The sequence below is a fragment of the Rhinolophus ferrumequinum genome, chromosome 3, assembly GCF_004115265.2.
Source record: "Rhinolophus ferrumequinum isolate MPI-CBG mRhiFer1 chromosome 3, mRhiFer1_v1.p, whole genome shotgun sequence".
In the NCBI taxonomy this organism is placed as follows: domain Eukaryota; kingdom Metazoa; phylum Chordata; class Mammalia; order Chiroptera; family Rhinolophidae; genus Rhinolophus; species Rhinolophus ferrumequinum.
Window position 1 is genome coordinate 101151161 of NC_046286.1, and position 141192 is coordinate 101292352.

The following is a 141192-nucleotide window of genomic DNA, read 5'->3' on the forward strand; positions in this document are numbered from 1 at the left end:
TAGAGAATATAGTCAATATGGTAATAACTATGTATAGTGCCAGGTGGGTATTAGACTAGTCAAGGGGATTACTTCTTAAATTATTATTATTTTTTATTGGGGAAGGGGAACAGGACTTTATTGGGGAACAGTGTGTACTTCCAGGATTTTTTTCCAAGTCAAATTGTTCTTTCAATCGTAGTTGTGGAGGGCACAGTTCAGCTCCAGGTCGTTGCCATTGTTAATTGCAGGGGGCACAGCCCACCATCCCTTGCAGGAGTCGAGGAGTTGAACTGCCAAACTTGTGGTTGTGAACCCACTGGCCTATGTGGGAATCGAACTGGCAGTCTTCAGCGTTATAGCCTTCAGTGTACAAAGCCTTCAGTGTAATCAAGTTTAATTATTACACAATGGTTTAAGCAAGAAATTTAGGAGCTCCAACCACCTGAGCCATCGGGCCGGCCCACTTCTTAAATTATAGAAATGTCTAACCACTATGCTGTATACCCGAAACTAATATAATATTAATGTCTAAATAAAGTGTAAAAAAATAATAAATAAAAAATAAAATATTATGCTATTACATTTTCAGGTGACTTACTACAGATATGACTGGAGATAGAGTTCCTATCTGGGATTTAAGACTAAAATTTCAACTACATATCATTTAGTATTCCCTTCCCACAGTAAAAATGATAAAGTATGTAGGATTAATGTTTTGACACACATGCGTAACACAGACATCTTTTGATAATTGAAACATTTTTATTAACAATCAAAAAATTTCACACTTACAATAGGAAAATAAATGTTTCTTTAATGAATAATCAAGTGAAAACTATCCAGGACCTTATTGGATTTTTATTATGTACTGTGCGTATCTTAGAAGACAGGACATTAGCTTGCTGGATCATTAGGGTATGAATAGATGAGTGACAATGATTTATGAAAGTTATGTAATATGTTTCCCAAACAATAGTACCCCTGAAATTTAGGAAATAAAATTTGTTTATACCTAGTTTTAGATATGACTAACAACACATATCAATCTTAATTTTATGATTTTGATGTTACTTTTTTAAAGGTACCCAACAGAAATTCAAATCTCATTTTAAGATCCTGAATTTGAGGTGTAATAAAGTTGTAATTTCTCAACATTAAAGTTTAATTATTACACAATGGTTCAAGCAACAGATACTATTTCACAGATCGTGTTTGTTTTGTGTCCTGTTCCCCTGCAGCGCAAATCGTGCTAAGGTTTGTGAAGCACATCTAGACTAGAGCAGGCACTGCTGATTCAGTCACAAATAGCCTTCCTGGATGAACAACACTTGTTCTTTTCAAAAGAAACGGCTATTCCACCTTTTCTGTTTCTTTTCTACTATGAAACACAGGGCTAAACAGAATCTTGGTCTCATTTTCCACTGGATGATTAAAATCTGTAAATTATCTTAGACTCTTAAAATTTATCCGATAGGGAGGAAAAAGCAAAACGTTAGTGAGGACAGTGTGCTTTCCCTCATTCCCTCGACATAAAGCCAAAGCAAAAATGGAGCCCCATAGAAATTTCAACATTGAATTTTTTTTTTTGCAGTCTTAATGCTTAATAACAGTCAAAAAGTTTTATATAAATCAGTGGTCTATGCACATCTCAGTTCCATACAAACCATGATCTAGCAGACTACTTGTATTTTAAAGCCCATCTTTCAAAAGGTCCTACTTTTCTAGAAGGTCAGTTTCAAGAGTTCAATGCCTTATGTATAAATATATAAGCATATATATCATATATGTAAGCAGTAATCAAATGACTCCCATTTGCCCTCCAGGAAAGTCATTTTACTATGGTATATAAAGATAATAAGTCTCTCAAGTGTTTTCAATCCATAAGCATAAACACACACACACACACACACACACACACACACACACACACACACTCACACACAGTTATCATCAGTCTCATCAATACTCCTGACAATTCAGAAGGCCTCAATGCTTTTCTAATTGAATTCTAAAAGAAAAGTGCTTTGAATTTAATTATTTTTTAAACTTCAGTCTTCAATATTGAAATTGCGAAGTTACTCCATTTTTCCATTTAAAGAAAAGGAAAATAAAGTAGGGAAAAGATAAAAAATAAACTTGGGAAAACATCCTGTTACTAAATAGGTTTAAGAATAAACCTATTTAGAAAAAACATTCCAGTCAAAAGTAAAACCTATGTGGGGTGCTCATTACAGCATTATTATAATAAACAATTAGAAACAAATGTAATATTCAGTAATAGAACTGTAAAATAAATTAGGAAATGTCCAATTGATAAAACATTATACAGCCATTAAAGGTGATGAGAAAGATGCTGAAACGGGATGAACAGTGAGCCAAGTGCACCAAGGCCCCCTGCTACATGGAAAGAGCTCCATTTACAACAGAACAGGAACATAATCTGACATGCTGTGTCGCTGTATTACGGCTATAGTTTTCCTTTATTGAAAAAACTCAGCAATATAAAGCTCCTATAAGTGATTGTACATTTTCTAAAAAAAAAAGCATCAAATGGATAGAGTAACTCTAAAACAAGTGTTTGACAATGAATGTTACTGGGGGAGGCGCAGCTGACCGCGTCTAGGAGCCACTTTGCCTCTCATCACTGGGAAGGCAGAGCCTGGCCAGGCCGGTGCACTTGAGAGGGCGGCTCAGAACAGGCGTGAAAGAAGGACGCCAGTACCTGGCCAGTGACCGGTGGCCTCATCCCTGTCACTGATTTCATCAACTAGGCCCAAACTGACCCATTTTCAGTACTTATGCAATACACATTTCTATGTTTGAGGACAAAATGCCATGTAATGGTCTTTGTATTTCTTCCTACAAAAAAATTCAGATGCACAACTATTTCCTTCTCATAATAAAGCAAGTCTCAACTAGCAATCAGGTTATGTTTTTTTAAATGACAAATGGTGTTAACTTTGTGCAACATGTGACCATAAATAATTAAAGACCACTGGGTGATATCCTAAACAGAAGATTACTTACAAAAAGATAAATTTTTAGTAGAAAACTGACTATCTCTTGGGGAATAAATTTAATATTTTATTGTTACACAACTGGGGCAAAAGACCAGATTTTCAATAAATGCAATAAAACAGGATTAGAAAGCCTTTGCTAGAGGCCCCAACAGAATAGGGATACAATATTTTTGATGGCTTTATGATGACATTCATAACCTCCTAGGTATTTTAGCTCTCTGAAGAAAATGTTCAATCAAAAGACTAAATCATACAAAGCATTTAACACTTTCAAACAGTTGCTCAACAACACAGAAATGATTCGCGGCTCTACATTATGTGCATCAAATATTGAATACGCTACACTCAGAACTACAACAGAGCAGCTTTCGGGTATGTGGCGGTACTCTGCACTACTACAAAGGTAGTCACAAAGAGCTTTATGTGCTCCGTGCAAAGCTCACGTGTTACTTTTTGCAAGCCATGTATCTTTCAGCTACATTCTCCCAGTTGACTACATTCCAAATAGCTTTTAGATAATCAGGTCTGACATTTTTATACTGCAGGTAATAAGCGTGCTCCCACACATCGATTCCCAGCAGTGGAATAAGACCTATCGGAAAGAAGAGAGAAAAGCAAAAACTATAGATTTCAATCTGAAACACTGCATCTTCTCAATTTAATCTTTATCCTATGCATATTAAATTATCTTTACAGCATTCTCATCCATTTTTCAGTTTCTCATATAAATAGGAAATGAGCATAAGAATAAATATTCCTATAAAAAGATTTCAAACTTCACTCTTTGGAAGAAAAGGTGATAAACAGTAAAAATAATTAAAATAGACTTGGGAAAATCAATTAACTACAATATTTTAATAGCTGTTCTTAAAATACTAACAGATTTATCCAAGAGCCCATTATCAGCCGTCCTCATTGGGGGTCTCAGGAAGGGTGTGTTGTTTGTGGGGGTGACTGAGGACCTTCCACAGGGGGTTATGAGAAACCTGCCCTGCTGCTCTGCAAGGCTAATGTTTGTCTTGGAGAATACAAAGCATTTATGAGACACTAATAGAAAGACCAGGTTAATCAGGAAAACTGAATAGGACTAAAGAAAAAGATATACTGGTTTCAGAAGCTAAATAGTGTAAATGAAGAATTAGTTATATCTAAAAAACATCTAAAAAAGAACTCTCAAACTAAATAAATGAGAGTTCTCCTCTAGAAAATAATTCTCAACCAGTATGTCGATCAGTTGTGAGATATGTCACCAATAATTTATTATAAATTATTAAGGTAGTGAAATTTGCAAATGATTTTTCCCATAAATAAATTGCTGTGACTCTCACTTATTTTCATTCCAATGGGCTTTCTTCAAGTGGGAGAGAAGGAGCTGTTGCAGGATTCACCTGGAAATCAGAGCCTTTCCAGTTAGGTACCTTCACAGGTATACCTGACTCTCTACAGCAGTCAGTGCTCACAAATCTTTTGTTGCTTTTACAAATTCTGTGGTATCTCACTTTCCTAAAAGAGCCATTTAGATTCTGGCAAAGTCTGAGTATATCGGTGAGTCACAGAACCAAGTCTTCTGATTTGTGTAGCGGTAGAAAAAGTGGCTGAGAACCACTTTTGTTCGATTTTAAGGTGTCACTTTGGCTTCTTCACGTTGAAGACCACAGTTCCAGCTAACTGCTGGATGACTTATGACTCTTTTTCCTAATCAGCTTCTAATTCAATCTGGCTCAACATAAAAAGGGATTGGGTGAGCCCAGCCTAATGCTGCTAAGCCAAATATTTTTATAGACTAAAAACCCCCAGAAAGGCAGATTTCTGGAAACCCGAGCTCTCTCGTCCAGTTAGGCTACAAGTGCTCAACAGAGGGAGTGAGAGTCCAAGGTCTGGTCAGACTCAGCTCATACATCTTTTCCTCGCTCTTGTTTATCTAATTTTAGGGAGTTTTTTTAGTTGCATATAATTATTAGGTTGGTGCAAAAGTAACTGCGGTTTAAAAGGTTAAAAATAACTGCAAAAACTGCAATTACCTTTGCATCCACCTATTATGCAAGCTGATACGAACTCTGACAAATGAAGCAGAGTTTAAGACATTTTTTTGTTAATGTATCTGTAAAATTACATGTGCTTATTTTTATAAGATTTAAGATTTCAAAATACCAAGGACTTTTAAAGTACTGTTGCTCAAATAAGACCCTGGGCGTATCTGTTAAGAATGAGTACATGCACATAATAGATTTAAACACTGCTGGTTTTGCTTATTTCCAGTTAAATGCTTTAGAGCAGGGGTGTCCAAACTTTTTTCAACGTTTTTCACCAAGGGCCGTATGCGGTAAAATACACAAACAGCCGGGCCACTCACTCGAGGTGAAGTACGTATTGCCTCACCTGGGTTATTTAAGTAAACTAAATATATTTTTGGAATTTGCTGTGGGCCGATTAAAACTGGATTGCGGGCTGCAGTTGGCCCGCGGGCCACAGTTTGGACACCCCTGCTTTAGAGTGAACCATCTCTCCCAAATGAATGTGTAACAGTTTTGCAGTCTCACCTGTTGTGCCCTGCAGGGGATCCTGGTTAGGACAAGCAGCAATCTGTAAGCGTCCCTGCTCCTTATTGAAACCAAGCCAGCCCCAACCTGAGCCTTGAACACCAGCAGATACAGTGGTCAGCTTCTCCTTCAATTTGGCAAAGGAGCCAAAGTCACGTTTGATGGCTTCCAGCAATTCCCCTATTAAAGAACAAAAAAATCCAAAGAACACCCATAAATGAAAAGATGGCAACAATTACAGTACAATACTGTAGTACATATATTAAAATATTCTTGTCATATGGCCCAAGATACAAGACAACATCATACAGAAGATATAACAAAACCCAGTGAGCCTACATAGACCTGTGTTACTCTGCCCTGACACCAGTGTCACAGGTCTCACAATTTGAATTCACATGTTTGTTACTGAAGCATGTTAGCGGGGGTTTCTTCACTCACTGTGCTATTGCCATCAGGAAAGAAAGAATATTTTCCATTAGCTTTCTTTTTGTCCCCTCAGTGAAAATTTTACATTGACTTCTACCTTTCCTGCTCTGTCTCAGTTGGGGAATAAAATGCTATAGCTGTTATCTGGTTCTTCTTCAAGGCAGCCTAGATCTTTCCCCTCTCAAGTATATCATTTTAAAAAGAGAGATTTTCTTCTCTGAACTAAGAGTACACTTTAAGAGCCATAACCCTTTTTTATTCTGTAGTAATACAGAATATAATTATAATTTTAGATTGAGCACATCAACTAAATCAACTGGACCAAAACTATCACTTCTCTCATTCTATTGGTTTAAAAGTAATCATATTATAAGCACAAACGATGGAATAAAGTGGTACAGATAGCACAAGATGGCAGAGAATACCAACACCTGTTGGTTGAATAGGGGCGTATCTGATACTCTGGTAACTCACAAAACCTCAAGTATTAGGTCGGGGCAGCCGGATGGCTCACTTGGTTAGAGCACAACTCTTGACAACAAGGTTGCCGGTTCAATTCCCACATGGGCTGGTGGGCTGCACCCCCTGCAACTAAGATTGAAAACGGCAACTGGACTTGGAGCTGAGCTGCGCCCTCCACAACTAGATTGAAGGACAATGACATGGAGCTGATGAGCCCTGGAGAAAAACACTGTTCTCCAATATTCCCCAATAAAATGAAAAAAAAAAAAAAAGTATAGGTCGTGGTCTGAAAATCTAACTCACAAATAATAAATTGCCCAACTTCCCATGTTACCCACCCCCATTCATCTTTACTTCTTAATGAAATTGCTTATTTTAAGTGCATAAGATGCCTTCTAGAACACAATTTAAAAAAACAAAAAGCCCATAAACTTAAGGTACACTCCAGAAGCCCAGAAATAAAGGAAGGGAGCTGTATCTGTGCCCCATACCTTCCCTGGGGTGAGGAGAATAATCAGTCGTCTGGGCCTCCACACTCTTCACAGGATATCAAGTACATGAGGAGAACAGGCCAGACCATCAGCTCCGTACCCCACTCATCACCTGCAGTTGTCCCGGAAAACCTGATTTTCTGGAACAACTGACTTCTTATCAGTTAGGAACAGTAGTAAAATAATAGCAAAAGATACTACTATATGCACTACATATAATTACTTATTTAATTCTCAAAAGAGCCTATTATTGGAAAGACATTCTGTGTTCATGGATTGGAAGAATCAACATAGTTAAAATGGCCGTATTTCCCAAAGCAGATTTAATGCAATCCCCATCAAAATCCCAATAGAATTTTTTAAAGAAATAAAACAAAAAAATCATCAGATTTGTTTGGAACCACAAAAGACCCCAAATAGCCAAAGCAATCCTGAGAAAAAAGAACAATGCTGGAGGTATCACACTCCCTAACTTTAGCTTGTACTACAGGGCAACAATAATCAAAACAGCATGGTATTGGCAGAGAAACAGACACACAGACCAACTGAATAGAATTGAGTACCCAGAAATAAAACCACATAAATATGGACAGATAATTTTTGACAAAGAAGCAAAAAACATACAATGGAGAAAAGACAGCCTCCTCAATAAATGGTGCTGGGAGAATTGGAAAGCCACGAACAAAAGAATGAACTGGATTGCTATCTGTCACCATGTACCAAAATTAATTCAAAATGGATCAAAGACCTAAGCATAAGACCTGAAACAATAAAATGCATAGAAGAAAACATAGATACTAAACTTATGGAACTTGGGTTCAAAGAGCAGTTTATGAATTTGACTCCAAAGGCAAGGGAAGTAAAAGCAAAAATAAATGAATGGCACTACATCAAACCTAAAATCTTCTGCACAGCAAAAGAAACCATTGACAAAATAAAGAGGCAACCAACCAAATGGGAGAAGATTTTTGCAAACAGTGCCTCCGATAAGGGGCTAATATCTAAAATATACAAGGAACTCATACAACTCAACAACAAAAAAACAAACAACCCAATTGAAAAATGGACAGACGACCTGAAGAGACATTTCTCCAAAGAGGACATACAAATGGCCAATAGACATGTGAAAAAATGTTCAACATCACTAATCATCAGAGAAATGCAAATAAAACCACAATGAGAAATCACCTCACCCCAGTCAGAATAGCTATCATCAACAAGACAAATAGTAGCAAGTGTTGGAGAGGCTGTGGAGAAAAAGGAACCCTCATACACTGTTGGTGGAAATGCAGACTGGTGCAGCCACTATGGAAGACAGTGTGGAGGTTCCTCAAAAAATTACAAATAGAATTACCATATGACCCAGCAATCCCTCTCCTGGGTATCTACCCAAAAAATTTGAAAACATCCATAAAGACAAGTGTACTCCAATGTTCATTGCAGCTTTGTTTACGGTGGCCAAGACATGGAAACAACCAAAATGTCCTTTGATAGAGGAATGGATAAAGAAGTTGTGGTATATATACACAATGGAATACTATTTGGCGGTAAGAAAAGATGAAATAGGACCATTTGTGACAACATGGATGGATCTTGAGATTATAACGCTAAGCGAAATAAGTCAGACAGAAAAAGTAGACAACCATATGATTTCACTGATATGTGGTATATAAACCAAAAACAAAAGAACAAGACAAGCAAATGAGAAACAAAAACTCATAGACACAGACAATAGTTTAGTGGTTACCAGAAAGTAAGGGGGGTGGGGGGTGGGAGATGAGGGTAAAGAGGATCAAATATATGGTGATGGAAGGAGAACTGACTCTGGGTGGTGAACACACAACGTGATTTATAGAGGATGTAATACAAAATTGTATAACTGAAATTTATATAACTTTACTAACAATTGTCACCCCAAAATCTTTAAAAAGAAAAAGAAAAAAAAAAAAAGCTTATTATTATCCCTGTATCTATCAGAGAGATGAAGAAATTAAACTTCAGAATGGTTAAGTATCTCACCACAAGTCCTACAGCTAGTAAGGGAAAGTTTATCTTTTCTAAAAAGTGTTTCTCAGTCTTTCCCTAATGTAGAAAAGTATGTGATATTGACACTGTATATGATATTATGTTTGTGTATAAAATCTGATGACACAACTCCGTGAATGCGTTCTCTATTCTTACATATGTCCCTCTGACAGTTACAACTTGGTTATACTGCTTGCTATGAAAAATAGGCCATTATGATACCTCAGAGAGAATTAAAGTAACACACGGAAATGAACAGTCCTTCTTAGCATGCACAAAATGCAGCTAAGCCTGCACCAATATATACCAACCTTTGGGTTCTCCACCGCCATTAGGGCTCAGGTTTGTCCAGAAAATGCTATGATTGAGATGGCCTCCACCATTGAACTTTAGTGCAGGCTGAAGTGCTATCTGAGTTGTAACATCACCTGAAATGTTAAAATGCAAATACATTTTTTAAAATTCTTACTTTCGTAACCATTCTATATACTATTTTATTCTTTGTAAAATGTCAGGTAATTGAATCAGCTTATCTATAATATCCCTATAGATCGTAACACTCCTCATTTTCAAGATTCTACAAAAAAAAAAAAATTATTTGCCCCAGTGATTTTTCAGATCAATTAATAACATGTTAAACAACTAGTGAGAGGCTCAGCAGGCGTGGCAAAGCTAGTAGAAAATTCACTGCAGAGCTTCCAAGAACTCAGTTTTCTCGAATAGAAAAAATTCCAGCAAATGAAAGAATGAAGAAAAAATATAGAAAATGGTAGAATGCTAAAATGTACGGTTCCATATACGGGCTATATGGAAATCTTTCAACTCTCATTTTCCAGATAGACAACTACTCACCAGGAAACATATCAATGCTACATTAACAAGAAATACAACATATTCGAAACTGAACTCCTGATTTTCAACCCCAAACTTACTCCTCCTGTGACCTTCTCTGTCTCGTAAGTGCCAGCTGTCTTCTCAGGACATTTTTGAGAATTTGGTCATTTTTGACTCCTTTCCTCTCACAGCCCCGTCTAACCCAGCAGCATATCCACCAGCAAAGCGCTCTTCCTTTAAAACACATCCAGAATCCAATGCCGCCTTCCTAGCTCCTGCACAGACCAGCAGCATCTCCCACCTGTACTCCTGCCACTGGTCTCCTGCTTCTATACCCCTCCCCTACAGTCTATTCTCAACACAGTGGCCAGAGGGCTCCTCTACACCCCAAACAGATCATGGCACTCCTTTAGCCAAACCCCTCCAATGGCTGCATTTCTCAGAGTGAACCCCAAGTCCTTACAATCGGCTATGGAGATGGATGTCGTGACCCTCTGCATCTCCCGGCTGGCCTCCTTGTACTTACATGAGAAGTACAGCAGGCTCCCAGCTTAGGGCTCCCACTGCTGCCTGTTTGGGAACTCTTCCCAGACACAGCCTCATGCTTCGTCCCGCCTCTCCTTCAAGTCTCTCCTGAAATGTCAACCTCATCAGCGAAGCCTTCTCTAACCACAGGGTAAAATGGGTAATTCCCCTACTCTGTCTTTCTCCATAGGACTTACAACTCCTGGCATACTACATATTTATGTGTTCATCCGTCTCCCCGCTAGAATGAAAGGTCCGGTGAGGAGAAGGACTTTTGTGCACTGCTATGTCCTGGGGCCCAATATACTGCCTTGTACGTAGCAGGTACTCAATGAATGTTTGTTGACTGAGTACATAATTGAATATATTCAATGTAGTTTCTAAGGTAAAGAATTCTGTGACATCTATAATACTTCAAAAGAAAGAATGCCATGTTTGAAGACACTTTTTTCAACCTTGCTAAAAAAAAATAGACAAAATAAAATATTTTTTCTATGCCTTCCAGAAGCTACAGATGAACTGAACTGTTAGGAAAAATGGGACTTCCCTTGTTCAATAAATATTGAGTGTTTATTATTCACAAGATACCAAACAGCAAAGTGAAGGACACAAAGAACCACCGAGTGCTTTGCTCAGAGCTTACATAATAAAAAAAGCTCTCTACTTCTGTTCTTAGGACACAAAGCAAGAACATACGTAAGAAATATTGCTTTCTGAAACAAAGCCAAACCTCCAGTCAGTTAGCAGTTCAGAAAGGAGGAGAGGACCACGTGATATCTGAATACATAATATTTGAGAGTTTTTTTAAGATGCCAACTTTTAGTTGTTGTTATGTTTACAAAATATCTGATTTTCTTACAGATCAGTATCTCCCTCATTAACTTTTCTTGGAGAGTAACCCTAAAAATAAATGTAGGTTTATTAAATCGTGTTTTAATAAATCAACAACAACTAAATTTTTCTAATTGAATAAACACATGCTTATTGAGAAATAGTTTACTTATCTTAATTTCTTAAAGTTTATTCATTTTTATATTTTAATAGAAACTTGGGGGATTTCATATCTGCTTTTAAGAACACTTTTCTGAAGTTCAACATTTCCTTTGGTTTCACTTCAGTGTTTTCTTCTGTTAAACGCAGTAAGTGTTAAATATTTTGTTTGAAAAGTATTTATGTTACTTAAATATGATGAAATTGATGATGTTATTTTACTTATACTCCTTTCTTGCCAAATTTTCAAGCATGAAAATGTAACTCTTTAATAATTCTTAAAATATAACTTTTTAAATAAAAGAAAGCTCCACAGGTACTTATTAATTTATGGGCAATGTAGTAGAATATAATGCAAAGCTTTTTTTTCTGGTGGCTTTTGTCAAACAAGTAAAGCTTCGATTGCACAAGAAAAGGACTGAAAGCTGTTTTGAAAATATTGAAGAGACAGGTTCATAGATTTTCAGATACTGTCATGCAGGAAACACTTTCACAACTGGGGATATTCCCCAACCTCACTATTACCACATCCTTCCAGAATTTGTTATTTCCTAAATCACCAAAACTTTTCCCGTATTCAGAATCTTTTGCCGTATTTGAGGTTTCTCACTGTCACAGTAAATTTTCCAGAATGTGGCAACTTTCTCCTCTTTTTCTTTAGCCATTGACCTCATACACAATCAGGCTGACATACTTACATTTTTCCACTAGATGTCCCCAGTCGACAACCTGTCACTGTCTAAAATTACTCAACAAATATCATAGTACTGAAATTCAATAAAAATGGGTATATATTTAAAAAAATACATTTTTAACTGTGTAGCCAATGAAGCCATACATCTAGTCTGGAAACACGACTGTCAATTATTTCCTCTGCAAACCACTGCTTAACTAGTAGATTGAAAAGTGTAAGTTTTTTGTACAGAAACATTAAAACATAGTATTCCCATACACACCCCCAGACACAAAACACAGAAAAGTCCACACACTTATTGGTTTTGTCAACTGAGCTCTGAAAAAAAAAATAGCAACTCCACATTATATTTTAATTGAATTCTAAATATTAGTAAATAAACACAAGCCTGTTTCAGTTTCCCACAAAATGGATCTTTTCCTTGTGAATTTCGACCTGGACCATGTGAAGTGGTTCTACTGAATAGAGGGGCATTTCTTTTTCTTTTTCTCTTTCCTTTTTTTTTTTTAAACCATAGAATAAGCATTTATTATCAGAACACCGGTGGCCTAAGAAGACAGCAGGTTAACACCTAAACACTGCCTTGAGGAGCATTTCTTTATGGAGACCCGCCTGCCTTCACGTTTCCCCTGAGCCAGTTTCTCAGTGTCGGGCAGCCTGGCACCTACCCTTCTCCAGCGCCTCCCCGTACTTCTCCTCGGTGGCATTCAGGTTGTTCACATAGGCCGCGTGGTGCTTGCTGTGGTGCAGCTGCATGATCTGGGCATTGATGTGAGGCTCCAGGGCGCCATAGTCGTACGGCAAGTCGGGGAGGCTGTGCTTCTGCCTGGAGCCCAGAGACCCCAAAGCTGGCACCAGCTTCCGGCTCGTACTGGAAAGAGAGCAAACACAGACCCACCCGCTCACGCCGAGTTCGCTTTAACGCGAGCGACCCTCGGCGCAGACGAAGCTGCAGGAGAAGGAGCGCATCTGGGCCTTTCTCCCGTTTGCTCGCTCGCCGGCCGCGTTTGAAGCATTAAACTAATGCCTCTATCCTGCCCCTGGGCAGCACCTGGACGCGCTCAACTGACACCTGTCCTCAGGCAGGGCCGCCCGCCACCCCCCCTCCCCCGCGACACCAAGGCCCCGAAAGTGCCCTCGACCTCGCCGGGTCCCAGCCCAGGAGCGGCTGAGCTGGGAGAGTCACAGGGAATCGTGGAGGACCTCGCCGCCCGACTGCTGCGTGCTCCCTTCTCCCGTGGGGCCGGGACCGCGTCGCCGCCGCGCTGCGCGGCCCGGGCGACTCACCTGCACGCCGCCCGGCACAACATGGTGACGCCACCCGCAGGCCTCTCAGAACTCCAGACGCCGCGCAGCGCTGACCGCCCGGAATAAAACCGCGACCCGAGCTGCAGTGCAAGGACACCGCCGCCCGCCGCAGGCTCCGCCCCCTGCTCGCCGCTCCCAACTAGGGGGGTGCGCGGCCCTGGGGTCTGTCCCACCCGCGCCCGACCCAATCCTTCGGTCCAGGGAACGCGAGAAACGAGATTGAAGAGACATTTTCCAGTGGGATGAGGGAACTGCGGTGCCCACCTGTCGTGCTTCCCGGTTTGACACCCGAGGGAAGGCTATCACCCTCCCCCCGGTGCGAGATGGTACGGTCCGCAGCTACGTTCGCGTCGGCACCGCCCAACCCGGCCAGGGAGAGGAGACGGGGAATCCGCGATAGGGTTCCTGCCCCTTCCTGGTGGCGGTGCTAGGGCTGCAGGTGGGTGGGGTAAACTCCCCAGGGAAAAGACTTCTGTTTTCCAGAACGGCCCTGGCGCGCGCCACCGCGTCCGTAAGGTGGGTCCTGGGCTCTGGGAAGCTGTAGGGCCAGTGCCCCTCAAATACTGCCCCGAGTGACCTTTCGTTCGGAGAGAAGTGGCCTTGGGACCTCCTCCAGGCCTGATAATAGTGTTACTGAACACTAAGGGTGGGCCACAGATTGCGTTGCAGGGTTTGCATACATTTATCTTTATTTCACCCGGAGGGTAGGTATGGTCGACTCCAGATGACAGTTGATGAGTTCACTGACATTAAGCAGGTTGCCTTGGTCACACAGTTAATAAATCAGGATTAGAACCCAAAGTTCATACTTTCTTGAACACTAAGACCTGTACCAGTCAAGCCTGGAGTATTTATTAAAGTAATTGCGGTTTAAAAGGTTAAAAATAGTTGCAAAAACCGCGATTACTTTTGCACCAACCTAATAGACGTGACTTCCATGAACCAACCAGTGGGAGAATATAAAAGTACAGCAGAGGGTTCTTTCCTACAGTGTCTTATGGTCCAATAAATTGTAAATATCCAATCCTTTCTCAACAATTTAAAAAAAAAAATCCTGAGTTGTGTGAATCCTCTCTATATATAGAAGTTAGGAAAGCGTTTGTTATTGGCCTGAGTTGGGCCCTTATTGAATACATTAAAAGGAAGCAGATAGTAGGTGCTTAATACTTTCAGTTACTTTCTTCCACCCCCTTCACAACTCCCATCCCCCACTGCTATCCTCCCCCCCCCCACCCCCCCACAAGGATGACTAGGCTTTGGATTAGGGGACTAGCTGGGGGAATCACCTAGCATGACTTCCCAGCAAGAGGGCTGGGGCTTGCTGACAGTCCGGAGAATGTAACCAAGGGCACGTTGGGGTGAAGGAGGAAATTCAAGTTGGGAACAAATTATGGATGTCCTTAAAACAAACATATGGTTGATAACAGGAAATTGAGAAGCCTTTTGGCTGAAGTGCACCACATCAAAAGTAGTTTTTCAGGCAAGGTAGTCTGGCATTGATACCATAAGGGCAGGCTAGTTAGGAAGCTGTTGCATGAATCCTAGCATGAGATACCAAGAGCCAGTTTTAGAGTGCGAGCTATGGGACTTGGAAGAAAAGAGAATTTTAAGGAATAAAACAACAGAATTCAGTGACAGATCCATCGCTAATAAAAGGGCTTGATCTAGTGAGAACAAAATATCACAGGAGACAAAATATAAGGAGACAGCCCAGTCAGGCTGCATTGATGTACTTCTTGTTTGTACAGAGGATGATACTTGAGACTTAAATGGACCCCCAGGACATGCCCTTTTGAACAAGCAATAAAGATTAGGGAATAGGGAATTGACGGTAACAGTCAAGTAGAATTGTCTCTAACATTATATCTGTTGTCAGCTACATCCTTCCAGGAAACAAGCCCGACTGTGAGAGTATCTGAGACCAAGAGTTTGGTGGGTACAGGAGGTAATGAGAAGAAAGTGTCCTATCTTCTTTGTCTACCACACCCAATAAACAGGCCTCTTTCTTTTTAAGTAGCCACTGTAAGCAGTATTCATTCAATTGGCCCAAGAAGTTAAATAGATTACAGTTAACTAGGGTCTGTCCCAAATTCCTCCAGCCAGCTCAGGATGTCATCTGCCATATCAGGACTCCATGACTGTGGATTTCCTTTGAATAAACTTCTGAAGTTTACGACACAGCCATTTTCAGACTCACCACAGTGTAGGCCAACATACTGCTTGGAGGAGGCAAAATGTGGGTTGAGGTGAAATCATTTTGAGCCAGTTATTAATTGTGTTTATTATATTCTAGTATCAGAGATCCAGCCCCAGTGTCTCAAACACCGAAGAGTGTATTCCCTCACGTAAAAGAGATCTGGAGTGGGCAGTCCAAGGCTGGGATGACAGTGCCATAAAGTCATCAAGGACCGAGGCTCCTCTGTCTTCAGAGTTGCCTCATGATCCATGATAGCTTCTATGAGTATAGTACCTGCCATCTCACTTCCTATCCATGATCAGGGAAGGACAGAAGGTTGGGCCCCAGCTGTCTCCCTTTTAAGGATCCTTTGGGGTAGAGTCGCCCAACAAATGCCATTCAGAATTTAGGTACAAGGCTATACCTGGCTGCAGAGGAGGTTGGGAAATGTACTCATTCAGCTGCGCACATTTCTAATCTAAAAAAAAAAGTGGAATTCTGTAACTAAAGGAAAAATGAGTAATGGGTTGGAAAATAGCAGTCTCAGCCATGCCTCCTTCTACAAGGTATCATTTCCACATACTTGGATATGAACTCTGACCATTACTGGAATGACCTTAGCTACATTGTCTCTTTTGTCCTCTCTCTTTTCATTTTCCACCTTTGCATCACAAATCTTAGCCAGGCAGGAATCTCAATGAGAAATGCTATACCAGCTTTCCCTTTGCATAACTTGGATTGTTAATAGGACCAAGAGTAGTACTTAAATTGCTAAAATAAAATCAGTGATTCAGGCTGAAAGAGAAAGTGATGATAAAGATACGTATCATTAACAAGGGTTTCAAAGTGAGCTTTTTTCCACACATCGTCAGGCTAATTTTAATTAGAACACATTAACTCCTGGAAAGGCAACGGGAGCTTGACTCAGAACCGAAGTGTTTTATTGAACAAGACGTGTGGTGTATCCATAAGTTTATGGATACAACTTTATTGATTAGACCCTCAACATGTGCTAGGTCCCAGGTCAAATACTCTACATTGTATCTTAATTCACACAACATCTCTGTGAAATGGCTTATTATTCCTCTTTTGCACAAAGAGAGTAAGTGACTTCACCAAGGTCACACACAGAACTAGTAGGTAGTAGAGGTGGGCTTTGAATGCATTGCTCTCTGTTACCCTGACATAACTCTGTGCCTTTAAACTGCTCTCCCACGTTCCTTGAACACAATAAAATTGAGCTCAACCCAATCTTTTTGTGTGTAGCCCAAATTTTGAAACTTTTTCCTCCTATACTGCTTCCCAACGCATCCTGTCTTCTCAACTCCTGACTGATCTCTGGCCTCATCTCTTGCATATGACCCAGGTCATAACTCTTGGACTGAAGCTTGATACTGCTCCTCAGTTCTCACCTTGGGTTGTTTGCCTCTTTAATCACATTTGCTTCTCAGCCTCAGTGAAGACCCAGCTTCCTGGAGCCGCCCTTGGCACTGGCCCACCTGACTGACTCTTCCCACCCTTGTCTATGGAGAGAATCAGACTGGCAGGCCATGAACCTGGGAAACCAGAACAGATAGAGGAAGGGTAAAGAGAAAGGTTGTCCCATAGTTAGAGTCCAGCAGATCCCGCCATAAAGACCGCAACGTCTGCCCGAAAAAACCCACCATCGTTACTACTCCAGGTATATTAGTCAGGGTTCTCCAGAGAAATGGAGCCAATCAGATGTGTATATAAAGAGAGAGAGATGGATTGTAAGGAATCAGCTAACATGATTATAGAGACTGGCAAGTCCAAAATCTGCACTGTGAACCCACAGACTGGAGATCTCAGAGAGCCAACGGTGCAGTTCCAATGCAAAGGCAATCTGATGAGGAATTTCCTGTTGCTCAGGGGAGGTTGGTTTTTGTCCTATGCAGGCCTTCAGCTGATTGGATGAGGGCCACCCACACTATGGAGGGCAATCTGCTTTACCAAGATTCATTGATTTAAACGTTAATCTCATCCAAAAACACCCTCCCAAGTTGACACATAAAATTGACCATCATACCAGGTAAAAAATAACATGGCTAATACATTCTCCATAAGGGTGGGGATATCTGTCAGTCATTATACCAAAAATTCCAATTCGTTTCTCAGGATTCATCGCAGTGAGATTGAATTCATGGGTACAGTTCTAAGAATAACTCTCAAGAGCTACCCAAGATGAATTTATCCAGGCCACTAAGAGCAGTGATCATGCATAAGGATCTCAGCCAGGCTACATCTCCTGGCCAGCCATGCCTGGGGCTTCACCCCACATCACGAGATCCACTCTGAGGAAACAGGTATGCAGGAGGCGTAGGCTCATATACCATGGAGCTTCATGCCAGAACTCGGTCCACTGGGAACAGTACGCACATTGGGTCCCATCTCAGGCATGTCCCAGAACACAGCCCATCCTGGCCCACGTTACCCTACTCTAGTGCTGGCTTATATCTGTACTGGCGCTGGGTGGGAAACTGGATAAAATCATCTAACACAAGCTTGTACGTGTTTTTACCCTAGAGCATCAGCTATATGTTGGCACAAGGTACGTTGATTAATTATGAAAGAAGACTGATGACTCTTGATTTGTGTTTGAAGAGTGTCCCATCGGTGATGTACAAACTAGAGGCTCTCCTAATCCCAACATTGAGCCTGAACACTCCAGTCCCCCTCGAGCAGACATCTTAGTTTTGTCCCAGACCAGTTTAGAACTAAATCTGGTGGTTATGGGATGAATTGTTTCCCCAAAAATTTATATATTGAAATCCTAACCCCCAATACTTCAGAAAGTGACTAAATTTGGGAGATAGCGCCTTGAAAATGTAATTAAAATAAGATCATTAGGGTAGGTCCCAAACCAGTGTGACTGGTGTCCTTAAAAGGAGATAAGAACGTAGACATACACACAGGTGAGAGGACACAGCCGGAAGATGCCACCTGCGAGCCAAGGAGACGGGCCTCAGGAGAAACCAACCCTGCCAACATCGTGAGCTCAGACTTCCAGCCTCCAGAATGGTGAGAAAATAAATTTGTTTTTTAAGCCACCCAGTCTACGGTATTTTGTCATGGCAATCCTAGCAAACTAATACAGTTCAGTGATTTCTATAATCCAATCCGCTTGTCAAAATGTCAGCCACTATTGAGTTTATAATCAGAATCACAGGGTCTGCTTCCCTCCTGGGACCTCCTCCATTGCACAGCCCCCCACAGCCAGCTCCTTCCAAGGGCTTGCTGGTACTCACCTGCAGGGAGGGGACGAGGGATCTGCATTCAGGAGAGATGGCCCTTCTCAGCTGGCTCCTGTTTTGGTGTCATCTGGCTCCAGGTACTAAGTGACACCAGCCCCAGCCACAGTCAGGGACAAAAGAAAAGAGCTGTGTTCTATCTTGATCTGTCTCAACTTCTTTTTAATGGCGCCCATGTGTGGGAGTTTTTGTACAGGTGACATGTCTGGTTCAGCTTCACCCCAACTGGTTCTCTGTCATGTAGACCCCCTGGACCTGTTCAGGTGTGTCCATGCCTCTGTTCGGCACGCCTGCCCCTTTGCCAGGTTCCTTTGGTCAGTTGTGCAACCACTGGGGCACCCTTGTTCATGCTTCCTCACCGTAACCCCTAAGACCAGCTGTGCCTCTGCCTTCAGAAATGTCCTGATGAAAAGGGGACACCAGTATCCAAGTTCACCCCTAATGTTCAGGGTGCAGAGGTCCTGTGACTCCCTTTCTCCAAGGGCATGAGAGGGGAGCAAAATGGGAAAGGATCGAGAGCTGAACATTCTGGTAAAGCCTCAGACAGCTCTTATTTCTCCCTCATCCCCCCCTTCCATATTTCCTGAAGGGAAAGCACAGCCTATCCAGAACATGAGCCTCTCCACCTTTGAGCCAGACTTTGGGGAATCCATAATCTTGCCTTTAGTAGCAGGGACTCCACTAGCTGAAGTGGGAGGGAGAATGAGAAAGGATTTCGGCCTTCAAGTTCTACTGCTATTCATCAAATAGTATAGTACTGACTGTCCTCCGGGTGCTAAGCCTGTTCTGAGTTGGGTGTAGAACCAGCCATCACCCCCATCCTCAGGAGCTCTGTCACAGTGCCGGGGAGCCTTCTGCCCTGGAAGGATAGTGGTGTCTGCGAGTGTTGACGGGAAGGCCTGAGGCCACCCAAAGACTGGAGTCTGGGCTCAAAGTCCGAAACCCAGAGAGCAGGGTTTTTCAACCTCAGCACTGTTGACATTTTGGACCCGTTAATTCTCTGTTGCAGGAGCTGTCCAGTGTGTTGTAGCATATCTACCCACCTCCCTGGCCACTACCCACTAGATGCCAGTAGCACTCACCCACTTCCAGTTTTGACAACCCAAACTGTCTCAAATATTACCAAATGTCCCCTGGGACCCAAATCACAACCCCTCCCCCCGGCCCTCGCATCTGAGAACCACTGTTCTAGAGGTAAAACTATTACAAAAATGAGGAGTAGGATCAGGGACCAAGAAGGGAACAGCAGAAGATGAGAAATGTCTGGCTCCATCCTAAGGTGCCAGATGGATGATGCATGGGGCACAGTTTGCTCACTGCAGGTGACAATACTCCAGCTCTCCATGTCCAAGTCTACTGAGCCTCAACACAGTCCTGGCCTGAAGTTTGCTCTGATGAGCTTACGATTCATAGGAAGACAAATAACCTCTAAGGAAAAATAAGAAGTTCTTAGAACCTGTTACGAAGAAAAAACAGTTGGTGAAAACCAATAAATTAGAACAAAGTTAGGCTGAATGATGACAACAATCTGGGAAAGGATTGTGTACCTGCAAAAAAAATGAAAAGATACGTACTCCATCGCCCACAACTTCCGGAATCGAAAGGGTAAGTGCAGTTGTGAACAATGACCGCTGTCATCCGTCAGGCATTGTTTGAACAGCTGTGTGCAAAATATTGGGGTACTGGGCACAGGGGGGACAGGATAGTGAACCAGATATTCAACTGGGGGAAGGAAGATTAACAACACACACACAAAGTAACAATAATAGCAGCTATTATTTATTGAACACCTATATGCCAGAATCTTTACTAATTGGTTTTGTTTAAGCCTCATGAATAGCTTGCCAAGTTTTACAAATAAATCAAGATTCAGAAAGATTAAGTAATTTCCCCCAAGTCACTGAGCTAGAAACAAACACCGGATTTAAACCTAAGTCAACTTGATCTCAAGGCCCATGCTTTTCCACCCTACCATGCTGTTCCAGGCGGAATAAATATATTGGGTTGGTGCAAGAGTAATTGTGGTTTAAAAAGTTACAAATAATTGCAAAAACCGCAATTACTTTTGCACCAACCTGTAGTAGAAGCTTTTTTTTTTTTTTTTTAATTTTTATGGGGAAATATTGAGGAACAGTGTGTTTTTCTAGGGTCCATCCTCTCCAAGTCGTTGTCCCTCAATCTAGTTGTGGAGGGCCCAGCCCACTGGCCCATGTGGGAATCGAACCGGCAACCCTGTTGTTCAGAGCTCATGTTCTAACCAACTGAGCCAGCCAGCCGCCCCTGAAGCTTTTTAATACATAGTCCACTTCAACAACTTTCCAGAGTAACAGACATCCTGTAGGTCCTCTGTGGGACGTACTGAGAGATGCCCATAGCCCTCCAATGATCAGGGCCTGGTCACTCACTACTGCCCCCAACAGTTGAGTTGAATGCTTACCAAGAGTCAGAGGTAGGTGTCTCCCAAACAGATTTATGCCTAGTTTTACTGGTTACTGAAACTGTGTAATCTAAGTAAGAAATGAGTTTGAAAAAAGTTATTTTAACAAATACTAAATGGAATGCTTTGTAAAGTCTCAATAAAGGTGAGCCACTAAAAATAATCATGTTCAGTTTGATGTGGGCAAAATAAATATATAAAATCAGGAAAATAATTAAACAATTAGAGGATCAGCTTGCTTTGCTGGTGTCTTTAAGATCCACTTCACTTCAGAGAATTGACAATGGAAATCACAGATAATGCATTATGAGTGTGGTGATGGTAGATCCAGTCATTTTCTGGCTCTTCATCCCAAAAGTATTGAATGAATATATATTTGCATGTTTTAAGTTAAAATGTATTGTTTCAGGTAAGTATGTGACATTTTATTCTGACTCCAACTTTTTTGATCACATGGAAAAAAAAGATGTTGTCTCTTAGTGCCAAATGAAGAACAAATACGTATCTCTGTGAGCACACCCTGGAAGCTTTAAATGTCTGGAAGTTTAAATGTCTGGTCTGTGCTGGCACACAAAACTCTTGGCTGTATAAATTCTGGGGTCTGTGGTGTCTCAGATCAGCCTGAGTTGTCTTTCCACTTGGGCCACGGCACTCATATGCAGACCGCTGCTACTCCAACTTTTTTTTTTTTTTTTTACCAGCTTTATTGCGGTATAGTTGACAAAACTGTGGGAAAGTGGAAAAAAAATAAATGTCTGGTCTTTGGATGTAACGTCTATTTTTGTTAAAATTTGACTTTCCATTGGCCTACTTTTCTTTTAATTTCAGCGTAACCTTTTCAAGTCCAAAGGGGAGATTTGGTTTTCTCTTCTTAAGTTTCCCTGGAGCACAATGTAGTCTCCCAGTTGTTAGACTGAACACTATGTGACAAACCCTCGGTGACAGAGTGGTCTCCAAAACCAGGAGACAAAGAGTCCACTTCAAATAACTCAGGCAAGACAACAGTAGTCAAAGTAAGATCCGCCCGCAAGCCACTACCCACAAGCCACTACCATGGACAGTGACCCCACACTTCCTCCCGCCTGCAGCTCAAGCCCTGGGAAAGTCAGAAACCAGAGGAGTGGAAGAACAAGGCAGGAAGGTAGGAGCTGCCAACCAACTCCCATCGCTTTCTCCCACCTCAGGCTGCACTGAAGCGGGAGACGTCTCAATTTTAAATCAGAGTCAGAGTTTTATTACTTAGGATTGGGCTTTTAAGACTGAGCCTGCCTTCTGACTTAAAAGAGATTATATGACCTTTTATTACTTAAAAATTAAAAAAAAAAAAGTCATGGGACCAGCATTTTGGGCCAGGGGCAAAGAAAAAACAAGCCCACCAGGCCAATGTAATGACAGTGGGTGACAAAAGGGAAGTCAAGTTGTGATCACATCCCATGATGGATGAATCACTGTTACTTAATGTACTATAACACATCAACACTATGTTTACCAGAAATTCTTCCTTATTTCTGGTATCTGAGTGGAATGCCACCAGGTTTCCAACACTAATTTGTTTGCTTTTTTCCCCTATGAGTCAGTTCAGTGGGGATTTTAGAGCTTATGCCATCATCTTGCGTAAGGGCACCCAACCCCAATCAGAACAAATGTGACTTTTAAAATTAGAAAGTAGTAAGCAAAGTTATAACGTTGGTTCTTGTAGACATTTTATGGCTTCCTGGGTTGTTTTCAAACGTTTCTTGAAATTCTTTTAGAAGAGTGGTAAGAGGAACACTAGCTGCTTTGACAGATCAATTCCCATTCTCCAGAGTTTCCATTCCCATCACAGTCCAGCGTGTTCCCTGCCTTTCCCTCCATCAGCTGGCAGGTAGGAAAAGAATGAGAAAGGTTGTTTTGGGCCCAGCCTGGAAAGCCATACACCCCATCTGCTCACATACTATTATCTGGAACTCAGCCATGTGGCCACATCTGACTGCAAGAGAAGTGGGACCATGTAGCTCACCTCTCTGACCAGGAAGAAGAGAAAATGGGCTTGGTGAGTATTTAACAAGTCCAGTCGCAAAAAAAAAAAAAAAAAAAAAAAACCCAACAACAAATGTGTATTTAAGGAATCTATATTCTATAACTGGTAATTGTAATAAATGTTAAGATGCAAATTAATATTCACAGGATACCAAGAAACGTTATGACATAAGTCTATTAGACATGTAGGGCAGGAAAATTTTTCTTCTGCTCTTCTAGGGTCTTTCGGCTGGTCTAATACAGAAATTGACCTAAGACAAATTAACCGGAGAAAAAAATATAATTTCATACACATGGGAGCCCAAAAGATATGCGAGTCAAGATCAAGGCAGGCCGTCGAGGCTCATACGCCAGCCTGAGCTAAGGAATGGGGCTTCCGTGGGAGGAGGGTAATTCACAGCATGATAAGAAGAGATGTTTGGTACTTAGATGTTTGCCCTGCCATACAGATAGGCTTTTCAGATAAAAAGTTGTCTCTGGTAATAGCTCTCTTTCTGGGCCAGGCCTCCTTTCTAAATTCTTTTAGGTAGTAGATAAGGGAGAGGTAAAGGTTTTTCTCGAGTCTGCTGCGCCTTGATTGACTTTAGCTCAGAATAATCTACATGCCAAAGTGGCACATTTTGGGGTGGCATAGTCTGTTCCCCTTCAGTCACTTTCTAAAGAATTTAGAAACGCAATAAATGCAAACTTTAGCTAAATGCCTAAATGGCCAATTGGTACGTATGATGAATATTTGGTCAAAGACAAATAGCATCATTACAGAATGAACTTTAGAAATTCAAGAATAAATCTGAAGCTTTAGTCAAAATAAATAAAGTTATTCTCTTATTACAACATTTAGTAGTAGTAGTTTGGATTTAAATTAATTTTAAACATGAGGTTATAATAATTTCTCAGCACGTCAGCTGCTAGGTTACTACTAAGGTCATTACTGTCCCTCATGATGTGACTCCAGCTTTTCCAAAGGCCAAGGCTGAAGCCACACACATAGTGAATTTTGGAAAATACTTAGGTCAAAGCCACACCGTGGTTTATCCTTTATAAAAGTATTAAATATTTATTATCTCTTTAGTGCCTTCTAGAAAGATTCCTACACAGAACAAGCATGTTTATCTGCTGGCAATTAACCTCTATCTTGCTCATTCCCTATTTTCAATGTCTGAGGCCCTGGAACACTTTCTGGCCCTCGCCAGAACCTTCTAGGGGCTGGATCCCCTTCTCTGTGGCTGGGCTTCCTCCTGGAGTCCTACTTGGATTTAACTAGCCAACGCCACCATAGGGCCCCACCTCTATCCTGTAGCACCTCCAGGGTTCCCTCGCTGCTGGGTCCCGCTCAGGGAAAGCGTCTCTGGAAACTTTTGTTTGCCTAAACACACCGGAGTTTTCCATGCCTGCTGGACGTAGCCTTGGACAGCCTAGTTTTCCTCATTAAGAAAGACTCGATGACCACCACAGCCCATTTTAGCTTGCCTCTTACCCAGACCCGCCCTCGTTACATTTGGTTATTGCTCCTTCCGGGCGGAAGTGCTATTCAAACTTCTTGGATCTTTTGGCTATATGGAGCATTTAGTTCCCAAGAACATGACAAAATCCCCTGCCCCTGGGCCTTAGCTTTCTCCCACCGAGAGGGCGACTTGTTATTCAGCTCAAGGGTCTATGGAGACAACATAAGGATATCACAAATAGGGACACCTATGTTTATCATAACATCAGTCTGATGAGATGAAACATCCTTTAAATCACATTCTCTGCAGCAGTTGTACCATTATTTTGCTAAAGGTTTCTAGTATTGCGTGTGTCCCTAAGGGAAGCCTGTCGTGTATGTTTGAGACTAGATTGTGAAGTAAGTTTAACTCATCCAAGTTGAGGCTTTACCCCATCTCATCTGCTGTCATTTAACTTCTCTGTGCCTCAGCTGTCCCACTTGTCAAATAGGACCAACCTTACAAGCCCTTACTTCCTTAGATGCGTGGTTGTGAGAACTAATGAAACAACACAGGTAAATTATCCAGCAAAGTGTTAGCCATCATTTCCCATCTCTCCTTCTGTCTACACCTTTCTCCATATTCTTTTCTGTCTCTAGAAACCCAGTGAGACCTCAGATTTCCCTGAGTCTCCACTAGGTGATATGTCTTTAGATTTTTCCCTTCTCAAGAGGGATGAGCCCAGCTTTGATCTGGAACATTCTAGCACATTCCATTTGGGCTTCATCAGTCCCTTCTGTTTACTGTACACCAGCCTCCTGGCCCCAGCTGGGGCTGGGTAGTAATCTTCGAAGAGTCCATTTTGTCTTAGATTTGACCCAGGGCTTGGAAGCACAGCATTTACATTTTTTGTTTTTGTTCCATCACTGGATGGTGCTCTTTCTCAGAGTCCTATAAAGTGCTTCCTGTTTTGCAATTTGCTGGAAAGGTGTACCAAATGACTGTGATTCAGGGTGCCCAGGTTGTGAGATAACCGCGTCCTAGTGTCACCCTGATTCAACACCTCCTGGGTCACCGGTGCTTTCACCAAAAGCCTGTGTTGGCTAAACAGAGTGGTTGCTGCCCAAAGTTTTCTCTCTTGCTGGGCTGCCTCTTCCTGGGTCCTTTGGTTACAGGAACTAGACTTTTGTTGGGGCGCATGTTTTGTCTACGCGTGTTTGTATTTCCAGATTGCCCACTTCTTGGGTTTATGAAGCAAAAAGAAAGCCCAAAAAACTCACCTCATGCCATCCTTGGGTCCTTAGCCAGTGTGCCTCCTTGTACTTGTTTCATAGGAAATGTCCAGGATTTCTAGATGTGCTATATGAGAGGAACTCCATTTCCCCAGAATTAGAAACCTCCTAGAATTGTAATAGGAGCAGGCTTGCTTGCCGTGTGGAAGGTGGTTTTGATGGGTGGCAGGGGACCAACTAGAAGACTGTTGCAGTGGCCCATGGGAAAAAATGAAGACCTGGATGTGGCTGGTAGCACTGGACACAGAAGAGTGGGACAAAGAAAATATTTAGGAGGTTAGTAAAGGCAAGAAAGAGCAATGAACATAAGTCTTATGTTGTTCCTCACAGATGTCTCTAGCAGGTGGTCAACATGTTCAATAGAAGAACTGCCTGAAGCCCAGTGCTCTTCTCTGGTGGAAGTACAGACCTGCAATTCGTCCAGGGTGAAACAGGCATATGGCTTTTGGATGGACTGTCTCCTGAGCTCGTGGGTCTTTAATATGGGGAATAAAGAGCTGTCCGTTTTAAAAATTAGAAGAGGTTTCACTGAGGATTCGACCCAGTAGAATTCACCTGTTGCACCCATAGGTTAAACACATTTAGCAAGCCTCAGAGGCAAACAGAATAGTATTTTGAAAAGTTCTAAAAAGAAGATCGTCCAAGCCCCTTACCTTTTTAATGTAGCTAGGTCTTTGGTTTTCTGGAAGTGAATAATGGTATTTAAATATTTGCTTTATCATATTGCTGAACAATGAGAGATGTGATCATAATATAATGCAAAAACAATAATAAAGCAAAATGCCACAAGGAGAACAATTATTTTTGATTCATGGGTTCAGTAAAGGAAACCAATTAATATACTGAGACTTCAAATATTCAACTATCTGCAGGTGAATGCTTTATTATATATTTTTTTTCCTGAGAAAAACATAGCTTTGCTGATACTTTTCCATTTTCTTTAACTTGTTTATCTTGTAAATACTCTTTTTTCTCTAACTGTGTAAGTCAGAATGTGTTTGGCCATGGGTAATAGGAATCCTGATAGGCAGTGGTTTAAAATATAAGGACATTTCTATTTTACCTCATAAAAAGCCCAATGACTGGCAGTCCCAGGGTTAGTTTGGAAGCTTAACAGTGTCACCCAGGATTAGGGATTTCCACTCTCTACTCTGCTTTCTCAGCAGGCTGGCTTCTCTTTTCCCACTTGGTGCCTCATGACCATAAGTTTCTATAGATGCAAACATCACCACCTCTCCTAGCCTGTTAAGAGACAAGAAGGAACAGAGGGGGAACAAAGCGCTTTCTCCTCACACACATCTCTCTTATCAGAGAAGAAAATCTTGCTCAGAAACCCCACAAGATTTCCTCTGGTCCTAGCCAGAACTGGTCAACTGGCCAATTCTATCTGGAATAAGAATGAACATCAGTATTTGGTAAAGAAGATCCCAGCACCCAGAATTGACCAGGGGTTCTCATCAGAGGCATCCTGACAATCCAGGGGTTTTGGAAATATAGAGAGGGTACTTTCAGTTGTCATACAAATAGAGAGGTGTAATTGGCATTTCGTGGGTCAGTCTAGCGATGCTAAATGTCCTAAAATGCACAGAACACTGCTAAACACAAAAAAAATTCATCCTACACAAATACTAATACCACTCCTGTTAAGAAACACTGGTTTAGGCAGCCATAATTTATCCCCTGGGCTTGTTACCAAATTCAGGTTCGGCTGCTTGCCACTCATAAGCCAATGATCAAGAGACATTGGTGGAGAGAGGGTTGGTGGAGAGAAAAGTAGGTTTATTCAAAATGTCAGCATTCTCAGAAGATGGCGAACTATTGTCTCCAAGACCAACTTCCCTATTCCTAGAACAGTCAGGGGGTTTTATAGGTACACAAGAAGAAGCAGAACAAAAGGGGAGTTAGTCATGCGACTCCTTGATTATGACATCCAGGAGAAGTCTTCTGGAGTCCAGTTTGTTCTGCAGTGGTTGTCTCAAACCTGGTCTTAGGCGTGATTCATATGTCATCTGACAGAAAATCGCAGTCCAGAATTGCAGCCGGGCTGCTGGTGTCCAGGATGGCTGAGGGCTAACTTAATTTCTTTCAAGTCAGTGTTTTGGCCGATTAACCAGATTAACAAGATATGCATGTAGCCTCGAGAAAACACAGTGATTGAATCAGGTAAGAGGGAAAGGAAAAAAAATAAATAAATAAACTAAATTGTTAAATCTTGAAAAGTACGCCATCAATCACCCTTACAGGCTAAAGATATTATGACTCAAATACAATCATGGGACCATCAGCAAGAAGAGAATCTTGGTTCCAACAATGTACCATGTTATCCTGGTGGAAGCTGGAAGGAACACAGCAACTCTTAGTCATGCTGGCATACCTAATCCTTTTCAGAAAGTGCTGAATGGATGACAAGGAAATAACTACAGAAATTAAGATAGAGAAAATGTCTCCAAGGACTGCCTCTAGTTTTCTAATGAAGGGATTTCCCAGTAACTGGACAAGCCTATTTCCAAGAAGTGATTCTGAGTTCCCCACACCTTGGTGGGGGCTCCCTGCCCCCACCAAGGATTGGGAATGATTAAACCCAACTGTATACTCACATTTGGGGGATAAAGTCTCCATTGTAGACCCTGTACTTAGTACAATGTGGCAGGTCTTTAGTAAATGTTTCTTGGGCATATGACAAAAACATTGATTCAAAACAATACAAGGAAACAAAGCCTAGAAAATTGTTCAGCATTATGTTCAAGGATATAGGTACAATGAAATAGCAATTTTACAATAGTATTAGTAAAAGTTATGATAGAAATCTAATTATATTATTTTAAAAATATTTTTTAGAATGCCAGTGGAGTTTTTTGTGGTCTGCAAAGAAAACGAAGACTAGACAGCTAGATGGAATGTCCAGGGAGCACTGAGCCAAGTTTGGGCCCAGCAAATGAAACTTGTTGTTATTCTTACTGCCTGGCAACTTAGGATGTTCTAGATCTAAGAATGCTTACAATTACAGCCCCCCAAATGCTTAAAGAATAATTTAGAAAGTGCTACCTTACAAATAGTACATTTGATGATTAAAATAATGTATCACCTTATTCATGGAGAAATTATTCAATTGAATAATTTAATGAAAAATAATTAAATAATCGAATAAAAAATAAAATGAAGACTAAACATCATTAGCTTTAATTATGGTTTAAAATGTTAAATGTTAATAATCTGAATGATTAGGTATCTTGAGTTGGCATATTGCATTGCTGCTCACAGAAAAATTCTGTAAGAAAGTCAGTGTAAAACACAGTGGCTGAGAAAGAGAAAACTAGTCTAGAAAGTTTGGTTCAGCTCCTATATCTGTAAAACCACAAAGCTCTATGTTTGACACATAATAAGCTAAATAAATAACCTCTCTAAAGCGAGTTGCTAATTAGGAGATAACCTGGTGAAGAAGAGTGGAAACAGCACTGCAGACAGAAAGAATGGACTGAGCAAAGGTACCAGCTCCTGGGAGAGCATGATATGCTCAAGGGGGCTGTCCATGAATCACCACCAACTTCTTTTTTTTTTTTCAGTTGTTTTTTTTTTTATTGGGGAAGGGGAACAGGACTTTAGTGGGGAACAGTGTGTACTTCCAGAACTTTCTTCCAAGTCAAGTTGTTGTCCTTTCAATCTTAGTTGTGGAGGGTGCCATTCAGCTTCAAGTTGTCCTTTCAGTCTTAGTTGTGGAGGGCGCAGCTCAGCTCCAGGTCCAGTTGCCGTTGCTAGTTGCAAGGAGCGCAGCCCACCATCCCTTGCGGGAGTCGAACCCGCAACCTTGTGGTTGAGAGGATGCGCTCCAACCAACTGAGCCATCCGGGAGCTCAGCGGCAGCTCAGCGGCAGCTCAGCTCAAGGTGCCATGTTCAATCTTAGTTGCAGGGGGCGCTGCCCACCATCCCTTGCGGGACTCGAGGAATTGAACTGGCAACCTTGTGGTTGAGAGCCCACTGGCTCATGTGGGAATCGAACCGGCAGCCTTCGGAGTTAGGAGCATGGAGCTCCAACCGCCTGAGTCACCAGGCCGGCCCAACCACCAACTTCTTTAACCGCCAATTCTACCCATGTCAAGGACCCCTGGACTTTTTGAGTGCCAGTGACAAAGGCCAGACTTACTGCAAATGACTTTTTCTTTCTTTCTCTCGTCTCCCTATTCATACTTTATCAAGTGGTTCCTATATCGAAGTATTAGGTTGGTGCAAAAGTAATCGTGGTTTAAAAGGTTAAAAACAATTGCAAAAACCACAATTGCTTCTGCACCAACCTAATAGTAGGAATATAGGTTTTAGACTAAGTAGTAGGCTGATGGGAAAGAAATGGCCAATTTACTTAACATCAATCTAACTTGATAGCATGTGCTATCTAAAACAGTAATGTGCGGGCCGGCCCAGTGGCTCAGGCGGTTAGAGCTCCATGCTCCTAACTCCGAAGGCTGCCAGTTCGATTCCCACATGGGCCAGTGGGCTCCCAACCACAAGGTTGCCGGTTTGACTCCCACAAGGGATGGTGGGCTGTGCCCCCTGCAACTAGCAACGGCAACTGGACCTGGAGCTGAGCTGTGCCCGACACAACTAAGACTGAAAGGACAACAACTTGAAGCTGAACGGCACCCTCCACAACTAAGATTGAAAGGACAACAACTTGACTTGGAAAAAAGGCCTGGAAGTACACACTGTTCCCCAATATAAAATCTTTAAAAAAAAAAATAAAACAGTAATGTGCAAGTAACTTTCATCATACTTTGATATCTTATTTGAAATTGTAGCTTGAGCTGGCATGGCTATTGGCACTGAGGGCTGTGCTAGGCCTAACTCAGGTGCTCGAGAAATATTTATTGTTGACAGTTTCATAAAGTTTGTTGTGGAGAATTATTAGTTTTGCTAGTATTGTTAGACACGCACTACTATGCTTTCTCCTGTATTTTCTGTAAATTGGAGGTTGTCCCACTATTTCAGATTCTAAATTTGATTGTTTGGTCAGGAGGTGACCACCAGATGGCTCCACTATACAAGTGTGTTCTTTTACAATTAGATAAATAACCTGCGGAGTGACATTTTGGTGCCACATGAATACTCACCTTTCTCAGCAATCTGACATCTAAAGGTTTTTAAGTCCATTCATAATCCTTGCCTGAATCAATTATGTCCTTGGAATTTGCATAACAGTCATTTTCTAATTAAATCATTTATTCTACATTTGCCAGCACCCTATTGTAAAGATTTTTTCCTCATCGAACCAGGTGTGAACAATTCTCCTTTTTTACAAAAGGCAGTGCAAGGAAAAGTGACGAGTTGCCCTTCGTAGTCAGCCAGGAATGAGTATGCAGCCACCTTCCTGCCTGACCGGCCACCGTCACTCGTCCTCAGGAAGGTCAGCTGCGGTGTCCGGGGCCTGAGGGCCAACCTACCACTAGGTCTTCAATAAAGTGGAGCTCATGCTGCCTGAGAAACTGAGGCCGTTATACTACCACCCGGCAGGTCCCAAAACAGTTTTTTTCTGGGCTCCAATTATGAAATGGGGGTTGGTGTGTGCTAGATTGGCTGACATGGCCAGACTTGCGGAAAAACTCAGCACAGCTCAATCTGCTGTTCTGATGGCTACAGGGCTTATTTGGTCAAGACACTTACTTGTCATTATTCCAAAACACTGGAGTCTGTTTGCTGTTAATTTCTTCGTTGGGGGCAGCAGGAGCCTCCCAGCTGTTTCGTATTTGGAGCTATAACCAGAACTACAAGCTAAACCAAACAAATAAGAGCTCTTGATTATTCGAACAACCTAGATGTAAATATAATGGCTGGGACTCGGTTTGATTAATTATTTGGTTATTGGTAAGGTGAGGCTAACTGTACTCTTGACTGGAAGGCATAAAAAAAAAAATCTAAGTTAACTGGGAGCTAGTACTTGATTCAGCAGAAAAATAAAGCAAATTTTTAATTACAGTGTCTCTTTACACCTGACTTAAGGAACGTATCTATGGATATTAGTAACATTTTTTCCTACTGTTCGCCCATAATAAATCATACTTGCTCATATAAACAAACAAAAAGGCAGGGCAAATACTATTTTTCCCTTTAACAATTAATTTTCAGAGTTAGAAGTTGGTGTAATAGTCATTTCCAGTGATGGAAAAATAGTCTGCTGCCCCGTTTCTCTCACATCAAGTGTAACTAGAGAGATACAGATTTTTATCTACTCAGTATTTACAATCAATTGTAGTCATTTTCTTTGTAATGCTAAAATTGCCCTAAACTTGGCCTGTGGTAGACCCTTTAGATTGGCTTGTCTTTTTAAAATTTACTTTTGCAGACTGAATATACAAATGACATGAGACAACCACCTATAAAGATAGAAGTCTGACCCACCACCTGCAGCAAAGTGCTCAGGAAACTGACCCTCCTGCTCTACAGTAACCAGCCCAGGAAGCCACCCTCCTATAAGTCAAACTTGGAGAAAGTCAGACTGCTATCTCTAGTAATCCAGGAAGTTAAAGGAATCTTCTATAAAAATCAGCTCAAAATGGCCAGGACTTGATTAATAACTGACAGCATCCCTAATTTTTGTCCCTGCTTCTGACTCAGGACCACTCAGAGAAAGTAATACGTGCATCCCTAACCTATCACATGACGCTCCACCTCCAGCTTCCCCAAGCCAACGACCTCCACCCATCAGGTCACACCTGGAGCCGCCCCTGTCTTCACTAAGGAGCTCTCCCCTCTGCCCGCCTTTGCAGCTCTGCCAAATGCAAACAATAAAGGCTGACTCCCTTGCTACAGCAAACTCTGAATACACAGCCTGTTTTTCTCATTTTATTGGTCTTGATTCATTTCCACAATTTATTGAGGGATAATTTACATACATATGAGGGTAGAATTTTTATGAGGTACAATTTACATTAAGTGCACCGATTTTTAGTGGTACCGTTTAATGAATTTTGACAAACATACATACCTGGCCAACCATCACCCTCATCATGATGTAGAGTATTTTCATCACCCCAAAGTTTCCCCATGTTCCTTTCCAGTCGATTCCTGCTCCTTTCTCCTCCTAGCCAAGCATGGATTTGACTTCTATCCCTATAGCTTAGTTTTGCCTGTTCTCCTAAGTCCTGTGGACATATCTCCATTAGCCTAAACACTTCCTTTACATTCAGGAACAACAAATTGTCTGATTTATCTTGTACTTCCCCTGCCCCATAACGAATCAGCCTTTTCCAAGGTGCTCTGGATCTATTTAGTGGGAAATGGAATTGGAATTAGTCGGAAGTGGAAATGGAATTTTGGAACACGATCTAATTGGCAAGTGTGCTCATTGCTACTGTAAGGTGACCAGCCATCCTGGTTGGTTCCAGTTTTAACACTGAAAGTCCAGCATCCCAGGAAATCCCTTCAGTCCCTGGCAAACTAGGACAATTGGTCAACCTAATGCTTCTAGGCCCTTTCAGTGCTTAGAAGTAGGAAATTTCTTTTAAAAATCATGTGCTCAAATTCATATTTCTGATTTAAACACAATACAGTTTTCTGAACTTCCTTGATCTTGTATTTGTATCTCATTTTCTCTTACACTGCAAGTTTTGTACATTATAACATTAAAATATTTGTTATCCCACAATATACATAGGTTCAAAACCACAGCAACAATATTACCAGTAATTATAAACCACTGAGTGAAGCTGAAGATTCCTCTACAGTTCTTTTTCATGAACTGGGGAATAATTCTTTTCTCTGTTTGACCACATAGTTATGTTACCAATTTGACCTAATTCAATTTGCCTTAAACTTTGTGTTTATACTTGTTTCCTTCTTTATTTACTTTTTTGGCTATGTCAAACTTTAAAAGTTCAAAGCCAGAGGTTTGCTTCTTCTATTTCTTTCCCCTCCACTCTTCCCCACCACCCTCTATAGATAATCATTTTTATTCCTACAACATCCTTCCAATTTTCCATATAACCTGGGACTTACTGCAAAGCAACACAAAAATATTATCCTCATTCTTTTTTTTTATGGCTGCATTGTATTCCTCTATATGGATGTATCATGTCCAACCAGTTTCCTATTAACGGAAATTGGGTTATTTCCAAACTTTTATGACAAATAACACTGCAATAAATACCTTGCCTGCATTTTGTTTCTATTTGTGAAGGTGAAGATTAGGGTTAGAAGTGGAATTTGGAGATACATGAATAAATGCATATAGAATTTTGGTACTCCATATAGAGCTCCAATCATTTTTCTATTCCCACCAGGAAATTTATGAGAACTGTTTATCCAGAGCCTTGTTTCAACGTGCACTCCATGAGCCTTGTTTCAACGTGCACTCCATTATAAATAAGGACAAATAGCCTTTTAAGGACCACTGCTATTCTTTTCTGTTAATTGTCTGTTCATGTTTTTGCCCCTTTCTCTCGTTGGATTTTGGTCATTTTCTTTTCCGTTTTGAAGAGTTCCTCTGATGTAAGTTGCAAATATTTTCTCCACACTGATCTAATTTACTGGGAATATACCACGATCCCTTTGACCACCTGTTGTATACTTTAATCTTATCCTTATAAATCACCTCATTCCAGGACACCTCCTTTGGGGATAAACAATTTTAGTAAAGCCGGATAACGGCAGACCGATCAAAATAATTACCTAACCCGTGTAGTTAAGTGTAAGACTGTTTCACGCTTACTGGTAACACCATCATTTTTATGCAATGGTCCGGATGAAAGTTCTGCGTTAACGAGTGTATTCGAATTACAAAACTTATTTTACCGGGGTCATTTAAATCATACAGGGTTCGCCTTCCCCTCCTTTCTGAGTTAGCAAGGTGCGCCTAGAGCTGCTGACATAGGCACAACCTCCATCTGCTAGACAATAGCTCCTCCGTTTCTCCTCGAGATGTCAAGGCAGGAACGAACCACGTGGCTGGGGGCTGCACATCAAGACGCAAGACGTAACAGCAGGACCAGCTCTCAAAACTTGTTAACCATGAGGCTGAGGGAAGCCTAAGCCCTGCGCACGGCCTCGCTTCCGAGCCTGCACCTGGCCCGCCGGCGTGCGGAAGCATCACAGAGCGGCGTTTTACGTAGACGACCAATCACGCGCCTTTGCTCAGATTCCTCCGCCAGAGGCTGCCCCGCAGCCGCAGGTGGCCGGCGAGCGCGTCCAGCCCTCGCCACCAATCGCGACCCCCGTCGCCCTTCCCGGGATGCCTCGCGGCTGACCTCCGACCTAGTGGCCCACCCCGCCCAGCGCTCAGTATTTCTCCCGCCCCCGGCGCTCCGGGGGCCGCGGGGCGTGCCCCCGAGGCGCAGCCCCTTCCTCAGCGTTTCGAGGCCCCTGATCGGACGCTGTCCTTTCTCCTTTTCTCTCCGCGGTGGGGTCCGGCTGCGGCCGGTGGTTGCATCCCCGTCGGGAGGCCACTGGTCGGTGAGTGGGCCGGACACGAACGGACGGGGCGGGAGTGGGCGGGCGGTGGCGCGTTCGGGCGGGGTGCAGGACGGCGGGCGCGAGGGGCGGGAGTAGCGGGAAGGGGGTGGGGCAGCGGAGCTTGTCTTCCTTCCTCAGCGCCATTTTGTGGCAGCGAGACCCGCAAATAAAGGGGTGCGTCGGGGCTGCGGCGGGAGGAGGAGCGCGGGGCCGGGCGGCAGCGCGGTCGGGCGGCCTGGGCGGCGAGCGGGCAGCGCGGCCTCGGCCTATGTGACTGTGCGGCGCCAGCGCGGCCTCTGTCTGGAGAGGTAGGTGCAGGCCGCCGGCGGAAGCGGCCGCGAGGACCTCTGGGTCCCGAGGGCTGAGGCGCGGTAGCCCTGACCTGGGAAGGGGTGGGCAGAGGCACGGAGAGGGGCTCATCGGGGTTCCCGGGCCCGCCGGCCTCCCGTTAGCCGTGCCACCTTCTAGTCTGCGGGGACACTTCCGCCACTCCGAGGCCATTTTATCTCCGTTCTCCGGGCCCGGGGTGTGGTGGGCGCTCCCACGGGTCGGCGAAACCGGGAGTCCGCCCCCTCGGTGCGCGCGCGTCCTGTCCCCGCCTTGATGTCGCCCCCTCCCACCCCCTTCGGCCAAATCCCGAGGACTAGCGGTGCTAACGAGTTAGCAAAGGAAGGAAAGCAGCGTTCGTTGACCAAATTTCACATCGCGCAGTAGGTTGTTACTGCAGCTGCGTTGTCCTGTAGACTTCTATTTTTAAATGATTGATGCATTCTGAGTAAAAAATAATTTTTTATTGAATTCCAGACTTTCGTGAAATTTTAAAGTCTCATCTTGGATCCTTGTAAGGCTGTTAGTTCAATTTTTTTTTAATTATGTCTCATTAGTCAGTAGAATAGGGAACACGACTCCAAGTTCTTGTTTTGATGAAATCAATTGGATGTTTGATCCCAAAGGGCTCTCTCTGTTAAAAATATTAAATAACCGTGTTCGTATAGTAAAAAACGATTCTTTTGCTCGAGGTAGAATAGTATTTCTATGAGCATGTTATAGCCGTGAATTGTCTATCTAGTTTTCCATCTCTTAGAATTTAGACAATTCCATTGCTGAGGAAGGTTAGTGGAAATCAGGTCTCTCCCCACACATTCACCCGTTTTTTGAATTTGAAGAATTTTGTGTTTTGACCATTAAGTTTTCTATAATAGGTAAACATTGTAGCTATTTCAAACCCCATTTAAAAACTACGAAAATTTTTTCAGGATAGCTGTAATTTACTCATGTCAGTTCGGTAGCATCTGATTAGACAAGTTGAGGAAAGAAAGGATGAGGTTAAATTTTAAGTGTTTGGGTGGATGTATTTCTAGAGTTCTTTTAGATTTTACATTATCCTAAGTAGATACCTATAGCTAAGTGATCAGTATTTTCATTTACTTCTCAGTGGTGGAACTTGGGCAAACTGCCTAAATTTCTAAGTCCCAAAGGATGAAAGTAACAATAAAAGTGTGTCCCAGGCATTACTGATATTTTACTTGGCTCATCTAATTTATAGATCTTTATAATATCTAGCTTTCCTGATTAAACTTTGAGTCATGTTTACTTAAAATGTTTTTGTGCATTTGTAAGAAATGAGTGGATACATAGTATGTCTGCAGCAGCCCCGTGATGTGAAGATGAGAGTTGTAATGATAACATTTGTACAATACAATACAGTTTTCAAAGTCCCTTACAGTCTTGCATGTATGTAGAATAGAATCCCCTGGAAAATATTCTTTACTTAGTAATCTTGGTCATTTTCATATAACTGTACGTTGTGTTACTCTTTAAAAAAATTTTGTTCTTAAAAATTTTATGTTGGTGGATCCTTTAGCAAAACAAGACCCAGATAGTATTTAGTGTCGTTATTATTTTTCAGTTATCTCCGACTTTTCTGCCTCTAGATAATTTTGTTACTAAACTTAACGAGAGAAAAACTTACAAATATTCCCATAACAATATATTAGATATTAAGGTAGTGCATGAAGCTAGAACTCAGTCTATAAATAAATGTTCTCCACTCTTGAAAGGGTAGTTGGTAGAATTTAATTTTTCCTAAAGGTACATTAAAGTTAACTTTTATGTTAATGTTAGTATTTTATTTAAAAAATCTTTTCTTTTTATAGCACTTGTATGGCACTTAAAGCATTGAGATTTGCAGCACTTTGTGAGTTAGCCAAAACTGGTACCGTTTTTGGTGGTTTGGAGACTGTAGCCCAGAAAGTTAAGTGACTTGCACAGGATCACATGACTAATAAAGGTGAGCAAAAGGTGGTCTTCCAATTCCTAACTAGTACCCTTTCTACAAGGCTAAGGCTAGTATAGTGTTAAATTATTAGTTTCTGGTGTTTATCTACGATGAGTTTCAACGAGGTACATGTTTTCTTACTGAAGTTGTGTTGGCTGGTGCTAACCTCTGTTTAGAGAGAACTGAGTTGCATAATTCAGGATCATAATGATAAGAGCCGGGGACTCCTGGGATCTGGGATGGTAGATACCCAGCCAACCAAATCTGAGCTCTCCATCATAGGCTGTTTCTCAGTGTTAAGGCATCAAGAGTAGATGGTGGTTCTGACATTCTAAACTTGAGAGAGCTTTTTGAATTATCTACATTAGTAACTGAAACTGTTATATAATTTTAAAATCATGTTAGGGCTGGCCCGGTGGCTCAGGTGATTGGAGCACCATGCTCCTAACGCTGAGGTCGCTGGTTCAATTCCCACGTGGGCCAGTGTGCTGCACCCTCTACAGCTAAGACAATGGCTTTCCCTGGAGCTGGGCTGCCTTGAGCAGCCAACCTTGACTGCGGGGGGGGGGGGGGGGGGGACGGTGGGCAGGGAGCTGTGTCCTACACAAGTACACTGAGAAACAAGGCTTGAAGCGGAGTGGGGGGGTGGAAGGGGGGTAGGGGAAACATGTTTAACCAATTTTCTTAAACCTGATAAAAGGTAACCAAATTTGCCAGGTTTGAATTTTATCTATTTTGCTTTTCTGCATTCTCTACTTTAGCTATCTTTAAGCTGCTCGATCATTATTGAGGATGGGAGTGTAGGAGAATTATTCGTCTTTATCAGTTACCAACTTCTGTCATTTCATCGTCTGAAAAATGATCAACTTTAACTTTGAAAAGTTGTCGTTATTAAATAACTGACTCAGCGCAGAACGTATCTTCACTTTTTTCCATCAAAGTTCAGGGTTCAACTCCAAATGATATTTCCATTTTTCTGGTATGAGAATAGATTGTTCTAAGAACTTGGAATATCCATGAACCTAGAATTGTCCTTATGAATCTAGAATGGACTTTAGATGGTTATTGTGCTGTCAGTTGTGCTAAAAAAAAAAAAAAATTGCCTTTGGAAATAATACATTTCTTAGCACATTTATGGCAATGTGAAAGTCAAAATCGAGAGCCAAAGTTCTATTTTGACTAAATAGTAGAATGTTGATGCTTTTGAAACTTTAAACCTGTTCAATTTGCTTTCTGCCAGACAGGCCGTTTTAAGTCTTGGACTCGAGGAAAGATTGACTTTTCATTAGCTAAAGATAAGGAATTTCTTTCTAAAAGCTTACGCTTTGATTCCCATGTTACATATCTCATAACATGTGGGATAACCAGTGACTGAGACTCGACACATGAAACAAACATTTATACAAAACCTGTATTATATTTTTATCCCTGACTTACATGACAAATTTAGAAATTTATTTTTATAAAGAAAATATAAATATTCTCTAAGCAGCGTGTTATTAAAATCTACCCAGCATCAAACGTTTTAAAAGGAAAGAAAACATAAGCCAACGTTAGAAATTTAAATAACTTGCTGTTTAGAATTCTAAAAATTGGAGATCACCAAGAATTTTTCAGTGGAGCTTAGAAACAAAGATCGTTATACTTAACCTGTCAATTCTCCCTTCAGATTTTTCAAGAAATAGTGATTGAAAGTCTTTGGATGTTTTTGTGGGGAGAAGGAAACTAATCATTGTTTATTTTGTGCTAGTCACCATGCTAAAGACTAATGTTTATCTTTAAAAATAGCACAATAATTTTGAGCCTTGATGATGTAATCCTTTTTGAGATGGGAAACTGAGGCTCAGAGGTTATGCAGCCTTTTTTATTTTCAGTTTGTCACCCTGTTCTAGAAAAGCCAGGGTTATTAGAACTTCTTCATTTGTTTCTCAGTCTTTTAAAAAGTTTGGTGTATGTCTTGCTAATTAAATTAAGGTTGCAATTAATTTTATCGTAATGGAATAAGAATAGGAATAGCTGTGTTAAAAAAAGAATGAACAAATAAATGGGAAAGTGTCAGGTTGTAGAAGCATATACTAGTTGATAAAACTGGAGTTTAATCTATATTAAATAGCATCCATGATATTTAAGTTTTATTACTAAAAGTTTGAGTAGCTGTGGTGGGGCCCAGTTACTAGATGACAGGTGACTACCTATCTGCAGTGGTAAATTTGGCTGTTTACAAACTGTCATTCATAGAACTGTTACCACAATACCTGTTACTGTTAAGTTCCACTTACAGTCTCAAAATTTTACAGTATGGTGATTGATCTTGGTCAGTTTTGGGGGAAAAACTAGATTGGCTTATTTAGCTCACTTTTATGATTTAATAACTGAAGCAAATTCATTTGTTCATACTGTTCATTTAGCATGTGTTTGAGTGCCTACTATGTACTGAGGCATCAGCAGTGAATGAAACAGTTTTCTCATGGAGCTCATTTCATAACTGGGAGAAACAGATAAGTATATAAAATGTCAGGTCGTGATAAGAGTTATGAAGAAAAATAAAGTCCCATGCAAGGGAATATAAGGAATTGGCATGTGCTATTTTGAGTGAGACAGGAAGCCTTTAGAAAGATTTAACCAGAATAGTGACATACATCGGTACACGTTTATATACTAGTTAAATATGGCTGAAACTTCAAATGGCTAAAATTGTCAGGTTTTATTAAATAGATTTTTCATGTTTACTATATTTAGTTCTTGAAAAATGAGAAATTCCAAGTGGATGCCAAACTTGTTTTCTGGGTTCCAAGAGGTTGCAGTCTATGCACATTAAAACCATGCTAAAATATGGGGCCTCTGGATGGCTCAGTTGGTGAAAGCAGAGCTCTCAAAAACAAGGTTGCTGGTTCAAAACCCACATGGGATGTTGGGCTGCGCCCCCTGCAACGAAAGATTGAAAAGGGCATCTGGGGGGCCGGCCCTGTGGCTCAGGCGGTTGGAGCTCCATGCTCCTAACTCCGAAGGCTGCCGGTTTGATTCCCACATGGGCCAGTGGGCTCCAACCACAAGGTTGCCAGTTGAACTCCTCGAGTCCCGCAAGGGATGGTGGGCAGCGCCCCCTGCAATTAAGATTGGACACGGCACCTTGAGCTGAGCTGCCACTGAGCTCCCGGATGGCTCAGTTGGTTGGAGCGCGTCCTCCCAACCACAAGGTTGCCGGTTCAACTCCCACAAGGGATGGTGGGCTGTGCCCCATACAACTAGAAAACAGCAACTGGACCTGGAGCTGAGCTGCGCCCTCCACAACTAAGACTGAAAGGACAACAACTTGAAGCTGAACGGCACCCTCCACAACTAAGATTGAAAGGACAACAACTTGACTTGGAAAACAGGCCTGGAAGTACACACTGTTCTCCAATAAAGTCCTGTTCCCTTTCCCCAATAAAAATCTTAAAGAAAAAAAAAAAAAGACAGAATGAGATTCCATATAAATAGAAAAAATTAAAAAAAAAAAGGCATCTGGACTTGGAGCTGAGCTGCGCCCTCTACAACTAGATTGAAGGACAAGGACCTGGAGCTGATGGGCCCTGGAAAAACACACTGTCCCTTAATATTCCCCGATAAAAACAAAAAGATTTATTTAAATTAAAAATCGTAGTGATTTGGTCATAACTGAGTTCATTAATAAATTGGTTTGAAAAAAGCTAGTATTTTTTTATTCCTACCTTAAATGGAAAAAAAAATCAATCGAACCTCTTCTCTCTATCCCTTTTTCTAGGATTCAAGATGACCAACGAGGAACCTCTTCCCAAAAAGGTGTGTTTTTTCCAGCGATTTTTAAGGTTTTTGTTTTTTGTATAATAGAGTTGAAGGAACTCTGAATTATTTGCTTATTGTTCACTCCCTTGCCTTATGACAAATGCATCATGCATTTCGTGTATATAATGTACTAGATATTGTATCTTCTATGCAATATATATTTCAAATATTTTCAGCTTTTGGAAAACTTTTGTTATATCCCCATGGTCTACTCTTAGCCTTTATTACAAATATTATACAAATAATGTCAAAAAAGAAGATTGTTTCATAGGTTCCTCCTATAAGTTACTTTTTTCCTAATTTAAATCCCTTTGATTATAATGTAAAACTGCTGTATTTTCCAAAAAAAAAGGTTACAGCTAGTTCTTAAATTCTACCTTTTTCTCTGAAGTTTTGTAGTCTCATTTTTCCTGTTCTGTATCCCTATTGTAGTTCAGTTTAGTCACTATTATATACACATGAAGTTACAAATGAAATAACAGTTTCTAAGAGGAATTTATAATTCAATTGGGATTGAAGAGTATGTGCTTACTAACTAGTGAATATTTAAGTGAACAATTGAGATAAGTGTTATGGAAATTTCTGTCTTAAGTTTTGAAGTCAGATTATTAATGAAATAAAGAATTGTACAGTGATTTAATAATCTGGTGATTACTATGTTTTCTGTTAAGACTTTTAATGTTTTCCTGTGTAATGATTTTCCCTCTTCCATTTTATATAATGGTACTATGTTGTTGGTTAATGTTACAATTTGAAACATTTTTATAAAGGAAAAATATTTTAAGTATCACATAAGGGAAACTATAACATAGCCATAATTTTATACTAAAATAGGAGAGGTGCTTCACCTTTTCATTTGGTATAGAGAAGACACTTGATAGTCCTCAGTGTACAAAGCAATTTCAGCGAGCTAGTCTATTATGCCCATTTTTAAAAACTTTATTTGGAAATAATTGATTCACAAATAGTTGCAAAGAAATGTACCGGGAGGTTCTGTGCACTCTTCAGCCTCCTTCAGTGTTAACATCTTGCATAACTATCAGACATCTTGCATAACATCAAAACCACAAATTTGACATTGGGACAATCTGCAGAGCTTATTCAGATTTCATCAATTATACGTGGACTGTGTGTAGCTCTGCAGTTTTATCGGGTAACTTAGTGTAACCACCACCACAAACAAACGAGTTCACTGCACCATCACCACAAGCCTCCCCTTGTGACACTCCTTTATAGTCATGCCCATCCCCTCCTCCACGCCTAACACCCTGCGACCATTAGGCAGTTTCCCATTTCTGTAATTATGCTGCTTTGCAAGTGTTATATAAGTGAAATCATGCAGTAGATGTATCCTTTTGGGATTTTTTTCACTCAGGATATTTTCCCTTGCTGTTTATCTAAGTTGTTGCATGTATCAGTAGTCTGTTTCTTTTTAGTATACCATGGTATGGATGTATCACAGTTTAACTGTTAACCTGTTGAGGGCATTTGGGTAGTTTCCAAGTTTGGGCTGTTAAATAAATTTGCTGTGAACACTTACGTACATACAAGTTTCTGTATGAAAATTTTCATTTCTTTAGGGTATCTGCATAAGAGTACAACTGCTGGGGTGTATGGCACATCTGTTTTTAGTTTTAAAAGGAACCACCAAACTATTTTCCAGAGCAGCTGTACCATTTTGCATTCTCACCTGCAATGTATGAAATGAAAGTTCAGTTTTTCTGCATCTTCACCCACCTTTTGGTGTTAACCACTATTTTTTTATTTGCCATTCTAATAGGTATGTAATGATAGCTCATTGGGGGATTCAATTTGCATTTCCCTAATGATGCCCTTGTTAAAGATAACAAGTAGTTCACCTTTTAAAACTAAGATTTTGGGGTTTTTTAAATTATATGTGCTGAGCCATTTAAGCCTCACACTCCGGAGATGTTTTGTATGTCTCAGTACAGAGCTCCTTTTGGAAGGGGCTTTGTATGTCTTGAGTAACAAGGCAGGCAGTTCCTAGTAACGGAAACCAGCAATTGAGGGATTAGAGTTATGGTCCTGTCTTCATAAAATATGAAGAGTATACATGCCAGTGGCATTTAATATTTAAAATTTTTAGGAAGAACATTCAGTTCGCATTTTAACTCTTTTTATAGGTTCGACTGAGTGAAACAGACTTCAAAGTTATGGCACGAGACGAATTAATTCTGAGGTAAAATGTTCTTTTATCAAAAGTAAATATCTTTCTATAGAACATTATATTGTGACTCTACTATGTTTATCTTTATGTCAGATAATCTTTTTAATGGGAATACCTTTTCAAATCATTTAGTGTACTTTTGGAATGTATTTTTATGTCTTGTTTTTTCGTTATATAAACATTGAGAAAAGCATAACCCTTTAAATATCTGAAGCACTAGCTTGGATAAATTCTAGACTAACAGGTAACCTGAATGTTTTTTCTTAACAAAAGGAAGATATTCAGAATTTTAACTTGAAAAGCATTTGTACTTCATGAGTATAACTTGCTGTGGGAAAAGACGTGGCTTTCAATTTAACAGATACATAGGCTTGGTTAGATACAGTTCTTCCTTTTTTTGTTGAACATGAAACAGTTGTAGTCCTGGGAGATAGATTTCTAGTTATGGAAAAAATACATTATTTGCTGATGAAGCAAAGTTACTCTTTCTCATGACTGACCTTGGTCAGCTCATTTAACTCTTTATGTCCTTCATTTTCTCATCTGCAAGTTAAAGGAATTGGATTAAATGTTACCTGCAGCTCTGAATTTCTGTGGTTATCTTATAAATGTCTTGTGAAAGCAAATTGTCAAGTACAGCATTATAGTATTCATTTCTTTTTAAATGTTAAGCAATCAGAAAAGGGAATTGCACGTTTCATGTTTTATAACTTAAATATATTCTTTTTATATTTTATTACCATGGTTGGTGAGTTTTTTACATAACTTTAGATAAAAATAAAATGAATATGTTTCAAGGCAACCTTTATAAGGTCATTGAACTTTCTTTAGAAATTTCAGAATTTTTACTAGAAGAACTAAGAAAATTTAACAGGCTGGAAGTGGGGAAGAGAAAGATGTTTTGTAAGATAGGAAGACACAAATGACGTTCTATTGTTTACTAGAGTCTGTTAATGTCCCAACCTCATTTTGCTTAGCTACTTTATTGTGGGCATGCTTTTTATCTTCCTTTGCCATAATCTCATCCATGGGACAGTTTTTCTATTGCATACCTTTATTTTCCCATATATAAAATTTAAATCCTTAGTATTCTTAGACACTCTCGTCCTCTCCTGCTGAGGCAGACAGTTGCTTATGATATACTACGACTCACCTGTTCTCTTTGTATCTCTGATATGGTACACTCCTTGCCTTTTACCCTTTCTTAGGTAATTTCTCTGGTTATTTTGTGCAGTCTTTTTCTTGATTAAACTATTGGGGGGAGAATCACTACTATAATCTTAATTTAAAATCATAGTAATTTTTAATGTTAAGTTACCTTTAAGGTTTTTAAATCATGTGCAGTGTATATTCTTGAGGTCAGTTTAACTTCTTTAGGGAATTCTCCTTTATGACTTTTAGTGATTTTTTTTTCCCCTCATTAAACACTCTTGGTGACCTTAAATCAACTGCTACTTATTTAACTAGTCTATGCTTTCTGTCTTTTTTTTAAATTATTTTATTAGTTTCAGGTGTGCAAAGCAATGTATAGTTAGACATTTATCATTTATATCCCTCACACAGTGACAACCCCTCTCCCCCTAGCTTTCTGTGTTCTTGATAAGGATGTTCTTAGTTGAGTATTTTTACATTTTTCTGTACCTCTAAAACAGGTCTTACATAGCCTCTGCAAAAACCTTTATTCATCCCCAAACAGTGAATGGACTCTGTGTCCTACGTTGTCAGGCCATAAAAATAAGCATGCTCTTGGCTAAACAGTAGTCTTTATATGGAAGGTGGATTAGCTTGGTATCATAAAGTATTTTTGTTCGTTATGTTGTAATATTAATAAATCTCATAGCAGACATGTCAGATTTTTTTTAAGATTATGAAAAGATTTTCTAAAATTAAATTTTGATTAGCTATAATTAAAGAGCAGTTTGAAAACATAGCTCTTCAGTGAGAAAGCGCCATTCAGGGCAGGTTACTTACCATTAGCAGTTGCTTAAAAGACTAGGAAAGCTTTGTTGTTTATCAGCAGTAATTGCCAAGAGCAGCTAATAAAACCTGTATTTTGAGAGTAGAGGAATATAATGAGGAAGAAAGGTCTTTGATAGTGTATGGCATTTATACAAGTTGTTTCTGCCACGTGGATACGGGCTTTAAAAATCGTCTTGAAAAATAGTATATTCTTTCCCCTTTTTTTAGAGGCAAAATGTTACTTTGAGGAAGCCACATGGTATTTTCACAACAGAGCCAAGATAAAGAACCCATAGTCCCTTATAATGATGCATATTTTTATATGCCTTTTGTTTGAAATGGACAGGGTATGTGAAAGTAGTAGTAAGTTTTTTACTCAGCTTTGATAATCCAGGCATTGAGCCAAGCATCAACGATACGAAGTCCTGTGTGGTGTGTGATCTGACCCAGAGAAGCACACTTGGTATATGCTCAGGAGAGAACACTTTTCTCTGTTTCCTTTTATATAACGCCTATAAGTTGAGAAGGAATAATGAAGTGACTGTTACTGATTAAACTAGACTTATAATTATCTCAAAATGGAAGAGACCTTAAGAATCATGTAGCGGTATTCTCAGTATTAAATGTATAAGTTTATGGATGTGATTTTAACATCTAATATATGAATTTTTTTTTTTTACTAGATGGAAACAGTATGAAGCATATGTGCAAGCTTTGGAGGGCAAGTACACAGATCTTAACTGTAAGTTTGAATTTTAGCTTCCTAAAGACCATTTGAATATCTCCTTTTAGATTGTTGTTATAGACATGCAGGATAATTGGCTTTATGAGGCAAATGTAATTTTTATTTAAACGTTTTATTAAAGAAGTATGTCCGGGTACTGTAATGGATGTTAGGAAATAGATGAATGAGACATGATCTCTCTTCTTGGGGAGTTCTCAGTCATTGGGAAAGACCAACATGCAGTAATCATATGACTCTTTTAGCAGAATTATGTACAAGATACTGAGAGGATACTCTACTGTCGATAGAGTAACGCGCAACTAATTAAATCCTTTCCTTGGTGTGTTCCTAATCCCTTCCACAGGGGAATATGAAATAAAGCATTAGGTATTAATCTATAGTAGAAGGGCGATACATAGAAGCAACCAGTAATGAATTTACTTAAATTGTAACTTGTTACTTAAATTGTAATAATAGGATATAGCTATAGTTTTACAGATTTTTCAAAATCTGCTAAAAATACCAACAAAGTTTATCATTTCAAATTGTTTTAGTCTGTCACTTTTCACTGAGAGTAACATTATTTGTGACTATAAAAACCAATACAATTTTCCAAGCCCAGAAAGCTTAATATCCTGAAATTTCAATTATTATAACTACATTATAATCCACAGAAGTTAAGAACTTTATGGAAACTTAAAGTTTAATAGTTGTCCTTGCAGTTATTGGCATGTTTGTATTGAATAGGTTCAAAACAATACTAGTCAGGATTTTGTCAATATTGTATAATGTAAACATGCAAATAATGAAGTTTCCTGTGTTCTGTTGGGAACAGATTAGACTATAACAACATAATTCCATCTGTCTTAGGTGTTTTTGGACTACTGTAAGATACCCCACTACCTCCTAAAGAGCATTCATGATTGGGAATAAATTTCCTTGTTCTAAAAGTAGTTAAGGTGGAAACTAACGACTTGATGAATTTTTTTTCCCTGGTTTTTATTACCCTTGACAAAGACAATCAGAACTTTCTTCTGGTTAGTTCAGTTGGATCTTGAAATTATATTTCATGATGTTTTGAATTTTTTTCTTTTAATCATTAGCTAATGATGTAACTGGCTTAAGGGAGTCAGAAGAAAAACTAAAGCAACAACAGCAAGAGTCTGCACGCAGAGAAAACATCCTTGTAATGCGACTAGCAACCAAGGAGCAAGAGATGCAAGAGTGTACTGTAAGTATTTCGAATGTTTTAAGTCTTTGTGAGGAATTGGTTTTCAGTTCACATTATTACATGTGCTAATTAGTATTAAGTTAATTCTGTATACTTAATACTAATTATAAATGCATGTTTTGTTAAGGTAGATAACGCTTTGAGCTGTAAATATGCTCAATGTAAAATGTTGGTAGATAGCCTCTTATCGTTGGATTTATAATACTTTTTTGTAGCAAGAAGTCAAAAGTTTTAAGTTATTTTACATTGATTCAGATATATTTTAATAGCTTGATATCTGAGGGTCTAAGTAACATTGCTTTAGTAAATAAGCCAATAGTCTGATTAGTTTTTCCTCTGCTTTCTTTACCTCTGCATAAAACTATATTTCTTAGTATCAGCAACTTCTGTATCTCCTTTTTAATTGTTGCAGCTTTCATTTGTGCTATTTGCCATATCTACTACATAGATCTGAAATGTGGTGACATATTTGATCGTTTAGCTCTGGTTGAATTTAGATTCAATTTTATGCTGTCTTCTACAGTATTAGCCATTTTTCTAAAAGGCAATATTCTGGTCACTGGAGACTAATGTATAGAGCACAGTCTTATTCCTATTCCGTCTCTCATCAATAAAATGTTCTTTAGGGCTCAATCACAATGCATCCTTCCCGCAGAGATTGTCCACGTTTCCACAAGTCACTAGTCACTCTTCTCTTTTTCAGAATGACTTCTTCACCTGTTAACTTTGCTGAAGAAAAGAGTATCCTCCATCATTTTCTCTACCTTCTCACCACATTTTATTCCTTCTTCTTCCTCTTCTTCCTCTTCTTTTTTTTGATGGTGCAGCTCACAGTGGCATGCGGGGATCGCACCAGCAACCTTGGTGCTACTCGCCGCACCATGCTCCAACCATCTGAGCTAACTGGCCACCCCCAATTTTTCTTCTTTTGTTTCTACCAGTTTAGTTTCCGTCTTCACTACCACTGATTTCTTTTCTCTCTAAGGTTAATAACAAATACATTAACAAATTTCTCTTTTTCTCAGTAGTCTTAGGACTTTATGTATTTGAAACTACTGACCATCCCCACCTTTGGCTATTTTTTTAGCTAGACGTTTCATTCCAAGCAGTTTCACCAATAGTTTGAATATTATTTTTCTCTTTCTATGTAACACCCATCCCACCCTTCCAAAAACATTGTTTTTCTTATGATTTTCATGGCTAATGGAGTGGGCAGTGCATTTCAGGTACTCAGTCTCAAAATCATTTCTTTCCTTCTCTTTCTGACATTTAGCATTCTAGATTCTACCATTTACTGATTTAATAGTTTTAGGTCTCCTTGTTTGGATGATATTTTGCTAGATACTTACATATGCAAAGGATGGATCTTACCTTCCAAGTGCTAACACCTGGTAGGTCGAGTGTGAATGGATGGTGCCGTGGTAATACCTCATAACACTAGTATGTTTTCCTCTTAGGTCCAACTCTTGATATCCTAGTTCAGGTACTTCCCACCACTCGCTTAGACAAGACATGCTATTGACTCACCTCTGATTCTTCAGCTGTTCTATATACATTGGCAGTTTTGATCATATCGTGCCTGATCAAAGTCTTTGGTGATACCCCATCACTCTTTTGTCTTCTCAACCTAGATTTTAAGGTTATTTCAACTGGAACCTAACCTTTTCCGGCCGCATTATTTTACAGCTCTGCCGTGCACAGGCCCACTGAACAGGGAGTTCGCTGTTCTTTCACTGTTCAGTTACAATACAGAGTGACGTTTTACAGAAAGGGCAGCAGGAACAAAAACACAAGGAAAGGCCAAGATTATATGGCAGATGAGGGCAGTTCACTTTGTAAATCTAAATAGTAACTATGTCAATGTTGGAAAACGATGTTTTCTTCAGTGACACTAGTACGTGGTATATACTATATGACATGCTTTATTCTTGTTAAAATGTCTTAGCAACTGTCCTTACATTGAATAAGCTATTGTACTTTTTTGTTTAAAATGAGTTACTTTTAAAAATCTTCCTAGGCTAAGTAAACAGTTCTGTTTGCTCAGTGAAATAGTAATTAAATGTATTCCCAATCCATTTAGTGTATTTGTAGCTTTTACTAAATTTATGACAGAAATTAGCTGCTTATGAAATGTTAACTTTAATCCTATTTAAGCCTTAGTGTGGAGCAGGATCTTGGACCATATCTCCTTTGGGTGTGAAGAAAGTGATGCATTTAATGCTAATAAACTATTTCATATTTTAGAAATGTATTTTTAGTGTGCTAGTAAATAGTACAACTGAAGTCGAAATTGAAGGTTTCATATGTAAGTAGAGGGGTTCTGGTATGGTGGAAGAAGCCCTACGCTGGGAGTCAGGAGGCTGGAGAGCTAGATTTCTAGGTCCAGTTCTGGCACTGAACTACCTGTGTCCTTATTTAATTTCTCAAAAATAAGCAGTTTGGACTAGGTCAGTCTCCTTCCAGCTTTACAATTCTATGATTCAGATCTACTCAGGGGAAAAGAAATAAACATAATGTTTTATTTTGGCATTAGATAATATTTATAAAGCTAATTTATAAGGTGCTACATATAAAGAATGCCAACTATGTAAATGAATATTAATACTATATACATTTTTAATTTAGAAATACAAATGTGTGTTTTAAATTATAATCTTGTACATTTTTAGGTAACTTGTACATAGAATAATTTCCATAGGCACAAATTTGAGCAAGTAGACCACTATAGTCTTATATAATTAATATTTTTAAACTTGGCTTTTTCCCAGTGGGTGTCAGGTCAGCATTTTTAGTAACTGTAATATTTAGTAAATATGTATACAGGGGTACCAAAAAAATGTATACATATGACTTGTATTCATCTTTTGTTATTGGTATATATTGAGTGTTACAATTTTAATACAGTTTTTTCTTTCTTAAAATGTGTATACATTTTTTTGGCATCCTCTGTATATATGATAGTAGTTTTGGTTGCACAGTAAGATATAACCTTATTTAAAGGTTTCAAATGTGGAAATGCAATCAAGTGGCCTTAATTCCTACATGGATGACCTTAAATAGTTGTTTTCAATTTGTACTTTTTGTAGAGGATTTTAAGATTGGGGGTGGGGGGGGGTTAATAAGTGATAAATCCAGTGAATAAAAGGGATTTTAGCCTACCTTCTTATGTATGTTTTCTTTGATTTGGTAGTAATTGTTTCTTTTGCTTTGTACAGACTCAAATCCAGTACCTGAAGCAAGTCCAGCAGCCTAGTGTGGCCCAACTGAGATCAACAATGGTGGACCCAGCCATCAACTTGTTTTTCCTAAAAATGAAAGGTGAACTGGAACAGACTAAAGACAAACTGGAACAAGCCCAAAATGAACTGAGTGCCTGGAAGTTTACGCCTGATAGGTAAACAAATCATACTCCCCAGTCAAGACTTCCCTGACAGTCCCACTACGAGAAAGCTGTGGTGGGACAGCCAAGTACTCGTTTCCACACCAAGACTCAGACTTTTTGAGCCAAAAAAAAAGCCACATTCTTATACTATCCAGCTTGTAATGGTTAATGTAAAACTTACCAGATGAACCTTGTGTTTCAGCTTTTTTCTCTTCCCCCTCCCTTTGCTTCAGAGGCCTGATGGCGTCGGACTATTCCGAAGAAGTGGCCACCTCCGAAAAATTCCCCTTCTAGAACATGTAGACACTTGAGAAATGTTTCTGTTTGAAGAAAATAGAGGGAGAAACAGAAGTCTTAAGTCTGTGGCACACTGTGTCTTCAGACAGTTTGGAGGAATGAAAACCTAGAGATTTAAAATCATGAATTGAACATGTAAAATTCCAGTAAAATGTAAAAATGGAATGCATCGCTCTTAACCTTGAGCACAGTGACTTAGAGACACTGTATACAGTTTTGCCAATAAGACTGTGGACTTGTGATTGTTGTTGAACTTCTGGGTCAAAACTCAAATGAGGTGAATTTTGCCTTTATAAAGGGTTTATTTCCTAAGAAACAACTTAATAGCCATGAGAGGAGAATCAACTAATAGATGTCAGTACAAGTAGTTCATATATTTAATCATTTAGTTTGGGGCTCTATATTACTTGATCGAGCCTTAAATCAATGTGGTTTTAATCAATGGTTTGTTCTTTGAATGGTTGCTAATAATACTGTAGATAATCTCATTGAGGACTGTACAAACATGAAGGTGTGGTATCAAACTTCAGGTTTAAACTGTTTGAAGCATTATAAACATTCATTTCACAACTAGATTGTATAAGGATATTGGCTGTGATGAGACTCACTGCGTTCTTTTTTTTTAGTAGTGAAATTTATTAAATCCCCATTCCATTCTACAGGCACATGTTGAAAGAGAATTGTCTTTGGTGTTAATGGGGGAGTGTGTTCCTTCATTGTATTTGGGGCTTTTGTATCACACTCTTGATATTAAATTAAATGTGCCTTGAAATAGTTGGGTTTTTTTTTTTTTTTTTTGTTTTTTTTTTTTTTTTTTTTTTTTGGTTTTTTAAGTTCAAGGAATACCATGATGATTTTGTTGTACTTTTTAACATGTTGATTGGGGGGTGCTGTGGAGAGCAGATTGATGTTGGAAAAATTGTTGCCGTGCTCTTCAAAGTGAAGGAAAAGGCTCTGTCTCCTTTTTGAAGGACCTACTGTTTTCCAGCTGGTATCATAAAAGACAAGGAGACTTGACACTTGGTACTTTTTGACACCTTGTCCCAGGATATTGCAGTAGAAATTAACATGGGACAGCTTCAGAGGGTGCCTGCCAGAAGATTGGGGAAATAATGTATTGGAACTGTGGGCTGGCCTAAGTGAGACATTTTGTGAATTGGAAAAAAAAAAGGTATAGTGATCATTTCTAGCAAATTCATTTGATCATTTAGATAAATGAGGCATTATTTTCTTCATGCTTCCATCCAGTCCTGGAGGTGAATTTTTTTCGTCAGATCATTCTATAAGTCACCAATTCGAATTTTTTCTTGGTGATAATGAAGTCTAAGATGAGTGGAAGATAAATGTTCCAGATTGTCCCAACGTTTAAGTGCAGTTTTGACAAGGGTGACATAAGTTCTCTCTTAATCATTCAAATCAATTGTAAGTATCATGTATGTTTATCCTCTAAGGAACTGATTGTGGGGCACATGGTGGGGTGAAGAAGTGGTTTGTGTGACTTTACAGCGAGAAACCCGTTTCTAAAATTCTCATTATTTGTGAGGGTTGGAGTGGTAAGTAACCAAATCTGTTTGAAATTAGCTTATTGTGCCCGCATTAAGGCTTTTGTATATATTTTATGCCATTTAAGATCACATTAGAAATGGCCTAAATATTTTTAGTTGGCCAAGAAATAATTTATAAAATGTATTAACATGTACTTAAAATACAGCCAGTATCTTTCTTTGCCACTTAGGTAACAGTCACTTTGGGATCTGGGTTTTTGCTTCTTCTTGCTGTTTAAAAACATTTTTTAATTAATAAGATAATACATGTTCATGTATAAAATTGAAACTGTGAAGAAAGGAGAAGACGAAAAGTGAGAGTCCTGGGATGTGTGTGGCCTTCCCCATTCTATTCTCTGGGAGCAGTAACCACTGTTAAGAATTTCTTGGGTATCATCAAGATAATTTCTATGCAAATACAGTCATTTTATATACTGATTTTAAACAAATGTGTACATACAGATGATTTACTGCTTTGGTGTTTTTTTCACCCCACTTTATCCCTTGGGCATTTTTTCCACTTTTGGTTCATTTAGTTTCATTTTTAATGGTTATGTAATATTGTCATTGTATTAATGAATCGTAATTTATTTTAATCACTTATAAATGAATTTTTGTTCTGTTAAAAAATAGGCCATAAGCCAGGGGTATTCCAGGTACTATAAATACACCATTAATTTGAAACAAATAGTGCTTACTTAATACTGTGTCTGGAATAAATCAAGTAGAATCACTTGTGGGTTTGGGGTGGTTTTTTTTTTCCTATTCTGTTTTAATTTTGAGAGAAAGATTCTCTGAATTGTCCAGTTTAGTTAAAATAGTTCATACATGTGACAGTGCATATATTTTAGAGTATTTAGAGGGATGTATTTCAGTATTTTGACAGTTTTCAGTTTGCTTTTAACTGTTTAGGTAATTGTGTGTACACTTCTCCAAGATAACCTTGGCTCCCTTAATAACAAAACAATGTACAGTATCCATTCTTTTTTATAAATTTTTCTTTCAAACTAATTCCTGTTATATTTTCTTTGTGGGTTATTTGATTTTAGAAATGGGTTGGATTTTTTTCTTTTTGAGATTAAAAATATTAGTCCAATGACAGATACTTAGAAATGGATTCTCGTCGTGTTTTTGTGATGTAATAAACACAACACAAATTGTATATGACATAATTAGTAAAGTGACATAAAATTACAGAATGTTTAAAGAATAGCAATTTTGTTAAGATTTGTTTTAGTAATCAATTTAGAAGTGACAAGATTACCTTAGAACAGGTATTTATTTATAAAAAGGTACAGCTTCATAAATGAAATGCGTTTTGCATTAGAATTTGTGATATATGAGGCAAAGTCAGGTGACAAATTTATTGATTTTAGTTCTGTTTTTCCTAGTCTTTATTAAATTCATATAAAGGAGATATTTCAGGTTAGCTGGAAAACATTGATGTTATATACTTTGCCAGGCAAAGTTGTGGGAGCATAGGCAGTAAAGTGTGAGGAACACCACTGTCTGACAGTGCTGCCTATTTCTTAATTCCTCACTTGATTTCGAAACTCTTGTTCACTGAGGGTGCTCATGGGAAACCGGGGATATGAGTAGCAACAGTGCAGTGAACAAGAACACTAGCTCAGAAAGTTGCCATGCGGAGAATTAAACCCTTACCACGTGCTGGCTCCAGGCTTTCACCTGAGGCTCCTTTGAGTAGTAGTAACCCAGATTGTACGCTACCACACATTTGTGTAAGGAAACTTAAATTACAAACTCGTGCTTCAGTTATATTAGGGTGTAGAGCACGTGTTCTCAGTTAAACTTGGAACACTGAGTCAAAGAACACGAATCATTTACAGAGTGCTCCCATTTTAGAAGTTATAAGACCTAATACAATTAGATGCATTCTGATATATCGGGCAAGTGCAAGTGTCACTAAAAGAAGGAAGGAATAGAAAGCGTGAGCAAAAAAGGTTTTTTTAACTTATTAAGGTCATTCTGAACTTAATGCCATCACAAGAACATGAAACTACTCAAGTCTCAAAGGTAACATCACAATTATATGATCCCTTTAAAAGTGATCATTTCTGGAGCATTTCAAATCTTTCTCCCAAGCATATGTCCTCAGTTTGGCTCAAATAAACTTACAAAATTTTTAAATAATTTTTAAATAAAAGGGATCATTTCTATTGTTATTGTTGAGGCTAAAGAAAAGCAGTAAAGGTTTATTGAGAGACGGCAATTAGGGCTTTTTGATTGCATTTTTGCAATTGCTGTATATGCATGTAGGTTCTATACAGTGTTGCCCCGAAGATAAGACCTAGCCGGACAATCAGCTCTAATGCATCTTTTGGAGCAAAAATTAATATAAGACCCGGTCTTTACTATAATGTAAGACCGGGTGTAATATAATATATAACAATACCAGCCTTACATTAATTTTTGCTCCAAAGGACGCCTTAGAGCTGATTGTCAAGCTAGGTCTTGTTTTCGGGGAAACACGGTAGTATATTGATTGCACTAGCACTTGGTAACTAATTTGTTGAAAGTATGGCACTCCTGATTTTGGCAAATATTTGTATTATTTGTGATAAGTAACCCAAATCTTATTTTTGTGTTCTAAGGATAATCATTTATAACATGAATAAAATCTTAATCACATATCAGTATTAAATTTTTAAAAACTTAATGTCACATTTTAAGACAGCTCAAAGTATGTATATCATATAAAGAAGTTAAATGAAGGATTGATGAATAGAAATAGTCTTAAGACTTTTAAAAGCCTCTTTAAAAACAATTACTGAACTTGCCTCACTTAATGCAATAACGTTCTTGTGAGAACTGCTTATTAAGAGGCATCCTTATTAAATGCTGTTCTGGCAAGAAAAAAATGCACTCATTTATTTAGATTTATAGGTTCTGATTTTCATATATTAGGTATTTTAAAGAATTGTACATTTACCTTTTCAAGAACTTTTTTGTTCCATAAAGCTAAGTACCTTGGTGTTGTGTTAATATTGGTATATATCAGGTATGTGTTAACTGGCCCATTTCTGTTTCAAATGATAATTTGAGATGAAAATAGATTTCAAAATTATTAATGTAATAGAAATAAAAAGCGGCCATTTGGGTACTTTTTGTTTAGGGTTTATTTTTGCTGCTGTATTGGCAAAATACTGAAATGCAGAAGATGGACGTGTTCCAGAAAAGAAGATGGTAATTATAGGGAGGCATCTGCTGTGACATAGTTATGTTCTGTACGTGATACCTCTCTCGTTGTAATAATTACAAGCAAAGAAGGTTGTAGAGAGTTTTGTCTTCATTTTGTGATGGATGGCTCTTTCCTTTGCAGCCAAACAGGCAAAAAGTTAATGGCGAAGTGTCGAATGCTTATCCAGGAGAACCAAGAGCTTGGAAGGCAGCTGTCCCAGGGTCGTATTGCACAGCTTGAAGCAGAGTTGGCTTTACAGAAGAAATATAGTGAGGAACTTAAAAGCAGTCAGGATGGTAAGGGTTTTTTTTGAAAAGTTTGGTTTCACTTTGCACTGGCTTTAAAAAACCTGCCAGGCATGAGTATTACAGATCAGGTCCTGTACATGTTCATCTGTGGCCAGTGGTTCTATAGAATTATGAATGAAACATTTCTAGTTGATCCAGTAAACAAAGCCATTTAATTTTACTGGTTCCCCCTACCCCCAGCCACTCTCCTGGTTGTTCACTGTGTAAATTTCTTAAGAAGTTTTTGATTTTCACGGGCTGGGCAATGCTGTTCTATAACAAAGGCATTAATAGATATGCAAATACGTATTCAGTGCTTAAAAGGGAATATTTTCATTGAACCAATTTCTCTAATTGTAAATCTTGGAAGTATTTGATTATTTCCCGTGGTCTGAAAGTATATAATTATTCTATTAAGGCCTTGTTTAATGAGTAAGATGTTATATTTAAAACTTGATTATCAGCTGCCACCCTTTTGGGCGACAAGTAAGTATGGCTGCATTCGTGCTGTTTCTCCTTTTTATGAGAAAGATTAATAGTAAGAAAAATAACCAAACTCTGAAAATTAAATTGTGAATTAGTGTAATTTAGTTAATTGCAAAGACTGATAGTCAAGCATATCTTTAAAACTATCTTTTCAAATGATAGTTGTTAGCTCTTACTATTTGTAAACATAGTAAATAGGTTTTATATAGTAGTGAGGAATATTTCCTCCAAAAGTCTTTTAGAACTTAATGGACATGTGTAGTCTATCAATTTTCTAGGGTTATTTTCTCTGATTTTTTTTTTTCTTGGCTGTGAAATAGTCCTTGGTTACAGCACAGCCTCTTTGGAGTGTTTGAGGACCGCATTGTTCCGTAGGGGCTAAACTGCTGGGAGGAGTAAGGGAACCAATCATGTGGGCCCACAGCTTAAACAACCGTGAAGCAGCTATTATCAGTGGTATGTGACTAGCTGATCTGAGTCAATTTAAACTTGATGCTTTCATATATTTGTTTTAAGCATCCATCTTCCCCAAAAAAACAGCTCCTCCTTGAATGGCTATTTTAAAATTCCAAGCAGAATTTAAAATCGATTTTAGAATTATGTTTGTTCACTTCAATATTTATTGACTGCCTGGCTTTGTGGCAGCGACTAAGAAACATTTTTAAATATAAGAGATACTAAAGTAGGTCTGACTCTCCTTTGCACAGAACTAAATGACTTCATCATTCAACTTGACGAAGAAGTAGAGGGTATGCAGAGTACCATTCTAGTTCTTCAGCAACAACTGAAGGAGACACGCCAACAGCTGGCTCAGTACCAACAACAGCAGTCTCAAGCCCCAGCCCCAAGTACCAGCAGGACTACAGCTTCTGAGCCTGTAGGACAGGCAGAGGCCACAGGTAAAGACTGCAGTCGGCTGGCCAACGGACCAAGTAATGGCAGTTCCTCCCGTCAGAGGACGTCTGGGTCTGGATTTCACAGGGAGGGGGACACAACTGAAGATGACTTGCCTTCTTCTCCAGGGAATGGTAATAAGGCCTCCAACAGCTCGGAGGAGAGAACTGGCAGAGGAGGTAGTAGTTACGTAAACCAACTCAGTGCGGGGTATGAAAGTGTAGACTCTCCCACGGGCAGTGAAAACTCTCTCACACACCACTCAAATGACACAGACTCCAATCATGACCCTCAAGAGGAGAAAACAGTGAGTGGGAAAGGTAACCGAACTGCGGGTTCCCGCCATGTTCAGAATGGCTTGGACTCAAGTGTCAATGTACAGGGTTCAGTTTTGTAATATTTTTTCCAGCAAATTTTTATACAGTGTCATTTAATTTGGGAGAGGATACTGTCCAGAAAATTAACGCATACTTTTGTCACAATTTGCCTTTTTTTTTTTTTTTGTGGGTGTGTTTTTCTGTTTTTCCCCCCCCTTTGCTTCAATACCTCTGCCACTTTGGAAATGGTAACAGTTAATTATTTTATTGCTAACAGGACATTTTGTGTACGGTCAGGTTATTTTTATATGAGTTAATGTGAAGTTGTAAATGGAAATCTTTCCTTAAAGTATAACATAATGATGTCTGTATAAATCTGTGGCTATCTAGAACCTGAGCTGTGTGAGGGCATTCTCACTCATGCTGTTCCTAGACCTCTGCACCATTCAGACCTGTTAGAGTAGATGTGGGTTTGTGACTGCCAAGTTTGCCCAGTAGAGTAGTTCATCACTAAAAGTTGGACTTGTTGATGGAGTCCTATAGTAGTTTCAGTGTTAGATGCAGTTTTTTCCACCATACATTTGTGCATTTTCTCTTTAGGTGACTGAATGTTTAAGAAATTTGTGTGCATAGTTACTCAGTTTTTATGAACTGTTGTACCCTGTTAATGCATATTGCTCTGTGACTCCAGTATATCTTAACCTGTACTGACCAAACCTAAATAAAGATTTTTATTGTAACACGTGCATTAGTTGTTTGTGTGTGTGTGTGTGTGTGTGTGTGTGTGTGTGTGTAGCACTTGTTATTTATTTTAATTGAATTGCTTAATTTCTACTCATCCTTCAGTATCATACCACAAAGTGAAATTTAAGTCCATGGCATCGGGGGTGTTTTTGTGGGGTTTTTTTTAAACTTTTATTTAAGTGTGTTTTTCCAGGACTCATAAGCTCCAAGTCAAGTAGTTATTTCAATGTAGTTGTGGAGGGCACAGCTCGTAGTGGCCCATGTGGGAATCGAACCACCAGCCTTGTTAAGAGCACCACGTTCTAACCAACTGAGCTAACCAGTCGCCCCCATGGCATCAGTTTTGATTGTGCACGTAATTTTTATAAATGTTATGCAATATTAGAAAATACAGAAAAGTATAAAGAAAATAGTCAACTTTTACTAGGTTTTAATTGAAAAGCAGAATTTATTTTTGTGAAATTTCAGGTAATTAGGATATCTGTGTAGTCACGTGTTTGTTTTAAAACATTGGCCAGTGCTACCGTGTTTCCCCGAAAATAAGACTAAGCAGAAAATAAGCACTAGCTTGATTTTTCAGGATGCTCGTAATATATAATAATCCCTAATGCGTCTTTTGAAGCAAAAATTAATATAAGATCCGGTCTTATTTTCGGGGAAACATGGTTATTTTATATTACGAGCATCCTGAAAAATCATGCTAGAGCTTGTTTGCGGTTAGGTCTTGTTTTGGGGGTAACATGTACTGATTTGTACTAATAATATGTCTGCTAATATACATAGGAAGGCTGTGGGGTGTTACAATGAAGGAGAAAATGTTTTTAAGATGTAAGGCTCAAAGTTTGTTTTCTGTCATTTTAAATAATAAGCATCAAGGTCTATAGTCTTGAAAGCTACAGATCTATAGCTTTTTATATATGTGATTGAGATGAAATGTGATTTTTGCTGAAAGCAAGATACCTTGTTTTACTTACAATTAAGGAATCTCAGAAGTGGAGTTATGACACTTGAAACTGAGGTACAACTTACTTGAAAATAACACCTGTGTTTTTGCTGGTTTAACTAACATGCAAGTATATCTGGTTTTACATGACATATTTAAAGACTGCTCTTCCTGTCTTTTGATTAATCTTTTGTTCAGTCTTCAGGTAAGAAAGCCTATACAATTTTAAATAAGTTTGGTAATGATAGACATTTTGGCTTGTACTAAAATACTAAATATTCTGTTGGAGATTTATCAAGTACTTGGTTTTGTTTTTTGTCGTGTCCTTTTACTTGCCCAATTTAAACAAAAAGTGAATTTCATTTTGGTATTAAGTAATGATGTGCAGTAGGAAATTAATTTTTAAAGTGATAATTTTATGACTATAAATTGAATATACACCTATCATGTATCATGACCAATTTTCACATTTCTGTTGAATCTGCATTAATGTATGATTAACTTGGGCAGTGAGAATTTAAGATTGTGCAGAGTCAATAGTCTTTGTTTCTGGAATTGAATACTTTATTTGCCGGTATGACTGTGATGAGACAGGTAGGTGGTAAATCATAATCCAGGCTGAGAGGGTGGCCTCGAGCTAATGGATTTGAATGCTTGCTTTCTCACTTGCCTGCCTCATGGCTTGGGTGAACTACTTAATCTCTCTGTGGTTAGTGTTTCCCTGTAAAGAGCATTCAGTAAATAAGTTAATACATGTATTGTGCTTACTTACCTACCACTGGGTGTGTAGTGACTGCTCAGTAAATGTTAAATGTTCCTTGAAGTGAAGTTCCAGCCCTGATGGCAAACCATCTCCCTCGGTCAAACTACTCCAGACACAAATTTTTATTGTTTGGATAGTTTCCCCGGAAAGGAAAGGTACCCTCTTTCCCTGAAAATAAGACCTAGCTGGACAATCAGCTCTCATGAATCTTTTGGAACAAAAACTAATACAAAACCTGGTATTACATGATACTATATTTATTATATATATGTTATGTTTATTATACCCGGTCTTAGAGTAAAATAAGACTGGGACTTGTATTAATTTTTGCTCCAAAAGACACATTACAGCTGATTGTCCAGATAGGTCTTATTTTCGGGGAAACACGGTAGTAGCTTTAAATGCGTTGTGATCTTTGATGTGAAAGTGGAGGGCTGCCTGTATTTACTTTCTTCCTCTGCTAAAGTGTGTTACTTCCTCAGCAGGACAAGTGGGAGTGCTAAGCCTTCTTTAGGTGACTCCTGGAAAGGAGATACCCAGAATTTGGCAAAAGTTTGATGAGTACTGCCAAAGAAGGTTAATTTTTAAGGGCAGTCAACTTGGATAAAGCCCAAGCTACAGTAAGAAAATTTCAGTGTTTCTACTTGAACATTATTCCAGAGAGAGTCAAGGTAGTAAAAAATGCCTTAACATTTTTTGACATCTGAGTACTTAAATGCCAGAATCTGACAGGTATTTTATGTGCATTAAGACTTTCATTATCACCCTATGAGATAGGCACGGGTGTTATCCCTATTTACAGAGTAGGAAATGGGCTTAAAAGGGTTAAGTAACTACCAAAGTGTTGGTAAGTGTTGGAGCTGCCCTCTAGGGTGCTGTCATAAAAGCTTCCTGGACAATACCTCAAAGCTGCCAGCTGCACCACATCTGATTCCAAGGGGCCAGGCTTGGTGCTGTGTCCTGCCCGCCTTCATCCTGTTGAGTGACAAGAAGAAATGTTACCTGAGCTGCTGAGGATCACCTAGCAGTCTGGTTGCTGTGCCACATACGTATGAGTTGGAAACAGTCACATGAAATGGTAATGCAATGATGGAAAAAATGTAAGTTATAAAGATTTTAAGTAGTTCAAGATGCTAGCTGGCTAAGGTAAGAGGGTTTAGAAATGGTTAATTTGGTCCTTGAAGGAAATGCTATCAGTTTGTGGACAAGCAGAATGAGAACATTTCTCAAAGGTCTGGCATTGGATGAGGTACCAGTTGCCATCGTTTCACAAGGTTTAGTGGATACTATTTACTGTTGGGAAGATTTTAATGAGAACAAAAATGTAAAAGTGCTTGTCAGGGCTCACTAGGTGTTCTTTTGGCCTCAGCTGTATTTGATCCAACTTACCGATTAGTTTCTGGGACACTTGCAAACAATTCAAAGCTATTCTTTCTGACAATTTTCTCTTAGATGTTCCTTATTTCTCAATAGCAGTTTGTCCCCTGTACTGCTCTTCTCTATGACATTTTCTTGGGAGTTCATTTATTCCTGTGGCTGTAATGAACACTTTTTGCAACCCTGAGTAATGTCATTTGATCTGGACCCATCATGGGAGAGTTGAGCGGTACCCCTATGTAAAGAGCTTGCTGTGAACTCCAGTTGTACAAGTCCACTTTGGTGGTCACTGCTTCCTTCAGACCAGCAAGAGAGTTTGCTGCTTGGGAGGCTGGTGAATTCTGCCTTCTGCTAAAATCTGGCCCGAACTCCTACAACCTGTTTGTGAAACTTAACCCACAAGGGTTGCAAGGCCCCCTTTAGGAGAAACTGGCTCAGCAGCACACTAACAGTGGTTCCTCATTGCACTTGGAGATTATGGATTATGGTGTGCTATTTCACCAGCCAAGGTAGCACATGAGCCTAAATCCAGGTGTAATTTTTTTAAATGATGTCCTCTTTCACCTATTATTCTTAGTTCCCATCTGGCCCATACGTACCTTTGAGTAGATAATTGAGCAACTGTATTGAGGACTTCCCCAGGTGACAGGTGTGGTTTGGCCACACAGCAAAAGCAAGCAATTATCTTCTCAGTTTTTGCTCTTGAATTGGGTCTGGGTAGAGCGTTCAAGTAGGAAACAAGTGAATACATTCCTTGCATCCAGAAGAATACATTCATGTTCAGATGTATTACCGTGTTTCCCCAAAAATAAGACCTAGCCGGACAATCAGCTCTAATGCGTCTTTTGGAGCAAAAAATATAAGACCCATTTTGATACTTATAGTTAAATAAGACTGGTCTTATATTAATTTTTGCTCCAAAAGACGCATGGGAGCTCATTGTCCGACTAGGTCTTATTTTCGGGGAAGCACGGTAGGCACTGGGCCAAAAGGATATTAGTATTCACATTTACTGCCTGAAATGTGCAGGGTGCTGTGCATAAAGCCATATAACAAGATTGTCTTGCAAACTTTATATGGTCTAGGAGAGGAGACAGAGGAAACTGGGGATTACAACACATGGTAAGGAGAAAGATAAAGATGCCAAGGAGCCCCAAATGCAGGAGGTAGATACTAGTTCCTCCAGGAAGCAGCCTTCCTAAGTGGAGTGCTGCATGATAGCTTGGTTAACAGAAGATAGTTACACTGCTCAGTGACATTTTGAATAGAGAAAAAACACTGAAAGAGGTGGAGGTAATGAGTTAGGTGTAGATGTGTTAAATTCGATGTGCTATCGGAAATTGTAATGGAGGACGCCTGTCTGCTCAGGAGACAACGAGGTTAGATTTCAGAGCTGTCAGCACATAGGTGGTAACTAAAGCCATGGGAGTGATTGGTATTACCCAGGGTGCCAGTGCAAAGTAAAAACCTTGGGGGAATATATTAAGGAACAAAGTAAGCCCACAAAGGAGACAGAAATGGCCAGAGATGTAAGTGGGCCATAGGATAGAATAGAGCACGAAGCCAAGGGGCAAGTTCCTTAAATTCCTTAGGTTCCCATGTTTCAGGACAGGAAACATATTCCAAACAGAAGGGTCTTAGAGTGTTGCTGAGCTTTGGGGGAGGATGGCTGATTCCATCACTATTCCAGACCCTCAGGATTTCTGCCAAAGGAAACACTTATCCAAGATTGCCCCTCTCCTTCACCCTGCTTGAGGCTTATACTCTAGTTATCTTCTCTGGTTTATTTGACCCATCCACACATCTCCTCAAAGTTGATGTAGGTTCCCAAGACATAATGAATTTTCAATCTACTTGAAAGTTTGTCAGGATTCCCTAGGTTTGTCAACAGTTTTTCCCCCCACAATCTTGTGACAAAGTTCTCTTGCTCCAGTGTTCTCAACAAGCTGCACTGCCAGCCTAGAAACCCTTTCCTTGCTAGCATATTAGGCTGTCTCTCTCCTTGACTTAACAAACATCTGAAAATCTTGACTTCCTATCAAGTCAGCCTGGGGAAATCGGGATGCTTTCAGCTGCATATAACAGAACAGCTTGCCTAACTCAAGCTGGATTAAACACTAAGGAAAATTTGTCTTGTAGTTGGGAAGATCAGAGGCTGAGGGGACTCTAGGATTGGCCTCAAAATACCCTCAAAAGCTGTGTTCTTTTCATCTCCGCTCTGCTGTCCTCAGTGTGTTGGCCTGGCAGTCACACTGGCTCTTTTCACGCAGTTCCATGCCTCACACCCAGACACCACAACGTCCAAAGGGAAAAGGATCTACTTTGTATCTCTTAGAAGTGAAAATACATGTCCCAGAGCCATCCTCCACAACCTTCACATTTTGGTGCCAGATATTGGGTCACATGTTCATTGGCGAAGCTAAGACTATTTGGAATAAAATGGATGTTGGGAATCAATCACTATAACTGGATTCATGGAAAGAGGTGAAATGTATCAAGTCTCTGTAATAGCCATGAAATTCCAGCTCTTTTAATTACCCCACCCAAATATTTACCCTGTACTCAAATACACCTTGCCAATATTGACAATTGATGGTTGTTCAATGTTAATTATTATTCAAATAGTTGTAAAGCTCTATATCTGTAGCTGATTTTAACCTCTCTATGGGAGACTTCATGCAGCCCTGGCGATTGTTAAAGCTTTTAGATGATAATCATGAAAATTCATAAACTATCTTTTTCCATCTCTTTACTTTCAGTCTGTGTGTGTCTTTCCATCTGAAGTGTGTCTCTAGTAGGTAGCATATGTAAGGGTCTTGTTTTCTTATCGATTTGGCTACCCTATCTTTCCATTTACATTGAAAGTAATTATTGATAGATATGTAGTTATTGCCATTTTATTATTCATATTTTTTATCTTTTTTTCTTTCTTCTTAAATAAGTCCTTCTAACATTTCCTGTAATATTGGTCTGATGTTGATGAACTCTTTTTCTTGTCTGGGAAGCTCTTTATGTCCTATTCTAAATGATAGCTTCGCTGGGTAGAGTAATCGTGGTTGTAGGTCCTTGCTTTTCATCAATTTGAATATTTCTTTCCAGTCCCTTCTGGCCTACAAAGTTTCTATTGAAAAATCAGCTGACAGTCTTATGGAAGCTCCCTTTTAGGTAACTAACTGCTTTTCTCTCACAGCTTTTAAGATTCTCTTTTTTGGGTGGCTGGTTAGCTCAGTTAGAGCGTGGGGCTAATAACACCAAGGTTGCTGGTTCAATCTCTACACAGGCCACCGTGAGTTGCACTCCTCAAAAAAAAAAAAAAAAAGATTCTCTTTTTGTCTTTTAACTTTTGGCATTTTCATTATGATATGTCTTGGTGTGGGCCTCTTTGGGTTCATCTTGTTTGAGAATCTCTGTGTTTCCTGGTCTTGTACAACTATTTCCTTCACCAGGTTAGGGAAGTTTCCCGTCATTATTTCTTCTAATGGGTTTTCAATTCCTTGCACTCTCTCTTCTCCTTTTGGTACCAAAATGGAAACAAACAAAAAGTGGGGGTAGCAATATTTATACCAGACAAAATAAACTTTAAACAAAGGCTATGACAAGAGACAAGGACCCAATAAATCCACTTCTGGGTATTTATCTGAAGAAACCCAAAACACTACTTTGAAGGAACATGTATGTACATCCATATGTTTATTGCACCATTGTTTACAATGGCCAAAATATGGAGGCAGCCTGGCTGTCCATCGATGGATGAATGGATAAAGAAGAGGAGATACATATATACAATAGAATATTACTCAGCTATAAAAAAGAATAAAATCTTGCAATGTGCAACTACATGGATGGTCCTAAAGGTTATTGTGCTGAGTGGAATAAGTCAGAGAAAGACAAACATCATATGATTTTACTTATATGTGGAATATAAAGAACAAAATAAACAGAAACAAATGCATAGATACAGAGAACATTTTGATGGCTGCCAAAATGACAGCTGGGATGGGTTTTGGGGGGTGGGTGAATAAAGGGAAGGAATTAAGAAGTAAAAATTGGTAGTTACAAAATAGTCATGGAGATGTAAAAAATATAGTGTAATATAGTCAATAATATTTCAATAACTGTATGGTGTCAGATGGGTACTAGATTTGCCAGGGTGATCACTTTATAAGTAGTATAAATATCTAATAACTATGTTATACACGTGAAACTAATATTGTATATCAACTGTAATTGAAAAATTATTTTAAAAAATTAAAAGAAAAAAATTTATTAACATTTAATAAGCATTAATTAAGTCCTACTGAGTGTCCAACACTGTTCTAGGTGCTACAGAGAAAAAGACAAAGCAAGACCTCTCTCTGGCAGACAAGACTAGACTGCAAGGTGTGTCCAGGGAAAACAGCCAGAGCTGAGGCGGGAAAAATGACTGGGGCCAGATGCTGAGGTTCCTACAGAGCTTTAAGATTTTGCACTTTGCCCAGTAGGAGATAGAAAGTTGTAAAGGGTTTTAAACAGAAGACTGACCCAACTTATTTATTACAGGCTTCTTTTGTACAGATTGTCCGAATTGTCAGCCAGAGGAACTCCTTTCCACTTGTGGGACATTAAGACACTCTGGCTTCACCTGAAACTGATTCCAGGATAAGAAAGCCAAGTGTTGCCAACTCCACAGAAGGGCACAGAGTCCTCCTGCAGGTAGGTCTATATACAGGAGAACCGAATTAACCCCTAACGAGAATGATTATGGGCGCCCACGTAAAACGTGAAGGAGCTTGTGAAGCCACGGAGAGCAAAATCACACATCTGAACCACCCGCAGGCCTGCAGTTGGTAGAATTCGCACATTCTTGCCACTGGGATCCCAGTCCTGGGCTGAACGCGGGACATTCTATCACTCCCACTTTTCATTGACTCGAAAAACACTAAGTTCAAAAAAACCAACACCCCCCAAAAAACCCAAAAACATCATGACAGAAAATACAGGGCCGGCCCGCATGGCTCAGGTGGTTGAGCGCCATACTCCCAATGCCGAGGTTTCCACTTGGATCCCACGTGGGCCAGTGAGCTGAGCCCTCTACAGCTAAGATTGTGAACAACAGCTCTCTGTGGGGCTGGCCTGCGGTGAGCAGCCGGAGCTTGGCCTGAGCTGCTGTGGGCTGTGGTGTGCTGCCATGGGTTGCCATGTGCTGCCGTGGGCTACCCTGTGCCGCCATGAGCGGCCAGCAGCCAGCATGAGTGGCCGGCGGCCAGCGTGAGCAGCCAGCAGCCAGCAAGAGCTGTGGTGTGAGTGTTGTCCCGACAACCAGTTGGATCCACAACCAGTGACCAACTGCCACAACCCAGGATAGCCCAAGGCTCATAATACCAGCATGGGCCAGGGAGCTGTGTACTACACAACTAGACTGAGAAACAACAGCTTGAACCGGAGTGGGGGGAGGGAGGTGGATGTCATGCGGGGTGTCCGGCGGGGTCTCTGCTCCCGCTCCCCACACAAGAACGCAGGACATGGTGAGGCCAAAAAGGAACACCCACGGAGCCATAGGTAGGGGAGTCACACCACTATACTCTCGCTGGCGGCTGGGTTGGAGACACAGGAACAAGGAGCAACACAATTCTCAACCCTCACTGTGCCGCTTGCAGGCTCAGCCACCATCTTCTTGCTCCCCCGTTTTTTGCTAGCCTAGCCCACGGCAGTTATATTAGTGCCCAATTGCTCACTGGTTACAGCTGACGGCCAACCAGCCACAGCTGCTGGCCATTTGATCACAGTCGATGGCCATTTACTACCTGAGCCAGCACCTTTCTATGTGAGGCCGAGAGCCTGGAAACTGCTTTTTGGGGCTCTGTCCCCACACTCCACCCCTACAGGCTCTCGCCTCACAATCTACGCGATAAGCGTCTTCCGCGAGGGGCCCTTGTGCGAGGAGCCTGGAGGTGAATGCTATTTTCTGGACACAGCCAAGCTCTCTGGTCACAGCCAGGGTTTCTCAGGGCACCACCAGTACTTCTGGGCACAGCCAGACTTCCTGGACTTCTTAGGGTACCACTAGTCTCCCCGAGCACAGCCAGGGTTTCTCAGGGCACCACCAGTACTTCTGGGCACAGCCAGACTTCCTGGACACAGCCAAGGCTCTCAGGGCACTGCCACTCTCTCTGGACACAGCCAGACTTCCTGGACTCAGCCAGGGCTCTCAGGGCACTGCCACTCTCTCTGGACACAGCCAGACTTCCTGGACACAGCCAGGGCTCTCAGGGCACTGCCACTCTCTCTGGGCCTCTCAGGGTACCGTGCTGGAACAACAGCGGCTCACAGACAAGGTGCTTACATATTCTCGATGGCGGCCGGTCAAGACACAAAAGCAAACATCCACCAGTTCCACTACATGGTGGTATGTTCCCAAACAAATAGTCAAGCTGTCCATTAAATTAAGGATGGAAGGCAATTCCCCAATAGTCCATAGTCATTCGCCAGGGCTGTCCTGAGGGTGAGGGATGACCTTGACCTCACCCTCAGCTCCCACGGATGACTCAGCAAGCCTTTCCTCCTGGGACTACAAGTCCTGCATCCGGGCTGCCTCAGCAAGCACTTCCCAGCCCACAGGGCCGCAAGGACCTTCGCTTTCTCTGGCCTCTGCTGGTTGGGGAACCGTCCATGTCTTCCCACCCCTCCACGGGGGTCCAGCTCTCAGGCAGCTGCTCCTCCTGGTCTTCCTGCAACTGAGTGTTCATAGGCACAAACTGCTCCACCGTCCTTTGGAGAGCTTTGGCCGGCACCGTACCCTGGTCGCTGCGCCATTTGTCGTGCCGGGGATCCTGCGGACTACGCCAAGTGTCATGTGGGGTGTCCGGCGGGGTCTCTGGTCCCACTCCCCACACAAGAACGCAGGACATGGTGAGGCCAAAAAGGAACACCCACGGAGCCATAGGTAGGGGAGTCACACCACTATACTCTCGCTGGCGGCTGGGTTGGAGACACAGGAACCAGGAGCCACACAATTCTCAACCCTCACTGTGCAGCTTGCAGGCTCAGCCACCATCTTCTTTCTAGCTTCCCCCTTTTTTCCTTTTTGCTACTAGCCTAGCCACGGCAGTTATATTCATGGCTAATGGCTCACTGGTTACAGCTGACGGCCAACTAGCCACAGCTGCTGGCCATTTGATCACAGTCGATGGCCATTTACTACCTGAGCCAGCACCTTTCTATGTGAGGCCGAGAGCCTGGAAACTGCTTTTTGGGGCTCTGTCCCCACAGTGGAAGAAGGGTGGGGAAGAAAATACAACACTGGGGTGTTCACAGAAGGGTCTGAGATGGTGGTGAGATGCGTGTGTCCCCTGGTCATGGGTACGGTGGTCCCGCCTTCTGCCTGGGTGGTTCCCCACTGCCCAGGCTCGGCCAACCTGGCCCTCGCGCCTGCGCTGAGGGGGCGGTGGGCGGGACGACCTGTAGTTCCGCCCCCGGGGTAGTCTATCAGCGGTGGGGAAAGCTTTGCCTCACTCGGCGGCAGCATCTGGGACCACAGCAACGCGTGAAGTGGTCCTGTGGCAGGATGAGTGCAGACTCGGTTGCCGTGGTCATTGTCTCCGCGGCGCGGACCGCCATAGGTGAGTGGCCGGTGGGCCCGGCGCGGCCGCGGGGACCCCTGGGACGCCTGGGACCCTCAGAAACGCCTCACGCTTCCCCCGCGGCCGGTCTGACAGCCCCGCCCCCCGTCCGGTGTGGGTCTTTCCTTTCCGCGTGCTGATTGGCTCCCCGGGTAGAGCCACCGAGCCGTCCGACTCTCCCATTGGCTGGCGGAAAGAGGCGCTCCCTCGCGAGCTCCCTGTTCGGCCTTGTCAGCCCTGTGGCCATCGGCGTTGTGGCTGTAGGGGCGGGGCTGCTAGGTGGTCTCAGCCGGAGCGAGGGTCAGGGGAATTGCGCGTCGAACGAGGATTACTGCAAATTGCCTCCGTCTCATTAGTGCTGCAGTTTTCAAAGCTCTTGGAGGCTCGGGAAGGTCGCCTCCTTTTGTTAGGGAATCATGGCCCATTCGCTGGAATTTGAGGAAAGGACGGGCAAGCTTTCCGCGGGTCCGCGACTCCCCGAGCTCTGGGACTCGCCTGCCCGGGTCTCGGTTGCTGCGAGTCACACGCGCTCCGCTTTCAACCCAGACAAGCTGCGGTGGGCGCCTGGGCTGGGGGAAACGCCGGGTCTGCCCGCGCGCGCCGCGCCGTGGGCGGCCCCTCCGTCGCCCTCGCGTTCCCTTCTGTTCTAGGCAGCTTCAATGGTGCCTTGTCCACCGTTCCTGTCCACGACCTGGGCTCAGCTGTCATCAAAGAAGTCCTGAAAAGGGCCGCTGTGTCTCCCGAAGAGGTGTCAGAGGTCATATTTGGGCATGTTTTGGCAGCAGGTAACTAACCTCAGTGACTCGGACGGAGGTCAGGTTTATTAGAAGCAGCCCACCAACGACCTGCTCCCTCCCGCCCCAACTTTCGTTCTTGCGTCCATACATTTGCTTAGGGAGTTTCTTCTGTTAGAATTCTTTCTGTCGCCTCTCTGCCGAGTCCCGAGAATAGCTTCTCTGTACTCAGTGTCATTAGTATGCTTTTCCTGAAGGAACCTAGACCACCATCCTCCACCGTCCGATTCATTCTTTACAAGCAGGGCCGGCCTGACCCTCGGGCGAGTATGCACGACCCTCCATATTTCCCGGAAGTGTCACACATTCAATAAAAAATGTATTGATTTCCTCTTTTGTGCCCTGCACTGGGCTAGGTGCTGGGAACAGGGCTCCAACGACACAGGTAACGTCCTCACCGCCATGGGTCTCCCTTCTGAGCAGGTTAGGTAGGTTCCGCTTCATTCTCCTGGCAGAGAGGTTAGACCGTTCCTGGGATGGGCACAGGTGAGTCACCCATGTGCTTCAGTCTCGGCTGCTTTAATAGACCAGCAACCCCTGACAGTTCCTAATTAGTTAGTTATAACTAGTTTTTTGTTCACTCGGTAGCATAACTTCTACTTATTTGTAGCGATATTAGGTATTAGGCAATGCTCAGTAACAACCCACCTTTGTCCTTACCCTGAGACCTGCCCATTTTTCTTTGTATTTACTTTGTAGTTTTGTGATTCTTCTTCCCAATTCTCCTTTCTCAACTTGTCCCTCTGGGCCTTAAGGTCACAGCTTACCACTTTCTCATTACTCTTCAAGGCTTTAAGTATGAGTGCCACCCTCAGGCTGGCTACCTTCAGTCACTCCCTCCTTTCTTCCTTCCCAAACCCCTGACTCAGACTTACTCAGTTGTCTAGGGTTCTTAACTACTAGTTTATCTTTTCCACCTCTCACCTCTATAATATTTCCACATAATTATAAAAAAATTAATAGCTATGTTTATCGAAGTCCTGCTAAGTGCTGGGCCTTTAAAGCACTGTACTTAGTGCTTTCCTTTCATTACCTCATTTAATCCTCTCAGTAAGTCTATTGGATTGGATTACCTCCATTTACAAATGAATAAATGAGATTTTGAGAGATAAGTAACTTTTCCAGGGTCACAGCTTGAAGTGGAGCTAGCCCTTGAACCCACATCTGTCCTCCTTAAGCCCAGGTACCCTCCACAATCACATAACATATTTACTGAGCACCTGCTATGTGCCAGGTACTGTTCTATCAGCAAGAGATAAGCAATGTTCATATCAGAAAGCCTCATTGTCATGGAGCTCATGAGAATGATGACTAAATGCTAGACTACTAATTATGTTCAATGCTCATTTGTTAACTCTAAGTACCTGAAGATGAGGATTATGAATAAATACGTAAAAGTTTTATAAGGAGTTATTTACTTAAATGCATGTATACGAAGTATGATTAAACAATACAGTAATAAAAAAACTATTACAGTAAAAGACACATTGCCGTTAATCCTCAAAGTGCTCCCACTTGCTTGGAGCACACTTATCCTATCATTCTTGCCACTTTCTGAAGCAGTTCTGGAAGTCCTCTTTCATGAGTGTCTTTAGTTGTGTTGTCATGGCTGCTTCGATGTGCTGAATCATTTTGATTTTGGGGGAAGAGCCAGAAGTCGCACGGTGCCAGATGCAGTGAATAAGGTGGGTAAGGACACACCGTGATGTTTTTATTTAACAGAAATTGCTGTATACCAGAAGCGATGTGTGACACGGAGCATTGCCATGATGGAGGATGATTTATGGCACTTTAAAATACACCTCAACTGTAGCTCATACCTGCCTGACTATACCGAACAAGTTGAAACTTGTCATACAATGTTACTAAGGTTTGATGTGCTGCTTCCTATATTGAAGATCCCTGCCTTTCTGTTGAATGGCACTCGGCAGCAGCATTCACCATATTTTGTATTCACGATGTAAAGTCTCCATGTCACACATTGCTTCTGATACGGCAATTTCTGTCAAATAAACATGCTGTGTCCTCATCCACCTTATTTACGGGATCTGGCACTGTGCGACTTCTGACTCTTCCACAAAGTCAAAATGACAATGAAAGGTAAACGTTTTGAATCGATTCACAGTATCGAGGCAGCCATGACAGCGCAACTAAAGACACTCATGAAAGAGGACTTCCAGAGCTGCTTTAGAAAATGGCAAGAATGATGGGATAAGTGTGTTCGAAGTGAGGGGGAGTATTTTTGAGGGGGATTAATGGCAATGTGTTTTTTACTGTAATACAATTTTTTAAATTTACATTCACTGTATTCTTTGATTACATCTCATAATTCATTGTAGCTTAAAAAGCAGGAACCTTAAATATTGTCTTTTCTTATTAACTAGGGTCCTATAAGTTTAATTCAGAGAATATTTTGATACTATTTTTTAAAATATTTTTCCTGCAGCTATTCTCAATGTCTAGTTTTCAGTTTCTAGCCTAATCCCAGATTAATAACAGTGAGTGATCTCTAAAAATCTCTAAATTTTTGTCAATGACACATTCGTTAGTTTTTTTTTTTCCCAACAAACTCACCAAGGAAAGGGGCTAAGTATGGATATATCTGGAATTTGCAATAGTGTATAAGTATAAATTGTATAAACATTGACCCTTTGATAACAGACAGTGGTGACTGAGGATGTTTGAAACTTTCAAGTCCATCCCTCTCTCTGCTTCTTTGATTAAATTAAGTGTGTGATATGTTTCTTCCCTGAAGGAATCCCCCACAGTTGACTTCTAGAAAGGTGTTTGTCAGTACTCATGTTGTACATAACTTGTTACATGACCAGTTAACCATGATGTGAATATTAAGCAAGAAAACAAGTGCTTCTTGTCAGAGGTTTACCTATTTAAGTAACCCTCTTATCTTCCCCTCTATCTTAAGCCATGATCACAGAAGCACACAGCCTAGTTAGAAACATGAACAATGCCCACATTCTGCCCTGTCTTTACAAGGGAGTGTGTGTATATTGAAGCCCTATCAAAATGTCAAGAAGACAGTTCCTTCTTAACGGATTAATAACTTTGTGGAGAAGAAAGCTTATATTCATAATGTGTAGAACAGCACAAGATAATATGTACTTAAGACTAGACTGACAGATGTCGAGTGTACATAGACCTTTTTGCCTCTGGTGGAACTGGGCTTGGCTTGGCAGCGGCAGGTGACCCAGCTGGCAGTCGCCTGATTTTGCATATACTTCTACCCAAACATTTTATTTTTCGCTGTGATTACTATGTGTTCCTTCTTCTAGGTTGTGGACAGAATCCTGTTCGACAAGCCAGTGTGGCTGCAGGGATCCCCTACTCTGTTCCAGCGTGGACCTGCCAAATGATTTGTGGGTCTGGCCTAAAAGCTGTGTGCCTTGGAGCACAGTCAATAGGGATAGGAGACTCCAGCATTGTGGTTGCAGGAGGCATGGAAAATATGAGCAAGGTAAGGCCTCTGAAGAGACGGTTTTCACTGACCTCTTGCAAATAAATTCATGTCCATGCCATAGCGGAGTAAATTGATGCATATCAGAGTTGGAATCAAACAGTAAACAAATGAACAAAAAAATGGATTCAGTTTTGAGCCCTACCTGAAAATTATTTTCAACTTGGATGGGAAATCAAGGTTGAAGAAAAAGCCTATTAACCAGTGTGATTAGAACAAAATAGTGTTTCTAAAATGTTACCAAAGTGTTGGATACTTTCTGAAGTATGCCTATAACATTAGTTGGTAGATATCCTTGGTCTTACATTTCTTACTCATTGAGAGGAAAGGTGAAAGACAGATGTTGCCACTTACCTTCCTGCATGTGACAAGGAGGACCCCAGGGACCACATTTTTTGTTGACCTTTCGGAGACATAGAATGTAGAAAAGAGGACCATGGAGTGGTGAGGTGCCCTTCTGAAATAGGTTTGCCAGGTGGCGTTTGTTTCACTAAGTTCCATCGCTCAAAGTGGCACGGCGGAAAAGGAGGTTTACCTCTTTACGTAATCCTCTTATCTTCCCCACTATCTTAAGCCAGGATCACAGAAACACACAGCCTAGTTAGAAACATGAACAATGCCCATTTTCTGCCCTGTCTTTACAAGGGAGTGTGTGTATATTCAAGCCCTGTTTCCTACATATAGTTCAGGGTCAGGCATTACTGAGGCCCAGGAGAGGGTAGGCTGAAGGTAACCAACACAATCAGTGATTCTGAGGGGACTCAACTAATATCTGTGTAGTACTTTAAGAGGTGCTTGCTTTTATACGTGCAGTCACAACAGCCATTACAGGTGGATGGTGTCATTCCCAGTGAAATACGCTGAGGCCCAGAGCCAGGATTCAAATACAGATCTCTGACTCCAAGTTTTCCCATGGTATTATAGCTGCTGTTACATTGGTAGGAGTTAACAGCACTCCCTGTCCAGAAAGCCCTCCCCCTCAGTTAATTAAACAACCTGATTATTCTCACTTTGGGCACACGTCTCCCATCAAAATAAGTATCACATCGTTAGTATCACTTAAGCCCTTAGATGAGCTCTTCAATTTAACAGATAACTAGTTCCCTCTTTGGAAAGAATAAAGGAAGGTCTTAAGGAAATAGGGCACAGAAGGGATAGGTTTGATGGGAAGTGTACAGGTAGGAGACTAACAGGTTCCCAAGAGTAGGCAGGGTGGAGAGGTCCGCTGCTTCCAGCGCTTTTTGGGCCCTGGACCCTAGGTGAGGAAGAGGATGGGCCAGACCTGGGGAGAAGGGTCACCAGGGGGACTAGATGAGGACTGAGGGACCACTGGGTAGTTTTGAGTGGAATCCTAAGGGAAGGACTAGTTACAATCAAGCCTCAATCCATATGTATTGTTTCCAGGCTCCTCACTTGGCTCACTTGAGGACAGGAATCAAGATGGGGGAAACACCTCTAATTGATAGTATCCTCCATGATGGACTTACGGATGCATTTCACAACTATCATATGGGCGTTACAGGTGAGGCAGACATAGTCGAAATCATACTTACTGTAAAAAGGTTAAAAATCATATAGTAATTGACTTCACAGGTGCTTTCCTCATTAAGGGTAGGGACAATGTCCTAATCAGTTTGCATCCCTGATGACAGGGACAGTTTCCCTTTGATGAACTGAAGTGAGGAAATAACCCTTTATGCTTTGTGAATCCTTGTTTATTAGGGAATTTTAAGAGGTGGGAAGAACCTCAGAATTCTTCTGGATCAATCCGTCATTTTATTAGATGAAGAAAACAAGGGCCCACAAATTGTGGTTTTGTGGTAGAGGCAGTATCAGAGATAAACGAGTATGTCTGGTACCTAACTGTATTCTTTGCATTACACAATCAGGTCTTCATTAGTCACCCATCTAGAAGGCTTCTGTGGTCTAGGTTTAAAGAAACAAACCCTGAGAGGTTGAGCACCTTGCTCAAAGGCATGTGGCCATGAGTCTGGGTCATTGAGCAATATAAATCATGGCTGAGATAATACAAAAGGGCAAGATTCCAAGCAGAGGGAACAGTGTGCAAATCCAAAGAGGGAGGGAAGGGTGTGGAGATGTGGGTAACTGAAAGGCTCAAGGCATCTCCACCACTGCGAGTGAGAGCCACAGCAGACAAGCCTGGAGGTCACGGGCAAACCATGGAAGGCGCTGTGTGCTGGACCAGCCTTACTTGTCCTAATGTCTGGGCCAGAGTTTCTCAAAGTGTGATACTCCAACTAACTGCCTCAACAACACCAGAGATAGTCATTAAAAATTCAGCTCTCAAGCCCTTTCCGAGGTGTCATGAGCTGTTTTGCATCCTTCCAAGTAACTGGCCCCTGCTCTCAAAAATATCAAGGGTAAGAAACACAGATAGTCTGAGGAACTGTTCCAAATAAGAAGGAACTAGAGATTGACAGTGAAATATGCAGTGCATGGTCCCGGACTGGATCCTGGACTGAACAAATACATTAGCTATAGAGGACATCATTGGGATGACAGGTGAAACTTGAACATGGATCAAAGATTAGGTACTAGTATTGTATCGATGTTGAATTTCCTGATTTTAATAGCTGTGGTTTATGTATGAAAATGGCTTTGTTTGGGGGAAATATTTGAAAATTTAGGGATAAAGCACTATGATATCTACAACTTTCTCTCAGATAGTTCAGAAAGAGAATGCTAAAGCAATAGGGGCAAAAATAAACAACCGGTGAACCTGCACAAAGGAAATTTCTGAGTTTAAAATTATACAGAAAGGAAAAGAGAGGAAGCAAAAAAAGAAAATGGCTTGAGTCACTGCAACATTTCCATTGCCAGTGGGAGGCAAGATTGCCAACACAGCATGTCTCTCAGCCCACCAGTGAGCCTGCTAGTGTTGGGGGGGGGAGGTCAGTGCTTGTTTAGATGTGACAAACTTGAGCTACCAAAAGCCAGTTCCTGAAAATGTGTATTGCTTTTATTTTTTCTTTCGCAGCTGAAAATGTAGCCAAAAAATGGCAAGTGAGTAGAGAAGAGCAGGACCAGGTTGCAGTTCTGTCCCAGAACAGGACAGAGAGGGCACAGAAAGCTGGCCATTTTGACAAAGAGATTGTACCAGTTTTTGTATCTTCTAGAAAAGGTGGGTAAATCATGATTTAAACATTAGCATTGTTATTTATAGGGAAGAGGAATATATCCAAAAGAATAATATATGGGACTTTATAAATTGTCTTAGTTATATCTTGCAGGTTGCAAAGAAAAGATATATCCTGCATACACCTGAATGTGGGTTGCAGGTGGGAGGTGTTTATGGGGTGAGGAAACATGGGAAGCTGTGCCAGCATAGAGCGGGTTTCATGAGAAAGAGGAGCATTGGCTCATGGGTGTCAGGAGGCATCAGCTGACCTTTTGCCCTTACAGGCTAAGTCTCCTCAGAAGTAAACATCCATTACCTCCTGTTGCTTCTGTGTGCCTTTCATATTTCTTGGGTAGACCTTCTCGGGCCACTCTGCTATCACCTAATAGGGAGTGCTCCAGTCAAGTTCTATTACTGATAACTGACATCTTTTATGAGATTGGCTTTGACACTCCCCCATCCAGTCCGTTGTAACCAGCCAAGTCCTATATCCCAAACCATAGCAACATTTTGTACAAAGAACTCCTGGTAACTGATTTCCTCAGAAAGAGCTATGGATATGGAAATAATTTTTATTAGTGTGTTGTTCCTATCGGAATGAAAGTATTTCTAAATAAATCTTTCTTCCAAATAAAAATCTTAAGGTATGATGTCTGAGGAATCTACCATTCCTAGCATGCTGACTACCATTGGCTCTAATTAGCCAATTGATTTTCCTTTTTCCAGGTCTTACTGAAGTTAAAACAGATGAGTTTCCTCGCCACGGAAGCAACATAGAAGCCATGTCTAAGCTAAAGCCTTACTTCCTTACAGATGGAACAGGAACAGTCACCCCAGCTAATGCTTCCGGTTAGATTTTTCTGTTGGGGGAATCCCTAATTCTACCAAGTTAATACCTTTTTAACAGTTTCATCTCATTAGCTATTTATATGCAAATTACTCTAAGACCTCGTTTTAGCTGCTTTATAGAGGAAAAGGTCATAGTTCGTATTTGATTAATTTCTCCGTATTTATTGACAACTATATATGCGAAAATAATGGATACGGTTTCTCAGTATCTTAACCAGATGTACATATGCAAAAGCAAATTAGGGGACCTCTGAGTTTACCTTTATACTTTCCAAAACCAGAAACTCCCAGTACCTCCTGTGAGGTCCAAGCTTTCATTTCGTTAGTCTCCTCTCCCCCACTGCTTTTATCTTTCAACTTTTTCTCCCATTGGAATGTTCTGTGGTCAGTTATGTCATATTGCCCAACTTACCTATTCAACTACACTGTCAAGTCCAAAATATGGCAAATGGCTTTGCCAAGATGTGTTAATAACTTAACTCGTGTCTTCAGGTGTTAGAGAAAGTAGACACAGGTACATAAGTACCATTATTTTAGAAATCAAGACATTCATATTTTACAGGAGTAAATGATGGTGCTGCAGCTGTGGTTCTTATGAAGAGGTCAGAAGCTGATAAACGAGGGCTTACACCTTTAGCACAGATAGTTTCCTGGTCACAAGCAGGTGTGGAGCCTTCTGTTATGGGAACAGGACCAATTCCAGCAATAAAGCAAGCTGTGAGTGTGTGTAATGTTGGTGTCTGTCCTTTAGTTTGTTGATACCTTTTGGAGACTACAAGACCAGTAATGTTATTCTGTATTAAGTTCTGCCCTCTTTATACTGGGGGTGCCAAAAAATATGTATACAAGTGGACACTTGGGTCAATGTTGCTCAAGCAGTAGTTCGCCATAATCAGAAGTGTCTGGATGCTGATGGTAACCACTGAGCACCTCTTGTAATTGCAGAAGTCATACGTGACTTGCATTTTTCTTTTTTGATACATATTATTACAATTTTTTTTTCCTTAAAATGTATATACATTTTTTTGGCCCCCTTTGTACTTTGTCAGATCCTTTCCGCTCCAAAATGACAGGATTGGGCTGGATTTTGTTTTCATATTTATTCCTACCAGGTTTCATTTGCTTTGTGTCCCTTTTGATAGTCTTCCAGCCTTAAATGAGCTCTTACCAGTCTCTCTACCTCCCACAAAAAGCAGCCAAGTACAGTCGGATCATGCGCTTTTTTGCTAGATCACCTTTCACACATAACAGATGTTACTGGTTCAAAATCGAAGATAGTTTAGAATTTCCAAGTTTTTTATCCTTAACCTATTAGAATTGGTGTCATCAAGGCAAAATGTGTTACTAGGCTGCTGTAGGAACAACCCAGTGGGTTTTTAGAGATCCTTCAATATCACACAGCATATTCTATAGCTACAATGAAGAATGGTTCCACCTGAGTTTTTAGACCTCTTCCATTAATCTTTCCTTTAGGTTGCAAAAGCTGGTTGGTCACTGGAAGATGTGGATGTATTTGAAATAAATGAAGCCTTTGCAGCCCTCTCTGTTGCAATAATTAAAGAACTCGGATTAAACCCGGAGAAGGTAAACGTGAGCAAGCACTCGAGAGAGCTTGCAAATGAACATTCACAGTATCAGTTTAAGATTGTAAACAACAAACCATGTGTAAGTAGTTAGGTAGTATGTCCCAAGTACTGGCTATACAGTGACGGGTGGCTACTAAGTTCCTGTTGGGAGTTCACTTATTTTGTTGCTTCCGAAGGCAAAACTCCTTGGTTCATTAATTTACTTCTATCACTAACAGGGCATTTTAAGCCTTTTAATCTAATAAGGGAAGGAGTCAGGATAGGTGTCACAGGTATAAATCAGTTCCAAAGCATTAAAATACTGAATTTGAAAGGGCAGCTGATATTACTGGTATAACATTAAGAGGAAAAAGTAGGATTTTAACCCCATATTCATAGAATGATAAATATCTTTTTTCCCCTTAGCTCAACGTTCAAGGAGGGGCTATAGCCTTGGGCCATCCTCTTGGAGCATCTGGCTGTCGGATTCTTGTTACCCTGTTACATACAATGGAGCGAAAGGATGCGCGACGTGGTGTTGCTGCCCTATGTGTTGGGGGTGGGATGGGAATAGCAATGTGTGTTCAGAGAGGATGAAACTGCTTAACAATTAATCATGCTTATTACTAAGCTTGAACCTCACTTCTTTCTAAACTAGTAAGGCACGAGGTTATATGAAATCAGAGGACCAATGTGAAGATGGAAGCCATCTCCCACTTCACAAGAACCCAAGGTTTGACAGCTCATTGTACTTTAATGTGTAATACGGAAGGTACAAGACAACTGCAGCTAACATTGTTATAAATAAAAGAAATCTGATCAGTCATCAAGGGCTCCTGAATGAACAGCATCTTCATAACCTCCATGTTTATCATCTTTGCTTTCTGGATGTAATTTAATAAGATCATCAATCCGAAGAATGGTAATTGCAGCTTCTGTTGCAAATTTCAAGCTCTTTACTTTAACTATGGTTGGTTCAAACACACCTGCTTGTTTGTTGTCTCGAGGTTTACCATTGACCAGATCAAGACCAATCCTACAATTCAGGAAAAAAAAAATACTAGTAAATAGCCTCTTATGTAACACATTCTCATTTCATCCCTTTAATTTTAATTGATTAGGTGGCTCATTAATTCCAGCTACTCCATATGTCAATCTTGGGACCTTATGGTAGATCCCTTTAAGACTAAAGTAGCCGATTATAAATAACAAAATTAGCACTGAATTGCAGAAAGGCCTAGATGATACTCTCAACATCATTTAGTATCTTAAATAGCCTCCCCTCTACCTCTGTGAGACTGTGCCGTAGGTGAAGTGACTCTCCCTAGAGCTCAGGATAACCTAAGACATCAATGCTAATAAAATCACTAGAAAACTGACACATGATACACAGGTGACAATGAAAAACACAGGGAAAGTTGTATACTTACCATTTTAGATTTTTGCGTTCTGGGTTGACTTGAGCCTCATTATGAAAAGCTCTTAACTTTGCAACCAGATCAGTGGAGTCTTGGGCAGCATTAACTGCCAGTGTATTAGGAATAACAAGGAGAGATCTTGCAAACTCTGCAATAGCAAGCTGTTCCCGAGAGCCCTAAGAAGAAAGACAATGTGTCTTCACAAAAAGAAGAAAATTAAAGCCCACAGCAACAGATAAGGTCTCAGATGAAGTATACTACCAAAACGCTAGAGATGTTCTTACCATGCTGGTTGCATAGTTTTCGAGGTATATGGAAAGGGCTGCTTCTACTGCGCCCCCACCTGGAACCACAGATTTTGACTCCAAAACTCTCTTCACCACACACAGAGCATCATGTAAGGAGCGCTCCATCTCATCACACATGAAATCGTTTGCCCCACGTAAGATAATTGACGCAGATGTACGAGCCTTAGTGCTATTAAAAAAAAACAGTGAAATTCTTCAAAGTACTTTTCTAGAATAAGTCTACAGAGGAATTCACAGTAAGCACCCTGATTAAATCCTGCTTCCGTGACATATGGACATGATAGCAATGTTTAGACCACACAGAAGAGATGAAACAGTTATTTCACCTCAATTTACTGTGGCCCAATGTTTTTTTATCCCATGCGTATAACTGCTCATATCACTGAAAGACTACAGCAGCAAATAAATGGGAAGGTGATCCATTTTGATTCATTAACAAAATATGTATAGCTTTATAATTTAGAAAGCTCTTACTTTTTGATCAAGATCAGTTCATCATCACAAATTCTCTCCTGGACCACCTCTTCTGCTTGTCCCAACATGGAGGCTTCAAAAGTTTCTTCGCCTTCCAAATTGGCCAGGGTTGACAGAATAGTTGCTGTTAAGGTAATTACCAAGATCTGTGAATATTGTTCTCCCATGAATATTTTCATATCCTTTCTTAGATTCAGAAACATTTATAATAGTGACATAATTATTAGGCTGGTGCAAAGTAATTGCGGTTTAAGAGGTTAAAAATTGCAAAAACCGTAGTTTTGCACCAACCTAATATTTAAGGTTTTTAGTTAGACATCAAGCTTTTTGTCCTAAGTTGGAACTGTCATTTTGAGGTGAAAAAAATTCCAGTCACATGAAAAATGACTCTAGAAATATATTTGTAACACAAATCATTAAAAGGAGTAAGAAGTAAAAATGGTTATGTTTTTGAAGCTGCTTAGTGCTGACATTCCATTATGAAGAGATGGTCATGAAGTATGCCTGAGATGGCAAAAGACATACCTCCAGAAGCTTTAGCAATGCGTTTAAGATCCTTTTTTAAAACTCTTCTAACTGCCATAGCGCCAGTCTCCACAAAATACTTGAGACACATGTCATCAATTCCCCCAGTGGTTAGAATAACGTTAGCACCAGTTGCCAGGATCTTCTGGATTCGCTCCTTGGTGATATCTGATTCTCTGCAGATAAAATATTTGAGTTGTAACCCAAACTTCCATTAAGTATATTTCACAAACAACTGCAGATTAAATTATATTAACCACCCATTCCTTTCTATGACCAGAATTTAAATCAGTCCAATTACAGAGAAGTTCAAGGAATTAAAAATTACCACTCAGTTCTCACTTTCTCTCTTTTGAGCTCCTAACCAAGAATTAGAAAGGAAACCGTGTCCCTGCCTTCAATGACCTAGCAGGGAGGCAGACTCAACCCAGTCCCAGGCAAGTGTTTCTACAGTGTAATGCAGAGATTATACACAAGAGGCAGAAATGCAGCCTGGCAGGAGGGACAAGGAAAGACTGAAGGCCTGGAGTCAAGAGGGGTCCAGAGTTAAAATTGCAGTTAGGACCAAAAAATGAAGAACCTTGTAGGCGTGTTGAAGAGTATGGACTAAGTTTAATATTTTAAACAACAGTATTATCAAATCTGTTTTCAAAAGGATCTCCTGATGTCACTGTAGAAACTGCAATGGAAAGGTGAAGGACAGGAAAGGAGGCAATAATTGGAGATACAGATGACCAGAACAGAGAAGTCTAAGTATGGCTTGGGTAGCTGGGAGGTTCAGCCACTGACTCCTGGAATAAAATAAATCCTAATAGGTTGGGGGCAGTATGAGAGTTCAGTTTTATTTGAAGCCCCTGTGTTATTCAGGTGAAGCTATCAGGAGGCAGGCAGACATACTGTGTGTTTCCCCGAAAATAAGACCTAGCCAGACGGACAATCAGCTCTCGTGCGTCTTTTGGAGCGAAAATTAATGTAAGACCCGGTCTTATTATAATATTAAGTCCAGGTCTTATATAAGACTGGGTCTTACATTAATTTTCACTCCAAAAGACGCACGAGAGCTGATTGTCCGTCCGGCTAGGTCTTATTTTCGGGGAAATACGATAGTAACTGCTTAACCATGTTAAGCACTGTTAACCATGAGATGCAGTACTCATTTCCGTTAGTTTGCCATCACCTGCTCTAACAAGCGTAATTTACAAACATCCCTTTTCAAAGTCAAAAACAATCTCTCAACATACCTCTGTCTAATCTGGTCCAGTTTTTCAGGGTCTGTAATAACTACCTGTACACCAAGCTTCATTTTTGTTTTTTGCAGGCTGAAGTCAAGGCAAGCAATTTTTGCATTAACTATTCTCTTGGGCATGCCTGTAATTGAATATAGTATTAAGTTACTTTATAGTAACTATTAACAATGCTACATTTTATAACGTCTATACTTAAAGTGTAATAAAAAGCAACAGAGATAGTAAACTATGTTGTATGTAAACACAAATTCAGATTTTGTTACATTAAGCCTTAGAAACAAATTTTTATGACATTAAACACATGTACTTCTAACTTGCATTTTCCCCAAGTTATACGTGCTTAAGTTACCAAAGAGAAACTGACAAAGTGATATAGTTTCCTGTTTCTCTGGGCTTCCTTAAAGAACAGGAAGTGCACAGCTTGGAGAGTTCACCTAAAGATGAACAGTATGCAGTCCTCAAAAAGCTAAATTTAATCTTTAGTCCTCTTGTTATATGACCAGATCCCGAGCCTTACCCTGGGATCCCACCACACAGTTGAGTGCATAGCCATTGATGAGCAGGCTCTCCATCTGACTTCTCCCGTGGGCTTTCAGAATATTAATGGAAGTGACTGGATAGCGAGGCTGGCCTCTTGCATCTGTGTATTTAGTAGCAAGTACAGCATCTACTACCATATTAGCAAAGAAATCACCATTCCTAAGGCAACAGTTAAGGAGAACAGACTTGCAATGGACAATGTGTGCACACGAAAATCAAGGGTAATTCAAAGGCACTTCCTTTTTGCAATCTCATCAAAGAAACAAGCATTATTCATGCCACCAAAATGCTAGAGTACTATCTGCAATTCATACAACTTTTACACACGCTTTACCTTTTCCCCTAGAAAAGCAGGGAAGGGAACAAGCAATTTCAATACAGCATCACCTGGCACAAAACCAACGCAAGTTCTTTATGGACCGACCATCACAAGGATACATTCCAAGGACTTTGGATGACATGGATGTCTTAGCAGCATTAATCAGGCAATCCCTTCCAAGATCATCTGTGTTAATAATTAGATTTTCACTGATATAACGCACTGCTTCCCTGTGAGGGAGAAAACACTTATAAATTCATTATTCAAACTTTTATCAGTGTCAAAACGTCATAGACACCAATTTTCTGTTCAGCCATTTCATATAGGAGGAGGACACAAATAAATCCTCCCTCTTCAGATCATGGCAGTCTTAATCTATCCCATAAGCATAGCCACTAAAATCTATCATTAGGAGAAAATGTGGTAGTCAAATGGGAAAAAAAGATTCTGGTACTGGCCCTACTTCAAATGTTACTACCTAAATGCTAAAATACAATTTTCCCCAAATAAAATTTAGTCATTAAACATTGAACAGTTTCCAATTATTACATCAAATAACATAAAATTATCTCCAAATGCAGACAATCTTACTTGCAAGCAAGTCGATAGCCACTAATAACTGATGTGGGATGAATTTTCTGTTTGACTAGTTCATCTGCATTTTTAAGAAGTTCTGCTGCAATAATTACCTGTTGAGAAAACATTCATTGCTCTAATATTAGTCTGTCACTCAACATGCACAATGCATATGTAAAAACATCAAAATGATCAGATATTATTCACCAGAATGGTGATGGCAGTGAAATGAATAACTATTAGAAACCTGAAAAAAGATAACTAGTGTTCAACACACAAATGGCCAAAGCCAGAAAATGTTCTGGCTAATAAACTAGCTCTGCAGTAAAACAGTAAAGGACTATACTATATATCCATTACCTTTAAAGATTAAGTACACAACAGATGCTAAATGAAGAGTCCAACTATTCAAATGACCTGTACTATGGTAGGTTATTTATTACTTGGTTTATTTTAAAAATCATACAAAGACATTAAATTTTTTTTTAATTAAAAAGACTTCATTAATTCTGGCTGATTCTTCTAGAGGGAGGTTATAATCATTTTATTAAAAAAAATCATAAGTTACTTGGTCAAAGACCATTTTTATTATTTCAGACGAGGTAGATTCCGTTCTCTCATGGCTTGCAGTTTAATTTAGAAATACCAACATTTCCTCCCACAAACTGTTTGTTTCTTTAGAACAAATTATTATTTGTTCTTCACCAAATAGTGCTTCCCCTACATCAATGTGCTGATGACCTTGAAGTTTATGTCATGCTATTGATCACATTTACTTTTTCATACTCCCATTTTGAACTCATGAGATTGCCTTGTCAGCATTTAAAATATAAAGACACCTTGTTTTTGTAAGCTGGTAACATTTTTTTTTTCTTTAGATAATTACAAAGGGAAGGCTTTAGAAATTTCCAAGTCTCAGGTCATGGGGCAGGGGGGACACAACTTTTTAAAAGAAACTACCATGTTTCCCCGAAAATAAGACCTAGCCGGACAATCAGCTCTAATGCGTCTTTTGGAGCAAAAATTAATGTAAGACCCAGACTTATAGTAAAATAAGACCGGGTCTTATATAAGACCCAGACTTATAGTAAAATAAGACCGGGTCTTATATTAATTTTTGCTCCAAAAGACGCATTAGAGCTGATTGTCCGGCTAAGACTTATTTTTGGGGAAACACGGCATTAATAAAATTGTTATGTATGAATACTGTTATAGTTGAGGGAAAAAAAACTCATAAAACTTGTGAAAACATTTAAAATGAGGGGACCACATTAAATCATCTCAAGTTTCTTTTCTATTTAAATTGTGCAAACTAGCTATAACCATTCAGCCTTCAAATTGTTTCTGAATCACTAACCAAAAAACACATTACATTTTCTCCCTCTTAAATATGTAACTTGTTTCTGACTCAGAAGCAAAATAACTCACTATGGCTTCACTTTCTGAAAGTTTGATTTTTAGGAAAACAGTTAGTATTTAGCCATCTACCGGGCAACTACCTACCACAGAGGTAGTTCCATCTCCCACTTCTTTGTCTTGCAGATCAGCTAGCTCACAAAGAACTTTAGCTGCAGGATGTTCTACCTCCAGTAACTTCAGGATGGTGGCACCATCATTAGTAATGGTTACATCCTAAGACATTTGCAGGGAAGAGAAAAACAATTATCTTACAGAAACAGGATATCCTAATTAACACAACCCCGTTATGATACACATTCACCTTTAGCACATCGTCCTCAAATACCAGCACTCTGATTAAATACAAAGAATTTACACAGCAAAATATTTAAGACCTATTCTTTCTATGTAAAGTAAAAACATATAACTGTACTTACACCAATATCATCCACCAACATTTTATCCAAGCCAACTGGACCAAGAGAACTTTTTACAATATTGGCAATAGAAGCTGCAGCCATAACTGTATAAATGAAAAAAATAATGAAATTAGAAAAATCCACCACTTCAAAGGACAATCATTTCAACCTAAAGAAAGTAAATGACATCCAACAGCTTCTGAATTTTCCAAACATACAAATCTGACCTAATTATTTAAAAAATTAGCTATTAAAAGTTTAATGTGTGGGGGAGGGAACTAGCAAAATTCAGTTTGAATTCATCTGCAAAGAGGATGCCAAGTATTTTGTTTTAAAGGGCTTCCACTTCATTGCCTCATAGAATAAAAAGATAATCTAATCATAATTTTGGGATCCACCACTTCATACATAAGATAAAAAGATATACTATGTCAGACTTTTCCTTCAGAAACTGCTAGTTTTTAAGTCTTCACCTGTGAATCAAAAAAGTGGGAACCCAAAGGTTCTGACTTGGAATTCATTCAAGACAAAAATTAGCAATCAGGTAACAGTAAGACAAAAATTGAGAATCTGTCAAATAACGGTAAGACTGACAGGCATCCATGACTTCAAAGTTAAACACTATCAAAAGAGGCTCAACAACAAATGCTCGTACTGTTTACTAGAATAAATTCATATTAAGTATCGCTTATGCTAACATCCAACTGAAATTTCGTCTGCTATTTTTATTTTATGCTGTCAGCGATAGGGGAGGTAAGAATTGGGTCTGGACATGGGGACACCCGGCATCTACTACAGATAATCGGTAGGGTACAATGGGCAAGTCACTGGCCGTCTGCTCATCAGTGAAAACGAGCAGTTGAAACTACTCTTTTCTGGTCAATGGTCCTAAACCGAGACCTAGAGATTGAGAGTGACGCTCCTCTGGTTAGAATCGCAACAAAAGGGGAGCAGAGCAATCGGACCAAAGAGGACTCCAGGCGTGGCCGTCACGTGTCAGTACCGGGGACTCGCTTCTCCAACATCAGGGCCTGAGCGTCCACTGCCAACCACTTCCCTCCCGCGCAGTTCTGAAAAACGTGCCGGTCCGCCTAGGAGTGGCCAAACCGCCGGGGGTCGGACACGCACCCCACCCCTCAGACCCTTTTTTGGGGAGAGAAAGAAACGCCAGGATTGTAGCCACGGCCCGAGCAGGATGGGCTGGGGTTGGGGGGGACCGCACCGCTGTGGGCCCGACACAGGCCTTGCCCGCACTTACCGTTCTGGGAGCGGATCGCCTCCCCAGTGCTGCGGTCGCCGAACACGGACAAAGGCCCCTCCATCTTCGTGGCAGGGAACACGTCGAGTTTCACTCACACCGTGGACAATTGGCGTCTCGGTCTCTGGGCCGGGAGGCGGCCACACCAGCGGCAGCGACAGCGTGGAACGGGCCTAAGCGCCGCCACAGGGGCTGCTGGGAACACCGCTCCTCGCGGGGCAGGGCGGGAAAGAATGGGAGGGAAGTGAGAAGCCGGAAGAGGGTTCAGCACTTTCGCCCAATTAGCGAATGAAAGGGACGCGAAGGTAAGAGAACGGAAGTCAGGATCTTAGACCTCTGGAGGGAGAAAGCGCTCGGGGTAAGCTTCCCGCAAGGTACGGGTTGCGCGTGCGCGTTTGCACATTCTAGCGCCTTCTAGAAAAGGTGGTGCCGTGGGGTGGAGCTTGGCATAGAGTGTGAGGGAGGTAGAGTTGCGGTTCTGAGTCAGTCTTGCGCAATTGCTTATACAGTAATTGTTTTCCTTAAACGTAGGAACTCGCTCGGAGAGTACCCAGTGCCTTCAGCGGACCCCAGCAAAATCTGCAAAAAAACATTGCACAGGCTAACGGTCACGCCCCACCCCAAGTGCGGTACTGCGAGGTGGTTGGTCGACTCCGGCGGCTGCGTGCATCCCAGCGTAAGCGATGATTGGAGGAGCGGAGATAACAGGTTGCCCTCTCAGCCACTCAGTGGCAGTGAACTTGTTAGTTCCGGGTCGAAGTGTCGATGACCTACGCGATCCTAAGACTTTTCCCTGAGTTGACATGGCTGCGGCCGGCGAGTCGCAGGGACGCCGGTGAGGAAAGGAGGCGAGGCTTTTCCGAGGCTTTGCGGGTGATCCTCTCAATGATGGCGCTTCGGTGGCGGTTTTGGGAGTTGTTGTCGGTTTGCAGGAACCCCGGTAATTAATCTCTCCACTTCTCTCAGATTACTCCCCGGGGCCTGCACAGTAAATGTGCATTTGCAATTCGTACATTATAGTCAACATACCCCACCTGAAGAGTAAACGAGCTAACAGCATTGCGATGACAATCGTAGAAAATTAAGGACTGGGGTCTTTGATGACTACACCCTGTGACTAAACATACCTTTTGTTCCCCTTCCAGGCGGAGAGATTGGGGGAGTGGATGGGAATATTCCTGTTTTGAACGTATTCGTCATTTTTAAAGATCCGTTTGCGATGGTTTTATTCTTAGGGTGTGGGGTCGCTGCGCTCTCAACCAGTTCGAAGCCAGAGGTGAAGCCTGAAGTGGACCCTCTGGAAAATGAAGCTGTTGCCCCAGAGTTCACCAACCGGAACCCCCGGAACCTGGAGCTCTTAGCTGTAGCAAGGAAAGAGCGAGGCTGGAGGACAGTGTGGCCCTCCCGTGAGTTTTGGCACAGGTAATTAAGTCTGCTAGTTATTGAAAGAGCAGTGCACAAATTGTTTTCATCAGTTCATTCAAGGAATGTGCCAGATACTGCTGGGGACTCAGGAAGCTGAGGTGCAGAGGGTAGAGGAGGGGTTAGCGGAAGGGAGGGGGTCTGAAACAAACAAACAGTATGTGTCGGGGAGAAAATTTAAAGAGGGTGGTGTTTGAATGGGGAACTGGGTGCCTATTAAGGCCCCGCTGAACGATAGGAAGAAGCCAAACTATCTGCCAAGGAAAGCATTGCCAGCAGAGGAAACAGGGTGAGGGTAAGAGCTTGGTGTCTTTGAGGAACTAAAAGGCCTGTCTACCTGGATCTCAGTGGGCAAAGGGGTGAATGTTGTAAGATGAAAATGGACAGGTAGGTAGGATACAGATCATTAACTTTGTAAGTCGAAGTAAGCACTTGAGACTTTATTTTCACTGCAGTGAGAAACTATCAGAGGATTTAAAGTTTGAGCTTGAATTAAAGATCATTCTGGTTGCTTTCGGGAGAGCACATTTTTAAGGGGCAAGGGTAGAAGTGAGAAGATCAGTTAGGAGTCTATTTGTTATAAAGATGGTTATTTATTGAGCACTTTCTATTTGCCAGGAACTATGCTAGTTGCTTTAATCCTTAAAACTACCTTACTAAGCATGTGCAGTAATTTCCCCCATTTTACAGAAGTAGGAGAATTGAGGCTTAGGGACATAGGGTTGGTAAGCACCAGAGCTAAGATTCAAACATATTTTGTCTGACCCAAGAGCCAGGACTCTTACCGTGTTTCCCCGAAAATAAGACCTAGCCGGACAATCAGCTGTCATGCGTCTTTTGGAGCAAAAATTAATGTAAGACCCAGTCTTACTTTACTATAATAAGACTGGGTCTTACATTAATTTTTGCTCGTCTTATAAGACTGGGTCTTACATTAATTTTTGCTCGTCTTATAAGACTGGGTCTTACATTAATTTTTGCTCCAAAAGACGCATGACAGCTGATTGTCCAGCTGATTGACAGCTAGGTCTTATTTTCGGGGAAACACGGTATCTACTTGGTAAGGGTTTGTTAAAAATAGAATGTTTCTTAAGGACTATACAAAGTTATAAGAGCAAGTCAGAAATCATAACTCTGTGATATATTCATTCAGCAAACATTAGTCCTGTATTATTACCTCATCGGCATTGTGCTAGATGCAGGAAATGCAAAGATAAGGTAGTTGTCATCCCTGTCAGCAAAAGTCTTAACAGTTTCATAGTGGAACATGGGATAGGAATAATAAAGTGTTACAGTTCTTATGATGCATTTTTATTTAGTGTATACAGGGAGGAGTCAAAGGGAGTAAGCAGTTCCATTTTGAAATAATCGGGATCTTAAATCTAAAATTCTTTGAAACAACCAATTACTGTCACTTAATATTTGGATCATTTAAGTAATTAAAGTCTATTTTCCCATATTTTTCTCTATCTGCTCTGTTCATGGTATTATCAGTATAGAATTTTGGCATAATGTAGTAGGAAGTGACTTTAGACATGAGCCCTACTCCTTTGTTGAACAGATGGGTTAAAACAAGGATCAGCAGACTATGGCTCATAGGCCAACATTGCTTGCAAGTTGAACATTTGTATTTTTTAAAAGATTAGAAAAAATCCAAAGAATGACATTTTGTGACGTGAAAATTACAAGGTGGGAACAAACAATGCAGTGAATGTTTAAATATAAAAAAATTTATAGTAAAAAATACATTGCCATGAATCCCCCTCAAAATACTCCCTCTCACTTCGAACACACTTATCCCATCATTCTTGCCACTTTCTGAAGCAGTTGTGAAAGTCCTCTTTCATGAGTGTCTTTAGTTGCGCTGTCGTGGCTGCCTCAATGCCCTGAATCATTTTGACTTTGGGGAAAAGCCAAAAGTTGCACGGTACCAGATCCCATGAATAAGGTGGATGAGGGCACACCATAATGTTTTTATTTGACAGAAATTGCCGTACCAGAAGTGATGTGTGACACAGAGCCTTTCCATTATGATAAAAAACTACGGTGAATGCTGCTGCCGAGTGCCATCCAATGGAAAGGCGGGGGTCTTCAATACGGGAAGTGGCGCGTCGAACATAAACTGTGTGTGACAACTTTCAACTTGTTTGGTGCAGTCAATTGGGTGTGAGCTACAGTTGAGAGAAGGTGTGTTTTAAAGTGCCGTAAATCATGGATCGGGAGCAACGCATTAACATGAAATGGGCAGGCGGTTTCATCCTCCATCATGACAATGCTCTGTGTCACGTCGATTCTCGTACAGTAATTTTTGGATCATTTAAGTAATTAAAGTCAAACAAAAACATTACGGTGCGTCCTCATCCACCTTATTCACCAGATCTGGCACCGTGCAGCTTGTGGCTCTTCCCCAAAGTCAAAATGACCATGAAAGATAAATGTTTTGAATTGATTCAAGACATCGAGGTAGTCACAAACAGTGCAACTAAAGACACTCATGAAAGGGGACATCCAGAACTGCTTCAAAAAGTGGTAAGAACGATGGGATAAGTGTTAAAAGTGAGGGAGTATTTTGAGGGAGGTTAATGGCAATGTGACTTTTATAGTAATAAATTTTTTTGATTTAAACATTCACTGTATTTTTTTGATCACACCTCGTATATAAAATTCAAATCTCATTATCCACAAAGAAAGTTTTAGTGGAACATAACCACCACTCGTTCTCAACTGGCTGTTCTAGTATTGCCAAATTAAATTAAGCAGTTGTGAGAGAGACTGTATGGCCTACAAAGCCTAAAACGTTTACCATCTGAGTATTTACAGAAAATGTCTGTTGACCCCTGGATTAAGAGATTGTAATTTTTACTGGGGCTCCCAGCAAAATCGGGAGTAGAACCCATGTCTCTTAAATCTAGTGCTTTTTCACACTAAGAATCTCAGTGTAATTTGTAATTTTGGTGTTTTCTTTAACATGAGCCTAATTTTTAAATGCATAATATATACTACATTTCCCCGAAAATAAGACCTAGCCAGACTATCAGCTCTAATGCGTCTTTTGGAGCGAAAATTAATATAAGACCCAGTCTTATTTTAATACAGTATAAAACCGGGTCTATAATATAATATATAATATTATATAATACAATGTAATATATAAATATGTTATAATTAATATAATATAATAATACTGAGTCTTATATTAAGTTTCTCTCCAAAAGATGCATTAGAGCTGATGGTCTGGCTAGGTCTTATTTTCGGGGAAACATGGTACATGTGTTATAAAATCCAAAAAGAAATACAGTTTCTTGTGTATCCTTCTAGAGAGTCTATGCACGTAAGTATAAATTGTAGTTTTTTAATTATAAATCTTAGCACACCATGCACACTTTTTTTTTTTTTTTTTTGAAGATTTTGTTGGGGGAAGGGGAACAGGACTTTATTGGGGAACAGTGTGTACTCCCAGGACTTTTTTTCCCAAGTCAAGTTGTTGTCCTTTCAGTCTTAGTTGTGGAGGGTGCAGCTCAGCTCCAGTTGCCATTGCTAGTTGCAGGGGGCACAGCCCACCATCCCTTGCGGGAGTCGAACCAGCAACCTTGTGGTTGAGAGCCCACTGGCCCATGTGGGAATCGAACCGGCAGCCTTTGAAGTTAGGAGCACGGAGCTCTAACCGCCTGAGCCACCAGGCCGGCCCCCATGCACACTGTTTTGCATCTCCCCACCAACACACAAACACACACACACACACACACACACACACACACACACATATGCACGCACACACGCACACGCACAATACATTTTGGAAATCCTTTGATTGGTTAAGGACATTGGCTCTGCAGCCAGACTTCTGGACTTAAATCCTAACTCCACTACTTACCATTAGTTGTAATCTTGCTAAAGTTACTTAAAATGTTTGTGCCTGTTTCTTCAGCCAAACAAACAAAAAAAGAAAGAAAAGAAATGGGATTATTTTGAGACATGAGTTATACTTGTAAACAGTTACCACAGTGCCTGGCACAGTAAGTGTTCAATAAATGTTAGCATCATCATAAAGTGCTAGTTCATTCTTTTTAGTAACTGTATAGAATACCATTGCATGGCTTTTTCAGGTAACTGGCTCCCTATTGATGGTTATCTTTTATGATTTCAAACAATGTTGCAATGAATTGTCTATGCATTTTATCAGTGAGATTGGGTATATTTTTATGGCCTTGAGTCAATACTTTTCTGTAAATAGTCTGTTCAAATCCTTTGCCTATTGAGTTAGTGGTTATTTTCTCTTTGATTATAGGAAGCTTTCTACATATGACAGTAATTAGCTCTTTGAATAGTATTTGAGTTTAAAATATTTTTTTTGTTTCATTTCTTGTGTTTTGACTTCCTTTTAGTTTAGTTTTTGTATTTTACCATGTGGAAAACTTTGTCAATCTTTTCTTCTACAAAAGCCATATGACATTGTTTCTTGTCATATTTAAACATGCTTACCCTTCTTTAGATTATAAAAAATTTCTCCCATGTCGTCTTCTAGTACTCCAGATTTCTGTTTTTACATTTAAGTCTTTGATCCATCTTACATTTATTTTGGTGTTAGCTGGACAATAAAAGCATAGAGTATTTACCTGTTATAGGGTCAGTAACTTAGCTCTGCTTCCTCAAATCCTTTTTGAAGCAGATGCTGTGTAAATAAGTCTCAGCTTTCAGAAATACCAAATTTCTCTTGGATATTTGAGGTTAAGTGGGAATGTTTGGTTTATTTATTGTTGAGAACACCCTTATAAAGGCAGAGGGAAAACACCTTTCCAGGTTAAGTACATTGAAGTAAATGAACGAAATATTTAAGCATTTATTCACCTGACGTCACTTACCATTACGATTCTTTTATGATTTTTTTCTCTTCTCATCTCATTTAGGTTGCGAGTTGTACGGACTCAGCATCACGTAGAAGCACTTGTTGAGCATCTCAGCGGCCGGGTTGTGGTTTCGGCATCCACTCGTGAATGGGCTATTAAAAAGCACCTTTACAGTACCAAAAACGTGGTGGCTTGTGAGAGTATAGGCCGAGTGCTGGCAGAACGATGCTTAGAGGCCGGAATCAACTTCATGGTCTATCAACCAACTCCTTGGGAGGCAGCCTCAGACTCGGTATTTTTGTTTTCATGTACTTGTTTGAAAGATACTGTGTTAATTCTTGACATTAGGTACCCACATAATAATAGTTCTTTTCATGTGTCAGCCTCTGAGGTGCATTACCTGATTTCATCCTCACAGCAGCCCAAGGGTCAGGACTAGTGTTCCCTGTTGTGTATATAAGTAACCTGCCCAGAGTCAGTGTGGGGCAGGTTTCAAACCCACGGCAAATGATCCATAGCAACGATGTCAACCACGCTACTTCATCTTCTCTGTGTGATACTTTAAAATGCTACTAATCCTTGGCAGCTCTTCATTCTCGTTTTTCTTATCTATGTCATTATTAAGATCACTTTCTGAAAAACCAGTGTAGGCTGGGAAGTTAGCAAAAAGCAAGTCAGTTGTTTATTTCTCTTTCTCGGTAAGTGAACTGTTTATTGTCAACTTACTTGTGGTCTTGACTTAATCTTTCCCTTTTTTTCTGATCGTTAAAACCAGATGAAACGACTACAGAATGCTATGACAGAAGGTGGCGTGACGCTACAGGAGCCCCGAAGGATCTATGAATGAAATAGCAGCATTGTTTGGAACAAATGTAAAGCTGCCAGCTGTTACATCCATCAGAAGAGAGCATCTGGAAGCACAACCAGCTTGGAAGTTTTATGCAATAATGTAACTGCGGAATGTTGTTAGTAGTTAAGGTCATCCCATCCTGCCATTTTTTTTTTGTTTTTTATTTAGTCAAGGGCTAAATTCTTTCCCTCTCATGGACATGAGAGAAGTATCTGAGAAAAACTGTCAAGAATTATAATTAACTTGAAGGATAAATTAAATGTTTGTAAGTAAAGAATAAAGGCATTTTACGAACTCTTTGATTTCTGGTTATATTAAATTTCTTTGCCTTTGAGCTCACTGTAGCAAAAGTACACATGAGGTTTATGTAAAGCACTTGTTACTGTGTCTAGCTTATAGTGGGTGAACTCAGTAAATGACAGCTGTTGCTGCTCAGGGAGAGGAGATTTTTTTAAAAATAGGAAAATCAATTTATTATAAGCAGTAATGTAAAGGTAAAAGGGACAAATTCTAACCTCATCTGGGCTCCTGGATCCTAACAGGAAGAACCAGATTTGAAAGGAGAAAGGAATGCAATGAGGAGCTGCAAATGGAAGTGGAAAGGGACAGTGTTAGTGTATGCTAAGTTTGCAGGAAGTGAAAATTTGTTAGATAGGAGATGAAACTTGAAGTGTATTCAAGTTAATCTAAAATTGAAGCTAGGGTAGGTGGAAATCATGGCAGTTCTCTTAAACGAGTTGATTAAATCAAAGTGAGGTATTAGCGGTTTCTGGCTGTTTATAGCGTGAAGAGGAAGAACCTGTAAGCAGTTAAAAGTGGCATCTAGAGCATTTTACCCCCGATTATTAAATGTGTACTCAATTATATATTTATATAGAAGTGAAATAATGTTACTGTCAATCTGAGTATTCAGTGTTATTTTTAAAGGTAACATGTATGCACCAACATTTTTAAAATGTATGAGTGATTCAGAATGCAATGGCTTAGTAGTTCCCTTTTGATTAATAAATACCTGTGGAGACATTTAAAAGTATATAGTATAGTTCTAATATTCCCTCATCTTGAAGATTGGTCGGAGCATCTCACTTTGAAAACCACAGTTCTAGAAGGCTGTTGAAACAAGTCTAGAATTCAAAGGAGGAAGAAGATGGACTGGACTAGTAGCTTTGGAAACTGACAAAAAGTTCACCTGGAAGTGATGCTGCAGGTCGGAGTTTTTCTGCAAGGAGTGTGATTGTCCTAGATCATGCACCAAGGAGTCCTTCCGTTTGATAGGCAATTCTTGAGGCTTTGTGTGGCATTTGATAGAAGGTATTAAAGACAGCTATGATGCAGACAAAGTAAAGTGAGGAAAAGACGAGGTGTTGGGCAGGGGATGGGGACAGACCAATATTGGCAAGAATGGTGAAGTTGGGAAGAAGTGATTTAGGAAGCGTGTTCCCTCTTCCCACGCTGCATTTGTGGTACCTGCTTACTGCAATCCTTCAGGTGCTGTTTATGGTCTGATTTTACCGTTTTCCAGGCTCTACTTTCTCCTTCCATGCCTCTTAATATCCTATGTCTACATATATGACATGCTCACCTTATAGGGACTGCAAAGAAATTGCCGCGGGGCAAGGTAAATGGGCTTTGATTGCAAAGGCGGAGTCTAAGAGGCCCTTCACCCCAGCCGGCGAGGTGTGAAACTAAACACCTGTGGGCGGGCAGGTGGTGCGCAGCCAGCAGCCCAGGCCCCACCTGGAGGCTCCCGCGACTGCTGGAGGCGCGGAGGCGGCCGGTTTTCTCCGCGCGAGCCCTTTAAGGTCAGCGGCGGAAGTGCGTGGCGGCACGTGGCCTCACTGGGCGCCCTCGGCGGAGCTCGGCGGAGCTGCGTGGCTATGGATGTGGGCGCCGACGAGTTCGAGCAGAGCCTGCCTCTGCTGCAGGAGCTAGTCCTGGGCGCGGACTTCGTGGGTAAGACGCCCGGATTCCGGGCCTTGTCGCCCGAGCCCCTGGCCGGCCGATCCTGCGGAGGGTGTGGCGCGGGTAGGACAGGGCGGAGAGGGGAGGCCCAGCCTGGAGGTCGCCTGTCTGCGGGAGGCTCAGAGCGGCCCTCCGAAGGACAGGGAGATTCCTTCTCTGCCTGGGCAGGGGGACGTAAGCAGCAGTTAGCCCCTAGGCTCTGCTGTGCTCCAGGAGAAGCCGAGCCCACTGAAGGGGGTGGCGGCGTTGTCCTTGCTTTGGTCCCTCCGTTTTCCCCTCTTGATCTCACCCGGACACTTGAGCACCAAGGAGGGGAGCCGTAGGTCTGCCACCTGCAGCATTTACAGCGTGAAGAGCCGTGGCAATGGTCTGCACTGGGCACTCTTGTCTTTTTTGCCTCCCCCGCAGGTCTGGACATAGAGTTCACCGGCCTTCGTTCTAACCTGTCCAGAACGCAGCAGATCAGGTAAAGCTAAAGCTGCCTTAGAACTGAGATAGAGAGGCTCACCTGTGCCCCTCTGGGTGGCATCCTGGCCACGCCAGCATTGTTTCTCAGAAGGCACCCTGTTGGCACTGGGCTGGCAGGTCAACGTTTTGGGTGGGGGGTCTAGGGACCTGGCCTTTGTCCATTAAACGCTGGTAGTGTTCCCCAGTTGTGATAAGGAATACTGGCTGAGAGGTGCCGATTCAGCACGGAGGCTGGGCGCCTTGACGCCATTTCATTGCCTATGGAGTGAGATGCCTGTTTTTTCAGTCTCTTTGACTTGCCATCAGAGTGGTATCTAAAGACCCGTCAGAGTGTTCAGCAATTCACAATCTGTCAGATCGGTGAGTCTGATCTTCAGCTGTTTGTCATGAGTTACTAAGAGATACTTGTATTGTTTTTGTGTTTCCTACTGGTCAGACAACTTTGACACCTCTCAAAGAACCTGACTGTCATTTTGCGTGCTTGTTTGGGTTTTAGCCATGCTATGCCTGTGGGACAAGCAGAAACAATTAGCAGCATTGTCTCCATGCCTGAATAAATCAACGTTAAGGAACCTGTACCATCTTTCAAGGAAAAATGTGTGTGTGTGTGATTTTCATTTAGAGAAAACTTAGACAAATAGGGTGATACCACACACGTTTTGTTTTACATCTTGTTTTTTTCACTCATGGGGTTTAGAGATCTTTTTGTTCATTTTGGGCAGTGGTATAGTATTTCAAATTGAATGAATCTATTGACTCAGTCTTGTAATGATGCATCCTTTGGTTACCATTTGTGTGCGATAAAACGAGGTTGCATTGACCATATTAGTATTTACACATCACTGTGCTTTTGTGAGTATGTGTTTGGTGTACTTCTAGCGGTAGAATTGCAGAGTGGAAGAGTATATGTGTTGAAGTATTGCTTTGTGTTGCCAAACTATCCCTCCTCCTAACACCCATCCACAAAGCTGGCAAGGAGGGACCCACACTAACAGCAGTGAACATGCCTTTCCTTCACCCACACTGGCTGTTATCAGTCTTAAATGTTTTGCCCACCCTAGTAGGGGAAAAATGATCTAATTGTTATTCTGATTTACATTTTTAATACAAGGTCAGCACATTTTTTCTGTAAAAGGCTAGACAGTAAATATTTTAGGTTTTGCAGGCCACATGGTCTCTGTCACAACTACTCAATTCTGCCATTGTTAACGGGAAATCAGCCATAGATAGTACATAATAAATGAGCAAGGCTGTATTCCAGTACAACTTTATTTATAAAAACAGGCCATGAGACGGATTTTACTGACCCTTGCTTTTCTTATAAATGGTAGTGCAGATCTGTGTGTGTGTGTGTGTGTGTTTTGCTGTCTATACTTGTCCTTTGCTATTTCTAGTGTGGTGGTTTTTCTTGATTGTAAGACCTCTTTCAAAACTACAGGAAACAGCACTTAGATATGTTTCTATTTTTTCCCCTTACTGAGAATTCTTTTTCACTTTATGTGTGGTATTTTTTACAATGCAGACATTTTAAAGCAATTAAATCTATTAATCTTCATGGGTTTTTTTTTTCTGGATACTTTGAAAACTATAAAAATGTCCATTTAATTTTACTTCTGTGTTTGAAGAGCCATCCACAATTATATTTTAGTAATTTCAGTTACAGTTTGACAGTTCTCCTGTTTCTAATCTGCCTGTTCCTCTTTCTTCCCCTCCTTCCCCTCCCCTCTTCTTTTTAAGAGTTCATCTTCTAAAGCCCACACCGTATCTTTGGATGCAAAATACCGTTCAAAATGTTTTGTTTTAGTAGTTAACTTCCGGCTGCTCTACTTCGGTACTCATTTCCCCTCCTGTCATTCTTCTAGGATTGTCCGTGTTTTCTAGTATTGAAGGAGAGTCAAACAAGTATGTATAAACACCTTTTGCATAACCCATGGCTCTTGCCCATTTATCTTCTCCACTTGCTCCCCCCAGATTCTGCATCAGGCTCTGAACCACTTTGGCGCTGGATGCTCCACACTCTCTCCTGCTTCTTTTCCTGCCCACTTGCTCTCTCCCCTGCAGACTCGGGCTTGTCCTTTAAGTCTCTGAAGCAACACCTTTTCGGGGGGGTGGGGGGTGGGTGGGGGGGGCCTTTCCTGACATCCTGCCCTGGCCCTTAAGCGTTCTTTCCCCATTTCCGGTGTCTTCTCTGTGCTTCTTTAGAATAGCGGGGAACACAGTGTTATGGCCAAGGCTGATGTAGCGCCCAGGCCCAGCAGACAGGATGTTGGATGGCAGGCCCACTGGGCTCACCACAGGGGGGCAGACTGTTCTTCGAGGATGGGACTTCTGCCTTTTTTCATTGCCCCCCAGGGCCAGTCACAGTACTGGAAACAGCTGACATTCAAATACTTCTCAAGTGAAAGGAAGAGCCCGCCCTCAAGCTTGCTCTCTGAGCCAGAGTTTTTAAAAGTGGTTTTGGCTTTTTCTCCTTATGTTTCTTGTTTTTTATAGGTACGTAGCCCATTCGTGTAACTTCTTTCTCTTCCCTACAACGTTTGGGATTTTGGATTCAGAATTCTCTTTCCAGGCTTCTAGTGTTCAGTTTTTGAATCAGTATGGCTTTGACTATAACAAGGTATGGCACTGGAAGAGGGACGTGGGACGGTTTTAAAGGTTGCCTTATTCAGCTGGAGTCCCGTTACCTTCCCCTTTCACGTCCACATGAAACCTGACAAGGAAGCTTTCTTTTTACTCTGCTCCCTGGCACAGACGACATTACGAGACTTCCTTGTTCTCTTCCTGTCTTTAGTTTCTCAAAAATGGAATCCCGTATATGAATGAAGAACAGGAGAAGAAAATTAAACACAACATCCTGACTGGGAACTGGAAAGTTCGCAGGTAAAGCCTGTTTCTCCCGGTGCTTGGTGGGTTTCTTTGTCGCTGGTGTTTTTCTGCATGTCCTGTACGTAGGTATGCTCCCTCCAGAGTGTGGTGACCTTGCACCATCACCTCTAACTGGGGTGGCTTCTGCGGCATGTACTCAGCCAAACAAGTGCTGGTGGTTCCATCCTGCACCTGAGTGGAGAAACCACTCACTGCATTGATGGTGATTTCAGTGTTGGAAAATGAAGGGAAAAAAGAAAAAGAACATGCTGTTAATTTGGTACTGAGAGAGGCAGGAACTCCACTCCAGTGCTAAGGTGGGAGATGGCTGTGAGATGTTATATTGGCCTTCAGTGTGATTTAGGGATTTCAGGGGTAAATCACGGGCAACCTTGACCATGCAAGTCACATGCCTCATCTTGGACATGTCACCTCCTGTGCTTGGTCCTGCTGTGTTCCCTGAGGGCAGGAGTTCTTCCTTTGTTTTCCTTTGACCCCTGGTGCCAGTTGTCGTACTTGAAACCCTGTCGTCCCCTAGAGCTGGGGCCAGGAGGGATGGAGTGAGTGGCAGCATTGTGTGCTAGAAGGCACAGGCCACTCTGTCCTGGCAGGCCCCGTGTGGTTCTGAACAAGTTGTTTAAGCAATTTGGGCTTTAGAGTCTTTGCCTTTATCAGGAAGGGGGTTAAATGAGACTGCTTTTAACTCTGGAATGTTATGATTAATTATCTGGTCCAGATCATTATCTTATGTCATGTTGGAGTTTTGGGGGGGTATTCTTTTTAATCCTCGTTTGTGGTTTTCACATAAAAGTGTAGCTTTTTGTAAGGGGAAAAAAACAATTTGAATTTTTAACCTTCTGTTATTTTTGGATGCTGGATAAAAGTCCTTCTGTATCTGAAAATAACATCATGTTCTTATATTTCTGACACAGGAGAAGATGTACTTACCAAAGTTCCTGTCTTTTCCTTATTTCACCAGATGGTGTTTTTGCACCTCTGAGAGCTCAGTTAGGAAGACAGGCCTGATAGTAATGGGTAGTGCTGGCTGGCTCCCAGTACCTTTCCCTCCAGACGTCCTTATGAAGCAGAAAGGGATGGTACGTTCTCCTGTGACATACGGGAGAGAATAGGCCAAGTGCTTGGCTTCTCACTGTTTAACAAAACTTGGAAAATAAACGGTCTTTTTGGGGTCCATTTTCTTGCCAACACCACAGTGTTAAAACTGGAGACAGTGCTAACCTTGTCACGGTTCTGCTGGTTTTCTCCAACATTTCCACTTTTGTGTGCCCATTTTCAGTTCTCTGGACAAAGACCAAATCAAGGTGGTGATTGATGAGGTAACGCGGTGGCTGGACCTGGCAGAGGAAGGCGACTGGATGACTCTCCCTGGTATCTCTGGTAGGCAGGAGGCTGCTTGCCTGACCAGGGAGTGTTGGAATCCGTCACTGTCACATACCAGGGGTTAGGGGCAATCCCTTCTCCTTCCTTGGATCTGGGCATTGGCTCAGCAGATGTGTGGTCCTTGGGGGGAGCTACAGCTCTGATCTCAATTCAGAAGTTGAAAGCTATTTGACCTATTCTGAATTTTAAGGTTGAGGAACTGAAGTTCCCTTCAGAACCATCCTTTTATCCCAGTCCTGAATGCCCTGTGTACTTTTATTTACTTTCGTTAATCCCTGAATTTTTCCCATGGTGCAATGTGGAATCACAGTGAACACACCCTAGATTAGTGGTTGTCAGGCCTGGTCTGTGGGCCCCAGGCGTCTCTGAGACCCTTTCCAATGGGTCCATGAAGTGAAAGCTGTTGTCAAAATATCACTCGACTTTCATTGCCATAGTCACTGTGCCATTTGCGCTGATGGTACTGAAACGCTGGTGGTAAGCCTGTCAGCACCTTGGCACAGATTAAGGCATAGCGTCAAACCACGCTGCTCGTCACTGGATTCTTGTCACTTCTCTCAGTTGAAAAAAGAAATCCAATTTAAGAACCTCGTTGGTGAGGAGTAATAATTCTTAATTTTATTAAATCTTTACCTTTGTTCATCTTTTAACGATCTTATGTATCAAAATGACTGTGTAAAAAAATAAGTATGCATAAAATGCTGCTGCTTACCAAAGTACAGGGCTTGTCTCGAGGAAAAGCACTCGTGCAAGGTTTTGAGTTGAGAGCTGAATTAACTGCTTGTTTTTCATGGAGTATTATTTTTACTTAAAGGAACGGACTGGTTATTTTGACTTGAGTATTTTCAGTCATTTTCTCAAAAGTAAGCCTTTTGAGAAAAGTAAGCCTGTCACTTCAAGGAGGATAACTCGCAGTATTTGCTAGTGATGAAATGGGAGCTTTCAATCAAAAACTGGCATTTTGGAAAACTTGCATCTGCCCCATGAGCTCGACGACGTCCCAGTACCGAGCCCTTTCCGATGAGATCAGTGGCCATGTTGACAAGTGTCTTTTGTCGGTATTGTACAAGGCAACGTGTGAACCCTGGACGCTCTGCGTAACTCGGCAAACCGCGGTTTTCCAGTTACCAGGGTATGATGTTACAAAATCCTGGGCAAAAGTAGAATGGGTTTATTATTTTGAAAGAAAACTTTCCAATTTTAAATTTAATGTATAGTTTTACTTGCTAATATGGTCGATATCAATCAGTCTAACCCCCACACAAGAAGACTCTTTGGAGTCCTCAATTTAAGAGTAGCCCTGAGGTAGACTTCAAGAATGCTGCCCTAGATCACGCCGTGACAGTCTGTGCCATTCCTGCCACATGGACTTAGGGACACCTGAATGCTGCTTTTCCACTTGATCCATCCGTCCCTCAGCTTCTGTTCCTGTCAGGCTTCTCTTGAGGGGAAGGCAGACTGCCGTTCCAGGGTCTGCGGTGGCTCTGTGCCAGCCGTGTGTTTCCTTGCTGTAGGCTTCCAGGCCTTCGAGGTCCAGCTACTGCTGAGGCAGGCCCTCCCCGACATCTGGACGGTGCTGCGAGACCAAGGAGTGAGTCGTCATCTAGACAGCATTTCTCTCTCATTCGGCCACCTCTCTGTCTCCACCTGCCCCCCTCCCCAACTCCCCTTTCTCTTTTGAGATGAAGAACCACCTGGGCTTCATTCCCAGGACTCAGGGAACTGGTCTTTACTTTTCATTTCAGGTGGTAGTGAAGAAAGTGAGTAAACAACATCGCTGGTATCTGGAGAACAACTCTTGTGATCGAGAGAGCTGTTGGAAGGAGAAGATTCTTCTCTCTGCGAGGGGTTTTTCTGTGTTTTTCCAGATGCTGGTGAAAGCCCAGAAGGTAGGAAAGATATCTCTTTTCTTGGTCTTTAGCAGTCTTTTGTAATTCTGGCTGTAATACTGATGGGACTGCCAACAAAAAAATTCCTTGAGATAAGCGATTCCTTCTTATTGGTAACTAGCCTTATGGATCTAACTTTGCTTTCACCAAATCGTAATAGATTAATTTGGGGAAAGACTGTCCATATGAAATATTACTATTTGTTCCTTTCAGGCACATAGGCATTCCAATACGAATTGACCTAAAACTACTTGGGGAACTGAGTGTGTCTGCTTCACAGTTCAGATTCCCAGTATGACCCTGGCCTTCAAGTCCCTCCTACTTACTGCTTTTCGTCTTTGCTGGAATTTAAGCAATTGGGCTACTTTTCATGGGGATGGAATGAGGGGATGGACTTACCATGTGGTCAGAATTGCAGTGGGTTCTAAAGCTACACACTTGGCAAGAGATTGTTAGTCTATGATGTCTATATTACTTTTAAAATTTCATTTCTCGCACCTGTCAATTTCTTCCAAGTAGCCCTTAGTGGGACATAATATGATGATGGATCTGCTGCATCTCCATGACAAGTTCTTCAGACCTCTCCCAGGTAGGGTCAGACCTGTTAGTCTCCTTCCTTTGATCTTAGTTTGCCATCTGGCAAGGGGACTGGCCCAGAGTCATGTACCTGAAGTAACCCTACGTACACACCCTTCCCCATGGTCTGTACATTTCTGGGGGGTCCGGCAAATCTGGGCCGTTTACCATTTTCCCCAAGTGGAAGACCAGGGGACTTTGTCGGGGAGACAACTTACCATTAAATTGCTACTCCTCCCCACATCACAGAAGTGTTTAGTCTCATTGTATAAAACTTGGCAAAATCGGAAATGTGTGAAGGAGACAAGCCACCTGTACTGTCAGCTATAATCCTGACACTGCGTTTCCTCTGTTGTGAGTTTTTACATATTTAATCACACTGTGTATTTGATTTTTTTGTTTGGCTTTTTTTCACTTACCAAAAGCGTTAACTTGTGTCATTAACCCGATACACGTGCTTTCAATGGCTGTGTGGCCCTGTGTTATGGCTGTAGCATAGCTTTCCGTTGCCATGGTTGGACGACTGATGCCGTTGTTGGACATACAGCAGTGTGGTGCAGCAGTTAGGAGCCATGCTTGAGGTCTCCTCCGTGTTACACGTGTGCTCTCCAGCAAGTTACGTTAACGTACCCGTCTCAGTTTCCTTGCCTCTAAAGTATGTGGAGGGAAGTAATGGCCACAATATCATAGAGTTGTTTGGGATTAAATGAGCTAATGTACAGAGAACACTGGTCTAGATTCAAAGGGACGAGAAGGTTCTAGGAGAGATTCCCCCAAGAAATGAATTGATAAAACACCTCAGTTTGAGCATCTTGAGAGAACTGGGGGAGAATTAGAGGGAAAATTAATAATTATCAGCACTTACTAAAACACTAAGCAAACAGCAAAACCAAACTGCAAAACAAAAAATTTGCTGGGAGAACAAACGCTGTGCAAGAAAGAAAAAGTTGCTGGAGAATCCTACACGGCTCCTATGAATAACATGCTGGTGGTGTAGGTGGTGCAGTGACGAAGTGCTGGCGGTGGAATGAAAGGTAGTTGTCATCTTACATGGTGGGAAGTCAGTAGTTAAATGCCCAAAACTGGGAAAATCACCTGTCCGCAAAAATGTGTTGTTTAGAGATGTGGGGATAAACACCCAAAGAAAACAAGTGAAAGCAGTTGCCTTTGGGGACTAGGAAAGGGAGGGTAGTGAGAGGAGGATAGCAGGGGTTTTCCAGTTTGTTTTTGCAATAAATCTTTTTCGACTACATACAGGTATAATTTTGATAAATATACCAATTAGTAGTTAAAGATATTTTTTGTTCATCTGGGCACTTGGCTTTCATTATAATGAGTTTTAGTTGATTTTTCTCTGAACAGTCAGTTACAAATGACGATTTCATATCTGCCTTTCCAATAACACCTCTTTCTCCTTCTTCCATTGGCTAGAACTTTGCAAACTACGTTAATATTGGCAGTAACAGTATCCTGAATTTAATGGAAAACCATTTGGCTTTTACTATTACAAATGATGGTGGAAGGTTGGATTTTAGAAATCCCTAATGATTAGGAGTAAGGATGTTTCAGTTCCTATTTTATTTGCTTCATTTATTAACCGGTTGTTGACAAGCTAGGTTGGAGAACTCACCTTCCCATTTTTATCCACAAACTCACTTCTGACTAACTGGGCCTTTCCCCTCAGAAAGCTACGATCAATTTAAGCTGAATATCCATAACCTGTTTCCTGTCCTCATCGATACCAAGAATGTGACAAAGGATATCTGGAAGGTAACGAATGAAATTGCTTTGGGTAAGGAATGCTTTGTTTGTCCCAGTAACACTTAGCTTTCTCTTTCTCTCTTAAAAAAATTATTCCTTGTACTCTTTTCTCATATTTTATAAGCAGTATCGGTTTTCTTTTCTGTCTCAGCACCGCTGGGTCTTATTAGCTTATATATGATTTTGTCCTTTCCCTCTTTCAAGTGCCCATGCTTTGACTTACTTGTGTATAGTTCATATGCTTATTTAGCTGGGACACCTGTTCTAGAGCTTGAAACATACCTAGTAAGTATTTGCAACATGCTTAAAGACTGTCGGGTTAGGGGGTCCTCTCTTGAGGAAATATCTGAGCCTTAGCTTAAGGTCCTGGGTTTTCAGCCTTGAGAGCCCATTAGAATCACCTGGGAAGCTAAGTACTGACACCTGGGCCCTTCTGTTGGCTTCTGTGGTTTAGAGGGCCAGCGGGTGGTACCTGAAGCTCACAGGTGACTTCTGTTGTGCACCACACATGGAAAAGGGAAGCACCCAACTGGTTTAAAGGCTGTTTAGAAGTTAAACTGAGGAACAGAGAAAGGGGAATTGGATCAACGTTTTAAAGCCTTACGCTGATCATTTAAAGTTAATTATTCAGTAAGGGAGCCACAAAAATGAGACGGGGCTGCCTGGTACATCTTGGCCCAGAAACGTACTCTTTGTACTTCACACATTTCCAGCTCTGGTGGTGTTCTGTGATGCTCCTCATCTCCATGTGACTGAGTCCTGGGGCGAAGGGGGGGTGTCGGGGCTGATGGGAGGAAATCAGTGGTGTTCCTTTCCACACAAGATGAGATGAAGTCGAGGATGTGGTGACCTGGCGTTTTCCAAGGCCCTCTGACCTTTAGAATGTCTGCTGTCCTACCCCTGTGTCCTTGGCCTGGGTCTGGCACCTTGGAGTCCTATGTTTCCAGAACTCCTTAAACGCTTGTCTTTGAAGGAAGATGGTATGAACCGCGTTTGCGGCAGCTGTTTCTAGCCTGGGTCATTGAGTCCCTTCTCGGGACCCAATCCAAGGACAGTAGGTGTCCTGGCATCATAAATAAGGAATGAGGATAGGTATGTTTGAAGAGAAAGGAGAGGTTGTGTGAGTTAGCATTTTCCAGGTCATTTTAATGGCCATTTGATAATTCCTAAAGCAGATAATAAATAAAAACATACAGCTTTTATTCTCCCCAATTTGTTTTCCATAATTATAGGAACTGAATTTCCCAAGGGTTTACAATCTTTCCGAAGTTTATGAAGTCCTAAACAGGTAAGGAAGTTATCGTTTGGAGCTGCTTGTAGAGCAGGGATTCCCTGTCTGGCGGCTTTGCTCCCAAGACACATTTGCAATGCCTTTTGGTCATTAGAACTGCGGGTGCTACTGGCATCTAGTGAGTAGAGGCCAGGATGCACAGGCAGCACCCAACACACAATTCTCGAGCCCAAATTGCCACTGGTGCTGAGGTTGAGAAACCCTGTTCAAAAGGGGAGGGTTTAATGATGTGGTATTTCTGTCAGCGGGGTTTTATTTTTCTTTTGATCTGTTTCCGATTATTGGAGTGATGAGCTCCATGGGAACAGGGTTGTCTTTTGTTTCTTTTTCCTTTTGATGCTTCTCTGGGGCCTCCAGCAGTGCAAGGCGTAGTAGGTACACATTAAACATTTGCATGAATGAATGATGCCATTACCTAGGTGAGTCCCTGATCTTTGGAACGCACCGTCACGCCTCAGTCACTGCGTTTCTAGGATGCAGGCGCTTTCATCTCTCTGTCCTTCAGACCCCTGAACAGCAGACCTGAGGGCACAGCTGGCATCATTCACCCTGGTGCCCGGGCTCGAGTCATGCATCCGATAGATGCTCAGAGCCACCCGGACAAGCCCCGTGCCTGCCGTTCTCTTTCTCCTGTCCTGTGGCCTGGTTACCAGACCTCATCTGCCCAGGCCTAGATCCCTGCTTCTTTTTTTTTTTTTAAAAGATGTCCCAGAACTGAGGATATTTTTGTTTATATGAACCTAAGAGTATGAGGGGGAAAACAAAGAAGATTGTTTTCAGTGATATGTCTCTATTTCATTTCTCTAATAGTGACTTGAATCCCACCAAGAATTCTGGGCCCGTGATTATTCACGCAAGCAAGTGTGAAAAATATGGTACGTGCCCACGAGTGCGTGCTCTTCCACAGTTGGCAAAGCACTGAGGGGCTGGAGCTAAGGCCCGTCCCCCCGGGCGGCAGGTGTGTGGGTTTCCCTCCACCGTTTTCCTGTGCCGAGGTCCCCAAAGCCCCCTCCCTTGGAAAGAGTGATCCCAGAGGCATTGGAGGTCCTGGGGAGAGAGGGCATCTGCTGTCTTGGCCGTGGTGGTTAGTGTGTCAGGAAACTCAGCTCTCTGAGTCCTCCTCCCATGGGTGCTCATGCCGCTGTGGGGAGGATCAAGGTGAAGATGGGGTGTGGGTGGGAGGGGCTTTCTGGAGGAACGAGGGTTGGTGGTTGTGTGTGCGTGGCTGTGTGGGTATGGAACCCAGGTGGGGTGGTGGTGTGTGCACAGCCTGTGCGTGTGGCACTAGCGTGGGGGCGAGGCTTCTTTCCCAGTTCGCGTTCTAATCACGGCTTGACTCTCTCTCCTGCTTCTGGTACAATTCTCAGTTGAGACCAAGTACCCTCATGAAGCAGCATACGATGCCTTCCTCTGCGGATCAGGTGAGAGGCTGTCCTTTTAAAAGGAGACTCATGTTTTATTTGTGATAATCCCCCACCATCCCTAGGCTGCCCGTTTATGTCCGGGTGGGTTGTACATAATGGAAATAAAGTGTGAGTTTGCGCGTTTTGATAGGCGATCAGGTTGAGCCTTGCTGTCTATTACTTCTCTAGCTTCTTTCTTCCAGTTCTTTTGAAAGTGGCACACTTGCTTCTATGGAGAGTACACGGGTGAGTGTTCCTTGTTTCATCCTGTGATCACTCAGTGGTCGGGATTTGTTCAGCCCTCGCTGCCAGCCCAGACCTCACGGCTTCCACGGCTCTGCCAGAGAAGGGAGAACGCAGAGTGTCATTGAGAAAATACAGTCCCTGACTGGGCAGCAGCTTCCTCCCTCGGATGGCCTGCCCTGCTCCCCTGTCCTGTGCTGGTCCTGGCCCATTGCTTCCTGTCTTGGTGGCATTGGTAAAATCCACGTGTCAGGAGACCAGCACAGTGGGGTCAGGCTTAGGTTCTCACGCCCGCTGCAGTGCTGCCCAACGAGGTACACGTGCTCTGCCTGTCACCACATTTCTCATAACCGTGTAAGTCCCATCGAGGTAGGAGGATAGAGTATACGGGTCAGTAAACGACACGTCCTTGGGGTCCACAGTCAGGTGGGGGCAAGGGTGGCGAGTTGGCACCAGGCACACGGGAGAGGCTCTCAAACGCCAGCTTGGAACCGTAAATGCATCTCCCCGTGGCAGCGTCGTCTCGGGTGCTTACCTCGGCTCACAGGCACCGACTGCACACCTGAAATGCGCCTTCTATAGCGCCGTCCTCGGGGACACAGTTGTTCAGTAGGACTCAGGCCAGGTGAAGGGGCTACTCAAAATTCTAATGTGTGTTCTTTGAGAAACACATTGCCTGACTGGGAAACAGGTGTGGACTAGAATATGTTAAATTGGGCACGGCCTGTATTTGTCTGTTTTAGTAATGGATGTTATGCACCAATAGTCGATGCCACACTGATGTGAGGCTTATAACTTAAATAAGAACTCTGCTGCCCCATCTCCCTTTTTCCTGTGCCTTGATGGCATCTGAGTGCCCACTGGGAGGGCCATGTGCCAGACTGTGAAGGCAGCTAACAGCAGTGGAGGCCCTCAGTGCTCTGGCGCCTGGGCCTTACACCCTTTATTCCTTTTAATCTTCATGACTTAAAAACCCTCCTAGGTTTAGCGAAGTTCCGCAGCGGCCCCGGCCTGCCTGGCTCCAAGCCTGTGCCTTTTCATGGCCTGCGCTGGGGTATGTGGCGGTGTCTGGATGGAGGCAGGGCTGGTGGTAGAACAAGGCTGTGGCTGAGGTACTGCCATTTGGAGTCAGGGGGGATGTCATGTCAAAGAGTGATAAAGTGGACCTCCCACTGAACCGTGGCCTCTCACTAATTCTCTGAGCCTGTTGCTAATGTTCGTCAGAGGGTGGGCTCTTCACCAAACTGTCACCAACAGATGGTGACCGCTTGGAAGCTCTGCTTTGGCTTGGGCCACTGGGGGAGCATTTTGCGATTGGTTGTTGGGGAAGCACACTGATGTGAGCCCCGGACTTGGGGCGGGAGGAAGGGAGAGTGGTCGGAGGCAGCAGCTCTCCTGTTCCGTGCCCAGAGCCTTGGCTTCGGCCGAGGACACGTGCAGAGCCTCATGCCTGGGTGCCTGAGTGCTTCGGGGTTCTCTCCATGTAGTGCTGGCTCCATACCTGAGCCCTCCTTCCCCCTGTACCTCGACGTGCTGGCTCCCTATGTGAACCAGGTGAATCTGATACGAGCTGGCGTCCCTAAGATCGTGAGTAGCCTTCATTTTGCTTCTTTTGCCTATTCAGTGGCTGCGCCAGGAAGCGGCCTGGTTCTCTGGGACATCATAGGGGTGTTCCGATAATAATGAAATGAAGGCTGAAGAGGGCACCCACGTCCTACAGAACTTGTTAGTTTTTCTTGTGTCTTCCCGCCAAAACCAATGTGGATCTTCTCCCTTCCTTTCTCCTCCCTCTCCCAACCCTAGATACAGCCTTTCCTAGTTTATCTCTCAGGGTTTGGAAAGCGGGTAGGTTGTCAGTAGGAATGGAGGAGAATCTCTTCTGTTCTTCTCCCTGTCCTCTAGAATTTTTCGGGTCCAGATTATCCCAGCATCCGACCTCCCATCCTCATCCTCAGTGTCAGGAGGTGGCCTGGGGTCAGTGAGCAGCAAGTATATCGTGAGTTCCAGAATCTCTGCAAATTCGATGTCCGGCGACTCACACGGAGCCAGTTCCTGCTCTTGACCAATAAGTTTAAGGAGTAGGTGTCCTGCTTCTAAGCCATCCTGTCGGCCCCCAGCCACTGGCGCCGACGTAGAGCAGTAGGTCTGAGGCTCGCGTGCCTGAGGCTGAGAACACTTCTTTCGGCAGTGCTCGGAGTATCCTGAAGGAATACAAGTGCCACCCTACCCTGCAGGTCGCCCTGTATCGGCACTGGAGACACTCGCCGAACGTCAACTGCTTGTTACAGTAAGTGACTGGGATTGAGCTCGTCCGACTGTCCTGGGCTCCCCGTTTGCTCGGAGTCACACACGGCTCAGTAACTGGTGTGTGTTGTAAAGGAGTCGTGCTGACAAGTGTGGTGACCTGAGCGTTATTCAGTGACATTTGACAAATGTTTATTGAGCATCTGCTGTACTGGGCACTGTCGTAGGTTCTAGGGCCTCGACAGTGAGTAAAACAAACATTCCTGTTCTTACAGAGCTCACACTGCAGTGGGAGGTAACAATAAATAAATGAGTGAACTGCATGACCTTTTAGGTGACAAGTGTTTATTAAAAATGAGAGCAGGTCGGGAAGTAGGAGTGGAGGAGTGCCTGGGGGGAGATTGCTGGTTAAAGGAGAAGGTGGGGGGCCCTGTGTCGAGGGGAGCTGCCTGGTGAGAAGGCCAGTATGACAGGAATGAACGAGCAAGGAGAGGAGGCTAAAGGAGTGAGTGGGTCCCGACCGCATGGAGGGCCGTGGGAAAGGACACAGGAGAAACCGCAGGTCATCAGAGGTTTTCAGCAGAGGAAAGACACCTGGCTCTGTGTTGCGACTATGGAGGACACAGGGTGGGGAAGGAAGTCGGGAAGCCGAGTCACTGGGTCACAGTTCGCTGTGGCTTGGATTGCTTGGTGGCAGAGTGGGGGTGGTGACAGTGGGGTCACTGGCAGAGTGGAGCACAGTCAAGTTTGAATGCAGTGTTTGGCCTGAGCAACTGGAAAGATGGAGTTGCTATTGATGTGCTTTATAAAGATTTTGGCTTCTGGTTTGAAGCCAGAGCTACAGAAAACAGTGTTGTTGAAGAAAAACATTTGGCTGCTATGCAGTCCTTTGTCAACCTCTACTGTAAATCAGAGGAAAAATGACTGATCTGTGTCCCAGAGCCATTCTGACCTCGGGAGGCAGAAGTTCGCTGTTGGTGCTGAGAGAACCATGGGAAGTAATTAACATTGGAGTGAATAAAGTCAGGAAGAAAGAGGGGTGAGGCTGTGTGTCAGATCTTTCAAACCGGCGTGGTATGCACACAGCCTGCCCGCACCCCCAGGCCACTGACATTGTCGTTGTCTTGCAGAGTCTGTGGCATAGTCACCACCTGGGCCCTTGTGGCGTTTCTTCTGGGAAGACCTCGCCCCTGATGCGGCGAGGCTGTCTACAGCTAGGTCCCATCTCCGCGCCTCTCTGGGACGGCCATCCTGGGTGGTTTGTGTGACTCCTACTGGCAGATGGAACTGTATGGTCCTTACAAGGAATTTTGTTGTTTTGAATGAGAAATTCTGTAAATATTATCAGTGATAAAGAAATCCTCGGATCTGATACCTTTGTGGCTGAAATGTTTTTTTTCTATCGCTGATTGGGGAGCAGTCCCCACATCTGGGAATTGAATGTTCCAGAGTGTCTTATAAACAGACAGTGTAGGAGCTGGACACCAAATGAACAAAAGGCTACGTTGTTTCTGGGAGAGAAATTAATGGCCAGCAGCTGGTAGAGGATTAGGCCCGAGAAGTGGCCCAAGTTTAGTAAAGAAAGAAGTGAAGCCAAGTGTCCATGTGCATTGGTGATGCTTTTGATAAATGTTCTAAACCATAAAATGTCAATATTCACTTTAGAAACAACAAAATTACCCATACCATAGAGTCGAGGTATAATCAAATATTGTTTTACTATATTATCAAATCTTACCTAATTTCACTTACATCATTTATTATAAGCATTCATTTAAGTCATCTCAAATGTTTTGTGTAATTAAGGGTAAAAACAAAGTAGTAAATAAATATGGATGGACATTTCTTGCAACTGCATCTCTAGGCTACCCCTTCCTTTCCTTGTAGCGATTTAACTGCTGTGGGAACAGGACTAATATTCCTACTGTGATAGGTGGGGAAGGGAAAGGACGGGGACCGTCAGGAACCCTCTGCTTATTTGGCCAGGTCGGGAGTCCTGTTTGCCTGAGGGCCTGAAGGCCCTACCTCCCACTCCTGGAAGAAATGGGTCATTTCACCTTCAGGATTGCCAGTCTCTAGTTTTGAACCAGATACTCTGCTTTTGTGTTTTCTGCCTGAGAAATGCATTGACAAAACGCAATATAGATAAATATGAGAGTTTACTTTGTGTGTGTGAAATTTTAAGCGATTTTGTCTAATATTTTGTTTAAGTCACATGGCATCCCCAGTGTCAGGACCTGTGGAAGTCTCGAGGGTCATTCTGCATTTTCCGTTACCACATGTTCCTGGTGGGAAGCAAGCTGGGGCTTCACGGGACACTTGACAGAACCTCCTCCTTTGTTCTCTGCTCCCTGGAGAGCTGGGCCCCGCAAGGCTTCGTTTGTGCTGTGCCTTGGAGATCTTCCTTGGGAACTCCAAAGACAAGATGAAACGGAACAAGAATATAAGGTGTGCTTTAGTTTTCAGAGCTCTCTTTACATCGTGATAACTTCAGCTTGCTTGCCCTTTTGTCAGGTCTCTGAAGTGATAGAGAACAAGGCCACGTCTCAGTGCCCCCAAAGGGAGAAAGGGACATTGTAATTGGATGTCATCATTGTCAGTCATCTTGGGGCTTAAAAGAGGGAGACAAGTCACCTCGTGGGAGAGGAGCAGTGGCTGGGCTCGGTCCACCTTTGTCCACCTTGGTAAGGTGGGTAGCACTCCGATATCTGCTTGGACCTTTGGACAACTCAAGTTTAAATATGGATGAGAGGGCGTAGGAAGCAGTGTGAGTGAGATCTGAACACTGTAATGTTACCCTGAGTAGAAAACAAAGGGACTTCATTAAAAATCCCGTGTGAGCATGGCCTCTAAGAAATTCAGAGTTTTTTAGTCACTGACTTTTTTTTTTAATTTTATTTTTTTGTGTTAGTTTCAGGTGTACAAAACAATGTAATAGTTAGACATTTATCATTTATATCCCTCACACAGTGATAGCCCTCCTCCCCCATCCACTAGCCCTCTGACATCACACACAGCCATTACATTTCCACTGTCTCTGTTCCTAATGCTGAACTCCACTTCTTGTAACTATATATGTATTTAAACTTGTATTTGACATTCATTATTGTTCAGCTTCAGCTTCAGGTGTACAGTGCAGTGATCAGGCATCTACATCATCCCTGAGGTGGTCTCCCTAATAAGACAAGTGTCCATCGGATACCCTACAAAATCTTTACAGTATTATTGATTACATTCCCCAGATTGACTTTCGTATCCCCATAGCAATCTTGTGGTTACCAATTGAGTCACTGACTTTTTAAAATAGCCTATTTAACTAATTTGGGGTCTGCCAAGGTAAAGGAATCTTCCCTGGTTTGGGGGAGCAAATTCCCCTAAAATAATAATTCAAGAGAGAACAAAAATCCAACTTCCTGTAGAAGCAGGGAGACAGTAGAATAAAAATAATCACTGGAAGAATTTCCATTTTTTGAAAACCTAAATCACCACTTGATGGCACCAAACAATAAGAAACCCAAAGGGCTTCTACTCGCCTCCTGGTGGCGTCATTTAAAACTCCATTCTCCCCAGATATGAGGGACGGATGCTATTTTGTGAACTGTGTTTGTTTTGTTCTTGGGAGAGCTTGTCCTTGACTCTTCCCCTGCCTGGGACAGACCTCTGCCCAGGCTGCAGTTTTAAACAGTTTAAACAATGATCGCTGCGACAATTAAGAGGTTTCCTGGGGCTTGAAGGCAGAGCTCTGAATGTCCGTGGTCTGACCTGGAGGGCTGAGACGTGGAGTATCTGTTTTCAGATAGACTGTGGACGTGGAGGGGCTGATGCCGGCCATGAAGTCTCTATGGGAGATGAGCTGGGCATACGGCCTGGGGAGGGAAGGGGGCTAGAATGTGGGAAACTTGACCCCATGTTTAAACCCCAGGGGGTGGATAGCCCAGGAGAGGTGGTCCTGCTTTGCTTCCTGCCTGGGACCCTGGGTGGAGGGGTCAGGGGGCGCCCTGTGCAGTACCAGGGGTGGCAGAGGTGGGCCAGGCAGTGCAGTCGTGTGTCCCTCAGCAGCCTGGGATGGCCTCCTGCCTTGTGCAGGGCTGAGAGAAGCACTTAGGTTACTGCTGGGGACGGAGGTGGGATGGAGCGAGATGTCCTCTAGCCTCGTTGGGAGGGTGCTGCAGAGGCCAGAGGCCAGCAGCTGGGTGCCAGCTTTGGGGAGGGCAGTGGCAGGTAATCCGCCTCCACAGGTGCCCTGAAGCCTTGCTTCCCAGGTGCTGTTCCCAGCCCAGGCTGAGCTGCGGGATGCTGGGCAAATGGGACTCTGCTGACAGCCCACTTGGGCTCAGGGGTGTCCCATCAGCCTTGCTGACCCTTCCTCGTGTGCAGGCGGCCAGGACCCGTCCACCAGCCATCCTTCCTGTCCCTTCGCGCAGTGTCAGATCTGCTCTCCCGGCCTGCTGCTCTCTTCCGTTCTCTCACAGGTGTTGCCCCCAGTCCTGTCTTGCACGTCACTCCTACCTTGTGTTGGACTCCTAGGGACTGGCTCGCACACCCCCTAAAGCCATGAGGTCCCATAAGCCAGACATAGGACAAATACTGCGTGAGTCCACTTCCATGCGGTGCATAGCGCAGTGAACTCGTAGGGACAGAAAGCAGATTTGAGGTTCCTGGGGGCTGGGGAGGGAGGAGTGGAGAGTCAGTGTTTGGTGGGGACAGAGTTTCGGGTTGGGAAGCTGCAAAAGGTCTGGAGATGGACGGTGGTGACATTTGCACAATAATGTGATTGTACTTAATACCGCTGAACTGTGCAGTTAAAGAATGGTTAAAATGGTCAATTTTATGGCGGTTTTTTGGTGGTAAAATATCTACAACAAGCTATCAAATTGTTATATAAAATACGTTCTAGCCTTCTGCCTTGATAAGTACACTTCTGTAATGACTGGAAGACCAGGTTCAAGTTTAGAATGCTTGGACCGCATGGAGTTCTGTGATGGAACACGGCCACCCTGGAGAGCTGGCCCTGGCCCTTGTCCAGCCCTCTTCTCTTCCTGCATTTGGCCCTGGCCGTCCCCATGCGGGGCCTCACCCACATGTGTGGGTGCCCCTGTGGCACATCTGAATGTTGTGCGCATCCTCTGCGAACAGCCGCCTCTCAGCCCAGGGGTACCTACGGGCAGTGTGATCACCACCGAGGGCAGCCCAGGGCCACGTCCTGTACAGGCCCTGGGAGCAGCAGCTCCATGTGTTTGGCCCAGAGAACCAGGGTCCGGGGCACCCAGAGCATGACATCCGGGGGAGGGCGACAGCGTGCAGGCAGGCCCGTGGCCTGCGTCCCACGGACCTGTGGGTGGGACGTGATGGAGGTGGGCCACTGCGGGCCTTTCAAGTATGGGGCACAGGGCAGGGGCCCCACTTAATCAGGCCTCGTGCAGTATTGAATAGCTAGGGGCACATGCTATCTGCGCTAAGGATTGCGGTGGGGCTGGAGAGGCCTTTAAAACCTGGCGTGGATCTTCGTCTCTCCTGTGGGTCACCCAGAAGCCAGACGTCTTCGCACACGGTTGGCGTAGGGTGTGGATTCCCCGCCACATGATAGGCTCACGTTCCTGACCTTGCTTCCTGTGGGCTGTGGGCGTTTGATGTTGGCATGGCCGGCCGTATTTGTCTGGGTCTGACCGCCTCAGCTGCTGGTGACCAGGGTGCAGGGACACAGAGTCCTCTCTGGCGGGGGTGGGATTCGGGAGACTGAGAGCCCAGGGCAGCAGGACGGGCGCTAACAGTGCATTGGGCTCTGGGTGCCGGTGGCCGTGGGGGAGCAACTGAGTCACCCGTGGCGGAGGCATCTGCAGCATCGACGGAACCCATTCTGCACGATTTTAGCATCATGCAGTTGTTTTTGGCATCCTGACTTAGCCTGGATTATTCTGTCCTGGAGATTCTGTCCTGGAGCTAGCTAATATTTTTTTAATAAATCCCCTTTCTACTCAAATTAGCTGGAGCCTATTTTTGTTGTTTGTAGTTAACCCTAAATGATACAGGTCCCTTGGCACAAGTAGCGTTTAGGGCCAGAAATATCTGCAGAGTACCTTCTCGGCAGTTTTAGGTGACGTATACCAAACTGTTGACTCCAAAAGCGTTCCGGAAAACTAGATGGGAAGAAGGGCGTTTGGGCATTGATTGATGAGCCTGTGCCCCTAGTGTAGCATTCGTAAAAGTGATGTCCTCCAACAACCCAGGTGTCCATCAGTGGATGAATGGATGAACAAATGTGCGACAGACCCTTTCCATTCCATACCATAGAATAATACGCAGCCTTTAAAAGGAGTAGAGTTCTGACAGATGCTGTGACATTGGTGAACCTTGGAGGCATCACGCTAAGTGAAATAAGCCAGACACAGAAGAACAAACCCTGTATGATTCCACTTACATGAGGGACCTGGAGTAGTCAACACTGTAGGGGCAGAGAGCAGATTCGAGGCTTTCAGGGGTTGGGGAGGGGGGTGGTGTTTAACGGGGACAGAGTTGCAGTTTGGGAAGGTGGAAAAGGTCTGGAGATGGACGGTGGCAATGGTTGCACAGCAATGTGATTGGACTTAGTGCTGCTAAACTGTACACTTAAAAATGGTTAAAATGGTAAATGTTGTGGTATATATATTTTAACATAAAAAATTACATGCACAAAAAAGTCCCCCAAAGGACAGTTTTGTGTATCAGAGTCTGTCTGAGAGCAAGACTGGAACCCTATATCAAATTAGACTTCCTAGTGCTCAAGGCAGCCCTTATATAAACGGGGTGCAGCATAGGAGAATGGGGTCATCTTTGTGGTGAGGACGATAGTGGGCCCTTTACATAGCTGCTCACTGGACCAGAACAGGTGCTCACGGTCCGAGGCGGTCGGCCACGTTACCTGCCTGAGCTCAGGATTCAGTGTGACGGAGCTGCCGCAGTGAACAGGTGCCGGTCCTGCAGGTCTCATGTATGGATCACTGACACTTCCCCGAGAAGGGCTCCAGCTTGGACACGGGCCCGCAGATATTCCTGCTGCAAGCCTGACTGAGGAGTCACGGCTGAGAGCTCCACGCACCAGGCAGGACAGGAGATGGCAGCCAGCGCCGGTGGGTGGTCCTGCGCGGAGGGAATCACCAAACAAAGAGCAAAGCTTTGTCTCCAAGGGCCTCCTACGTAGAATGCATTGTTGACATGGGCACTTCAGAGCCAGGTGCCAGGTGGGTGGCAAACAACTGGTTTTTCCTCTTGAGAAACATTCACGCATCTAGAGGCATCAAATGATGTCTGTAGACTTCTGGGAAAGCACAAGTTTGGTACAAGATGCTAGGATGTGGCCACTCTGAGCACATAGGGCCTGCTGTACGTAGACGAGTAGGATTGACCGCGGGGCCACTTGGCTGTAGGCTCTTCAGAGCAGGATGTGAGGGGCGTTGCTGTGCCCAGGCCATTGTCCCTGGGGCAGGCGTTGGTGTCCTCCCAGGTCGCCCGTCGTGCATTCTCCCTGGTCCAGAATTCCAACATTTCACAGTATGGAATCCTCTCATGTTCGGGTGATGCACAGGGCACGTACCTCAGCTGGGGAAGGGCAGAAATCTAGAACCGTCCACTCGGCACTCCCAAGGTGGCCTCAACTGGGGAGATTTAACTGAACTGCTAAAAATGTTGGGCACTAGCTTGTCCATATGTCTCTGGAGGCAGTGCCACAAGACTTCTCGTGTTGGGGAACTAGGCTGCCGACGTCTGTCTGGAAAGAGCCGAGACACAGGAAACGTGATCCAGTGGCTGCTGATTTCAGAAACACACGAACTGCCACAAATAGCCAGTGACACACCATGGAGCACCTCAGACTGGAAGAGGCACCGGCTGGATGACGGATGAAGGCTTTGGTGCTGACGAAGGGCAGCGAGCTGCTGGGAGCCCAGGGCTTGGTCAAAACGGCCATCTGCTGAGACCCCTTGGTCTTGTCTCAGAACAGTTTAGGTCCTTACCCTAACTGGCCATTGTTATGGACTGAATTGTGTCCCCCGCAGATTCATATGTTGAAGCCCTAAGCCCCAGCACCTCAGAATATGACTGTATTCGGAGACTGGGCCTTTAAAAAAGTGATTAAATTAAAATGAAGCCATCGGGGTGGCCTAATCCAGTATGATTGGTGTCCTTATAAGAAGAGGAGATCAGGACACAGACACACGCAGAAGGACACAGGGAGAAGACGGCCGTCTGCACGCCAAGGAGAGAGGCCTCAGAAGGAGCCAACCCTGCTGACACCTTGTGTCATACTTCCAGCCTCCAGGACTGTGAGAAAAAAAACTGCTGTTCTTTCAGCCACCCAGTCTGTGGCACTTTGTTATAGCTGCCCTACCAAACGAATATACCCATGGAAAGTAGGGGAGGAGAGGAAACTAGGGCAAAATTGCATAATCCACAGAGAAAACCCTGCCTATGAGGGGGCATCCTTGGAGCGTGCCAATCAGATAGGGTTGGCCATTCAGAGGTCCTGACAGCTTTCCCAGAAGGTCTAAGCTTCTGCTCCTCCTTGGGGAGTCCGGGGCTGGGCAGTTGTCTGCCACAGTGGGGAGGGAGGGACCTCTGACCTGTGCATCAGGAAGTGGAGCCAGAGTGCGTGTGGGCCAAGGGCAGGGCTAAGAGCCCCTGGGCACAGGGTGGGCACAGGGTGGGCACAAGCGGAAGGGGTCACACAGCCTCTTGCTGGTGTGTGTGCTGGGACATGGGAAAACAGCTCTGGAGAAAGAGTTTGGGGACGTGTCGCAGCTCCTCTCTTGTTGGGGAAACCTGGGATAGGACAAAAAGATTTTCTAATATTCCCCTGAAGGCTCCTCCTCAGCCCTCATTGCTCAACATAATTATCTACTGGTATTACAGCGGGAAAAAAAGGCTGCAATTTCCCAAGATGGAAAGATCAGGCGCATATTTGCAGAGCAATTTTTCCACTGACAGTGGCTGGAAAAACGGTAACAGGCTGGGAAGAAGCAGAAGTAGAACCACATGGACCAGGCAGGGAGTTGGGGGCATGTGCTGGGGGTCCTGGGAGTGCGGGGGCTGCCTGGGTAACACTTAGCTGCGAGACACCTTGATTTTGGACTTCTGGACTCCAGAACTGTGAGAGAATCCACCCCTGGTGTTTTAAGCTGCCCAGCCTGTGGACTTGGTTGCGGCAGTCCCGGGAAACTGATACAGTACACACACCATGCCACCCACAACGCATTCCCTTTCTGCTGTCTCTATCCCACCGGCCAAGAAGAATTTGTTGAGCCCTGTTTTTTCCTTTTTTTCCTTTTTTTTTTTTTTTTTTACTGCATGTATTATAAAAACAACTGAATGACTTATTGAAAATATAGATCGAATTTCAAGTGACACATTCTCTGGGCCACCCCGGCACACCCCACTATAGCAGCAGAAGCAGCAACAGCAAAACAAGAGCTAGGACTTCTGAGTACTTACTACGCGACCTTCCTACCTCTCCCCGGTTACTTCTCACACATCCTTATGTGTATGGCGTTGTCCCCATTTCACAGATGAAGAATCTGAGGTTTTGCGAACTTGAGTAACTGGCTCAAGGTCGACAGTGGTTATGTGGGATTGGGATTGAAACCCTGGGCAGTGTGAGCACAAAGCCTGTGGTGTTCTATGCGCCCCCTCGTCCCCCCTGTCTCCTCCTTCCTTCTGAGTCCCTACCTTGTCCACAGGACCTCACGGTGTTAAGGTCTGCTCGGGGATGAACATGGGGAACAGGCTTGCCCATATGTGTGACTGGATTGTCCCAGTGCAGTTTGAGGTATAAATGGCACAAGCAGCACTTAAAGACCCACCTTCTGGTAGCAGCAGGCAGTCAGATATCCTGTTCCAAGGCTCTCTGATGTACTGATGGGGAAAAAAATCTCTCAAATTTAGTCTTCCAGAAGGGCAGCTCCCAGGGTGGGGGCAGGCGCCTCCATCAGAGAAGCACTGAGTTGGATGGCATGGTCTCTCATTGAGACTATGCGCCCAGGTCAGGGAGAACACACGGCTGGAGGACCGTGCCTGAGGAGTCAGTCAGGAAAGGCTTCTGATCCTAGAACGCTGCTATTCTAGAACTTTCACTGCAGATTATTCCTTTACAGTTCCAGGGTATCAGAATACTGTAAGGGATGTGAGTGTAACTCTGATTAATGATGACGTCAGCTGAGGCTGGGCTTAGCTTGCCCTATATCACGAGGTCTCTGCCTACTACACATCACCTTTCCCCGTGGGTTCCAGGGATTCCCTGAGGGTTGGAAGTGCATGTCCCAGGGGTCACTCGTTTTACCTTGTTCATGGAGGCCTTCTTTCGTCATCATCCTCTCCTTCTCAGCACTTAGGACTCTACTTCTGTACCACAGTGCCCCTTCCCCCGCCCCCCACCTCAGGGTTTGGAAGACATAGTGGTCAGCATCTTCTGGCTCAGGATGGTGACGTGAGGTGACCTAACACATCCGTGTCAGCTTAGCACAAGGAGAAAATGTTCAATGGAAAATATTGAAAACCCCTTAATCTCATTTTGGCCAATAGTAAACCTCTCTCTCCAGCACATTCTCTAAGAAGAACACGAATATGGCGGGCTTACCCATCTTGTTTTTTTGGCTCACCTTTACATGGCGATGGGTCTGTGGAAATGAGGAATGAACAAACATTGAAAGACCAGGTCAATGACTGGGAGGGCCACACACCAAGTGGTCCATACTGACCCACTGGAAGTTGACTGGACTTTCCTCTTTATCCTGAGCAGTGATTCAAGTTGGGACAAAATTAAGGAGGTTGATTTTATTTATTTTGTCTAATTTACACTGTTGTAGACTGAATATTTTTATTTTTTCCTGATAGAATTTGTGTAACTAAGCAGAGGGTAACTGGGTAGCTCTAACATAGCTACAGTTGCCAGAAACCCAGCTATTATTTTGTTGGCTACAGACGCTGAGTGTTCCTCCTGAGGGCGCCGTATGGATATTGACTTACCAAGAATGAGCCCCGTTGATGGAATTCAGGTTGTACAGGTTGCTTTCAGACAACTAGTTGGATACATTTTCATCTTTGTAATCTGCCATCAAAATCATCTAGTAAGTGCATATTAGACCACGATAAGACACTCTGGTTTTACAAGAGTTAACAAGCCTTTACCCTCTAAAATACAACAGGCAGTAATGACAGAAGTTCCCCACACACCCGAAACAAATACAAGCCATCAGTGTGATAGCGTGTCATAGGCAGGCGAGGGTTTACTAGGGGCCACTTATGGTCAATCGGGACAGCTTGGTTCAGCGACACGCCAGCCTAGGGCGCTAGTAGGTCTGCTCTCCGTTACGTGGAGCCAGGCATTTATCAAACCATCTATCAGTGTTCAGCCCCTCGTCTTCTCAGCACTGTGCAAGGCCACACAAGGATGTGTAGATGCTGTTTTTGCCCCCAAATAACTTTCAGTTTAATTGGGGAAATCAGAGTAACACTGAAGAAACATGGGAAAACAAACCAATATTGAAAATTGTGGTGCCGATTCTAAACATAGTGGATTTATCCAACGTATCCTTTTGCTCGGCCAGTACTAAATGTGACGGGACAATGCCTCTGCCTCAAGGAGCTGTGTTTTGTGGGGAAAACAGACACAAACAAGTAACTAATAATATATTGAATACGTGCTGTCATAGAATTTAGAGGACTCTTTTCTGCGTGGACCGAGAGTCACTGCTATGTAAGTTAGGCAATTGTAGTAGTCCTACTGTGAACTTACTACCATTTGGAGGTGACTTATTGTTTTCAGTCTCCTTGAGGACATGGTAGGTGAAAAAACATTGTTTGCCAAAATTCAGAGTCATGGCAGAAAAAGAACAATGAATACAAGTTTAATGGTGCCCAGATTTGATCTTTGACTAAATTAGTAATTTCAAACATTTTTCTTTTAAGTAACCATGTGGTTTATTTCCAAAAGCAGGTTAAATATGTGTCTTCAGGCTTCCTAGCAGGAAAAAAAAAAAAGTTGACACGCTTTTTGGTGTTCAGTTGGCACAAACATTGGCTGCTTGTGGCTCAGGAGAAACTCAGCTACTCCTGGTGTAGAAATCTCCAAGAGTCTCGAGACTAGGTGGGGTGGGAAGTGTGCTAGCCAATTCCGACAGGAACGCAGTTTTGATCTTTTTATGACTCTTTTTTAAAGCCTCTAAATGCTAGCTGATGGATATCTCCAAAGGATAATTTAGAAATTACAGTCTTATGAAGAGCCAACACAGTGCTGGCCAAGTATGCAAGGCTGAACCCAGGGTAATATTTAGAACAGCTAGAGGAATGGATAGACTCCATGTCCCAAGGCAATGCTCCAAAAATATTCTTTCTCACAACTGCATGTTTTCATGGTGTTTGGACAAGGGAGAGCACACGATTACAATCTAGGTAAGGAATCCAGAGGGCACAGTGTCTGTATAGCTGATTAGGTGCTGATTCACAGGGCAAGGAGACATTTCATTTATTAAAGTGAGGGAACCTGCTCAGTACTTGTGTCTATAAGGATGACCGCCATGCGTGCTCTCGCTGCCCCTTGGCACGGAGAGCCAGCTGTCTTTGATGAAGCACTGCTGGCCTCATTTTGGGTCATTTCACATTCTCCTCATCACTCGGCAAAGACAGGAAGAGTCTCCTTTCTGGCAGATTCCAAATGGGGGAAGGGGAAGTTGGGGGAGACTCAGGGTTGGAGACCCAGCTTCCCACAGCTGGCTTTAATCTGCAGCCGCAGTCTGTTTTGGACCTTTCTCAGGGTTTATCCAGAAATTTATCAGCTCCCTTAGCTTCCTCGTGGGTTTGCTTTCTCCTGTTGTCGTACCTGCTGTGGTTTTTGCCTCAGCAGATGGGCCTGTTTCGTTGGTAGAAAACAAATGACATGGGGGAGAAAATGCCATTTCTCTTTAAGATTTGTTGTTTAAGAAAAGTGCACTGAAAGTAAAGATGGTTACTTGGGAGAGACCCAACAAATCCCAGGATAGAGTAGGCTACGAGAAGCCTGGAGAAGATTCCCCAAGGCTGATGGGATTCAGATGAGCCTGGGAGAGTTATGTTCTCAGGGTTTTATCTTGGACTTTTATCTGACCACTGAGATCTGAAGTCTCTTGCAGGACTGGAGGGCAGAGGGCGGGGCCAGCCCTGCTCTCAGATCCTGTCAATCAAATGGATGGGATAAAGAATCACTCATCACTCTAGTCAAGCTGGCAAGTCCAAATTTCTAGCATACCTGCTGTTTCCCAGCCCTTACTTGGGAGCCTGTCATCTTGTTATGAGAAGGGACACTCCCACCTGCCCCACCCATTCCCCTTCTCTCTAGGGGTGGCCCAGCCCCTTGCTCTCGAAGTCTCTTCTTTCTGACACCAAGGGTAGTACTGGGGTTTGTGAAGCCGTAATTAATGGCTTTCTCCCCAACAGCTCAGCATCTAGGGGAAAGCAGAGGTCCTTCCAGATGAGGCATACGTTATAGGCTGTGAATGGAATTCACTGTGCTTCCCTGGGTTAGCCCTGAGCAAAGCCCCCGTGGCATTGAGAGCGTTTGGAACCGAAGAGTAAACTCCTGATGGAAGAAAAGAATTCTGCCACTTAGGAGGTCTAGTACGTGTTGTTCCACCAACTGGTGGGTTCTACCACTGATGGGTCTACAGCCTTCTGGTTACTAAACTTCCTTCCTTGCTCCCATAAGGTCCTTTCCCGGGCCTCTTCCACCATATCTCCTTTTTGTTTTATGAGAGAAAGAGGGATGTTTCTTTAGGAAACTTTGGAAGGCGTGACTTGGAGGTGAATCTAGAACTTCCTTCCACATGGGACTTTGACGACCACACTTCATTTCCGCTGCTCGGTATACCTCCCTCGCCCCAACTGTCTTTACCTCTCCAGAAGAAGGCTTACTCACAACGACAAGCCAGACACAGAAATAGCCAACCTATTTGTGGCTTAAATGCAAGCAGTTTTATTTTTACAGAGAATTGCTATATTTCCTCTCAGTGTAACTCATTTATCTATCACAAAGGAAACTCCAGCTCCATCTGCAATAGTTCCTGCTTTTGTTAGTGGTGCCAATTAGTCACAAAACAATTGGCATCTTCTGCTGCCCACTCAGTCTGGAGGAAGAGCGCGGTCTCTCCCAGGCTCCCCCTGCCTAGCCCTGCCCCTCCCTCTACCTGTACACCATCTGGCCACTCCAGCTTCCTGGCAGCTCGGTCCTCATTCACCTTTGACTGCTATCAACTTCCAAATTGGGTGACTTGTTCTCTGCCAGTATTCTGCGCAGACTTCTCTGTTCTGTCAGGAGCTGGAAAAAGCAAACTGGTGAGGCCCTCTGTCCTGTTGACTTAAACAGTGACGTTGGAGTCTTCCTTCCAGTTGGTCACTCTGCTCAGGGTTTCACAGCCCCGCAGGGACAGGGTGAAACGTTCATCAAATCTGGACAGTCCCTGAGCTTCTGAGAAGCAGCAAGTGTGGAGCAGAAGAGCAGGGCAAGTCCTGCCATGGCACCTTGTTCTTTTTCATTCCTCCTTTCTCCCGGGGGGAGCTCTTCCTTCCCGACTGTGACTTTGGGGCCATCTCAGCCAGCCCGTTCTTTCTGCCCTCCTCATATTAGCTTCCGTGCGTCTGACTCCCTTTCCACTAAGTGCGCCTTCATTTCTGCCTCGCAGCTTGCTGCAGATGGTCCTGGTTTTCTTTTCAGTTTCTGATTATCCTCTGGGGATTGTAAAGTTCTTCAGGAGGCTGGCCTTCTCCTCCCTTGGAACACCATAACCAGGTAACAAAAACGTACCTCCAGCTTCTCGGGACTGAGGTCACCTGATTTTTTGATCTGCTGCTCAGCCCCTGCCGACCTGGTAGATGCCACGGTCCTCACTTTGTTTTGCCTGCGGCTGAAGATCTTTAGGTAGACCCCCCTGGTCTCCCCTTTCTGCTTCCCACAGGTCAGGCTTCCCACAGGAGCGTTTGGCTGGCCTTTGGACTTGCTGCTTATGAAAACAGTCTGAGGAAAGCTTCATATTCGGGTTCCCAAGTCTGCTTTCCCACAGAGTCTGAAATTGCCTTCTCACCCTGTTTTGATCTAATCGGTCCCAGGGGTCTGTTACTACTTTGACACAGTTAACCATGAAGGAATACTTTTGAAAATGAGGAACTGCTGCCATGATTTTTTTTTTGGGGGGGGTGGTCTTCACCACAGGGCTTGGCTAGTCAAACCATCCAGAGTTCTCCTGCTCGGCCTTTTCGCCTTCAGGTTGGGTCTGTTGAAAAGGGCAACAGGGGTCAGGGGGAAAGTAACTTGACTGCACGGGGGAGAATGTGCACCTACCAGACACAGCTGCTCCCAGCAGCAGTCACTGAACCAGGCTGAGATCCCATCTGGGCAACGCCGATGGCGTCCCTTCAGTCCTGGAGCCTGGTCCCGGGCTTTCTCTCTCTCCTCTGTTCGTTGTACTTACACATTGACGTGGGCACGAAACTCTGAAAATGCGTTGTAGGGAGAGAACGAATATTTAATTATTGAGCAGTGTGACCCTCATTATGAAGGTGTATACAGACATCTCATTGAATCAGTGCAACTTGGTAGGGTGTTTTGCCATTACAAAAAAATGGTGACGTGGATAAATCTTTGTTCATCCATTATTGAAGGTAATCATTGCAACTTTTTGCGGTCATATGATTGGCTCCATTTTACAGGTGACAAAACTGAGCCTTGGCAGAGCCCGCATGGCTGTTTGCAGGCCGAGTCAGGAATCTGAGCTGGTTCCATCCTTCCGATACAGGTGATTTTGTGCTTCCATAGAGCCTTTCTCTGGGCCATCTCTCTCCTTAGCCCTGTCTGGCCCTAAGGGGTCAGCCACCTGGATTCTCACCAGCCTGTTCCCACTCTAGATCAGCGTGAAGATTTTTACTGGAGTGTGTCACTGAACGATGCCATTTGAACACGGCTTCCGCTGATAAGCGTGGGACCATCTGCTTGACACATCTCAAATATTTTCAGCAGTGGGAGAGCAGCACTGATTTGTTCAGAGAAGGGAGGCTGCAGCCATCCTTGGAGAAGACGTTGGGACCAGAGACGCTACAGGCTGGTGGGGCAGCGGTGCCCCAGGATGCGAAGGGACAGCCTCCCTGCTACCACCTCTGCCCCTCCTGAGCGAATGGAGCTAGTGAGTCTGCACCCCACTTTTTCATTGTTCAGCTGCCCTTGACTGCCCAAGTAAGATTTTCCCTCTTCAGAAAGCTATTGCCTGGGCAACTCTTTCTGTGCTGGTTGTTTTTACAGCGTGTTAGATGTTTGGTGTGTGTTGGCAAAGACCTTTGTCTCCTCCTGCCTTTGTTTTGGAAAATTGGCTTCTTTGCTGGGTTAACTGTCCCCAAACATTGCTTTTCAACTTCAGGGTTGAAACTCCTGCATTCGTTTTTTCTTTTTTTGACTCGTGGTGGGGGTGAGGTGGGCAAAGATCTTCAGATCAATTCGTGGAGCTGATGTGAACCTGGATGGGTTCACGGTTGTTTAATTAGATGTTATGAATAATAAAAGAGCTGGGGTTTGAAAGGGTAGTTACCATATTTGATTCCTCTGGGGAAATCGCTTGATTAAAAGCAGCTGGGCAGGGCCGGAGGCAAGTTGGATTGATTTTTCTTTGCCTTTCCTTAAAGTCAGGTGTGCAGTACTTGGGTGGCCAGGTGTCTGTTGCAAGCAATCTCCTGATCTTTGATGTATCTTGGCGATATTTCCCAGGCAGGGTGGGTGGGGGAAACTGGAGAGAGAATGTGTAAAATGTTGTTTGATTGCTCTGTGGGCAGCAATGAGAAGGTGGAAACAAGCCTACCTCCAGAGCAAGGTTTCTCACCCTTGGCACCATGACACGTTGGGCCAGACAAGTCTTTGTTGTGGCGGCTGTTCTGCATATTGCAGGGCATTTAGCAGCATCGCGGGCCTTGACCCACTAGGTGCCAGGAGTCCTTTCCTCTCAGTTGTGACAACCAAAATCTCCAGACGTGCCGAATGTCTCCTGGGCACAAAGATCACACACAGCCCCTGCCTTTTTTGAGACCAGCGCTCTAAGCTGATCTGACTGTACACTTGGAAAGGCAGTGAGAAGTTTCTGCTTCTCCATGCTGGTGGCTCAAGTGTTAGGAAGATGTGAATGAGCCCTTTAGTACCAGGGCAGATGTCCCTTCCTGCACGTTCCCGTCAGATCCTTTGCCGACCATGGACATTCCAGCTCACATATGGGTTTCTGTTTGTCCAGGTCACTGCACACACACACACAGAAGAATTTGCCCTTTTCTCTGGACCTGCACACCTGGAAGGTCCAGCCTAGGGTCAGGCCTCTCTTTTTTGGTTGCCTAGGAGCAAGATAAGGTTTCAGATGGCCCAACCTGGAACCCTAGTTTTGTTGGCTTTTCTCCCTTCCCTTCCTTCTTTCTTTCCTTCCTTTCTCCCTCCCTTTCTTGTTTTTTTCCTCCCTCCTTTCCTTTCTTCCTTCCCTGCTTCCTTCTAAGAATGATGTGCTGGACTGGGAACCCAGAATCATGGGTGGACTATGGCCAACTCAACAGGAATGTGGAAGGGGATATTTGTTTCTTAGATCCCTAGAGAAAACTTCAGCAAGCACAAATGTGTAGTATTTAAAACTCTCTGCATTATACCTCGATAAAGCTGAATAAACACTACAACTAACTCTGCCTTCTTTGATTCTCCTTACTTTTCCATCTTCTCACTTTTGTTGAGAGGGAAATGCAGGCAGCAATCCTGAGGAGCCCAGCCAAGACACAGGCTTTGCCAAGCCCGCATCCGTACACATCTGTGAAACCGCCGTACTTGTTTCCCTGCTTACTGATTCATTATCTCAGTTTGACATTTCCATAAGACTCGTATTGCCTAAGTGCTGTTCAATCTCTAGCTTTTCTTACACCCCAGCCTTCCAAAAATGCATTAAGCTGCCAACTATGTGAAGGAGCTGAGGTCCGAGGGGCTCCACTGCTTTGCTTAGGACTCACATCAAGTGGGCCGTTTGATAGACAGAGGGGCTTCGAGGCAAAGCAGCCTCAGGCACTGGCAGAATTGCAGTCACCTCTGCAGCGTAACTTGAACAATGCCAAACCTCTCTTCTGCATTCAGATGCCATGCTGCCTACAGTTCTGTTGAGTTTTGCGGGAGGGTGGTGGCAGTTAAGTATACCTCGTACTATAGTCAGCCTGCCTCGCCATGGCTTGTGTGAGGCATTGGAGCCTGAGTGGGTGAGAAAAACCCACATGGGGGCAATCCAGCTGGGATGACGGTGGTGGTAATGCCATGGAAGAGTCTTCATGGGGGGTCGCAGAGACCTGGTGCCAGGTTCAGGGTTTCTGCTAGGTGAGGAATGTGTCCCAGGGCAGGGGGCAGTGGCTGCAGTGGGCTGACGTGGTGACAGAGCCCCATAAAGTGAGAAAGATATCTGTGCAAGGACGGGGAACAGGCAGTGATGACATAGGAGATTGTATATCATGGGCGGATTGATCAAATAAGAAAATATATTGAGGCGATTGGGGTCAGGTTTCTCGCCATCAGAGAAGGGAGTTACAAATTTGGAGAGAAAGAAAACGAAACTGAGCTCAGTGGTGTGGGATCAAAAGTGGAGATATTGGTGTGACTTCATTGGCATTCAATCTACACAGTTGACCCTGGACAATCCATAGTTAGGGGTACCAGCCCCTACACAGTCAAAAATCCACATAGAACTTTTGACTTCCCCCCAACTGAAGTGCTAACAGCCTACTGTTGACCGCAAGCTTTACTGATAACATAAACAGTTGATTAACATGTATTCTGTGTGTTACATGTATTGTATACTGTATTCTTACAATAAAGTAAGCTACATACTTTAAGAAAATGTTATTAAGAAAATCACGAGGAAGAGAAATACGTTTATAGTATTTATCGGGAAAAAAATCTCTGTATAAGTGGAACCACGCAGTTCAAACCTGGGTTGTGCAAGGGTCAACTGTACATATAGAAAGATACAGGAATACAGATCTCCATGTGTGCATGTATGACTGTATATATGTATTTATATACATATGTTCCTTAGCTCCATCTACTGAGGAGGCCCGGGAACAGTGACACCCTGATAGCAAAGGGGATACCCAGCACCCAGATCTTGGTTTCTACAGACCCTTCTCTACTGCTTGGAGAAATGGTGATTCTAGGGACTGAGGCGGCGAACATACAAGATGAGTAGTGCCTGGTAAAACATCCAGTTTTTTGCCTTGGAAGACTGGGAATACCAGCGGAAGCATGGCAAAGCAGGGAAGGTCTCATTTGTGTTTTGGATCAGCTGAGGCTGGTGTGCTGTCATGAGAGGCCCAGTTGGAGACGTCCAGGGCTTTTGGTTCCAGGGTCTGATATTTTGGAGAGATGTCTGAGTTTTAGCTATAGATTTGAATTTCATCGGTAGTTCAAATGAGGGGGTTGGATGAGGCCACCCAGGAAAAGACTATGGAGTGAGAAGGGAAGAGGGCCAGGAATGGAGCCTGGAGGCCCAAAGGGCAGTGTACACAGAGATCCAGGAAAGGAGACAGAGAAGAAACTGCAGAAAGGCAGGACGAGAGCTGCAGAGAAGAAAGCATGTGTGGGCAATGGTGTCATCTCAGAGACAGCAGTGAGGGGAGATGGAATAGATAGAATAGGATTCCATAATATACTTGGGGAGGGGAGAACAAGACCACATTTTCCTCCCTGTTGGAGGCCTTATCTGAAAGCGCATGATGAGGGACCAGCTCATTTCTAATATTTTTCAATAGAGGTGATGACTGTGGGTCACTCCATTTCACAGAAGATCAAAAGAAACTGAAAACAACTCATTTCTGTTTGTGTATATTATTGTTATGGTTTTGACCTTGGGTAGATGGTTCTTTAATAAATAAAAATCTGTCCTCTAATAAACAATACTCATTCTTTAATAAACAAAAGGCCATTCTTTGAGGCTTTCAATAAAGATCATTAGTGACAATCAAGTTGATTGTGGAAATGGCTTCTGGTGACAGTAAAGCCATTGTCAAATGTCCCAAAAGTTCTAGTCACATGCATGGTGACTTCACGTATAAGTGACTGTTGACAGAGGACGAGTGTCAGGAGTAGAAATAGTGCCCATGTGGGCGATCTAGGCTCGGTCCTGGCTTTGCTGTGAACTACCTATGAAAGCTCAGCTGGTCGTGTGTTAACGTCCTCACCTGTCAAATTAAGGGTGGTTTGCAGTGTGGATTCCTTCAACCTCTAAACCACAAGCACCAGGCAGCGTCCAGGCAGGCTTTAACCATCAGGAAGAGGTTTTTAAAAGACTCCAAGCTGCATGCTCTTACATCCCCTATAAAAATACCCCAGTTTCTGGGGAAAAAGAATTTGTAACATGACCAAGTGTTATATTTATGAAGAAGTCTTGCAACTCAATAAAAGAAATGGGCAAAAAACATGAAAAATAATCAATCATAGAAGAAATACAAGTGACCATTAACATGAAAGGATATCTCAATTTATTAGCACTCAAATAAATGCAGATTAGAACATGGAAATTTTTATATTACCATAACTTTGGAAATTAAAAAAAAAAATGGAGTGGTGGGGGAAAAAAGCATATATGTGAAAAACAAAATCTGTATACTGTTGATATCAGTATAATTGGTACAGTTTTTTGGAAGACAATTTGTTAATATGCTTTAAAAAAATTTTTTTTAAAAGATTTTATTAGAGAAGGGGAACAGGACTTTATTGGGGAACAGTGTGTACTTCCAGGACTTTTTCCAAGTCAAGTTGTTGTCCTTTCAATTTTAGTTGCAGGGGGCGCAGTTGTGGGGAGTCAAAGAATCGAACTGGCAACCTTGTGGTAGAGAGCCCACTGGCCCATGTGGGAATCGAACCGGCAGCCTTCAAAGTTAGGAGCACGGAGCTCCAACTGCCTGAGCCACTGGGCCGGCCTATGCTTTATGATCTTGAAAAATATTTATACCCTTTGATCCAGCCATTCCATTTCTAGAACTGTGTCCTACGGAAATAATTAAACATGGGCATAAAATCTAAGAAACGTTCATTATAGTGCTTTGCTTTAAAAAAAAAATAGTGAAAAATCAGAAGCAACTGGTATGTTCAAGATTAGAAGACGGTACATCCAAATAGTGACTGTTAAAGTTGTGTTTTTAAAGTATATACTGACAAAGAACATGTTTATAATATGATAGAGTGAACAAAAGCAGGTTATAAAAATGCAATCTTGGGGCCAGCCCGGTGGCTCAGGTGGTTGGAGAGCCGTCCTCCTAACGCCGAGGTTGCCGGTTCGATTCCCACATGGGCCAGTGAGCTGCGCCCTCTATAGCTAAGATTGTGAACAACAGCTCTCCCTGGAGCTGGGCTGCCCTGAACAGCTGGAGGTTGGCTGGAGCTGCCATGTGCTGCTCTGGGCTACTGTGTGCTGCCAGGAGCTGCCGATGGCCATGGCTGGCAGCCGGCGAGAGCTGGAGTGAGCTGCCGAGAGTGGCTGACCAACAACTGGCGACCGAGTCGGGGGGCGGAGTGCAAGATTCATAATACCTGCATGGGCCAGGGAGCTGTGTCCTACACAACTAACTAGACTGAGAAACAATGGCTTGAACCGGGGTGGGGGGAGGGAGGCTGAAAAAGGGGGAAAAAAAAAGAAAGAAAACAGGGCAATAAAAATACCCATTTCATGTGCAGATTACACAAACTGTGAAAGGACCCTATTGGGTGAGCAGTTTTTTCAGAGGCGAGCCCTTGTGTACAGCAGGGCCATTTAGTGAGTACCTACGGCTACTTTATTCCCAGTGGAATTTAAATGCTTATGCTGGCAAAGTCACAGATAGAAATTAAACAAGCCTTTGGGGAAGAAAAAATTCCCTATAACATCAGGGAATATTGTGCCTTCAATTCCTTAAGTAGGAAGCAACAGAGGCAAACTAGATTGGAAAACATGTAGCTGAGAGGCTATAAAAGGTAAGGTCTTAAAAATAGGATTAGGCCCCAGTGCAGAGTGCGAAGGTCTCTGGAGCGAGGAGCGCCGAGCTCCCGGCTCCCTCCAAGCACTTGTGAATGCTGGCCTCTCTTTCAGTGTCTTCGGCTTCCATGCAGTGGTCTGGTCGGGGAAGTGGGGTGTTTGATTAGACCAGCTGTTTCAGACTTTTTCAAAGTGGGAGAGTGGCTCAGCTCTCAGTGAGAAGTGGGGACCTGGATTCCTGCTGGCTGGCTCTGTGGTCAGGATCCCTGTGAGTGTTTGGGCCCTGACACCCTGCAGGGACCAGGCTGCACCAGACATGGTGAAGGACGGGGGCGGGGGACCCGAGGAGTTCAGTGACCCAGTGGCTCTGAACTTGGCCTGCTTATCAGTCCTTAGTTTCCCCTCTATAAAGTGGGGGCAATAACACCTTCCTTATCAGCCGTCCAAACTGCCTGGAGGATGCAAAGCTGGCAGGGAGGGTAGGTGCTTCGGCTCTAAAGTCCTACACAGCCACCTCCTCGTGCTCCAGGGTATTGCTTCCTCCACAAGGCCCCTGTTATGAGAAGGAAACGAGGATGCGAAGATGCTCTATGAGCTGCCAGTGGTGCTTACAGCAGTGGTGCCATCACCTACTCTACTTCGTCTTCTCTGTTCTCAGCTGTTTCCTCTGCCGTGTTGCTGTGTCACTGACCACATCAGGGGCCTAGAGGGCTGCAAGGATGAGCTCCCTTCCGCCCTGGACTGTCACCGCCAGGTAACATGCATCCCCGCAGATAGGATTGCTGTCTAAACACGGAGCTTTGCTCGTCTGGGCAGACAGCTCACAGTACTAGAACTGGGTTGACAGGAAGACGAGGTACCCAGAGCGGTGAGTTCCATAGTACAATTGCTTCCTCTCGTTGTCACTGACACCTCACTGTGTGTCAAGGCAAAACGAAATTATTCCGAGCTAGACTGTTTTGTCAGCTAGCAGTAATTGCCCTTCTATCCTCCTACCCTTCCCAACCTCAAATATCCTAGTCGTCCACCCATGAAGATGAAGAATATACAAAATGACTGAGGAGCCCAGAGGAGGAAAGGGGTCGGAGGGGTGGTGAGCAGGTGGGACCAGCTGCGTTCTTGGCGCTTCTTGCCCTCTTCTGTTGCACTTAAGGGGCTGAAGTTCGGTTTGGTCCGGTAAGACTGGGAATGTGACTTTTGCAATGTGTTCATTTAAATGAAACACCACTATAACAAAACGGCTTGGAGAGTTATCATTAGTTTTTAATGAGATTAGTTTTAATGGGATTTTTATTTGCTTTCCAATTACATTTTGATCAAAATCTGCCTAATGTGTGATTCATGAGTTCTACTCTAACAATCATTAGAGACCTTTTTAATTAGCTGCGATAGCATGGGTTTTGGGGGCAGTGGTTTTCTCTCACAGGTGACCACGGTGCTTGTCAGGACTGTAGTGATGGGCTTTATTTCGTGGAATAATTCAGTAAGTGTTTATTGAATGTCTGCATCAAGAGCTGGAGACCCAGGCATGAGTGAGAGCAAGTCCTGTCTTCGAGGAGTTTGCTGTTTAGTGGGGGAGATACCATTTTAACTCTACAAGAAGGAATGTTCTAAAGATCTCCTGTGTGTGTCTATGTTCTTTGTTTTATTAAGTCCGGCTTATTAAAACATGTAGACCCTTGAGAGCAGGACGTACAGAGATAAGCACCTGGAATCTGACCCGGACCCACGCACTCCGGACGCTTCATTCTCAACGCACCACACACTGACCCCCGGTTCTCCCACTCGCCCAGCCCCTGCCCTCCTGTTCTGGGTCTCAGCCAGTAGTATATCTACACAGCCTCCTCGGGTGGAAAACAGTCCTCTGACTCCTCCCTGTCCCTTCCCTTCACGGTCACTGAGGCCTGACCAGTGTTCTCTGGAATGTCTCTGGAATCCATTCTCTCCTTCAGCCATTATCCTCGTCATTATTTCTCCCCAGGAATATTTCAACAGCCTTTGACTGGCTCCACAGCACCGTCCATCATCCCCTTCCACCCGGCCTTTAGACTACACCCAGGGCAAACTTTCTAAGACACACAGATCAAGTCATATTGCAGCCCTGCCTGAAAACCTTTAATAGCTCCCTAGTGCAAATGGCAGTGTTTAATGTCTGTCATGGCCCACGAACTACCTGCGTTAGAATCCCCTGGGCTATGAAAATTCAGATTCCAGGGCCCCATCCCAGGCTTTCTGAAACAGGGGGGCCCTGGAATTTGCACTTTTAATAAGCAACCCCAGGTAATTTTTAAGCTCTAAAATTGGATAAGCATGGCTTGTAGAATAAACTTGACATTTCACAAAGTATCATAACCAGGCTTTGCTTTCATGCTTCAGTCCAGCCGTTCACTTCCTCCCTGGCTGGGTAGTCAGACCTCCACCCAAGGTCTGCCAGACTCTTCAAACCCCGTTCACTGTTGTATCCCAGTGCCTGGAACAGTGCCTGGCAGGAAGTGGGCACTGAATAAATACGTGATGGGTGAATTTGGGAACAGGGCTATCGTACCTACACACTTCTGACAACGCCGGTCTCTATACAAGTCTTTGGTCAGCCATGCCGTAATATTGTGGACTCTGGTTCTTGTGTGGGGCTCCTGAGGTGTTGGGGTCCTGAGGTATAGCTTCTGTCTCATAAAATGAAAGAAGACTGCTCCAGTGAGAACAGTGTCCAGTACCTCATCGGAATAGCTGAGGGAAGTGTTAGTGGGAACGTGGGATCAGGACAGTAGAGGCAGGGACCTCTCTGGGTTTCTGGATCACACCACTGGGGAGGGGTAACAGCGGCACTGAGACCCAGACTCGGAGCCCTGCCAATGCTGGGGTTCTGCTGACTCCATCCGGAAATGTCTAGTATCAGAGCATTTACGCTCCACAAAATAGCACATCGATGTCCTGCTCCGCGCAAAAGGCAGGTATCTGCTAACTGAAAATATTGTTTTGATCAACTTCCTAAAGGTTAATTATTTGCACATGTGGGGCTCCTGGTCTGCGAGGACAAATTTCAAAAAGCAAAAATCAATATTTTAGCACCCCAAGGCAGATGATCGCCACGGGCCGCCTCCCCGTCTTTCTCCTGTGGTGTAAGTGACTTACATATATTTGTTATATAAGAGGAAGAGGGTGGGGACTGTGCAAATATTTATTTTGCAATTCAGAAAGTGTGAAGGAAAGTCTCTGAGAATCTTTGCTTTGCAGTCTAAAATATTCAGCGCTTCTGTTGGCTTCGGGTTAGGGCTTTGTTTAATGTCTGTCAGTAGTGTTCTCCTGCGTGGGTCTGTGGGGGATGTGACGACATCTCGTAAAAGCTCCATTTACCAAAGAGGGTTGGTTTGCACAGCACACCTAGCCTGAGGAGGTTCCCATCTTTGTCACAGATCCCGAGACCACATAAAAGAAATGCTTTCTGATTGTTCACCCTTTCACATATATCGGTACACTATTGAACATAATTTTGCCAGCCATCCACTCTCATTTACCTATCACTTATGGCACTTTATGCCTTAAACAATGACAACAACAACATTGCCCAAACATGTATATCGTCATTGCATTTTAATGGTTGAACATTGACAATGTGGCAAGTTCCTTGGGCCAGGAGATGGAGGTACAGAAGGTGAGATGATTTGCAAAACACCATTCAGAAAGCTTGGGCCAGACCGGAAGTGGAGCCAGGAATCCTGACCCTCTTTGCTGGATCCTTTTGGCACCCAGGCATAATCAAATAATAATACATAATTAAGGGCTTTGGGGGGGATCAAAAGTGTTACTAAATCAGTTCTCTCTCGGTGAAATGTCCAATTTTATCATCATTAAAAAGAAAATTGTGCAGTCTATTAAACATTTTTTGTATAAAGTTACATGTATGCAACCTTTTGTATGATCATAACCTTTGTGTGATCGTAACACGGAGGCTGTGATCCATAGCTGACATGCTCCTTTTCACTCGAGTTCATCAATGTCCATTTATTTTTTTAACTTACTTACAGAAAATTACCTGAAGAGCCGTAGCCTGAGGCCTCCTCATGGATGAGTCAAACGTGACATCCTTTGTTGTTGAGGAGTCCACGGACTCCTCAGCCAGCAGGAACACCTCCTCTGGGGATCCACATCAGAAGATTCCAGTCTTGTACTGGGTTCTTATGAGCATCTCCCCACTGGGGTTTGTTGAAAATGGAATTCTCCTCTGGTTCCTCTGCTTCCGGATGAGAAGAAATCCCTTCACAGTCTACATCACCCACTTGTCCATCGCGGACATCTCGTTGCTTTTTTGTATTTTTGCTCTGACTGTCAACTATGTTTCAGATGATGAGCTCTCTTCTGGCCATTACTACACAACTGTCACATTATTGGTGACGTTTCTGTTTGGCTACAATATGGGCCTCTATCTGCTGACAGCCATTAGTGTGGAGAGGTGCCTGTCTGTGCTGTACCCCATCTGGTACCGATGTCATCGCCCCAAGCACCAGTCGGCATTCGTGTGCACCCTCCTGTGGGCACTCTCTTGCTTAGTGACCACCATGGAATATGTCATGTGCATTGACAGTGAAGGGCAGAGTCCCTCGCAAAGTGACTGCAAGGCGGTGACCATCTTCATAGCCATTCTGAACTTCCTGCTCTTCACTCCGCTCATGGTGGTGTCCAGCACCGTCCTGGTGGTTAAGATCCGAAAGAACACGTGGACGTCCCATTCCTCGAAGCTGTACATCGTCATCACGGTCACCATTGTCATTTTCCTCATTTTCATCATGCCCATGAGACTCTTCTACCTGCTGTACCATGAGAATTGGTCAACGTTTGGGAACCTGCACCACATTTCTCTCCTCTTCTCCACGATCAATAGCAGTGCCAACCCTTTTATTTACTTCTTTGTGGGCAGCAGTCGGAAGAAGCGGTTCAAGGAGTCCTTAAAGGTGGTTCTCACGAGGGCTTTCAAAGATGAAATGCAGCCCAGACACCAGGAAAGCAATGGCAATCCCACTGCCATCGAGACGGTCGTCTGAGGATGGTGGGGGGACGGTTGGCAGAAATGGTGGGACACAGGTCATTTGTAGCTTGTGCTCAAAAGACAACTTACCTGTCTCCTAAGTAATATAGAAGGAGCCCCCATCCTCTATGCATGAGATGCTAATTAGCCACGAGCCTGTCCTCCTGTCCTCTATCTTTTGGAAATGCCTAAATATGTGTCATGCTGTTGTCACATCTGTACCTATCAAAAAAACACTTTCTCTTCCTCCTCAGCCCTTCCAGCGGCATTTTCCCATGAACTATAAAAATTATCCTAGCAGGAAAGGCCGCAGATGTGTACAGGAAGAGGTAACAAAAATATCTGTTGGAACTTGAGGAGGTGGAGACACGTAGCGGGAAGAAGATGGGTGTTGCAGTCAGGTTGGTTTTGGCATTTGCTGGTTGTGTGACCTCAGGCAAGTGGGTTAACCTCTCAGAACCGCGTTCCTTCACTTATAAAATGTTTGACAGTGATAGTCCATACCTCCTGGGCTTGTGGTGAGGATGAAATGGGCTGATAAGGTGTGCCAAGCACTTGGCACATTGGAATGTGCAACAGATGTCAGTCTCTCCTCCCTCCTTTAAGTGGAAGAAGAAATACGTATTTCTGTGCTGTAAAGCACGCACACAGCTCTGTCATACAAATATCGTTACGTGTTTTTAAATGTTGAACATAAATTTACAAAGGTCTTCTTTCTGCTTACAGTATGAAAGCTTTTCGTGGTACAGCACCGCTCTTGAAAACGTCTGCAGATGTTACCGTATCCAACCAGCTCTGTGTTAGAGCATCGTTTCAGGTTGTGAAGACAGACATTTGGCCACCAGTAGAGGGGTTTCTCATGACTTCCCTTCCCTCTGTGGGAATGCTTGATGCAGGCGAAGTCTGTTTTGACATCCTTTGCTTGACATAAATCTTCATGAATGGAACTCAATGCACGAGTTCCCGAGGGTGAGTGTGCCTTTGGAGGCCCTCTCCCCATGAAGCAGTGGGTTATTTATTTATAACCACAGAGTTCTCACCTATAGGCAGGCACGGGTTTCTGCACCTCTGGGCCTTCCCGCCTTCTGAGCATTTGTGGGTGTCACTCCTGGAAGGAGGCTCGGGGCAGGGGCTGCTGAGAGAGTGGCCACATCTGGGTGGAAACTTGGCAGGGACTCCTCAGCATCTCGGTGCTCTGCTGCTCACCTGCTGCAACTTGTGTCTGGGTCTTCAGACAGCACATCTCAGGTTTGAGCCTGGACACCCGTCATGGCCTCTAGACGGCATTAGGTGTAGTTTCCTTCTGCCTCTTGCAGGCGCCCCACGAAAATGGCAGTGCTTCATGTGGCTCTGTGGGGAGTCAGGTGTTCACGCCGATTAGTATTGATTTTAACTGTCTCAAAGGGTCAGAGAAGGTGTGACGAAAAGCTTCTCTGTTGCCGCCTGTTTCTTTTCCATCCTCTCCTTTTCGAAAGACACTTGCCTGTAAGCCTGGGAGCAGCTTCGCTGCGGGAGATGTGCCAGTCTCTCCTGCTTGGATGCAGGCGGCTTTTCAGTGGGTGATGACATCTGATTCAGAAATGAGGCAGCTTGCTTTGAGGAGCCCCAGATGGGTGTGGAGAGATGACATTCAGAACGATCTTGTTTTTGATTGAAAATAGAGCATCTTCACTGGGAAAGAAGAGAACCTGGAGGTCAGAGTGGCCCTCCTCTGTTTGCTGTCATCTCCCAGATGCTGCGCTGGTCTCTTGGTCAGTGAAAATGGGATCAACCTCCTCTTGTCTCAAAGGGAGGCTGGTCTCGAAGAGAAACTTTAAGACTCTTAGAAACAAGGAATTTTCACCCAAGGAAAATATAGTGAACTAATTGGAAGCTCCCATTAATTAATTGCCTTTCTTCAGATAAAGTGGCGGAATTGAATGCGTTAATGAATATAAAAGTTCTTCTAATGTTTTAAAGAGTCGTGACTTGCAAAGAGGTAGGATTCAGGCTTTGGCAGTGTTATAAGGACAAATTCCTCTCTTTCTTCACCTAGATTCATCCCCCAAAGTAAAGCATAAGGTAAAAATGAAAACAAGATCTAAGAACATATGCACAAATGGAGCGTAAACTAAATACCCACTGGGCATTTAGATAATACGCCTAAGTTACCGTAGGTTAGGAGGTGCCATTTCTGAGAATTCCCTGGGTGTGGAGAGCAGGGTGTTTGGGCATGATGCCTCTCCTTGACAAAGAGGAAGGCTTTGTAACACTCATGCTACACATATTCACGGATGGCCTTCTCCACCAAACTCCATGAAGTGAGCCAGGCCCAGAGGAGCAAGTGGGAGCCGCTGGGGTCTGGGGCAGAAGGAGCCACACACAAATCAATGCAGCTCCAAGCTGCACACAAATCAATGTCAGGAGAGCATTGTAAACAAAATTGTGTGGCAGTCAAGAGGAAGGTGAAATCATATGTTCAGCAGTAAAAAAGGAATGTTTCATGGTGGTGCCCTTGGGTTGCTTGAAGGCAGGTAGGATTTTAAAAGGCCAGAGGGAGGGGACTCCAGGCAGACGACAGGCAAGGATTCGAGAGCTCGGGAGAAGTCCAGGCACTTCACTTCTGTGGATTGGCTGGAGAAGAGACCCGTGGAGACCCTCGTGCTCCTGCTCACCACCCCCTCCTCTTGCTTTGTTGTTATCTCTGTCCTCTGGCCCCACGTTCTTCAACTTCCTTCAAGTGTGGCTCCCAGGCCTTTTGTCCATCATCCAGCCTTGCCGTAGTGATCGTTCTTATCTCCACAAGTCCTGCCCTGGCCTCCGTCTCTGTGTCAACTCAAGTGGCCTCAGCTCCTCTCCTTTCTGAGCTACACTCTGAGCCTTGTTGCATCTCAAACCAATCTACTTCTGAAAACTAGAATTCCTCACTTCCGTCTCACTGTGATCTCCTGTCCTACACATCACTCACTTTCTTACTTCCACTGCCCCTGGATTTCTACACCACTGAGACCTCTTGTTTCTCACCATTGAGTTCGCCACATCTGTGAGTCCTTTCTGTGGCATCTCTGTCCCTGTCAGTCAGACCCCTGTCGTCCCTGGTCCAGGCACTCTCCCCATGCTCCTTGAGGCTCTTGCCCCCTTGCCCTCTCATCCTGCCCTCCTGGTCTGCCTCTGCCACCAAACAGCCTTCTGTGCAGAGCAGAGAGCGCTCACGGCCATCAGATTAGGGCTCCTGCAGCCATGCTTTTAACAGCTGGTCCCTCATCATGGCCCCACAAACCTGTTCTCCCTCCCCTGGGCAGCT

General features: G+C 42.9%; 7 protein-coding genes and 2 non-coding genes across 17 annotated transcripts in view; 5 read left to right on the forward strand and 4 right to left on the reverse strand.

Moving 5' to 3' along the window:
- Window positions 1-770: 770 nt before the first annotated feature.
- SOD2 (superoxide dismutase 2) lies at window positions 771-13418 on the reverse strand. The gene is made up of 5 exons (XM_033102794.1): window positions 13280-13418; window positions 12661-12863; window positions 9261-9377; window positions 5543-5722; window positions 771-3594 (listed from the first exon to the last, which is right to left on the reverse strand). The coding sequence occupies exons 1-5, from the start codon at window positions 13300-13302 to the stop codon at window positions 3449-3451; spliced, it is 669 nt and encodes a 222-aa protein (XP_032958685.1). The 5' UTR covers window positions 13303-13418; the 3' UTR covers window positions 771-3448.
- A 21640-nt stretch (window positions 13419-35058) lies between these two features.
- On the forward strand, window positions 35059-58691 carry WTAP (WT1 associated protein). 6 transcript variants are annotated; one of them, XM_033100877.1, is made up of 9 exons: window positions 35059-35353; window positions 37510-37643; window positions 41395-41432; window positions 43580-43635; window positions 46266-46324; window positions 47410-47537; window positions 50753-50931; window positions 56101-56255; window positions 57440-58691. In XM_033100877.1, the coding sequence occupies exons 2-9, from the start codon at window positions 37631-37633 to the stop codon at window positions 58021-58023; spliced, it is 1212 nt and encodes a 403-aa protein (XP_032956768.1). In that variant the 5' UTR covers window positions 35059-35353; window positions 37510-37630; the 3' UTR covers window positions 58024-58691. The 6 variants fall into 6 exon arrangements, 5 of the variants coding, with proteins under 5 accessions (XP_032956768.1, XP_032956787.1, XP_032956796.1 ...); XR_004422471.1 differs by lacking the exons at window positions 35059-35353; window positions 57440-58691 and adding exons at window positions 35538-35661; window positions 51153-52638 and having other exon boundaries at window positions 56101-56239; XM_033100869.1 differs by lacking the exon at window positions 35059-35353 and adding an exon at window positions 35538-35661.
- Window positions 58692-69233: 10542 nt separating this feature from the next.
- ACAT2 (acetyl-CoA acetyltransferase 2) lies at window positions 69234-80014 on the forward strand. Its single transcript, XM_033102324.1, has 9 exons — window positions 69234-69368; window positions 70019-70153; window positions 73453-73634; window positions 75039-75156; window positions 76633-76776; window positions 77500-77622; window positions 78185-78339; window positions 79096-79206; window positions 79614-80014. The coding sequence occupies exons 1-9, from the start codon at window positions 69314-69316 to the stop codon at window positions 79782-79784; spliced, it is 1194 nt and encodes a 397-aa protein (XP_032958215.1). The 5' UTR covers window positions 69234-69313; the 3' UTR covers window positions 79785-80014.
- Window positions 79926-87878, reverse strand: TCP1 (t-complex 1). The gene is made up of 12 exons (XM_033102311.1): window positions 87670-87878; window positions 86430-86515; window positions 86098-86226; window positions 84610-84707; window positions 84138-84248; window positions 83677-83858; window positions 83154-83280; window positions 81913-82088; window positions 81388-81511; window positions 80890-81082; window positions 80618-80781; window positions 79926-80223 (listed from the first exon to the last, which is right to left on the reverse strand). The coding sequence occupies exons 1-12, from the start codon at window positions 87731-87733 to the stop codon at window positions 80007-80009; spliced, it is 1671 nt and encodes a 556-aa protein (XP_032958202.1). The 5' UTR covers window positions 87734-87878; the 3' UTR covers window positions 79926-80006.
- On the reverse strand, window positions 81198-81327 carry LOC117020914 (small nucleolar RNA SNORA20). Its single transcript, XR_004422749.1, has one exon. It is a non-coding gene; the product is annotated as a small nucleolar RNA SNORA20 (small nucleolar RNA).
- LOC117020917 (small nucleolar RNA SNORA29) lies at window positions 84318-84457 on the reverse strand. Its single transcript, XR_004422752.1, has one exon. It is a non-coding gene; the product is annotated as a small nucleolar RNA SNORA29 (small nucleolar RNA).
- Window positions 87879-87954: 76 nt separating the features above from the next.
- Window positions 87955-95086, forward strand: MRPL18 (mitochondrial ribosomal protein L18). Of its 2 annotated transcripts, none has more exons than XM_033102333.1 (5): window positions 87955-88027; window positions 88201-88609; window positions 88905-89091; window positions 93999-94230; window positions 94714-95086. In XM_033102333.1, exons 2-5 carry the CDS (start codon window positions 88435-88437, stop codon window positions 94783-94785), a joined length of 666 nt encoding a protein of 221 aa, XP_032958224.1. In that variant the 5' UTR covers window positions 87955-88027; window positions 88201-88434; the 3' UTR covers window positions 94786-95086. The 2 variants fall into 2 exon arrangements, with proteins under 2 accessions (XP_032958224.1, XP_032958233.1); XM_033102342.1 differs by having other exon boundaries at window positions 87971-88043; window positions 88201-88504.
- A 1524-nt stretch (window positions 95087-96610) lies between these two features.
- PNLDC1 (PARN like ribonuclease domain containing exonuclease 1) lies at window positions 96611-112231 on the forward strand. The gene is made up of 19 exons (XM_033095036.1): window positions 96611-96741; window positions 97159-97216; window positions 97505-97578; window positions 99081-99120; window positions 99712-99835; window positions 100010-100098; window positions 101381-101481; window positions 102999-103075; window positions 103230-103373; window positions 103893-103962; window positions 105634-105719; window positions 106943-106998; window positions 107812-107876; window positions 108369-108422; window positions 108608-108650; window positions 110135-110234; window positions 110550-110725; window positions 110836-110934; window positions 112022-112231. The coding sequence occupies exons 1-19, from the start codon at window positions 96666-96668 to the stop codon at window positions 112083-112085; spliced, it is 1596 nt and encodes a 531-aa protein (XP_032950927.1). The 5' UTR covers window positions 96611-96665; the 3' UTR covers window positions 112086-112231.
- A 13136-nt stretch (window positions 112232-125367) lies between these two features.
- MAS1 (MAS1 proto-oncogene, G protein-coupled receptor) overlaps window positions 125368-141192 on the forward strand; it is a 16217-nt gene continuing 392 nt past the window's right edge. Inside the window, exons 1-4 of one of the 3 annotated variants that reach the window (XM_033094942.1) lie at window positions 125368-125676; window positions 126594-126679; window positions 126789-127063; window positions 136912-141192. The exon at window positions 136912-141192 is cut by the window's right edge and continues 392 nt beyond it. In XM_033094942.1, the coding sequence (XP_032950833.1) occupies window positions 136948-137925 (978 nt within the window). In that variant the 5' untranslated portion in view covers window positions 125368-125676; window positions 126594-126679; window positions 126789-127063; window positions 136912-136947 and the 3' untranslated portion in view covers window positions 137926-141192. Of the gene's footprint in view, window positions 125677-126593; window positions 126680-126788; window positions 127216-136911 lie in introns of those variants that run through there. The other 2 variants (XR_004421822.1, XM_033094950.1) reach the window with 2 other exon arrangements.

Excerpts from the sequence above, each read along its gene's own strand:
- SOD2 (XM_033102794.1), bottom strand. The coding sequence starts at position 13,302 with ATGTTGTGCCGGGCGGCGTGCAG. Across the intron at positions 12,864-13,279 it reads TTGTGCCGGGCGGCGTGCAG|TACGAGCCGGAAGCTGGTGC; the intron begins GTGAGTCGCCCG and ends CTCTCTTTCCAG. Across the intron at positions 9,378-12,660 it reads CGGGGAGGCGCTGGAGAAGG|GTGATGTTACAACTCAGATA; the intron begins GTAGGTGCCAGG and ends TTAACATTTCAG.
- WTAP (XM_033100877.1), top strand. Across the intron at positions 47,538-50,752 it reads AAGAGATGCAAGAGTGTACT|ACTCAAATCCAGTACCTGAA; the intron begins GTAAGTATTTCG and ends TGCTTTGTACAG. Across the intron at positions 56,256-57,439 it reads ACTTAAAAGCAGTCAGGATG|AACTAAATGACTTCATCATT; the intron begins GTAAGGGTTTTT and ends TCCTTTGCACAG.
- ACAT2 (XM_033102324.1), top strand. The coding sequence starts at position 69,314 with ATGAGTGCAGACTCGGTTGCCGTGGTCATTGTCTCCGCGGCGCGGACC. Across the intron at positions 73,635-75,038 it reads GCATGGAAAATATGAGCAAG|GCTCCTCACTTGGCTCACTT; the intron begins GTAAGGCCTCTG and ends TATTGTTTCCAG. Across the intron at positions 75,157-76,632 it reads CTATCATATGGGCGTTACAG|CTGAAAATGTAGCCAAAAAA; the intron begins GTGAGGCAGACA and ends TTTCTTTCGCAG.
- TCP1 (XM_033102311.1), bottom strand. The coding sequence starts at position 87,733 with ATGGAGGGGCCTTTGTCCGTGTTCGGCGACCGCAGCACTGGGGAGGCG. Across the intron at positions 86,516-87,669 it reads GGCGATCCGCTCCCAGAACG|TTATGGCTGCAGCTTCTATT; the intron begins GTAAGTGCGGGC and ends TCATTTATACAG. Across the intron at positions 84,249-84,609 it reads GGCTATCGACTTGCTTGCAA|GGAAGCAGTGCGTTATATCA; the intron begins GTAAGATTGTCT and ends TCTCCCTCACAG.
- MRPL18 (XM_033102333.1), top strand. The coding sequence starts at position 88,435 with ATGACCTACGCGATCCTAAGACTTTTCCCTGAGTTGACATGGCTGCGG. Across the intron at positions 89,092-93,998 it reads TCCCGTGAGTTTTGGCACAG|GTTGCGAGTTGTACGGACTC; the intron begins GTAATTAAGTCT and ends CATCTCATTTAG. Across the intron at positions 94,231-94,713 it reads GGGAGGCAGCCTCAGACTCG|ATGAAACGACTACAGAATGC; the intron begins GTATTTTTGTTT and ends CGTTAAAACCAG.
- PNLDC1 (XM_033095036.1), top strand. The coding sequence starts at position 96,666 with ATGGATGTGGGCGCCGACGAGTTCGAGCAGAGCCTGCCTCTGCTGCAG. Across the intron at positions 96,742-97,158 it reads CCTGGGCGCGGACTTCGTGG|GTCTGGACATAGAGTTCACC; the intron begins GTAAGACGCCCG and ends CCTCCCCCGCAG. Across the intron at positions 100,099-101,380 it reads GGGAACTGGAAAGTTCGCAG|TTCTCTGGACAAAGACCAAA; the intron begins GTAAAGCCTGTT and ends GCCCATTTTCAG.